The sequence below is a fragment of the Myotis myotis genome, unplaced genomic scaffold (assembly GCF_014108235.1).
Source record: "Myotis myotis isolate mMyoMyo1 unplaced genomic scaffold, mMyoMyo1.p scaffold_m19_p_2, whole genome shotgun sequence".
NCBI lineage: Eukaryota > Metazoa > Chordata > Mammalia > Chiroptera > Vespertilionidae > Myotis > Myotis myotis.
In genome coordinates, this window is record NW_023416324.1 from 15926557 (window position 1) to 16065836 (window position 139280).

General features: G+C 49.7%; 6 protein-coding genes and 1 non-coding gene across 26 annotated transcripts; 3 read left to right on the plus strand and 4 right to left on the minus strand.

The window, feature by feature from the left end:
• The first annotated feature begins 582 nt into the window (after window positions 1-582).
• Window positions 583-9135, plus strand: SYTL1 (synaptotagmin like 1). 3 transcript variants are annotated; one of them, XM_036349468.1, is made up of 15 exons: window positions 583-720; window positions 2905-3152; window positions 4089-4237; window positions 4422-4494; window positions 4586-4631; window positions 5098-5170; window positions 5429-5529; window positions 5656-5769; window positions 5997-6157; window positions 6763-6859; window positions 7135-7293; window positions 7515-7593; window positions 7707-7806; window positions 8531-8736; window positions 8907-9135. In XM_036349468.1, exons 2-15 carry the CDS (start codon window positions 3019-3021, stop codon window positions 9044-9046), a joined length of 1632 nt encoding a protein of 543 aa, XP_036205361.1. In that variant the 5' UTR covers window positions 583-720; window positions 2905-3018; the 3' UTR covers window positions 9047-9135. The 3 variants fall into 3 exon arrangements, with proteins under 3 accessions (XP_036205361.1, XP_036205359.1, XP_036205360.1); XM_036349466.1 differs by having other exon boundaries at window positions 8911-9135; XM_036349467.1 differs by having other exon boundaries at window positions 624-720; window positions 2894-3152; window positions 8911-9135.
• Window positions 9136-9278: 143 nt separating this feature from the next.
• MAP3K6 (mitogen-activated protein kinase kinase kinase 6) lies at window positions 9279-21295 on the minus strand. 12 transcript variants are annotated; one of them, XM_036349458.1, is made up of 29 exons: window positions 19855-21295; window positions 18503-18642; window positions 18395-18418; window positions 17931-18121; window positions 17651-17819; window positions 17221-17327; window positions 16634-16804; window positions 16434-16546; window positions 15898-16057; window positions 15547-15709; window positions 15347-15454; window positions 15177-15226; window positions 14999-15094; window positions 14773-14840; window positions 14581-14673; window positions 14075-14202; window positions 13693-13829; window positions 13249-13325; window positions 12602-12759; window positions 12307-12499; window positions 12065-12203; window positions 11603-11762; window positions 11300-11476; window positions 10924-11080; window positions 10500-10668; window positions 10299-10411; window positions 10030-10217; window positions 9773-9849; window positions 9279-9566 (listed from the first exon to the last, which is right to left on the minus strand). In XM_036349458.1, exons 1-29 carry the CDS (start codon window positions 20426-20428, stop codon window positions 9476-9478), a joined length of 4191 nt encoding a protein of 1396 aa, XP_036205351.1. In that variant the 5' UTR covers window positions 20429-21295; the 3' UTR covers window positions 9279-9475. The 12 variants fall into 12 exon arrangements, 9 of the variants coding, with proteins under 9 accessions (XP_036205351.1, XP_036205353.1, XP_036205349.1 ...); XM_036349460.1 differs by having other exon boundaries at window positions 10035-10217; window positions 13249-13354; window positions 14540-14673; window positions 14753-14840; window positions 19855-21292; XM_036349456.1 differs by having other exon boundaries at window positions 13249-13354; window positions 14540-14673; window positions 14753-14840; window positions 19855-21292.
• A 704-nt stretch (window positions 21296-21999) lies between these two features.
• Window positions 22000-26322, minus strand: FCN3 (ficolin 3). The gene is given in 9 exon segments (XM_036351914.1): window positions 22000-22364; window positions 23162-23296; window positions 23384-23513; window positions 24795-24922; window positions 25148-25180; window positions 25421-25465; window positions 25803-25898; window positions 26125-26272; window positions 26275-26322. Coding segments are annotated over 9 exon segments (990 nt in total). The 5' UTR covers window positions 26308-26322; the 3' UTR covers window positions 22000-22122.
• A 3035-nt stretch (window positions 26323-29357) lies between these two features.
• Window positions 29358-33328, minus strand: CD164L2 (CD164 molecule like 2). 4 transcript variants are annotated; one of them, XM_036352660.1, is made up of 6 exons: window positions 33145-33328; window positions 32537-32704; window positions 32366-32437; window positions 31770-31814; window positions 30177-30321; window positions 29358-29676 (listed from the first exon to the last, which is right to left on the minus strand). In XM_036352660.1, exons 1-6 carry the CDS (start codon window positions 33230-33232, stop codon window positions 29670-29672), a joined length of 525 nt encoding a protein of 174 aa, XP_036208553.1. In that variant the 5' UTR covers window positions 33233-33328; the 3' UTR covers window positions 29358-29669. The 4 variants fall into 4 exon arrangements, with proteins under 4 accessions (XP_036208553.1, XP_036208552.1, XP_036208554.1 ...); XM_036352659.1 differs by having other exon boundaries at window positions 29358-29932; XM_036352661.1 differs by lacking the exon at window positions 29358-29676 and having other exon boundaries at window positions 30173-30321.
• Window positions 33329-39648: 6320 nt separating this feature from the next.
• GPR3 (G protein-coupled receptor 3) lies at window positions 39649-42779 on the plus strand. The gene is made up of 2 exons (XM_036351599.1): window positions 39649-39738; window positions 40792-42779. The coding sequence occupies exon 2, from the start codon at window positions 40800-40802 to the stop codon at window positions 41787-41789; it is 990 nt and encodes a 329-aa protein (XP_036207492.1). The 5' UTR covers window positions 39649-39738; window positions 40792-40799; the 3' UTR covers window positions 41790-42779.
• A 6617-nt stretch (window positions 42780-49396) lies between these two features.
• Window positions 49397-116970, minus strand: WASF2 (WASP family member 2). Of its 4 annotated transcripts, XM_036352414.1 has the most exons (11): window positions 77774-77899; window positions 76662-76685; window positions 75909-76005; window positions 69876-70048; window positions 63423-63557; window positions 62752-62905; window positions 60548-60665; window positions 59581-59711; window positions 56471-56623; window positions 54244-54761; window positions 49397-53330 (listed from the first exon to the last, which is right to left on the minus strand). In XM_036352414.1, exons 4-11 carry the CDS (start codon window positions 70003-70005, stop codon window positions 53173-53175), a joined length of 1497 nt encoding a protein of 498 aa, XP_036208307.1. In that variant the 5' UTR covers window positions 70006-70048; window positions 75909-76005; window positions 76662-76685; window positions 77774-77899; the 3' UTR covers window positions 49397-53172. The 4 variants fall into 4 exon arrangements, with proteins under 4 accessions (XP_036208307.1, XP_036208305.1, XP_036208304.1 ...); XM_036352412.1 differs by lacking the exons at window positions 75909-76005; window positions 77774-77899 and adding an exon at window positions 116782-116970; XM_036352411.1 differs by lacking the exons at window positions 75909-76005; window positions 76662-76685; window positions 77774-77899 and adding an exon at window positions 116782-116970.
• On the plus strand, window positions 72578-72680 carry LOC118677835. The gene has a single exon (XR_004974561.1). It is a non-coding gene; the product is annotated as a U6 spliceosomal RNA (small nuclear RNA).
• Window positions 116971-139280: the final 22310 nt, after the last annotated feature.

The window sequence follows — 139280 nt, forward strand, 5'->3', positions numbered from 1 at the left end:
GATTCCCCAGGGACAGAGGGTGTGGGAGCCTCGCTGCCGTGACCAGCACTTCCCAGGAGGCATATGTGGACATGGGCAGTGGTTGTGAGAAGGGACTATGTTGGAGAGGGATCACCTGGTACCCACTATATGCCAGCTTGTGCCAGGCACTTTCATTTCCCTTATAATAGGCTCTTCGCACTCTGCTGCCCAGTTTGCACTGGGAGGAAATTGCAGCTCATATGGAGAGACCTGCTCAAAGTCACACAGTGGCAGAGCAGGAGCTACTCAGGGCTGTCTGACTGCAGTGGGCAATCCTTCCATTACCCTGGTTCTTATAAAGGCTTCTAACTTGGCTTTCAAAGCAAGTTCCCATCAGCTTCTCAGCGGGTAGGGTGGGCAGCTACTCATTCTACAGAGGGCAGCCAAGGCCCAAGGGTGACAGAAGTGACAGAGTAGGTTGGCAGCGGAGCTGGGGACAAGTCCCAGGCTTCTCCTGCCCAGCAAATCGGCTCTGGGTTTTCTGAAAGCAGAGACTAGGGCGCACGCACCCCTGGGGAATCAGAATCCAGGCCCGGTTTTGCATCAGGCCCTCCTGAGAAGGTGTTTCCTCCTCCTAGTGGGGCTGCCGGTTGAGTCAGCCTTAGTCCCTCACTGCTCTTCTCCTGGTCCCTGAAACTCGGCTGCCAGGGGAGCGGGGGCCACCTACGAAGGTGTCCCCTCCATACTGGATCCCTACAGGTAACCTGCTTCAGGACGGGGGTCCCCTGTCAGTGTCCCAAAGGGCAGGCACTGCCACCTGGCATCCTGAGCACCCTCTGGGACCTTGGGGGTGGGGGGTGCAGGAGTGTGTCTGAGACTGGAACAGCCAGACAGATGGAGAAACCCTTGTATTGACCAATGGATCTGTCCCATAGTGTTGAAACAGAGCAGGAAGGACCTGTTGATTCTGCCTCTGGAAGGAGAGGGGACAGCAGGAAGGCCTGTGCTGCTGGGGATCCTGAGCTCAGGTGCCCACTGCCCAGCCCCAGGCAGACCTACAAGACAAGAGCAGGGTCAGTTTTACAGAATGTCCTCTCACCTCCATACACATGCGTGCACACATGTGTGTACGCGCACACATACACACACCTGGTGGTCCTGAGGGTACCAGAGTACACAGTGCAACACACAGCTCAGTTACACATACAGCACAGTAGGAAATACACAATGCACACACCATGCAACACGATCCCCCAGAGAGTCACTGAGCACATCACACAGACAGCAGCCACCAGTCAGCATCACACCGTGGCGTGACACACAGGCAGTGATATGATACACCAGCAAAATATACAGTCTTCTCGATCCTCAGTACCCAGACATGCCTGCTGGACCGACTGTCAAAACAGCACAACTCAACAGAGACATCACCATGGGCTCACCCAGCAGCCACAAAAGAGCCCCAAACCAGGAGTTTGCAGCACCCAGTACCTTGAACACAGTAGAGGTGCAGGAGCTAGTGTTAACCTGGAGCATGCAGGCATTCACACAGGCCATACAAATGCCTGATGGAGACATGCAGGAACCCCAGGCTCCCAGGTGAGGGGGGAGCAGTCGGGGAGAGGGCTCCTTGGGCTTGGACACTGACTCAGCCGGGAGGGCACAGGGCGCGGGCAGCAGGCACAAGCCAGGACCTGCCTTCCCATGCAGCCCAGCCTGGTGCCCTGGCATGGCAGGGGACAGGAAGGATGGGAGAGACCACCCAGTGGTCTCAGACCGTGGCTCTGCTCTGCTCTGCTCTGCTCATGGCCCAGTCATGGACCCCTTGCCACGTCCACACGCCCCTCAGGGCTGAGCAAATGTTTTGCTTCCGGAGTCACCATTCTACCTGAGCAGCTGGAGCTGCTTTGCCAGCACTTGGCCTCCACCACTGGGACCCTAGCCAAGTCCTGGGTCAGGGAGGGTGGGGGACCCACGTGGCCAGAGCCAGGGGCTCAGGGGGTCTGGAGAAGAGGGCAGGGCTGGCAGCTGGGGCATTCCTGGTCTGTGGGAGGGGGTGGGTGCGGCCGTTGCCTCGGTGCGGGGGGAGGAAGTTGGGGGTGTAGACTGGGGAGGAGGTTGCCTCAGACAGGAAGACCAAATGGGCCAGGGCAGGGTGGAGGTGAAGGGTGGAGGGAGGGGACCCACATTAGGAGGTTCCAGGACAGGGGGTGAGCAGATATGTGTGTGTTTTGTGTGTGTTCATGCCCCAGGTGTGTGCAAATGTTTCATTAATCAAACATTTACCAACCATCTGTTGTGTGCAAAGTACTGGCTTTGGGGGTGAAGGCCTGTCCCTACCTTCAAGGAGCTCACAGTCCAGTTAGGGGAGCACTGTGTGTGCAAAAGTCTGTGTGGTCTGTGGATATCTAGGGCCAAGTCTTTGTCCCAGGACTTATTCTTGTACAGGTGAACCTGCCCTGTGGGTCCTGCCTCCCTTCGTGGGCATGGGCCTGTGTGCAGGCTTAAAGCTGTGTTAGATCATCTCTTGGTTTGGGCATGACCACATAGGGCCCTTCATGGAGTAACAGGTGTGTGCGTGCCTGTCCTTGTACAGGCATCAGTGTGTATGTGTGACTGGTGTATTTACATGTGTCCGTGTGTATGCATGTGTCCCGGTATAGTGCACACATGTGTCCCGGTATAGTGTACACATGTGTGCCGGTATAGTGTACACATGTGTCCCGGTATAGTGCACACATGTGTCCTGGTATAGTGCACACATGTGTCCCGGTATAGTGTACACGTGTGTCCAAGGGTGCATCTCATGCCACTTTGACCTCAGCCTTCCTGGGTGGTATCCTGCCCACCACCTAGAATACATTTGGGCAGAAAGAGGCAGTCAACTCCAGGATGTGCCCTATATTTGAGCAGGTCTTGACCTGACCCCAAGTCTGTCCCCAGGGAGCCATGTGTGCCCAGTGGGGGCACTGCCCCAGCTGATGCCTCAGAGGGGCCACCCATCTCAAGAGGGGCCACCCATCTCAAGAGGGGCTCTGGGCCCCACCTTACCTCCTCATGGCGCATGAGCCAGAGCCCGAGGCCGATGGGCTGTTGGACCTCAGCTTCCTGACAGAGGAGGAGCAGGAGGCCATTGCCGAGGTCCTGAAGCGAGATGCCCACCTGCGCCAGCTGGAGGAGGGGCGCGTCAGGTGAGGCAGGGCGAGAGGCGGGGGCCTCAGGCACCGGGGGGCCCACCCTGCCCCCACCAACCTGCAGCCTGTCAGATATCTGGGTAGTTCTTGTTTTTGCCGTTTGGTTCCTTGTACCCCTGGCCAGCTCTGCTTATCACCTCTCCCAGCCTCCCTGCCTCCAGCCTTGCCCGCTCCGGCCAACCCTCCATACCGCATCTGGAGCTCCTCAGATCCGTCCTTAATGTGCCTTGTTGAACCCTCTCCTGGCTCCTCAGCATCATGTGTCAGGGGCAAGCTCCTAAGCGTGGTCCACAGGCCTTCCTGATGGGTCCCTGCTAGCCTCCCCCATCTCATCTTCCACCAGTAACCACCACCCCTGACACACACAGTGTCCACTAGAGCCATTCAGGTGCTCCACTGTCCCTGAACACACCCACTTTCCTTCCTTCTTCCTGGAAGAGCCCAGTGGCAGAGGAGCACAGGACTTACAAGTACTGCTTGGGGACAGATAACCTCCTAGCGATGGAACCTTGGGCTATTCACCTGACTTCTCATCTGTAAAGTGGGGCTAAGGAATCCTACCTTATAAAATTAGGAGGGATTAGGCATAGTAGTCACTTTAATGAATAAATTCTTCTTCTCTACCTGAAGAAATCCAATTAGTCCTTTTAGAGGCAATTTAAATGCTGCCTCCTCTGGGAAGTCCTCCTGAATTCCCACAGGCAAAACTGGCACTTCTTATATCCATCCTGGCACCCACCTCACTGTAATATACTTGTCTATTCTGGACTCAGTCTCCTCACCAGCCTGAGCTCCTCCAGAGCAGGGGTCAAGTCTGATTTGCTATTGTGTCTCTGGCCCCAGGTACAGGGCCTGGCACATGGTGGGTGGCAGGAATGTTGTTGGCTGGGTGAATGGTAACAGCCATGCCCCCCGCCCCTCCCAATCCTCCAGCAAGCTCCGGGCCTCACTGGCAGACCCTGGGCAGCTGAAAATCCTGACGGGGGACTGGTTCCAGGAAGCACGCGCCCGCCGGCACCACCATGCCCACCTTGGCTCTGACCTTGTCCGAGCCTCTATCCGCAGGAAGAAGAGCTCCAAGGGTGAGAGATCCTCAGGGCAGGGCAGGCCTCGTGCAGGCCGGGGCACCCAGTGTGTGTGGACAGGTAGAGGGCCCCTGGGTCCCATCCCAGCTGCCCCTGGTACTGTGTGCCTTTGGTCGGGTACCACCCTTCAGTACTACCCCTCTGTGGAGCGGGGTTCACAGAGCTTCTCACCTGCATGCAGGAGAACAAGCTCTGGGTAGCAATAGGGAAACGGAGGCTGCCGGGAAAGAGACTGAAGAGGAGTTGGAGCCCAGGTGAGTAGCAGTGGCGGAGGGGGGGGGGAGAAGGGGGTGCCTACCAGTCATCGGGGTCCCATCCCTGACAACCGCTTCTCCCTACTCCCAGACTGCTCATAGACAAGGCCCCTGAGGAGAGGCTCAGTGAGGCGGAGGTGAGTGATGAGTGACTGCGTGAACTGATAAAGGAACGTACTGGAGAGTAGAGGTGGCAGGTGCGGGGAAAGAGACCCAGCCTGAGAACCAGGCCTGTGTCTCTGTCATCCTGTTCTGTCAAATGGGAGTGTGGACCCCTAAGAAAATCTCGGAATCTGGCTATTACTGTGGAGTAGGGACTGCGCAGGTCGAGGTCCAGGACTCAGATGCTACTGTCCCCCACTAATGGGAGCTGGGAGTCAGGCAGGGCAGGCGCTGAAGTGTGCGTGCATGTGTGTGTGTGTGTGTGTGTGTGTGAAGTACAGGTCCAACGGGTCCTGCAGCTGGTTGCCAGCCCTGCCCTGGTGGCTGAGCTAAATCTAAAGCGGGGGCAGCCAGCTGGAGCCCCTGACCTATGACCCCATCATAACCTTTAAGCCTTCATCACTAGCTCCCGCTGTGACCTCTGCCCCTTGCTTCTTTCAGGGACGTGATTTCCCCTCACCATATGTCCCCCCAAAAGCATCAGATCATGAGGAGGAGCCTCAGGCCCAGGAAGGTGAGTGGGCGGATGTGTGCTGGGGAGCACAGGGAGGTCGTGGGGATCAGAGGCAACTCTGAGGGGCTCCAACCATCTGTTGACCTTCCTCCTCCTCCGGCCTTGGGGGTGGGGGTGGGGTGGCAGGTGGTCTCCCTAGACAACCCCAGGGCAGCACTAGGGCCCCATCCTCAGGTCGTGGGGCTGCAAACCAGTCTCTCCGAAAGTGTGCAGGGCGGGCTCAGAGGGGCTGGCTCAGCAGCTTGTGCCCCACCCCAGCCCCCGGCCCTGGGGGTACACAGGTCTACGAGCAGGAGGCGGGCCCAGAGCCGGAGCCGCCAGCCAGGGAAGAGGAGGGGCCGCAGCCCCGCCCAGCCCAGGTAGGCGGAGCGGCCGGGCGGCCGCAAGACCCGGAGCGGAGCGAGAGCGGGGAGCGAGCCGTCCGGGCCGAGCGCCGTCGGGGCGGGGGCTGGGAACACGGCGCCCCGACACTTCTCCCTCCCCAGATCCAGGCGGCGTCCAAGGTCCTGGAGAACGGGGAGGAGGCCCCCGGGCGCGGCCCCTCGCTCGACCGCGTGCTCAGCAGCAGCTCCTCCGTGTCCAGCCTCAACTCCTCCACGGTGAGGGGGCCTCCCTCCCCGCAGCCTGACACTCAGCCCCTCCCGACCCTCCCTCGCCCCCGACCTGACCCTCCAGCCCCTGGGCCAGCCACCTCGCAGCGCCCTGCACCTCGTCACCGGCTTTGCCCCCCTGCCTCCCATCTGAACCCCCACCCCGCGCTCCCCAGCCTCCACGTGAGCTCCCGAGCTCGCACCCCGCCCTGACCGCCCCTCCTCCGCGCCCCCAGCTGAGCGGCAGCCAGCTGAGCCTGTCCGGGGAGGTGGACGCCGTGCAGGTGCGCGGCTCCGTGCACTTCGCGCTGTGCTACGAGCCGGACGCCGCCGAGCTGCACGTGCAAGTGATCCAATGCCAGGGCCTGGCCGCCGCGCGGCGCCGCCGCTCCGACCCGTGAGTGCCCCGGGCGGGCGGGCGGGCGGGGGCGTCCGGAGCCTCTTCTCACCCCCGCCCCCCGAAGGGCGCCCGCGGGGGGGGGGGGGGGGGGGGGGGGGGCCGGCGCCGCTTCTCCCCCCCCCCCCCCCAGTCCCACCACCTGTCTTGGCCAGCTTCCTGGTCTTCAAATGGGGATCACAACGTTCTTGCGAGGCGTGGGTTTGAGTGAGATGACTCCTGTAAAGCGCTAGCACGGAAACTGAGTGTGAGTGTGTGTGTGTGAGTGTGTGAGTGTGTGTGAGTGTGCGCGCGCGTGAGTGGGTGTGAGTGTGCGCGCGAGTGTGTGTGAGTGTGCGCGCGCGTGAGTGTGTGTGAGTGCGCGTGCGAGTGAGTGTATGAGTGTGTGTGCGAGTGTGAGAATGTGTGTGTGCGAGTGTGCGCGAGTGTGTGTGAGTGTGTGAGTGTGTGTGTGTGTGTGTGTGTGTGAGAGTGTGAGTGTGTGTGTGAGTGTGTGTGTGTGAGTGTGAGTGTGTGGCTGGGGAAGCCCCCAGGCCGGGGAGGAGGTGCTGGGAGGACCCTCCCCCCTTATCTCTGGTCCTCACCCGCCCCCCCTCCCCCCCCAGCTACGTCAAAAGCTACCTCCTCCCGGACAAGCAGAGCAAGCGCAAGACGGCCGTGAAGAAGCGGAATCTGAACCCGGTCTTCAACGAGACGCTGCGGGTAAGGCTGCCTGGGGCGCCCCCCCCCCCCTTCAGGAATCAGGCTCCCTGCCCGAGGGCTCAGGGGGCAGGGGCGGCCACATGGGGTCACTGCCTGTCCCCCCCCCCCCCCCCGCCGTCCTGCCTTCCGCGGGAGGAAGGGCAGGGAGCCCAGGGTGGTGGGCGCAGCGTCAGTTCAGACCCCCGCGAATGCCCTTCCCTCCGGGGTCCCCCGTTTTCCATCCTGCGGGAACGCGGCAGGACCAGCCCCGCATTAAAGGCACCGCCTGTCCCCAGTACTCGGTCTCGCAGGCCGAGCTCGCCCGCCGCGTGCTGAGCCTGTCCGTGTGGCACCGCGAAAGCCTGGGTCGCAACATCTTTCTGGGCGAAGTCGAAGTGCCCCTGGGCACGTGGGACTGGGACTCCGAGGCCATCTGGCTCCCCCTGCAGCCCCGGGTGAGGCCACTGGTCGGTGGGACCCAGGGCACAGATCTCGTTTTCACCGCCCAGCCTTCCCCAGCCCCGCAGACTCCACCTTCGCCGCTTTTCCTCGAGGCTCTGCCGGCCCACCCTGCTCACCCAGCCCATCGGTGTCCGGAGGCTCCACCCCGTCCCTGTCCCTTGTGGCCTCTTTGCCTTGGGTCCTGTCCCTGCTCCCTGACCAGCCCCTCTCGCAGGTTTCGCCCTCTCCTGACGACCTTCCCAGCCGCGGGAGGCTCTCTCTGTCCCTCAAATACGTCCCCGCTGGCTCTGAGGGTGAGTGGTGCCCAGGAGAGACCAGCTGGCCTGGCCCTGGGAAGTGGGAACTCCTGTCCCACAATGGGGAGGCCTCTGTCCGTGGGCCGAAGCCTGAGCCGGCCTTTCCGCAGGCGCAGGACTGCCCCCGAGCGGGGAGCTGCACTTCTGGGTGAAGGGAGCTCAGGACCTGGTACCTCTTCGTTCCGGATCCCTGGATTCTTACATACAATGGTGAGGGGCCCTGGGAGCTCCCCACCTTTCCTTTTGCCTTAAGTGGAGCTCCCCACCCCCTTCTGATCGCCCACCCTTGATCCCCTAGTCTGGGCTTTGACTTCTGAGCAGGGTGAAGGGGGCAGCTTGAGGCCAGAGAGTTGAGGACACCTTTAAGGACTGCATTTCAGTGGCTGGCACCTATAGGACTTGTTGGAGAGCTGAGGCTGAGACCTGGGGGGGTCACAGGGGCCCTTCCATGGAGACCCTGCAGGGCCAGGCTGTGGGCCCTGCAGCTCTGTGATTTTCAAAGTAAGCTCCGGGGTAGCTCTGGTGGTGTCCCCAGGTCCTGCCCACCCTCAGAGAGTGAATGGAGGTAGGCCGAACAGGTTCTGAGATCCCAGCCCTGACTCAACCAGGCATTGTTTTTCTCTTAGGTTTTGTACTTCTGAGCAATGTTTTATCTTGCAGAAAGGGCCCCAAGGCTTTAAGAAGTTTGGAAATTACTCTGAGGGACAGCAGGGAGTCATGAAGGTCTTTGAGTTGGGGAGTAGCAAAATGCCACTTCAGAGCCATTACTCACAGGAGACCTGGGAGGAGGCTGGTGCAAAAGTCCTAGGGCATCGAGGGCTGGAGGCCAGTTCTCAGGCAGGAGCCAGAGGACGTGGACGTTGCGCGGGAGGATAGGTTGGTGCTGGAGAGCCTAAAGGGGTGGCCACTTGATGCTAGCCCACCTCCCCCACAGCTCGGTGCTGCCTGATGACAGCCGGGCCAGCCGCCAGCGGACAAGGGTGGTGCGAAGGAGCCTCAGCCCCGTGTTCAACCACACCATGGTTTATGACGGCTTCCGGCCTGCTGACCTGCGCCAGGCCTGTGCTGAGCTCTCCCTCTGGGACCATGGGGCCCTGGCCAGCCGCCAGCTGGGGGCCGTACGCCTCAGCCTGGGCACCGGTAAGTGGGCAGGACCCTCGGGGGAAACCAATGCTGGGAGGCAGGGGCTTCCTGAGTGGCCTTGGGCATTTTCCTTTTGTGAACTTTGGTGTCAGTGCGTAATCTGGACCAGGCAGGTGTTCTTTGGGACCTGGGTGCCTAACGTGACCATGACCTCCACTCTTGCCCAGGTAGCAGCTACGGGCTCCAGGTGCCCTGGATGGATTCCACACCTGAGGAGAAGCAGCTGTGGCAGACACTCCTGGAGCGGCCATGCGAGTGGGTGGATGGCCTTCTGCCCCTCCGAACCAACCTGGCCCCCAGGACATAGGTGCCTGCAAGCCTTGGCAAACCTCTCTCCGGACCCCCATCTCAGGGCCTGCCCTTAGTGGAAGTCAATAAAGTCTATTCTAAGGGCAACGAGGGGCTGATGTCTGCTTGGGGTTAGGGGGATGGGGTGAGGGAAGTGCAGGGGGCCAGGTGAAGGCACTTTAGAGTCAGACATAAAGACCTGAGAGAGCTGGCCCCAAGACCCCCGCATACCTCAGACGTTGCCAAAGCCCAAAGGTACAAAAGTGTTCTGTTTAATAGTCTTTGTCCGGTGGTACTCAGTGAACTTGGGCATCTCTGTGGCTGGACTGCCCCTACCGCCACCTGGTCCCTTCCAGTTGCCCCCGGGCCCTGGGGTGAGTGTGTCAGAACTTGCTGGCGTCTTCTCCATTCACCCGTCCTTGGGTCTGGCCTCTTGCCTCTGGTGCCCTCATTCTGCCTCCTGGGGGCCAGGGGTAACAGCCGTGGATCCTGCTCGCTGTGCCAGGATGGCTCTCCAGATGCGGCATGCCATCCCTCCCCTGGGGGTAGCAAATTCACTGTGGCTCAGCCAGAGACCCTGGGCTCTCTGGTACCCACTGTCTGCCTAATGCCCCCTCTGTCCCCAAGGGAGCCTGGTGTCCCTGTGGTTTCCAGGGAGGAAGCCAGGCAAGCCTGTAGCTGGGGGTCGGGATCTGAACAGCATGATCCCATACGCATGGGTCATCCTGGAGGGCACAGGACATACCTGATTCGGGTGTAGGTGAGGTCATCTTTAGTGGCGCAGGTCAGTAGGGCATGGAGGGTGAAGCTGTGGTTCAGCAGCTGGTTGTGGACAAAGATGCCCACACAGAACAGGGAGAGATTAAAATTAGAGAAAGATGTGTCCAGAGAATCAGAGCCTAGTTCTGTTTTACTACCAGCATGCTAGGGCAGATCCCCCCCCCCCCCCCCCCCGTCTGGGCCTCGGTTTTTTCATCTTTACAATGGGAGGGGAATCCTAACTGTGCCTCTAATGTTGAGATTCTCTGTATCAGCGGGGAAACATGAGCTGAAAGAGGGGCAGAGGTGGAGTTTGGGTTGGTAGAGGTCATGGGTAGCCAGCACCCTCTCCCTCACTCTCTGGATGGTGCCTGAATCCACGTCCAGTTCCTGTAGCCACTGCACCAGGCCCTGGTCCACTGTTGGAGCAGCTGTCAAGGAGAAATCAGGTGAACCCAGGGGTGCCTCCTGCCAGAAGCTGCCTCCCACCACCATCAGTGTCCTCCGCTCACCTGGGGGCCCTGAGGCCAGGGAGCAGGTCCTGGCCTCCTCGTCCACCCGCTGTAGAGCCTGTTGCATCAGAGCCCGGCACTCCCACTCCTTCTCAGCCAGGACATCTCGGAGCCTGTTGGATGGCAGAAGGCCAGTAGAAGGGAGGGGAGAGTGGAGGTGACGCTCACACAGAGGCTAGGGATGGGTCCCAGGGGGCTTACCGATCAGTCTCTGCTCGCAAGAGGCCCAGCTGCACCATCAGAGGTGGGGGGCTCTGCTCGGGTTCCCCTGGGAGCAGGCTTGGCTGGACTGGGGTGTCCTGCTGCTTGGGCTGGGGCACCTCTTTACTGGGCTCCTCTGACCTCTGTGGGGCTGCACCCTTCTCCACTCCTGCCGGTCAGAGTGAGGTGAGCTCAGGCCGGGCATTTGGGACCCTCGGACACGGGCAGAGGGCGTGGGGAGCTCTGTGCACTGGCCGGGGGGGTGTCAGTCCGGGAGATGTCTGTTTGGTCACTGCCCCACCCACTCCTTCCTGGCCTGGGTCAGGCCTGGTGATCACACCCCCTGCCAGCTCCATTGGTGTTCCCCACGCCTCCAAGGGCCACGCCCTCGCCCACAGGCAGGCCACCTCCGCTCCTGGCCTACCTGGGCTCAGCACCGCCAGGGCTCCCCGGACCGCGCGGCTGAGCAGCGAGTCCAGCACAAACATCCAGTGCGGGCGGATCTGGCGCCTGCGGAGAATCTGCTTCACCTGGGAGGGAGGGTGGCGCCGCTGAGACTGCTGAGCCTCGGAGAGGTGGGGCTGGAGGTGGAAAGGCCTAGAAAGTCTGCCTGAAGCAAGTGGGGTGGACCGGCTTGGAGTCAAGGGAGGGGCTGGGAAGCTAGGACTGTGCAGATGTCCCTTCCCTGATGGCTCTATCGTCACAGAGAAGACGACATGGAATCTTTCAACATCAAGACCTTGCACAGGGAGTTCATGAGCTGTTCTTGGGCAGCCCTAACTGTGAGAAAACTCACTCACCGCATCGGGGAAGGCAAAGAGTGGTCTGTGCAGAAGTGCAGGCTCAAGGCCCTGGGCCCGCAGCTGCCCTTGCAGTGCCCACAGCTCCTGGGCCAGCTGCCGGCGGTTGGGCGTGTGGATGTGCGCCCCGAGGCAGTGCAGTAGCTGTTCCACAAGATCCCTGCCCAGACGGGGGTCCTGAGAAGGAAGGTGTTTCCATTTGAGCCAAGAGAGATGCTGGTAAGGGGCTGGGGTTGGGGAAGGCCATTAGCCGGAGTCCTGCCGGTGCTCTGCCACCAGGGGGCGTGGGGGCGGGCCGCCCACCTGGTCCTGCTCCAGCCACAGATTCTCCGCCAGCGTGGGCAGCTCCTGCTTCAGCACCTCGGCCAGCATGGCCCGGCGCTTGCTCTCTTGATGCAGCAGGCTCAGCCCCGAACTCTCCTCCAGGGACGCGGGATCTTCGGCTCCGGGCTCCTCGGGCACCCTGGGTGCAATGGGGAGCGGCCAATGGAGGGCGGGCGGCAATACCGACCAGCTACCTCCGCCCCAGGGTTTGGATCCCGGCTCTGGCTTTGACTTTCAGGCCTCTCTCACAGGGATGAAAGAGAGACCTGGCACGGAGGAGGCACCCTAACGAAACACAAGTAAGAGCTATTGGGAGGTAGGCACCAAGCGCCATCCTTGCAAGTGGTCCAGGTGCCAGGTCCGTGGAGAGGGCTTATTCTGGAGGGAGTACAAGGACAAAACCAGATAAAGTGAACCCGCCCCAGGACCCTGGGCTCTCACCGGAGCTGGCTGGTGTCCCCGTAGCTGAGGCAGCGTTTCGGGGGACTAGGCGGGTGTTGAGAGGGTGCCTGAGGGCGTGGGAATGTCTGGGACTGGGTGGTGGAGTCCGCTGAAGGAAGAGGGCTGGCTGAAGGGGCATCTGAGGGAGGGACAGGGCTGTCAGCCTGGGCCCCGCATCAGCCCTCAGCTCCACAGCTCTCTGCCCTCACTCCAGTGTGCACCCCTCTTCACCCACGCAGTACCTGGGGGCCGGGGAGCATGCTGAGGTGAGCCCGGGCTTCTGCTCCTCTTCCCAGGCTGCAGGAAGGGGTCCCCCAGCAGTGCTTGAGCACTGGCACGGAGGCAGGGGTCTGGCTCAAACGTTCGCAGGAGGAAGGCTTGGGCCTCCGCTGACAGAGAACTGGGCATTGGCGGATGTACCTTGTACATGCCCACCTGGGAGGGGGCCGGGAGGGAAAACAAGAATTAAGTTTAGAGGCGTGCAAGGCACCGTCTGTCCCCACCCCACCTGCTGAGCCAGGGCCTGAGGGGACTCACCTGAAACATGGCAGCCTGTGGGCTCCCGAGCTCGTGGAAGGGTGGGCGACCTGTGGCCATCTCGATGACAGTGCAGCCCAGCGACCAGATGTCAGCCGCTTTCCCATACCCGCGTGGGCCCTGGTCAATGATTTCTGGGGCCATGTACTGTAGGGTCCCTAGGCCAGGAGCAGTGGTGATAATGCTCACCTAGGCTTTATCGCTATGGAGCGGCAGGGGCTCGCTCCTCCTTTGGCCGCCTGTACCCACCCTGAGCTCTGTCATCCAAGACAGTTCCCATCACCTATCCTGGTCGTCAAACATCTACCTGAGTTTCCTCACTCATCTTAGGGTCCATCCCATCCATGGATTCCATCACTTGCAGTGGGTTCCATCCTATAACCTGGATTCCATCAGCCACTCTGAATTTACCGCCAACTTTGGTCCGCAGCAACACTTCTGGGTTCCATTTCAGGCACTAAACTCAATGTCCTCAGCTATCCAAGCTCCAGTTCTAGATTCCATCACCTCAGCCCTGGCTCAATCGCCTGCCCTGGGTGCTATCCCCCATTAACTCTACTCCATGCCCAGGAGAAGCACCTTCTCGGGAAGGCCCCAAGCATCCTGCCCCAGGTCAGCATCCCCACTCACCACCCCACACCTGTTACCTGTGAAGGTCTCAGTGCAAGGGGTGATGCCCGCCAGCCGCTTGGAGGTGCCAAAGTCGGAAATCTTGAGAAGCCCACTGAAAGTGTTGATCAACACATTGTCCCCCTGAGGAGAGTGGACACTTTGCTCAGTGGACATTAAGCTGGGGTACTGACACAGAAGTGGACCCTACCCCAGGAGCCCATCTCCTGGGAATCACAATCTGACCCTGCCTCTATCAGCCTCCTCCCCCTCCCATCCCACTATGCCCCTCTGGGAGCTGACACCTGGTTTGGCTTCAGATCTGGTCTCCTTCTCTAGGGCACCTTCTTGATGAATTTCCCACCCTTTGCAAAGGATCTGCCAGCTAAGTCTAAACTGCCAGCCTCTGTCTGGGGCCATATCTCTCCCCCTCCTCCCTCCCGCCCACCAGAAAGCCAAGGTGGGCCAGCTACAGGGCTTACCTTGATGTCACGATGCACAATGCGGTTGTCATGCAGGTAGCTGAGTCCCTGCAGGATCTGGCGGGTGTAGAAACTGATGGTGCTCTCGTTGTCCTGCAGGGGTCCCCACACTGACCGCAGCAAGGAGGACAGGCTGCCTGGGCAGGTGCAGTTCAAGGTCATCATTGCCACCCTCTCTCTCCAGCCCACAGCTCTCTGCCCAGACACACCCATACTGTGGCCCAGACTCCATCACCCAACTGCATAGCATCAGCTTAATTGTGGGCTACACCACCCACACACACGCTCTGGTTCATGTCCCCTAAGGGCTCTCCACCCCTGTCTGGCTCCATCCCCACGCCCCACACCCCCACTTCCATTCCCATCGCGGGAGGACAGGTACCTCCAGGCACTTCCTCCATGAAGATCTTGAGGTAGCCGCCCTGGCTGGCTGAGCCCAGGTAGCGCACGATGTTCTTGTGGCGCAGGCGTTTGTGCAGAGCGATCTCTTCATGTAGGGGCTGAGAGAACCTGGGAGCAGGTAGGGAGAGAGGAACAGGCCAGATTTGGACAGAGATGCCCAGCCAACTCCAGCACCAGCCAGGCCACGCCCCCGGGAAATGCCCCGCCCACAATCCCCTCCCCGACTTTCCCACGGAATCACTCAGTCCGCAGGTCCCTCCAGACCAGATCCCGACCTTCCAGGTCCCTGCCTTTCTGACTGCAGCCCCATTGGGCTCGAACTCTTTCGTCCAAGAGCCCGCCCACTTGGGCCCGACCAATAGGGCATCAGCGCCCCCCTTACTGCCCCGCCCCCATGACCCTCTCAGTTCCTGGTCCCACCCTGGCTCGCAAGCCCAGCGCACACCTGCTGTCCCGCTCTGGGATCTCCTTGATGGCGATGCGTACCCGCGTGTGCCGGTCGCGGCCCGCGTACACGACCCCGTACGTGCCCTTGCCCAGCACCAGCCGCTCCCCGGTCTCCGTGTACTCGTAATCGAACTGCGGGGCGGGTGAGATGGGGATTCAGCAGGGCTCTCAGCCCTTTCCCCTCCCCGAGCTCCCAGGCCCCCTTCCTCACCTCCAGCACCTCCCACACACCCTCTGCCTCCTCCACGGGCGCCCTGGGATCCGGATTCGTCACCAAGGACTGGATCAGGCCGCAGAACCTGAGGGCGGGAGGTCAGGCTGGCCGGAGGGGTACCTTGGGCGCAAAGTGTCCCCTCCTGCGCGGAGAGCACCTAGGGGACACATCCTTTCCTTTCCCTCACTCCCCCGGACATCCCAGCCCTCAGAGCGCCCCGACCCGACCCGAGAGGCTGCGCACCACTGGCAGTGCCCTGCGCTGGGGAAGCACAGCTGGACGTCCTGAGCCGGGGGAAGTGCGTAGAGGAAGCAGCAGCGCTCGTCCCGCTTGGAGGCGCTGGGAAGGGATGAAGGACACAGGTGAGCGCCAGGCCAGCTAGCAGCGCGCCCCACCCGACTGCCCCAGGCCTTGCCCTCACCTGACACCGCCGATGGAGGGGACGGAGAAGGTCCAGCTGGAGGGAAGGTCCTGTGAGAAGAAAGGGAGTCAGAGGAGGGCGCCCGGGAGTAAGAGGGGCCTGGGCATGGAAGAGAGGCTCAGGAGAAGCTACGCTTCGTGGTGAGTAGGGGGCCTCAGTGGTGGCTTCACCTGGGTCTCAGGCTCCAGTAGGCTCAGGGTCACTGCGCTCACGGGGTTCACGCCCTGAACCTCCAGCTTCGCAGGCAGCAGCACTTGGTTCATCTCCAGGACAAGAACCTGCAGGGGACAAGGGTGTGTGTGTGTGTGGGGGGGGGTAGGTCAGAAGGGTCCGACCCCTCCCGCAGATCCCCTAACCCCACAGGCCTCACCAAGCACTGGTCCCCTTGGGGACTGTCTGCTTTGAGCAGCTGGCAGGACTGTAGTAAGAAGTGGAGCCAGAAGTGGGCACGGCGTGGGGGCCCTCCCAGGGGCTCCGGGGTGGGTCTGAAGTGCTGGTACAGCAGGAAGGTTTCCATCATGGACACCAGGTACCTGCGGGCACAGTGTTGTCTTCAACTCAGCCAGGCACCAGCTAGCACTGCCCGGGAGCGTGGGCTGAATGGGGGCATTAGGTGTCATGGGCACTGGTTTGGAAGGGACCAGGTCCTTGGCTCAGGGCTCAGGCCAGTGGACATAGATGCAGGAGCTGAGAGCACAAGACGGAAGAGGAGGCCACTTACCATATGGGGGCATTGAGTTTGTATAGCTGCTCTGCAGCCAGTGACACCTGGATAGGGTCATTAGCAAGGATCTGAGCTCCCAAGTAGAAGCCTACATCCCAGTAATATTGCATCTTCTCCACACAGCCTTTTCGGGCCAGCAGGCAGCCCAGCTTCATACCTGGGAGTGAGGGGCATGGGCTCTAGTGAGTGTGGTTGCAGTTGTGGGCAGAGCCCAAGTGTGGGCCACAACCTTCGTGTGGGCAGGAGCACAGATGTGGGTGAAAATGTAGGTGTGGCGCGATCTCAGGTGGGAGGAGGAGCTCAGACACAGGTGAGGGTGTGGGAACAAGTGCACGTGGAAGATGTGAGCTTAGGAACAAAGAGTCATGGGCTTAAGGGCTCACAAGGGCCCAGGACAGGTAGGAGGACCCAGGTGTAGATTCAGGCAGACTAGATCCAGAAGGGGATGACCTCAGTCCTAGCTCCCGCCCAGTGTTCTCTCTCCCTGCCCTGGGCGCCTGTTGGGAGGACAGGGGTGCAGAACTGGGGCTCACCAATGAGCCGGAGCTCGTCGGAGTCCTCAAAGCGCTGCCCAGCAGCGATGAGGAGCACGGCAGCATTGATGCCTGAGTGAAGGCTGGGCTCCACATCAAAAGCCTTCCGATACCTGGGGGTTGGGCAGAGGGATGCAAGGTTGGACTGATGCCCACGGCCCCACCCGCAGCCCCCTGTCCACTTGCTGGTGCCCCCTTACCAGTGATAGGCCTGCTCTCGGTGCCCAGCATCCTGAAAGCCAGAGCTGAAGAACATGTCCTTGTAGACACGGCCACACATGCAGTACAGGTCGGGGGCCACAGGGCCCTCCCTCTGTACCAGTGGCAGCAGCACAGCTAATGCCTTCTCCCGGTCCCCAGGCCTGTTCCTCCTAGGGGAGGGGAAGATGGGCTGGGGACCTGCCGGATGGCCCTGTCCCACTCGGTCTGGGGACCCCCAGATGCTGAACAGCAGGGACCCTTCCAGGGAGCTGACAGTAATGAACACAGAATGGCAGTGACTTGTGGTCAGCACTGACCTTTCTAGAGGAAGTGATCCCAAATGGAAGTGATTTCTAGCTGCAATGACTCTGAAGAGAGGTGACCTTGGACAGCTGTGACCTCCCCAAGGGCACCACCTCACCTCACCTTGGGCAGCAGTAGTAGAACAACAACAGGACCCTCTGACATCAGCGTGACCCTAGTCAGCAAATTCCTTGAACAGCACTGATCTCAGACAGCAGTGACCTCATAGAGCAGGGACCCATGTTCCCACGTGGCTATGACCGAGCGCCGCTCTGCCACTCACCGGTTGAGGGCAAATGTATAGTGGAAGCAGACGTTGTGCTGCTCAGCCACGTCACAGGTGGGCAAGGCCTGCAGCGTCTCCACCAGCTCGATGATGGCTGAGTAGTCCTGCAGGAGGGAACAGCACACGCTGACTAAATGGCCTCTGGTGGGTCCCATCGGCACCAGCCTCTGAGGAAAACCTTGAGCTGGGGGTCCCCTCCCACCCCTGACACCCCACCTTCCCACCCACCATCCTCTCCCTCAGGCCTGGCAGGTAGTGCAGACACCACCCCTTACACGGAGAACCCACTGCGTGCCCCAACCTCACAACCGCCACTGGAGACAGTGATGCGATCATCCGCATTACAAACTGAGGCTCAGAGACATCAGGTCATTGAGCTCGGGTTTGTCTGACACCGAATGCTGTGCCCGACTGCCTCTCAGCACACCTGCACGTCTCGGTAGGAAAGCAGCAGGTTCATGATGATGTCAGGGCTCAGCAGCTCCACGCTGTCCAGTCTCCGCTGCAGGCGAGCCAGCTCCTCCCGCAGCTGCTGCCCGCTGAACCGCTCCCGGGCCTGCCGGATGTCCTGCCGAATGGTCTCCCGGAAATAGCCACTGATGCCCGGAGCAGGAGAGGGAGGGAGGGAGAGGGGATGGTGGGGCCTGTCCAGCTCACTGTACCCTCTCCAGCCTCTTCCTGGTGCACCTTCTCTGGGTCCCCCTTACCAAGAGTCCGTGGGCATGGCCTCCAGCAGGCGGGCAAACCGGCCCACCAGGGGTGTGAGCAGGGCCTCAGTGCCCACCCCGGGCTGGACTAGCCCATCAGCCAGGCCCCTCAGGAGGCCTACGTCACCACACAGCACTCGACCAGTGGCTGTCACCACATAGGGGATCAGTGTGTAGCTGCCAACACAATCCTGGTGGGAGGGAGGCAGGAGTCAGTAGAGATCAGAGGTCAGCACCAGGTTAAGGAGGGGCAGTGAGGGGGTCAGAGGTCAGCACCAGTGGAAATTGGAATAGCAGGAAAGGGACACACTGCAGGAAGGAAGGCAATCGGGAGCAGAGCCACACAGATATTGAGGGGTATTAGGGCGATTAGGTGACGGAGGAAGCCAGGAAAGGTAGTGAGGGGTCAGAGGTTATAATGGAAGTCAGAGGGCACATTGGAGTGAGGGGTGGATTCTGCTCACTGAGTTCTTCTGAAAAATGTCCTCCTGCAGGGAACAGACAAACACTGATGTTCTGGGTAGGCCCTACCCCCGCCCTGTGCCTGCCCCCACCAGCCACCTGGCACCTACCCGCAGGGCCTGCAGGTCAGGGATGTCTTCCTGGGAGCAGAGAAGCACGTTGTTGGTCATGCTGAAGCTCTCACGTACCCCAAGGTGGTAGAACAGGGAAGGCTGTGCCAGGGAGCTGCTCACCTCCAGCACCACCACGTCTGCAAGCACAAGGTGGAGGCCCTGAGCCCTGAACCCAGCTTGGTGGGGAAGGAGGCTGGGGCTCCATCCTGGCTCAGCCTGCCTTCCTGTGTGATTCCAGCAGGATCCAACTTTGCTCCTGGCTTCCGTTTCCTGCTTTTAGGGTCCTTTTGGTTCTTACACAGAGGAGAGAAGGCTGGGCACCAGCCCAGAGCCTGTTCTAGGCCATTTGAGAAGCAAGAGTTGAGCTAACACTCAGTCCACTTCCCTGGGTCTGCCATCCAGTCTCTTGAAAGGTACCAGCACTGTGTGTAGATAACACTGTGCTGTATGTGTATGTGTGTATGTGTATGTGTATGTGTGTGTGTGTGTGTGTGTGCACGCCCGTGTGTGTGCATGTGTGTGTGTGTGTGTGTGTGTTGGGGGGGGGGCTGTGACTGGATCTTTGTGTGTGACAGGGTCTGTGAGGACCTGTGTATTGACATCTGTGTGACTCTAAGTCTGTCTATAACCCTGTGCGTGTCTTTGTGCCCTCGAGGGCGGTGGGCCTTCATTTTTTAGGCTCCGATTTTACGAACATAGGGCAAGCGCGGGCGCCAGGGCTCTTGGATAAACAAATAAGTATCCAGAGGCGGGGCGTGAGGGTTGGTGGAAGAGACAGGCCTCCTCGGGCCCCACCCACGAGCGATCGGCCCGCCTCCAGCCCCGCCCGTTGTCTCGGGGTTAAGGGGTCCTCTTAACCTAAGCTCCTTGCCCAGAATCCAGTCGGTTGGTCCCTCGCTCTCCTTTCTGCTCCTTAGCGCGCTCCTCCGAAGCAGTCTGCGAGGACCCCTGAACTCCAGCCCCGCTCGCAGAACCCCTCGGCGAGTCCAAGCTCCACCTCCCAGGATCCGCCCTCACAACTCCGCGCGGGATCCTCCCGAGGAGGAGCTCTCCAGCCCAACTCCTAAACGGCCGGCTCCCCGCCCCGGCCCAAGGCTAGCCCCGCTCCCCAGGCGCGCGCCGACTCCTCATGCTTAGGTCCCGACCCTGAACCCCGGAGTCGGCCTGGACCCGCTAAGTCCTAGCCCGAGCCTGGCCGCGCTGCACACCTCCTGAACCTCACTTTTCTCGGGTCCCCGCCCCGAGCCCTCAGCTGTAGCTCCCGGTGCAGCCCCCGACCTCGCCGCATCTCGCCCCCCGCCCCGCCCCGCAGCCGCCGAGCCACGCCCCCTCCGGCCCGGCGCGCTCACCCGCGTTGTAGAAGGAATCCAGCGCCGCGGTGTCCCCCAGCGCCAGCGTCCCGAAGGGCAGGGTGCGCAGCTGCGGCCGGGGCCGCGGTCCCACGAGCTGCGCGCAGGCCTCCCGCAGGCAGCGGAGGGGCAGCGGCTCGGCCTCGGCTGCCCCGTCCCGCTCCAGCCCGGGCTGCGGCTCCCGGGTCAGCACGTAGAGCAGGCTGAGAGGCCGGCTCCGAGCGCAGCCCCGGCCTGGGGGCGGCGCGATCGGCGGGCCCCGGCTCAGCGCCTCGGCCAGAGGGTCCTGCCAGCAGCTGCCCGCGCGCTCCTGGGCCCCGGGCGGCGGGCACGGTCCCGCCATGCGGGGGCGCTCGGGCGGCGGGCGCGTCCTGGGCACCCGGGGCCGGGCCAGAGCCGGGGGTGACGGGTCCAGGGAGCCTGAGATCCTGAATCTCCTACGGGATCTAGAGGTCCGAAGTCCCGCCGAAGGTTCCGTTCCTCGGAACCTGGAGTCCAGGGCGAAATCCAGGCTACGGCTTGGAAGGTCCTGAGGATCCGAAATCGGGAATTGGGCCCGGGGAATCTGGGGCATCCGGCGATCCGCGGCTCCGAGTCACGTGGGAGATCCCGTCGGACCCCGTCCGCCGCTCGGACTCCGCTGGGAAGCGTCCGCCGCCGCGCTCTCCTGCCCTCACTGGTAGGCCGGGCCCAGCCCTTCCCGGCGACCAGGAAAGCTCCACCCTCGGCCTGGGGCAGCTCCGCTCCTAGCAGCCCGGGACTCGCCTCTCCCCTCCCTCCTCTCCAGCCAGAACTTCTGAGTCCCGCCACTTCCGGAACAGCCTGTGCCACTGTCTATGCCAACCACTGGGGACTGCTCACCACAGGAGCTCGGACGGTGTGCGCAGCCAGGGCTAGGGACGAGGTGTGAATTGCAGGCCCTGCCCGGCATGGATCTGTGCAATGAATGGATCTCCAGAGCCTGCAGGCTGTGCTCCAGGTAAGGACTCCACCTGTCCGGAGGCCATCAGCCCTAGCGTGGGACTCGGCACCTGAACCCCTCTTGCCAGGAGGCTGCTTTCCACAAAAACCAATCTGCTGATTTTTTTTACCTCCACTTACTGCGACCACGGGACCTGAGAAGAGGCCTCGTACCTGCATCTCTCTACCCACCTGGAGGAGAATCCCAGAACTCCAGCCCTTGGACTACAACAGCTTCCCATCTCCAAATTCCCAGGAGTCCCTACCCTTTTAGTGTGAATTGGTGCGGCAGCGACCCGGTCTAAACCTCAGTGGACTCTGCAGTCAGGAACTGGGGACTTGGAGAGGTTGAGTAACACGTCCTAGATCGTTCGGTCACGTGACCCAGCAGGATGCACTCCCAGGGCTCCCTATCAGACTGCAGACAGCAGACGGTTCACTGCTCACTGCTCTGCCACGTCCTAGCCCAGTGATGGTGAACCTACGACACGAGTGTCAGAGGTGACACGCGAACTCATTTTTTTGGTTGATTTTTCTTTGTTAAATGGCATTTAAATATATAAAATAAATATCAAAAATATGTCTTTGGTTTACTATGGTTGCAAATATCAAAAAATTTCTATATGTGACACGGCACCAGAGTTAAGTTAGGGTTTTTCAAAATGCTGACACGCCGAGCTCAGAAGGTTCGCCGTCACTGCCCTAGAGTGTGGCTGTGGCACATCCACGGCTTGATAACCGCTAGCTCGGTGGCTGCGTTTTCACTCCCTGTGGCCCTGGGCGTGGCCCTGAGTGTGAACCAGCCCCTGGTGGAACCCATTGAGAAGAAGCCAAGGATGAGGCCTTGGTTTACAACCGGGGCTGGGGCGGAAAACAGACAACCTAGAAAGGACAGGCACGGGCGACAGAGAGGGAGGGTGAGGAAGCTGTGCAATTTCTACCACAAAACCACCCATGTGCAGGACCCACAGGGCCCAAGGGCGCTGTCAGTGAACGCTTGAGTCCCAAGTCCTTCCCTAAGTGTTCCCCGGGCCTTGGCTTGCACACCTCCAGCGAGGAAAGCCTTCCTGCTTTATGCGGCTGAGCCTCCCATGTCCTGACTGAAAGGAGTCTCCCCTGAATGGAGCTAAAACCTATGTCCCTACTCTGCCCTCTTGAGTTTTCCCCAGTAACTGGAAGCCAGGAAAGGGTTAAAATGATTTTATTTTAAAATGTGGACGGGAGAGCAGAGGCAGTTAGCCAGGGGGGAAGTAGCCGGGCATCCGGAAGCTGCCCAGGAGAGATAAGAGTGCTGGTTGCCAGGGCGCCCTAGCGAAGCATGAGCCGAACCCTGCGGTAAGGGTGGCCCACGCCAAGGCCTGAGGCCCAGTCAATGCCGTACTTGTGGGCAGTGGTGGGGGACATCGCGTAGGGTCCGTTGAGATTAGAATGATAGCAGGCTTCGTACCACCAGGCGCCATGGACCGTCACGGCGCAGTTGCCCTCCGTTGTGTCGTGGTCAGCGTCGTAGGTGGAAAAGCGCTTCCCATGGTGAAAGCTCAGGGAGTCCCCTGGCCGAGAAGGAATGGGAGGCACATTGGAGGCGGCACCGTGCCTGGCGCCCTGGGAGAGATGACCTCACAGGAGCCTCAGAGCAACTGAGAGGTGGGTGTCATCAGGCCCCGAGAGAAAGCAGCGCCAAGGAGCCAGTGTTTGCCCCAGGTTACTCAACTAGTCGCAGGGGCACTGGACTTGAACTCAGGACTATGGCTCCAAGCCACCAGCTCCTCCCGCTGCCTTGTCCCCTCACAGAATCCCCAGCCTCCCTCTAGCTCCTCGTCTCTTCCCAGCTCCCACCAGCAGCCTGAGCAGCTGGGTCAGGGAGAGCTGGGAGGGACTTCTCAGACGGCTGGCAGGAAAGGGGGCTCCCCTGAGGCAGACTTCCCTCTTTCAAGTCTCTCCTCAACAGTTGCTGCTTCTCTGAAAAAAAGCCTTCCCTGGTTCCTCTTCCAAGAAGGTATCGCTAACACGCAACAGACCTTAGAGTCCCACAGCCTCCCTCCTGCCTCCTGGTCCACTTTACAGCGCAGCTAGCGAGGCTCTGATGTGGAAGGGACTCGCCCAGGCTCACACAATTAGTAAATGACAGAGGTGGATTCAAACTCAGGTCTGTTTGCCTCCAGAGCCCAAATTCTCTCCTCCTGTACCACCTTGCCTCCTGATTGCCATTTCTCAGAGGAGGACACTGAGGCCCACAGAGGAGAAGGGATTGTCCTGGGTCATCATGGAGGCAGAGGGAGTGCTGGGCAAGTATCCAGCCTCCCTCACCTTTCCCCCTAACCCAGGGCCCCACCTGAGGGTCGCTCACCGGCAGTGCCCTCTAAGAACTTGCCCAGCACCAGCTGGTAGTGATCCGACTCTCCAAGGAGGCGGAAGGACCCGTAGTGGGCAAAGGTGCGGTTGCCATCAAAGTCCTCCAGCTCCACTCGCAGCTCCCAGGTACCTAGGGTGGGGACAGGGAGGAAGAATCCTCAGGCCCCGAAGCCAGAGGAATGCCCCTCAGGCTCCCTGGACCCTGCTGGGAACTTACCCTGGAGAGTCAGCTGGTGCAGATTCTCATTCCCCAGCCAGAATTCGGACTCCTGATTCCCAAAACCTGCTTTGTAGGAGGACCAAGAGCGGAAGAAATCCACGGAGCCATCCTGTCGCCTCTGGAACACCTAGGGAGGCAGAGCAGGCTGGCACACCAGCCACTACTCCAGGCTGGACGGAGGCTGAGGAGAAGCAGGCAAACACTCTGGACTCTTTGGATTGGGGCTTGTTGATAAAGTGTGAGTCCAAGTGAGCTTTGCCTGTGCGTATATCGACGAACTCTACATCCTCTTATTAACTGTTAGTGCCAGTCACATAGTTAGTGACACTCAACTTCACACCAGAGCCTTGCAAGCCCTGGGGGAGACTGAAATGATAGAATCATCATTCCTGGTTTCCTGAGATGGTCAATCCTGCTGGGAGCCCGATTCAAAATAACTTGCTTGAATTCACTATGATAAGAACCAAGATATTATACCAGAGAGGTCACCCCCAGAGGCCCACGCTGGACTCCTGACCTTACCCTGATGGTCCCCGTCAAGCCAAGCAGTCCCCAGGCTCTGTAGAGTTTCCCTCCTCAATATCTTTCAGTCCAAGTGCCTCTACTTCCGTTGTTGCCACCACCCACTGTCTTCTCCTGCCCGGGCCTCTGACATCCTCTTAACCTGTGTCCCTGTCTCCACTCTTTTTTTTTTTTTTTTTAAATACATTTTATTGATTTTTTACAGAGAGGAAGGGAGAAGGGTAGAGAGTTAGAAACATCAATGAGAGAGAAACATCGATCAGCTGCCTCCTGCCCACTCCCTACTGGGGATGTCCCTGCAACCAAAGTACATGCCCTTGACCGGAATCGAACCTGGGACCCTTCAGTCCGCAGGCCAACGCTCTATCCACTGAGCCAAACCGGTCAGGGCCCTGTCTCCACTCTTGTCCCCCACTGCACAATGCACCTTCCACGCTGCCATCTTTCTAAAGCATAAGCCTGACCTGGCAAATCCCTGCTTAAAAGTCTCCCGTGGCTCCAGTTACCCCCACAACCCTTAGTCAGTCATTCAGGGCCCTCCACGAACTGCACTTTGACCCGCACCAGAGACCTCAGCCAACCACTCACACCTGCTCTCAGCTCACCCACCTGGTCCTCAAACCCTCCTGCACTGTCCTGTCTTTCTACCTGGGATGCCCTTCTGCACCTCATCTGTTTTGAGAACTTCTATACAGCTTTCAAGGCCCTGTCAAATGTCACCTTGTCTCTGAAGCCTTCTCTGACTTCAGATCCCCTGGGAGCACCGTCAACTTTTGTCAATGAATTACTCTAAGAAATGCCCTGTCTCCAGTGGGCTCTGACTCCCCCTAGGGGACAAGGGGCAGAATTGCCCACTGGGCCTGGCCTGTGAGTCTCTGACACTCACCAGCCAACCACCTCCCAGGGTGTCCATGTCACAAAAAACAAGAAGGGCTCTGCCTTCAGGGAGGCACAGGTGGTACCAGCCGCTCAAGGTGGCACCTCGGCTCAGCAGCTCCTGGCACCTCCTGGGACCTGGGGAAGGGGAGATGGACTGAGGGCCCGCCCCCCCCCCCACCCCCCCAGTTATGCCCCGCTCCCACCCATGGGCAACGGAAGAGGCTCAGTGTGGGACCTCAGGAGCCCACCCTGCTCCCTCAGGCCCCCGACAGGGGCTCTAGGGCTGGCCCACGCCTGGTGGTCCACCAACACCCCAGCACCGCCTGGTCCAAGTCCCCGGCTCCTGGAAGGCTGCCTCACCCTCCTGGCATCGGAGCAGGTTCGCTGGATCTCCTGTCCCACGGAAAGACTGGGTGTTGGCTCTAAGGTCTGAGTACCCCCGAGGGGATGCCCGCCAGCCACCAGAGGGGAGGGTGCCCAGGCCCTTCTAACCTTGCCCACTCATCTCAGCCTTCCACCCCCTGCGGGAGGGCAGTCACAGCCGATGGCTGGGCAGCAGCCCTGCAGAGCACCCTCCCTCTCTAGCTGAGCGACAGAGCAAAGGAGGAAGAGGCCCCGGTCCCACACACTCACCCGGCTCGCCCTTGGGGCCCATCTTGCCGGGGGGTCCAGGCTGCCCTGAAATCCAGAGACAGAGATGCTGTAAGTCCCACTCCACACCCAGGGCCGGAGCAACAGGGATTTGCAGCCAGAAGTCCAATCCCAGCTGCGCCCTCCACTGTCGGTAACTGTGGACAAAGGCGTTATGCTCTTGGGGCCTCACTTTCCCCTCAGTAAGATGGGGGGAACTCTCCACCCACCTCATAGAGTTGACCTTGGACGCTGGGCGCCCCGCCTGGAGCCCGGCATACAGCAGGTTCCTGGCCCTTTCGTCGTGGCCTCTTAGCAGTTATTGCTGCACTGCCTCCAGCCTCCCAGCTCCCCCCGGTCCCCGCCGCTCCCTGGCATCGCTCACCTTGAGGGCCTGGAGCTCCTTTCTCCCCAGGACTCCCTGGGGCTCCAGGACAGCTGGGCAGGAGGACAATTTTGCTGGCTTCCAGTTCCCTGGGTTCTGCAGGGAGATCGGGGTTGGGTGGGCACAGAGTGGTCATGGGGGAGTGGGCATGTCTCTCTCTCCCAGGCCTCTCTGCGGTCCCCTTTCCCTCTCCCAGATTCCAGCTGTCAGGATACTTGCCTCCAAGAGCTTTCCAAGCTCTGCACTCTTTGCATCTATTTGCAGAGCCCAGGTTGTCAAACTGCCACCTGCTCCTTGAGGCTAGTGAAGCCTAGGACCCTACCTGGACAGCGGGGGTGGTCCTCAGTCCTCAGGCAGGCAGGCTCCCTGAGCAGGAGGAGCAAAAGGGACAGTGGAGTCCGCAGGAGGCCCATCTTGCTCTCCCACTGGTGTGCCCTCGAGAGAGGACGCCGGTTTATAAGGGGGCCAGGCTGGTGGCAGAACACGGAGAAAGACTTCCGTCCATTGTCTTTCCCCACGGACACTCCACCCAGGTTGGAACCGACAGGAGGTGGGGCATTTCCTTCCTGGGCCCCAAAGAGAATGGGCCTTATCCCTGCCCCATTCACCTGGGGTGGAGTCCAGCTTCTGATCCTGGCCGCCAGGGCTCCGGGGCCGTCTCTCCAGGCCTTTGCATTCACAGGGGACTCTCCGCCTTTGAACCTCAGCTCGCTCTGAGCCGTCCATCTGGAATGCCCTTCTCTTCGCCTGCACAGTGAAGCCCCGCCTGTGCGTGAAGTTCCAGCCCTAAGGTCACCCTCACTAGGAATCGCTCCCCGATCCGGTCAGCAGTGCTAGTGACCACTGCGACCACTTCTCGGCAGCTGCTGCACTCCACATGTCCCCCCGGGCACAGTTTGTATGTCGCCTTTGATCCTCACACAGTCATAGTCATTATTATTGGCCCTGGGTTTTAGGCCTGGTACAAAGCAGGTGTTCAACAAATATTGGTTACATGAAGGAATAAACAAAGAGAAACTGAGGCCCAGGGACAGGACATGACTTGTGGTCTCTCTGGCACTTATATGCCCAGAGCCCCAGTAATTTTGCCCAAGCCCCATGCCCTCCACCAGAGAGACAGACCCTTAGCAAAGTGACTTCATGCCCACCCTCAAGTCCCTTGGGGAGCCCCTGGCTGGGCCTAGGAAACAGCTGCTAATATAGGCCAATTGCATGGGCGGCCCAGGCAGCAAGGAGGCAACAGCCATGATCCAGATGTGAGGAGTGAGGTCTGAGCTGGAGAGGGACCACACGTGGTAGGGGATGTGAGGGGAATCTCATTCATTCATTCATTCATTCATTCATCATTCATTCATTCATTCATTCATTCATCAAACCCTCCCTGAGGGCTTCCTCTATGCTAGACCCAGAGCTTGTGGGGGTGGGGAGGGCTGAAGTACAATGGGGCTTCAGGAAAGGGGAGGCCGAATTTCCCGGCAGGATGGGTCTGTGACATGGATGCTCTGAGGAACCCTAAGTTCCAGTTCTGGAAATCTGTGCTCCCGAAACGCTCCCACTGGTGTGCCAAGATCTGTGACGAGCCCGTTTATCACGATGCTGTTTATGCCAGTGATATCCAATGTGGAAATGACCCACTGGACACTGATAGGATGCAGGCCAATAAGTTATCACCATGTGGACAGGTCACAAGGGAAATCTGATGGATAATGAATGGGGCAAAGTTACAGAACAATATGTACTAGGATAGCACAGTCCCACTGTGTATTTAAAGAAGCTAAATGTTGTGAATTCACAGGAAAAGGTCTGAAGCGGATGCAAACCATGGTTACTTCTGGGGAGTGAGACCAGTGGGACAGCGATTCTCATTCTTTTTTTTTAAATCCTCACCCAAGGATGTTTTTCCATTGATTTTTAGAGAGTGGAAGAGAGAGGGAAAGACAGAGGGAAACATCGATGTGAGAGAAACACATTGATTGGTTGCCTCCTGCATGAGCCCCAACCAGGGCCCGGGCGAGTGAGGAGCCTGCAACCAAGGGTACGTGCCCTTGACCGGAATCAAACCCGGGACCCTTAGGCCAGCACTCTATCCTCTGGGCCAAACCAGCTAAGGCTCACTCTTTTCTATTTTTAATATATTTTATTGATTTTTTTACAGAGAGGAAGGGAGAGGGACAGAGAGTTAGAAACATCGATGAGAGAGAAACATCGATCAGCTGCCTCCTGCACACCCCCCACTGGGGATGTGCCGCAACCAAGGTACATGCCCTTGACCGGAACCGAACCTGGGACCGTTGAGTCCGCAGGCCGACGCTCTATCCCAGGGGTCCTCAAACTACGGCCCGCGGGCCACCTGCGGCCGCCGAAAACATTTACCCGGCCCGCCGGGTGCTTTTGCCGCCGCTGCCTGTCCTGCTTAGCAGCCGACTCGTCCCGGCCCGCAGTGCGCACGTGTGGAATGTCTGAGGGACAGTGAACTGGCCCCTGCTTAAACAGTTTGAGGACCTCTGCTCTATCCACTGAGCCAAACCGGTCAGGGCCCTGCCAGTTCTTAAGTGCTGGTTGGAGAAGGGAGAAGCCGGGAGGGTGATTCAGGCAGGAGAAACTGCATGTGCAAAGGCTTGGAGCAGGAAGACAGGCCGTGTAACAAGAGGTAGAGATCCAAGTGGCTGGAGGTTCAAGGGGAGGCTGTCTGAGAGGGTGGGGGCGCGGGGGGAAGTGTGCGTGGACTGCTTTGTGTTGATGGCGTGGTGAGTAGGCGCGAGAGCCCTCTGTGAGGCCAGGGAGCAGCCAGAACTCCCTGTGGATGTCCCGCGGCAGCGGAGACCCTGGAGAAGAGGTACAGAAGGCTTGGCTGCAGGCTGCGCAGCTGGCAGGGTGGGTGGGTGCGCTGGCATGAAGCAGATGGGGACGTGTGCCTGCTTTGAACCTTCCCCAGTCCCACTGAGATGGTTACTGCTGTTACCCCTCTTGACAGATGAGGAAACTGAGGCCCAGAGCTATTAAATAACTTGCTCCCGTTCACACAGAGCCGTCAGGTTCCACAGGCTGAACTCCCAGCTTCCTAGGACAGTCCTGGGATTAGAGATCAGACTCTCAGCCACATGCCTGGCTTCCAGCATGCGCCCCCACTGGGAGATGCTACTAGTCAGGGAAGACTTCTGGGCCCAGGGATTGGGAAGGGGGAGTGAAGTGGGGGGAGGAGGGTATGGGGGGGCCTCCCAGCAGGGCCTGAGTGAGGAAGTGGCTGTTGAGAGTTACAGGGTGCCTCCACCTTGGCTGAGAGCCTGGAAGATGCCTCTGCAGGGAGTTCTGAAGTTCTGCTCACCGGGAGCTAGAAAAGCCCTGCCCCGTCCCACGTGTGACCTGGAGCAGGTACACTTACCTCTCTGAGTCGCTGTACTCTTATCTGTAAAGGGGTGTGGAGGGGTTAACACGTATGACAGATGGAAATATTTTCAAAGTGACAGCAACTGTCCGAGGCTGAAGTCCCACCAAGGAAGGGATAGTGGCATTCCCCCATCCAACCCACACACACGGCAAGACACGGACACAAAGCACAGCTGGAACGAGTTCCTTTATTCAGGGGCAGTGCCCAGGCCAGGTAGGTGGGAAGAGGCGGGCACAGGCCCAGTGCCAAGCAGGGACCGGAGGGGCCCACAGGGCTGACAGATGAGGCAGGAGGCGGCTGACGGGTGCTCTCAGCTGCAGGTACCAGGCCCAGGTATTGACACTGAGACTGCTCGGAGCCTTCCGGGGCCAGAAATTGGTGGCCAAAGTTCTTCCCATCCCCAGTGTCCCCCAGGGCTCCCCAGAGGGCCGCCTCTTCGTCCTCCTTCCCCTCAGTGTGGAATCCAGGCCTGAAGGGGGTCAGATTCTGCAGAGGCCAGACAGAGAGGGCACTCGGCGGGGGCCCCCCCACCCCACCCCCTAGAGCAGGCAGCAGCTGGGAGAGCAAACACTTTGATGGAGGCTGCAGTGACCCGCCCCACAGCACACACGGCACACGGGGGCCTCTGAGCAGCTCCCCTGCGCAGAGGAAAACCAAACCGCACACACAGCCAAGGTCCTGCCAAGGCCGCAGAGCTGCAGGCCCGAGTGGCGCCTGGGCTGTCACCTACTGGTTCTCCTCCCTGCTGGCAGCATGAGGGAACAAGACACGTGGGCTCAGCTGGGCTCTCAGAACCAGGCCCAGGCTGAGTCAATACCTGGCAGAGAGAACCCCACAACGGGAGGGAGGCGAGGGGTGTGACTCACATGGGGGGCCCTGGGAGGGAGTCATTGCCCTTAGGGAAGACAGCACACTGTCACTTAAAGGGACAGGAGTGGGGTGGGGGAGTGAGCCGGCCTCCGCTGGCTGGCTGGTCAGGTACTCACAGTGTCTGGTAGGTGCTGTCCTTGGCCTTGAAGAAGCGCACGACGAAGAAGGCCACGGCCTGCAGGCTCAGCACCAGCACCATGCCGCCGATGAAGCTGGCCCCGTCAAATCCAGGGCTGTGGGCTTCGGGGGCAGGAGGACTCTCTGCAGGGCGGAGGTCATAGCGGGCCACCGAGGACCAGGACCCCAGGCCTACCCCAGTCACCCCCACCTGGAGGCCCCAGTCCTCACTCTGGTGGCTGGAGCAGCAGGCAGTTGCGGAGACAGGGCCTTGGCTCCAGCCCTGGCTCTGCTTCTGAATTGCTCTGTGCCTGGATGCTCTTCACACCCTCAGCCTCCCGACCACATGGGCCAGATGGCAACGGAGCTCCCTTCCAGACTCCCCTCCCACACTGGCCCAAGAGGATGAGGATGGACCCAAGACTCAGACATCCAGGTCCCTACTGATCTTGGATCTCGGGGTTCAAAGTCCAGGTACAGATGATATGGTCCCCTTTCAGGACTTCTGAGACCCCGGAACTACCCCATGTCAGAACCCTAACTTAGAAAGGGAGGGAGCAGAGGGAGAAGGGGAGGCCCACACCCTTGTCTCCCACACGGAGTGGATAAATGGAGACTAGGTGATGTGTGTCAGAGGGAGAAGCCAGGTTCTGAGGGCCAGGCCTGTCTAGAGTCTCCTCACAGTTAGGACATAATCCAAATGTACACAGTGTCCCCTGACCCTTCCCCAGCCCCACCGTAGGGGCCATGGTTGTCAGACGGAGCCTGGGTGGCTCCCAGCTGTGCCACGTTCGCCATCCACTCTCAACAGGGATTTGATTTCAGGCCCTGGGCCCGGTGCCCAGGGCAGGGCAGGGCTGGTGGTGGGAGATTGTTCTGGGGTAGTGGGCAGGGGCCCCGCTGCGAGCTGGCCCACTCCCCAGAGGGGGTGGCTTGTGTTAGGAGGTCTGAGAATATGACGGGCAAAGGTGGTCCCAGCTGCAGCTCAGGGAGCCCTTTGTGGGGGAAGAGGAGAGAAGAGGGAAGAAATGAGCTGCACAAGACTGATCTGGGGCCGAGCTGGAGGGAGATGACCATCAATAATTCAGCCCCCGAGATCACGTTTCTGGCTTTAATTAACCAAGAGCCTCTTCAGCCAGCCCTGCCAAGCCTGCTGAACTCCAGGTTCCGAGGGGCAGTGGGGGCCCAGGGGTGGGGTTCTTGCCTCTGTTCTGCTGGGGATCTGCTTTGTGACCCTCTCTGGACCAGCGGGTGGTCACAGTGGACATCTCATTGGCAAACTGAGCCATACACCCTCAGCACCAAGCGCAGGTCCCTGAGGGGGTCACCCTGATTCGCAGAAGTGGTGCTGGGGGGAAGGGATTGGAACCACCATTGCTTATCAGACACTGAACTAGGGGCGACACACCCTTTATAAGATCCTCACAGCAACAATGTAAGGTGGTTCCCAACCAATTTTACAGACATGGAAACAGGCTCGAGGGAGAAGTCACAGGTCTGAGGTCGCAAAGCCTGTCAATGCCTGAGCCCAGCTCTGCCTTTCCCTGCACCTCTAGTCCTGCCCCTGCCCAGCTCCCCTAGGTAGTACCTACCTGTCGTGATTGTCTTCGGTTCAGAGGTGGGGTGGTGGTGGGCAGCTAAAGAGACAGGGAATCCATAAAAACCCAGCTCTCCCATCCCCTGACTCCCATCAAGACCCCAGGCTGGGCCAACAGCTGGGCTTCTGACTCACACCAGGTCCTCTGTCCCAGGTCCAAATCCACCCAACACACTCCCAAGCCTTAGTTCATGCGGTTCCTTCCACCAATGTGCCCTCTCTCCATCTCGACCTTTAAGGGTCATCTCATGCTACTCTTCCAGAAAGCCCTCCCCTGTTCACTTCTGAACTTCCCAAGTCCTCACTGTGCTTTAGATGAGAAGAGCTACCCCCCACCCCCGGCTCCACACACCTGCCCTGTGTCCTCCATCCGTACCAGTTTACAGACGAGGAAACAGGCCAGAGAGGGAAGGAGTTCTCTGTGAGCTAAAGGCAGAACGGAAACTGGACCCAGGTGCTCCTGGGCACGGTCTGCTCCCCGAGAGACGGACTTCTCCTGGAGACGGACTTCTCCTGGAGCGCAGGCTCTGGCTGGGACCCCTCGGCCTCTTCCACCCCCCAGTTTGGCTTAGGCCAGTGGGAGCCCCCTACCTGGACACGACTCGGAGTGGTTGTAGACAGAGCAACCTTCCGGGATCACCTCAGCTTGGTCCACACAGTGTCCTGGTGGGAGAGAGTGCAGGGGAGAGGTGTGGGGAGAGGGGCCAAGGCCCTGGGGTTCAGAACTGGGGCACTCACCGCGGGGAGGGCTATGCTCCGTACCTGGCTCCTCGGGCTGGCATTGCTCCCACACGCAGCCCGAGAGGTTGTGCGCTCTGTCCTCCTCCACACAATGCTCGCAGAGCTTCAGCTGTTTGCAGGCCCCGCGGACAGCTGGCCAGATGTTCATTCGGAGCAGGGCTCCCCGCCCAAAGCCTCGAGCTCCTTTACCTGGGAGTGGGACGGAAGCAACTCCTTTAATCCGAGCTGCAGCCCCCCTTCCTCACTACTGTGCCGCTCCCCGTCTGCACACATACACTCACCCGGATCCCTAACCGCCCCCTGCACACCCGGAGCTTCCACAAACACACAACACACACCTAGAACCTCCCTGACATTCACCCAGAGTCCCCTTCCTTTGCTTATACCGGTACCTGGGGTTCCCAGATACATGTGAAGTTGCCTCCCTCAGACACACCTGAAGCTCCCTACTATGTACATACCCGGGGCTCCACACACAGCTAGAGCCGCCTTTACCCAGCCCTGGCCCCCCCGCCCCCCTACCCTACCCTACCCCCACCCGGCCCAGCCCGGACTGCTCCTGGATGGGCGGCTGGATGAAGGGCACGCTCCCCGGCCCCCGCTCCTAACCAGACCCTGGCCCGCGTTACCAGCCACAGCGAGCTGGGCACACAGGAGGAGGCAGCAACAGCCGCCACAGAGCGCAGCCCGTAAAGCTCGGGGTCCCGGCAAGGCCATGGGCGCGGGGCGGGGGCTGGGGGTCAGCGGAGAGCTGGTGCGGCGCGTCCCTTCTGGACTCGGCTCCGCCGGGGTGTGCGGAACAAGACCCGGGCGGCGGGGGCGGGGCCGGGGCCAGGTGCGCAGGGCCCGTGGCGCCGCCAGGGGGCGTGGCTCGAGGCCCTGGGCGGGGCCTTATAGGGTGTGGTCGGTGGGCGTGGTCAGGTGGGCGGGGCTCCGTGGCCGGGGGCGGGGCTCAGACAAAAGAGGGCGGGTCCAGGACTGGTGGCGGACTAGCGAGTTATCCCTACTTCACCGGTGCGGAAACTGAGGCTCAGAAAAGGTGAGTGACTAGTTATCGAGTTAACGGCAAAATCTGTATCTGGAGCAAGGTCACTGTCCTGCCTCCCGGGCTCGGCGCAGGCGGGCCCTGTGAAGTGCACCCTCCAGCCAGGCGCCGGCTCTGGCTGCCACCTGGCTTCAATCTTCACGCCCTCCTTTCTTTGCCCCTCAGCGCACCTTGTCTGCCTCCAGCCCACCTCTGACCAAGTCACCGGTCTCATTGTGACGGGCAGTTGAGCCTCTTCACACTTTCCCTTCTGCCTTGACTCCTGCCCTGGCGCAGACCTCTTCTGGTCCTTCTCCCACTACAGCCACTTCTCAGGTTCCTTAGAGAATGCCTCCTCGTCCTCTTTAAAAAAAAAATTATTATGAATTTTCAGAATGAAATATCAATTTGCTGCCTCCTGCATGTTCCTTACTGGCAACCAAGCCTGAAACTGGGCAGGTGCTCTTACCAGGAATCTAACTGACAACCTTTTCGGTGCACAGGATGAGGCCCAACCAACTGAACCACACTGGCCAGGGCCTCCTCTTCCTCTTTCTCTTCCTCTCCCCCTTCTCCTTTCCTCTCCCCTCCCTTTCTTCCCCCCTCTGCTTCTTTTCCTCCTTCATCGCTAGTGGCCCAGCTCCGTCCTGAACCCTATTCTGCCTCTCCTGGGGTCAGCTCAGTCATTCCTCTGCCATCAGTGCCCATTTGAAAGCCAACAAGTATCACTCCATCTCCAGCCTCGTGCTCCCTCCCCAGCTCCCTTCCCAGCAGAATGTACATTCTACAAAGAGCTTTTACTTGCAGCTTCTATCTAATTCCCACTACCCTCTTAGTATGGGTTTTGTTATCACCAAACTGCAGGTTTCAGAAGTAGCATCACCTGCCCAGAGGCACACGATTACAGTGGGGGGTGTGTGTCAGGATGTAGGCCAGGACCCAATGGCCAGAGGCTGCTTTCCCCCCTGCTATGCCTCCTCTGGGTCCATCTGTTTCCTGGGCACCTCCACCTGAGTGGGCCTCAGGCCCCTGAAACCGTCTGGTCCCTCTTCCCCACCGAGGAGGGTCCCTTTATCCCCTGTCACCCGAGTGGAAACCACGGTCTCATCCTCACCCCCTGCCTCTACATACCTCCTTGATCCTATTCCCTCATCTTCTCTTTGCTGGCCTCACTGCCTCAGCCCCCGGGCCCGTCCCCAAGTTGGCCCTCTCAGTGCAGGGCTCTATAGAAACCATGGATGTGACCATGTCTCTTCCAGTTAATCATGGCTTGGCCTCCACCACCCTTTAATTCCTGGCTCTATAAGTCTCTCCAGCATGTCTTGGGCTTACCCCAACACCTTCCTCTCCCCCAAGAAAATAGACTAGCCCCTCCCCAACACTCCTTGCCTCTTATGCCTCCTTGCCTTTATCCTATAGCTGTTCTGTCCTGGAGAGTCCTCTTTCTCTCCTGACTCCATCTGCCTGGCAAGCTGATCCTTCATGACACCACTAAAGGGCCGCCTCCTGCAGGAAGCCCTGTGTCACTGCCTCAGAGCTAGGCTGAGCTGTTGCAGCACTCATCTAGCTGGTAGGTCTGAATCCATCTGCTTTCCTGCACCAGAGCACTCCCCTCCTTGCCATCTCTTGCTGGGTGACTGCAGGCCTCCTAGTGGGGCTCCTGCTTCTGCTCCCCCACTCCAGTCTGTTTCCCACCTAGCAGGCAGAGCGATCCTTTGAACATGAAAGTCAAATCATATCCCTCTCTGCTTAAGCCCACCGATGACCCCCATGATTTACATGATCTTCCCCTCCCTACCCGCAGCCCCTTACCCCACCCCCCTCCCTGAGCTCAGTTCCTACCCCTCAGCTCATTCGCCTCCTCTCCATTCCTCAACTGGGTTCCTCCTCAGAGACTTTGCACTTGCTGTGCTCGCTCCTTGAAACTCTTCTAGTCTCTCTTCAAAGGACTCACTCCGTGGTCTCCCTGCTTAAAAGAGGACTCCTGGCTATTCTACATCATGACACCTCCTTTTTCCTTCAGAACATAAATCAGTCATTTCTTTCCTAGGCTGTACTAGTAAGTTCCATGAAGGCATGAAAAATGTCTGTCTTCTGCCCTAGCCGGGTTGGCTCAGTGGATAGAGCGCTGGCCTGCGGAACAAAGGGTCTTGGGTTTGATTCTGATCAAGGGCACTTACCTTGGTTGCAGGCTCCTCCCCATCCTGGCCCTGGTTGGGGCTTGTGCAGGAGGCAACCAGTCAATGTGTTTTTCTCACATTGGTGTTTCTTTCTGTCTTTCCCTCTCTCCTTAAAAATCTGTGGAAAAAAATATTCTTGGGTGAGGATTAAAAAAAAAAGTCTATCTTCTTCCATAGTTAATTCCCAGCACATATAGGGCTAAGTAGGTGTTTATGAAATAACCATACTGTGTCGTGTGTGATTTTTTGTGTACATGTTTGTCTGTCTCACTGGTCTGTGAGACCCTCAAGGGGTCCCTACTCAATATCATATTAAGTATCTGTTTGTGATTGTCCGTCTCTCCCCATTAGACTGGAAGCTCCAAGAAGAAGGCAGGAATATTTGTTTATTGCTGTGTCCTCTGTGCCTAGAACAATGCCTGGCAAATAGCAGATGCTCAATAAATACTTCTTGAATGTTGAAAATGCAGGATGTGACCAGATCATCTCTGTCCACAGCCCCCACTCAAACCCAAGCCCAGGGAGCTGTCAGTGAATGAATGGTCTGTGCTAAGAATGCTTGCACTGGCGATGCCCAGATTCTCTGTGCTTGGCCAAGGAGTTTATGTGGATCTTATCTGGGTCTCACACAAACCTCCCTTGAGAGCCTCCACCCACAGTAAAGAAGTCTCACCTGGAACTGAGTGCTCACAGCCATCTGGTGGTCACCTGGGGAACTTCAGGTGTTGTCATTCCTGGTCAAATGTCACTTCTGGGGAGATGGTGGCATAGGCTAGCATGGGAAGGCACACTGGACTTGGTTACAGACAGCCCTGGCTTCAGACCCCAGCTCTGTCATTTACTTGTGATTTGGAGCAAGACCTTCTGCTTCTATGGGCTTCACCTATGAAATTGGGAGGCAGGGTTGTTGTAAGCACTGGGCTCTGGTTTGGTACCTGGTAGGTGGGAAGGATTGGAGAGGCGTCGATGGTGGGGAGAAGCAAGGAGCCAGAGCTGAGGAGGAGAGCGAGAGAAGGGCTGCCTCTCTATCCAGACGGCAGACCTTTGGAGAAGAGAGACCTGGTTGGCACTGATGGCCTCAGTTAGCCTGTTGGCATGGTGGCAGTTTTGGAGCATGGAAGGGATTCACTGGAGTCTCTTGGATCTCAAGGTTAGAAATATCACTGCACTCTTTTCCTCCCTGGCTGCCTGAGGCTCAACCTCTCCCGTGAATGACACAGTAACTCCCTGGATCAGGAAGTACTGGCTAATCAACTACATCGTCATTGATATCCTTCCCCCTGGGAAGGCAGTGGTAGCTAAGACAGAAATTTGGGACAAACTAGCCAGATTTCATCTTATATTTGGAGTCAGAACCCACTTTGGTGGTGGTAAAACAACTGGCTTTGACATTATTTGTTATTCCTTGAATGTAAAGAAAAATGAACCCAAACACAAGCTTGCAAGACACGACCTACAGAAGAAAAATACCCCAAGAAAACAGCGAATGGAATGCAAGAACAGAATGAAGAAGATCAGGGCTACAGGAAAGGCCAATACTGGTGCAAAAAGAAGGAGTAAAGATTCTTCAATGACTTAATCTGTGGTGGTTGTGCAAATTTCACGAGCTAATTAGTAAACTATGAATAAACAGCAACAATCACTGCCACTCAGAATAGCAGAAGAGAGTCTATAATACACACCTGTCTTGCCAACCTCCCAGCACCTTTCACCTTTCTCTGAGATCAGCTGGACAGCTGTTGGGACCCAGCTCTGATGGGGGAGGAAGTGGAAACCTGAGTCCTGGGGTACTGATGCCCCTCGTTCTCTCTCTCTGACACCCCCGCCTTCCTTGACACCGTGGGTATTACTACTCTCTGTTTTCCTTCTCTTTTTCTAGATGTTGCTTTTTAGTTTAATTATCCAGTCAACAAAATGTCTGTTGGGCATCGACTACATGCCAGGCACTGTGGGAGAGTGCCGGCCTAGGACAGAGGTCGGGGAGTCTGCTGTGGAAGGAGTGACATGGGTGCAGAGACCTGAATGAAGAGAAGGGTTCTAGGCAGAGGGAACAGCCAGTGCAAAGGCCCAGGAACAGGAACATGTTCATCCACAGTCTGTGCCCTTAACGGCGGGGTTCCCCGCGGCTCCTCACTCGCTGCTTCCTCCCCTAGGTGGTGTCATCTACCCCTCGACCTCGGTCACTACCTGCATTCCTCCTGGGTGTCCTCCTGCCAGGTATACCCTTGGTAGCCCCCACAGCCGGTGCTGGCAACGTGCCAGGCCCTTCCCAACAATCCTACGAGGTAGATACTAACTTTATCCCTGTCTATTGACGAGAAAACAGACACAAAGAGTCTAAGCAGCTCATCCAAAGTCACACAGCTAGGAAATGGAGGCTTTGGGGCTTGAGTCCAGCCTACCCTCCTGACCACCTCCATCTGCTAAGCACCCTCAACTCACAGTATCCAACCGGAGTGGTTACCTTTCCAGCCAGCCCTCTCCTCTTCCCATGTAGCCTGCCACTGGCCTACCCCCTCCTCCCTCCTTCCCCACACTAACTGTGGGAACTGCAGTGGTGCGGTGGTGCGGGAGGAGTCTGGTGGGGCCTGGGATCTGGGTCTCTCTGGTATCCTCAAGCCCTAACCTGATTCTTCCCTCCTCCCCTATTCAGTGGGGCCTGGATGATTCCAATGACGATCAAAGCTAGAGACAACTGCTCTCCCCCAGGACTGGCCATAGTTGTCCCATCTGGAGAAATCTGGGACTAAGGACAGACAGCGTTGGGGAGGATGGGGCTCCTTCTCTATGCCCCCCGGCCAGGATGCCCGAGATGGGCGGTGGAGAGGGGCCTGTGCTGGGACTGAGCTGCCAGGTTTTCTGCTTCCAAGTTCTTCCTGGATCCCTCTCTCCAGCTGCTTCGGGGAAGTCCCCCCCCCCCTTACTCCCCCACATACACACTATGCTGCTGGCTTTTCAGATTCTTGAATAAATAATTCAGGTTTTGAAATCGTGCCAGACTCAGCCCTCCTGTGCTGTGAGGGTGCTGTCGAGCCGACACGAGTGAGGTCGCCCCGCCTCTTATCCCAGCCTCAGCATCATGAAGACCTGCCCTGGAAGCAACTTCCTGCCTGACCACTGTCAGCCCAGACCCTCTACCCTGTCCATCATCCCGGGCCCCTCGCCGCAGCCACCTGCTCTCGTCACCGGAGGACCCCACAGCCCTCCTCACTGAAGTAGCTTTGTCACCTCAGTACTCAGCACCCGTGACCGGGTCATGGTGACCCGAAGTTCCATCATCCTCTGAACACTGCATCCTCCCTGGCCGCTGCCTCTGCCACCTGGGATCTCTGCACCCCCTCATGCCACAGTCATCCCCACACTGTATGGTTGCCCTGGAGGCTTCCCTCGACGTCAGCATCCTCAGCCTCCATCCCCCAAGATCCTGTCCCCACGCTCATACCGTCACTGCCACCCACCTCCCCCCGAGGCTCCCTCGCGCTCCTGTCTCCGTCACCTCACCCGGGAGGCGGGAGGCCATTGGACCCAGCACTCGGTCTCCACCACCTGGATTTCGTCAGACTTCCTCTGCCACCTGAGGGTCCCATCACCCCCCGGCCTATCCGGGCCCCTTTCCGCAGCCCCCCCACCCCCGCAGCCCCTCTGATACGTTTCCAAGGCTCTCCCACCTGCGCCCCCAAACCCCCGGCCCGCAGAGGGCGCCGCGTCAAGGGCAGCGCGGGCCAAGCCGGGGGGCGGGGCCGCGGCCACGGCGCTTTTTATGAATGGGGGAGCGGGCGTGCGAGGCCTCATTAATATGCCTCGCGACGCGCTCTGCGCCCGAGCGCGACGCGCCCATTGGTTCGCCGAGCCGCTGACGTCACCAAACCGGTGGCCGGGGGCGGGGCGGGGCGGGGTGACTCACGCCGCTGCTCCCGCGGCTGCGGGGGGCTTGTGGTCCCGTGGTCCGCTCACACCCTGCGCTGCCCAGACCCGACTGGAACCTTCCTGCGCGGCCCGGCCGCGCCTGGACCCGAGAGGTGAGTATCGGTCCCCGCCGCGGTCACCAGGCGTCCGGGAGGGCACGCAGGATGCTGGGGCGCTGGGGCGGCTGTCAGGCTCCCAGCAGCGGGCCAGGGTCGGAGGTCAAGACCTGGAACCCAGATTCTGGGCTAGCAGGTGGGACCCAGTGACCGGGTGCTGAGCGCCATCAGCATGGTGACCCGGCGGGGGGTGGTGAGCACTCCTTACAAGGACCCGAGGCCCTGGGAACTGATGGTCATCTGAGGTTGGGCTGGCAGGAGGCGGCTGGACAGGACCTAGGAGTCTGGGCAGGAGGAGGTGTCTGACTTAGGGATCCAGACTTCCGGGCAGGAGGCGGAGTCAGGCCCCAGGTCCAGGTGTCTGGGCCGGAGGGGTCTGCCTCAGGAATCCGGCTTCCAGCAGGGGGTGTCTGTTCCAAAGACCCAGAAAGAAGGGTCCGGCCTGGGCAGAAATCTGGGCGGGTATGTGTGCGGGTAGAGCTGAGTTCCCAGGTGTTGTCACCCTAGGAGTGCAGGGTGGGGGCTGGCGAGAGCGTCACCGCACTCCCTAGGGGCGGGGCCTGGGGCTGGCTGTGCTGAGAATCTTGAGGGGTCTGGCAGCCTCAGAAACTGAGCGTCATCCTCCCTGATGGGGAGGGAGCAGAGCTGCCTTCAGTCTTGAGATGTGTTTCCCTCCCCCAGTGCTGCCTTCCCCAGCATCTCCGGGATCTTACAAGCTCCCTCTACTTGTGGTAGTCCTTCATCTGCTTGAGCTCTAGTCACACACGTGGAAGGAAGAGGCCTGCAGGACCCAGGGAGTTGGAAGGGAGATGAAGATACTCGGACAGGAATCCCCAGGAAAAGATACCTGTGCTGGCCTGGGAACATGGGCGGGGACTAGGGTATCCTGGAAGGAATCCTGGGGCATGAGTGTGGGGACAAGACATTGGGACCAGCTAAGCATCTTGTGGAGAGACGCCACCAAGTATCCAGAGAGGCACCTCAGCTCCTGTAGACCCCCCTACCCAGCACGTAACCCTGCCAATTTCTCACAGGGCCTTTCTCCTACAGGTACCAAGATGTGGGGTGCAAGCAGCCCCCTGGCGTGGCTCTCCGCTGGCCCAGGCAACGTGAACATGAGCAGCATGGGATTAGCAGAGGGGCCCACAGGCCCAGCCGCACCGTTGCCCTCACCCAGGGCTTGGGATGTGGTGCTGTGCATCTCAGGCACCCTGGTGTCCTGCGAGAACGCGCTGGTGGTGGCCATCATCGTGGGCACTCCCGCCTTCCGTGCCCCCATGTTCCTGCTCGTGGGCAGCCTCGCCATTGCAGACCTGCTGGCAGGCCTGGGACTGGTCCTGCACTTTGCTGCTGTCTTCTGCATTGGCTCAGCTGAGATGAGCCTGGTGCTGGTTGGCGTCCTGGCAATGGCCTTTACCGCCAGCATTGGCAGCCTACTGGCCATCACTGTAGATCGCTACCTTTCTCTGTACAATGCCCTCACCTACTACTCAGAGACAACGATGACTCGGACCTATGTGATGCTGGCCCTAGTGTGGGGGGGTGCGCTGGGCATGGGGCTGCTGCCTGTGCTGGCTTGGAACTGCTTGGATACCCCAACCATGTGCGGCGTGGTATATCCACTCTCCAAGAACCATCTGGTGGTCCTGGCCGTTGCCTTCTTCATGGTGTTTGGCATCATGCTGCAGCTCTATGCCCAGATCTGCCGCATCGTCTGCCGCCATGCCCAGCAGATTGCCCTTCAGCGGCACCTGCTGCCTGCCTCCCACTATGTGGCCACCCGCAAGGGCATTGCCACACTGGCCGTGGTGCTTGGCACCTTTGCCGCCTGCTGGCTGCCCTTCACCGTCTACTGCCTGCTGGGCGATGCCCACTCCCCATCTCTCTACACCTATCTCACCCTGCTCCCTGCCACCTATAACTCCATGATCAACCCCATCATCTATGCCTTCCGCAACCAGGATGTGCAGAAGGTACTGTGGGCCATCTGCTGCTGCTGTTCCTCTTCCAAGATTCCCTTCCGGTCCCGTTCCCCCAGCGATGTCTAGTCGCATACTGGTGACCCTTCACCCTGATCACTACAGAATTCCGGAATGTGAGGTCCTCCAGGGTTTTGTTCCAACCCCCAGTTCCACACCCCCAAGACCCAGCTAGTTCTGGAGTTCTAGGACACGGGGTGTTTCACAGGATTCTGTTCAGATCTCTGCAGGGCCCAGCTGGCTCCATGGTTCTAGAATGTTCAGATGGTCAGGGTTCCACTCAGAAAAGTCCACAGCCCAGCTGGCTTGGAGTTCCAGAATGCTGCTGGGTGCTGTACAGTGCCATTTCAGGTCCCTGGGCTCCCCCCTCCCTTGACCTTGATCATGTCACTTTACTTTTGAGTTTCTGAGCTAGAGTCAGAGATTTAGCCACTCAGTTGCCTAGCTAGGAGAAAGAGAAAAAGATTTATCTATATATATGTGTGTGCACATACAAAGAGAATATCTAGTATTTATTTATTTATGAATTTATTTATGGGTATAAGGGGGAAAAAGAGACCAACACCTTGAAATCCAGGCCATACCAGGGTACTCCCGGTCCCCACACCCCCATTTCTGACCTCAGTTCCTAGAGGGGGGGGGGAAGGGAGAAAGAGAAACCACGTATTTTGTTATTATTTTCGCTTATTTTTTATTGAAGAGATCATATAAACCAGAACCTTCTCCCCAGGCCCGCCCCTCTGGGGTTTGTGAGGGGAACACACCAGCCTCTGGTTTTTTATTTTTTTAAGAAGCCATCACCTGAGCAACCAAGAATTCCTCTGCGCTGGGGGCCTGCTGCCCTCTGGTGGCGGTTTGGGGAAAACCAGCCTGGCCAAGCAGCCAGGATAACACGTGGCAACCCCAACTCCACTCTAGCCTGGTGTCCAGCGCCACAGCCGAGGCCTGGGAGCCAGGCCTCACTTTGAGGTGCCCTAGAGGAGGCAGGATGCGAGCCAACACCTGACCCTCTCTGCCAATCTGGGTATGGCCCCCAGGGCATTCCCTAGTCCTGTCCCTGACCCAACCCTCAATAAAAACTGATTTTGTAATAAATATTGCTGTCTGTGTGCGGAGGGAATGGAGCGGGGCCTGATGGGAGAAACCATGGGAAGGGAGGATTAACCCACACCTGGTGCCTGTTGGGGGACATAGGAAGCTGGAGATCCAGGGTGGAGTGTGGCTGGCAGGTGACACAGTGGGTGACACTCCCACCCCAGGATGCTAATCTGATGGGCCCCTCTGCTCAGACCCAGGTACTACCAGACAAGGATCCCACCTCCCTGGGGGACAGGAACCAGGATGCTGGAAGCTTCTTGGGTTGAGGATGCCTTCCCCCCCTCCATCCCTGCCCACATTAGCTTTTGTTTGGGGCTTTAGCACGAAGTATATACTCAAAGCTGTTACTTTCCTTAGCATCAACCCACTCTAATCGTGGGTATATACTGTGTGCTAGGCACTGTGCTGAGTGTACTGCATGCGTTACCTCATTTATGCCTAACAAGCATCCCAGGACACAGGTAATATCTTCTCCATTTTACAGATGAGAAAACAGGATGAGGGGGACTGGTGAATGGACCAAGGGAACATGTTTCTAGGACTTGTGCTTTATCTACTGGCCTCTCACCGCCTCTCCTTCCAAGCCTGGGACCTAGGACATTCTGGACCCTGACTGGTGTTGGGGTTCATTTTGAGCCAGTGGCCACATTTGGGAGGAAGTTGGGTGGGGTCTTGAAATTCTGGAGCTGGGATTGCTTCTTTTTTATGCAAAGGTGAGTGATGGTAAGCATGTGTGTGTACCCTTGGGTGCATTTGAAGACTAAGTGTGCAGGACCCCGAGTTAAGGGGTTTGGGAACCAGAAACAGTGTGTTCACCAGGAAAGGGCAAAAGCCAGTGTGAGGTGTGGCTGAAGGGGAAGCTCTGACTAGCGCACCTCCCAGCCCCCTGGGCCAAAGCCTGGAGATGGGGCCCTCAGAGCATCCTGCCCACCCCTTCATTGTACAGCTGGGGAGTCTGAGGCCCGAAGAGGAACAGCCATTTGCTCAAACTCACACAGGAGAGTGGTGTGGGGAAGGGCCTCGGACGGACTCCCCATGCTCCACAGAAGCCCCTACCAAGGCCCAGAAGCAGAGCGACCAGTGCCCATCCCACCCTGGGCGGGCGTGGTCCGTGGCTTCCCTGTCCCAGCTTCTGGTTGCAGGCTCAGCAGGGCTTAATGCTGACCAGCCTCCCATCTGAAAAGGCCTGTGGTGGGCCCCCATCCTGTGGACCCCCGTCTGTCTGGGTGTGGTGAGTAGATAGGAGGCATTTCTGGGGCCGGCATCTGGCGTCTCTGCCTTGGGTCCTGGGCCCACCCTGAGGAGTGTCAGAACCTGCCTCCAGGCTGAAGCCTGTGTGCCCATGTGATGCTCCTCTCTCCTCAGATTCTTCAGATGCATCTCCGGATCTCCCCGTGCACCCACCTCCAGGAAGCCTCCCTGGCTAAGCCCTGTAACTGTGACGTGCTTTATACAACACACCTTGCTGCACTTCTCGCCTTCCTTGTGGGGATGGGGGCTCCTGGAGGCAAGGCTGTGTGTTCCCCCTCCAGCTGAGGGTCCCTGAGAGAAGGGGCATGTCTGCCTCTCAAGCTGAAGCCTTCTATGTCTCTTTCAGCCTCAGACTCATCTGGTGCGCAGCCTGGGGCTGCTCAAGACCGCATGCCTGTGTGTGTGTGTGTGTGTGTGTGTGTGTGTGTGTGTGTGTGTGTGTGTTGGGGGTGGGTAGCCAAGACTTCCAGCCTGTCTGCCTCTGCCAGTTTTCCAACCCCACCCAGCTACAGAGGTCTGGGAGGGAGCTGGGCCCCCTGGACTGGGGGAAGCAAGGGTTGGGGCCCAGAGCCATGCCTTCCTGCTGGGGTGGGCCCTGGGCTGGAGGTGGGGCCCATCTCTCCCCTTTCTCCCGGGGGTGGGGGGGCAGCCTGAGTGCTGAGCTCCTGCTGGGGCCATGACCGCTTCTCCCTGCAATAAGTGAGGAGACAGCAGCTATTAATATAAGATGAGTTCACGGGCTCACAGCTTCTGCAGGCAGGAAAACAGGCTCCCGGGGCTGGGGGCTGCGGCAAGTCTGTCTGTCAGATTCTCCTCTGGAACCTGGAGCCCTCCAGCCCCCACAGCCCAGCTCCCTACGTGCTGAGACCTTTGTGTACACAGGCACTTGCACACAGACCCACGCGGTGGTCCAGGCCGCTAGCTGTTCAGAGAATACACACATGCATACTCACCCAGACATGCAAGTATAACCAGATTATCTGCACACTGGTACACACATCTGTACACAGATATATTATTGCACACATGTATAAAGACCATGTCAACTTCATGTGCACATGGTTGCATGTAGGAATACCCACTTACCTTTGCATATGTGTATACACACAGACACAGACTTATCCTTGTATATATGTGTGCACATGGGTCTGAATATGCAGTCCCAGACCCATCTGCACACCCACATATGTAGACATGAAACTGTACCTGTAAGCAGATAATATCCATAGTCATGTATATATATTTGCATACAGGACCACGTTGAATGAAGGCCAGCACCTGCCCTTTTGCACACAGTGTAGCCAGTTGCACAGGCTCCCCGCTGCTATCGGTGCTCAGCAATCATGAATTCACAGGAAGGCCCTTGGTTTCCAGCACCATGGAGCTGAGCTGGTTCAGCTTCCCCTCCCTGCCTCTCCCCTCCTCCAGCCTGACAGGCAGCGGCAGCTCCTGGCAGCTCCTGCCAACCCCAATGCCTGCCTTCTGGCTTCCCACCCCCCAGGGGTCCCCAGATCCCTGATTAACCCCCTCGCTAATTGGCCACCAGCCCCTTGACTTTGCTGCAGGCCTTCTCAGGAGCTGGGAGCAAGAGGCTGCAAATTGGCTAGGCAGGATGGGTCTGGGGAATAGAGTGCAGGAGCAGGGTGAGGGTGCTGTAAGCCCAGTGCCTGACTGCAGCCAGGCGGGGCACTCCCTATACCAGGGCGAGGGGAACACCAACATCGTGTTTTCTTGTGAGGGCCATCCTCTGATTCACATATATACAGTCCTATGAAGCCATCCCTTCCTGCACATTTACACACTCACCAGTCATGTGCATGGACATGCCTCACCCTTTTCTTCACACAAATGAATGTGAACATTTGCACATACCCAAGTACACTCATGAACAAACCCAGTACGCATGCAAGCAAAATCTGACATGTACATAAATGCGCCTGCCAGATATCCTGAGACCATTTATATGTACATCAAATCACACTTTGAGTCCCGGCCAGGTAGCTCAGTTGGTTAGAGCATCGTCCCACTACACCAAGGTTGCGGGTTCAATCCCTGGTCAGGGCACATACAAGAATCAACCAATGAATGCATTAATAAGTGGAACAACAATTTGATGTTTCTCTTTTTGTTTCTCTTCCTCTCTCTCTAAAATCAATAAATAAACTTAAAAAAACACACACACTTTACCTAAACACACAAATGCAGTCACATGTACAGGCTTGCAAACACATACATACTACACATGCCTATGAATGTTCTCCTAAGTATGTTTGCAGGCATGCATGACCACACACCTACATGTGCGAGTGCACACTGTGGAGCCCAGGCACGCATGTAAATACCTGAACAAGCTACAAGTGACCACAGCATAGGGAGGAACTCCTGTTGCCTGCCCTGGCTCTGCAGAGGGAAAGGAAGGTTAAGGTTGGTGCAGTCTGCTGGTGGGGTGGGGAGTGGTGGAACCCACCCACGTTCCAAGTTGCCTGGCAGAGCTTCTGGCTTTAGCCTCTGTCGCTCCTGTCTCGTTGGCGCTGAGACAAGGCCACAGAGTATTCTACTCTGTTGTAGGCAACCTGGGGCATTGGAAAAAAGAGTTTCTGTCTCCATGCTTGATACCAACTTGCTGTGTGACTTTGGGCAAGTTGCCGTGCCTCTCTGTGCATCATTTTCTCAACTGCAAAATAGGAATAAAAAGCTTTGTGTTGGTAACCCTCCCAGGACTCGTCTGAGGAGACCAAGGGTTCATGTTTATGGATGTGCTTTACTCAGGCACACACGTCTAGGGAGGTGTTCATTCCGAAGATGATGAGATGCCAGAGTGGAAGGGCCTGCCTATGTCATCATGGCCAGCTCCTCACTGACTAGGTGAGGCCCACCTCGTGTGGCTCAGTGGTTGAGTGTCGATATATAAACCAGGACATCATGGTTTGACTCCTGGTCAGGACGCATACTGATTAATAATGCTCTCTGATCTTTCTTTTTTCTTTTTTTTTCTCTTTTCCTTTCTCCTTCCCTTCCTTTTCTTCCTTCCTTCCTTCCCAGAAAGGAAGAGAGAGACATCAGTGATGAGAGCATCATTGATCGACTGCCTCCTGCACGCCCCACACCGGGGACCAAGCCTGCAACTCAGGCATGTGTTCTGACCGGGAATCAAACCGTGACCTTTTGTTTTGGTTTATAGGTCAATGCTCAACCACTGAGCCACACCAGCTGGGTTCATTGATGTTTCTCTTTCTCCCTCTCCCTGCCTCTATGAAATCATTATATCTATATATCTACATATCTATGTCTATCTCTCTCTCTATATATATCTATATCTATATATATCTATATCTATATATCTATATGAACAGGCGAGGCCCAGAGAGGGAGAGCAAGGTGGGAGCCTACAGATCTGTTGACTGCAGCCAGCACGTCTGCTCCTCTCTATGTATGAATGTGTGTGCAGTTGCAGAACTCCCGACACCGCGGTACTGACAATTCAACCACATGGTTTCTTTTTGCCCTCCAGCTTCAGAACCCCCTCTAGACGCCCTCATCTCCTGGGACTGAGCACCTGAAAATGCTCTCCACCTTGTGATCTCGGGGGGAACTAGCTGACAACCACCCCCAGAATTTACAGGAAATAGAGCCAGATTGCCCTGGCCACTGGGTGGCCAGGAGGGGGCAGTGAGGAACTGGCAGTGAGAAGGGAGGGGTGGCTCCTAAGCACGTTGTGAGGTTTGCCTGCGATTTTGTGTATTCCTGTAACTGTGTGCGGATGTCTTTGTTTACACAAGAGCAGGGCTCTGTGGGTGTGCCAGTGTCCCTGTGCCCACTGACGTGTGTAGGTACCTATTTGTGTGTGTACATCTGAATGTGCATGAACGTGTGCATCTGAACAGGTGTGTGTGCCCGTACTAAGTCGGGTGTGTCTGTGGGAAGCCCCATCCGAAACCCAGGGAGTTTTGGGGGCAGGTATTTCCAACTCTGAAGGTCTACAACAGCTAGAACCTCAGTCTAGTTCCCTTGATTTCAAAGCAAAAAGCAAAACTAACCATTACCTGTCAAACTGGCACCAGGAAGTGGACAGACAAAAAGGGAAACCCTTTAACATGCCCCTTATGACACCGAAGACCGGGATTCCAGCTGCAGATTCTGAACACTGTTAAGTTGCACGGTGGACAGAGCGCCAGCTCGGAACGGTGGCTGTTCCCGGCCAGTTATGTGATCTTAGCAAACTCGCGTTACCCCTTTGGACCTGTTTTTCTCATGTGCAATTTGGGGGACCCTTGCCTCCTAAGGTTGAAACAAAATGTCTGCCGTCTGGGGCAGGTCGTAGGCGCTCGGTAAATAAACGCTCCTGTTCTCAGGATCAGCCCGGGGAAGCGACGTGCAGAGGGGCAGCTCCAGTGGAGAGGCCGGAATGGAAGCTCGGACCTCTGGCTTCCAGACCACATTCCTTCCCTCCAACTCCCCAGCAAGGGCGGCTCCCACACCATTTTGTCTTCTCCCAGGGCAGGCGTCTGGCTGCCTGTCAGTCACCAGCCTCGGGAAGCCAAGTGCTGACTAAACACAGGCCTGAGCAGGAGGGTGGAGCGAGGGCCTCCACAGGGGCGAGCGGCTCCCACGCCCCCTCCCCTGGACCCCCACCTTCAGCAATGAGCTGAGTGGCTGGCGCAGCAGTTGCTGACAATTCAAGACTCCTGCCCCTTCTCCTGGGACGCCAGTGGGTGACTCCCCGAAGCGCAGGCATGACCAGCCACCAACCCTGCTCCCGCCCCTCTTCTGCTGGCCCGGAACTGGGTGTCTGCTCCTAAGTCACCCCCAGGGACAGTTGACCACAGCAGCTGTGCTCGGAACAACCACAACCGTTGCTTCCTGGGCAGGTCATTTTTTGGGTCAGAATATACACCCAGCCCCCTCGCCTGGGAGAGGGGCGTGCAGCAGCCTAAACCTTTTATCAGATTCCACTGTAAATTGTTCTATTTAAGGTAAGTTGCTTGGGTCTGAGAAACAGACAAGATGCCGGCCAGATGTTGGGAGGCAGCATCAGCATTCAGCCTGTGCTCCTCTCCTGCTGCAGCACGGGGCTGCCAGCAGCTCGTCTCCCCTGGTCCCAGCACACTCCCTTCAGCTAGCTGAGGGGGCCTGGGGGCCTGGGTTTTCTGCCTTCATCCCCACCTCCCACAGGGTGCACCACCACATCCTGGGCCTGCTGCCCGCCCCCCCCCCCCCGCCCCCCAGCACGCGCGGGCGCACACACACTGGACCTCCCTTGGGAGCTGGCTCTGTGTTGCCCCCTTCTAACCACTTCTCCCATTAAGCACACACACACACACCAGAGGTGGCCGAGTGGCTACAAAGACTTTATCAAATTATTTAAAACATTGGCATTTACGTATTCGCGTGTATACAGTTACATGGAATCTTCAGGTCACTGGAGAGCTAATGTACACACATGAGCCTGGCAGGGAAGCAAACGAGGCCAGACTTGGAGCCACAGGGCTTTAAGGTACTGGACACCCTTCTACGGACCTGAGAGCAGTAGGGCAAAGGGAAAGGGTCACTTAGGGGTTTGGCTTAACCCCACAGCTCAGATCTCTAACCGAAGCTCCTTTTCCATCCTCGGAGGGGAGCGGGGGGGAAAGGGACCCATTTCAGGCTGTATCCCCACTACATATGTGCTCACTCCCTAAGATCTTGATGTGGAACACACACCCAAGAATCCATTGGTCCAGGTCCTTCTAAATGTTTACATCAGAGAAAAGAAGGCACTTTTATGGTCACTCTCCTACAGGTACATCATTCTAGACAGTAAGTAAAAATTGGTTAGTTTCTCAAGTGAGTTAACTGAAAGTCAATACAATAACATTGTTCCCTATGATTCATTGAGGCACAGCCCCAGGTGCATCTCTGGGAAACACCTGGTCCCCAGGTCAGCTAGAGCCCAGTAGAGCTCAAAGCCCGATGCCCGATGCCCCGAGGAAGCCCTGGCCTTGGGGCAGTGCCCCACCCCCAGGCCCTGAGCCAGGGGAGGGGGCTGCAGCAGGAGGCACGGGGAGAGCAGAGCGGGGACACGGTGGGAATGCTTAAGCAGAGGGTCACCAAAGCCAAGAGACCTCAATCTGTCCAAGCCGGCGCTGCAGAGCCAGAAGCTTGGCGCCACGGGAAGAGATTTCACATTAGCCTGACAACACCGCGCGGCTCTGCGGTGACATTGGCCAGGTCGTTTCTGAGGGCGCTCGAGCTCCTGGAGGCAAGCTGAGCTTGGGCCTGCTGTTCTGAGCTTCGAGGGACAAGAGCCTGCCCCCTCCCCCAGGCGGCTCCTTTGGAATGTACTCATCTCACCACCTGGGCAAAGCCACCAATCACTTCTGACACTGCCTGACGGTCAGAAGCTGGGCCCCTGGGCCCCAGGAATGGGGGCAGGTTCCCTGGGCTGAGCCGACCAGAAAGGAAGGTGGTTTCTTGGCCTCAGCACTTAAGAGTCCTTATGGGCCATTGTTCCATACCCTGACCAGCCTGGGCCCAGTTTAAATAATCACTAAACTTTGCATTCCACAATTACAGGATTCTAAAGACACATGATTACCTGCATAGGGTCCTTCATCGTTTTAAAGGGCTCTGGGTTTAAAGCAGCATTTTTGGGGGTGTACCAACGCGTAAGTAGAGCCCAGCTGACTGGGTCCTAGCCCACCCCTCCCCCCATCTCCCACCCCCCAGCCGAGGAAGCCGGCTGCTACAAAGCACAGAGCCTGGCTGCATAGATTTTAATGAGAACGTCAGGCAGAGCTATGCTGTTGCTCTCCGGGACTTGCAGATCATTACCAAACCAGCTGTAGGATGAGAACACAGCACATCGAAACCCTAGGAGGTCACTGAGCTAATGATCTAATCCTACCTTCCACAGGCAGTGCCCCTCCCCACCTCCTCCTGCCCCCAGACCTTTCCACAGCGGACTGTCCGTTCCAGAGCCAGGCCAACACCACCCCCTTCAAGGTCAGAGCAGAACGATAGCGAGTGGCACTGACTCCCCCTTTTTCCGGAAGGAGGGGGATGGGAGTAATTTAGTCAAAGCCATTAGGCCCAAACCCTGGCCTGGCCAGGCCCCAGGACTCCTATTTGGGAGAACCACTGCCCTCCGCCTGCCTCTCCCCCACTCCTGGTTGCAGCGGGGACACCTTCAACAGCCATTTCAGGGTTCTGAAGAATGTACCTTCAGCTTCCAAGTGCAAGGTGGGAAGCGAGGCAGGGGCACACACACAGCCTGGCATGCTCAGCACTAGCCAGGTGCTGGCCCTGTGCCAGACACTGACCTGGGGGAGGGGGAGGGCACTCCGAGGAGCCCCAGGAGGAGGGCATGCTGGGCCTACAGGCCCGAGTTCAAGGAAAAGAGGCAGAGGGGGCGCATTCAGCCGGGGACAGCGCGGTACCCATGATTACACACTCTCCTCAAGCCGGAGGGTTTATGAGGGCTTTGGCAATTACTACAACCATTTGCTGTGCGGGGTACAGACAGATCCTGTTTCTCTTTGTTTCAGGGCTCTGAAAGCAGAAGCCAGGAGAAGCCGGTTTCAGCATAAGAGGCTACACAATAGTTGGGGCAGAAGAGAAGAAACCTCATTGCTGGCCAAAGCTGACCAGTTTTTTCTGAATAATAGCACCTGTGTATTAGCTCTGGGAAAAGGGGGAGGAAGGGCGGGAACATCACTGTGTAGTGAGGAGGGGAGCTGGAAACAAGACCTACAGTCCCTCTGTTTTCAGCCTTCCTCAGGGCTGCCAGGCCCCCCAGGCAGCTACCTGCCACGGCTGCCAGCCTGAGGGACTGAAGTTTCTACCTTTGGCAGAAATTGGGGAAATAAAAGGGGGAGGAGTTGAAGAGGAATTGAAAACAGCACCTGTCAAAGCTGCCCACCCCCTCCCTTCTCTCACTACCTCTAGTCCCCCAATCGGGCAGCTCCCAAGGCCAGTTGGCTGGTAGATAGACAGCAAAGAGGAAGCAAAGAATTACGAGAGGCCACAAGGGTCTGAGCAGCACTGAGGGCGGGGCACAGGCCCCGAGCCCTCCTGCTGGGACCCCCCCTTTATGGTGAGGTCGGAAGCAGCAGAGCCGAGGATGCTCTGCTCAGGCTCCAGCAGGTGCCCACTATTTGGTCCCAGAAAGCACAGTGACCTGGAATCAGAAACCCTGGGCTCTAGCCCTGTTACGATCCAACTGCGCGACCTTGAGCAAGTCACTTCCCATCTGTAGACTTCAGCATCACTAAGAGGGTAGGGCCCAAGGCGTGTCCCTGTTCCTCCAGCTCTGCAGTTCCCGGTCTCTAAGCTTGGCTCCTGACATCCAGCAGAGGCCCAGATCCCTGTGTCAGGGCTAGTTTGGTCATGGGTATTAGAAGTCAGAACTGGGCTTTGGTGCCCAGAGGCACCTGGTGACAACGGAGAGGCATGTAAAGGAACCCAAACACCACACTCAGGAGACGGGCCTGGGAGGGAGGCAGACACCTCAGTCTTCACAAAGGCATCATTTCTGGGCAGAGGGGTTGAGACCTTCTTTAGGGGCTTGATGGCTCCTGGAATAAAGGGGATCCAGATACAGAAAGAGCTTAGCAAACGGCAGCCTCGCCCTGCTGATCGGGGCAGAAGGGTGCAGCAGTCTGGCTGCTGGGCACGCAGCCTGCCGACCTCCCAGGGCATGGGCAAGGGGCCAGCTGTGTCCATGCAGGCTTTAGGACCACGAAGTGGCTGGCATTATTCGAAGTAGCTGAGGGCTAGGATTTAGGGAGACCACAGTGGAAAATGGCTCCTAGGGAAAGGCACCAACTCCAATTTACACCCACTCAGAGGGATCAGCTTTGGGGTTTTCCCTTCTCTTCAATATGAAGGGAAGAGAGAACATCTCAGCTACTGGCTCCCTCAGGGGCCCCATGGGGCCTGACTGTGGGAGGTGGGAAACACATGTTGATTTGGAGGAAGCACATGGATATATCTTTGGTAGCTTCAGGGAAGGCTTTGGCCCTTGAAATTATTTTTCCCCTCCCCCTTTTCCCCTGGGACTGCTGGGGTAGGCGTCACAAAAGGCAGGTAAGAAGAAAAGAGAAGAGGTAGGCAGAGGCAGAAAGAGCTAATCCGACCAGTCGTCCTCATCAAACTCAGAGGAGTCATCTTCTGAGTCACTGTACTCCACCGCAATGCGACGCGACAGGATGGTGGCCACGTCATTGCCCACCACGTCCCGCTTCTCCTGTTCCTGCTGCTCCTCCACCCTGCGCAGCTGGAAGCCTGGTGGGAGAGACAGGAGGTTAAGGTGAGTCGGTCTCAGAATCGATCCAGGAATGAGAAAGGGGGCACGACCATTGGCTGGTGGAATACGGGAAAGGACAGTGAAAAAGAAGGATCCTCTTGGAAAGGAGGAAGAAAAAAATGAAGGTGAAGGTTTATGACATAGTGGCCCTGGTGCCGTAGGTGTCTCTGAACAGAAGCCTGCCCCCTTCCCCACCGTCGCTCTCAGGCTAGTGAGGAGGCTACTCCTCAGGAGGGGGACTGGCCGCCCCCCCACCTAGGAGCACACAGTCTGCCCGATTCATCAGTTACCGCAGAGCTCAGCTGCCCTAGCTTGTCTCCTCTAGACAATCCTTCAGTTCCTGGGGGATCCCAAGCAGAAGAAACCACTCTAGCCCCGTGGTATCAAGCCTGGCCTCTGACAAAGAGAATAAATGCTCCATGAGGGAGGGGAAGGAGGGGAGAGACGGTGACAAAGAGGGAGGAGGAGAGGAAAAAGGGGGAGAGGGCAATGGGTGAGAAAGAGGGAAAGAGAGTACGCAGGAAGGATACAAAAGGCAAAAAGGTGAAGGACAAGGAATGACTGAGTTCAGCTGAACAAGAACCTTCAAGATGTGATTCTTGTTCTCTGGGCTACAAAATGGATGCACACACACACAAAGCACACATTTTCAAGACGTTCAAAGATCCCAGGTTAAGAATTCTTTACGTTAAACCAGGGTGGGAAGAAATCTAAATCCCCCTATTTTTAGGGTGAGACTTTCTTCAGGCTGATCCTAGGCCTGGGTCCCATCTCTCCCCATCCAATGAAAGCTAGTCCCGGGAAGGGCACAAACCCCTCACCCACCCTCAACCAGTCATCCCAGCTGCAGAAAGACAACGCTTCCTGTCCTGGACCCACCACTGGATTTACCTTGGCGGATGGCTGAAAGCAGGTCGCTGCGGGCGTCGCTCACAGGAGGCAAGGAGGACTTGGACTTGGGTGTATCAGAAAGTGGTGGTGGTGGGGGGGCAGGCTGGCCATCTGCACCACCATAAAAGAGAGGAGGTGGCCCAGGAGGAGGAGGAGGAGGGGGAGGAGGGGGTGCTCCTCCTGTTGATTGGGATAAGGGAAGTGGTGGCAGGGTCGGGTAGTCAGCTGCCGGCGGTGGGGGAGGAGGGGGAGGGGCAGCAAAATCGGGGTGAGGTGGGAAAGAGGGTGGTGAAGGTGGCGGTGGGGTCACTGGGGACCCAAGTCCTCCAGGTGGAGGTGGGGGAGGGACGTTTATCATTGGAGGCGGAGGCGGAGGGGTCGAGGGTGGAGCATAGCCGGGTTTGAGGCCCAGTGGAGAGCCTAGGGGAGGAGCTGGTGGTGGGTGGCTTGGGCTGACCACACTGGATCTTTTGGGTCCAGCTAAGCCAGATGCCCTTTGGTTGTTGTCTGCTGGGTAGCTAAAAGGACAAAGAAAAAGACCCATCACTTTCAGGATGCAATACTACCTATAGTTAAGCTATTCTATAAGCCTAGGTTTATTTTGGTTGATTTTATCATTTCATTTTGGTTCAAATAGGAAAAAAAATGGAAATAGTCAGAACAGACCAATATCAAATGGGCAGTCTTGTAAAGTCATGAGCTTCCTTCCCATCAGCAGAGGAGTCTTAAGCAGAGAGAGAAAAACTACCTGAAAGAAGCAGACTTGGGATTCCTATACAGGTAAGGGCGAGCCAAGATCACCTCTTGGTTCCCCTCAAACTTTCAGCTCTCCGAGAAAAGGCACTCTCCTGAACCCCCCGGAAAGGAACAGTCAGTCTAATCCTGGAGCCAGGCTACAAAGGCATGCAAGAAAGAACTGGAATAAAAATTCAACCACCACCCACCCACCCTCTGTTCCTCAGGTTATTAACATTCACTAGATCTTGTGAGGGCAGGAACTCAAGCCAAGCTGACCAAACCTGAGTGGGGTAGGTTTAGGCAGTGGTACTTTCAGTTTTCATGTGTAAAAACCTGAGAAAGAATGGAGGGTCTGAGGGTCGGCAGAGACAGGAAATGGATGTGCCACCAAACTTAACCCAGCTTGCGAGAGGGTTAAGTGGCACCTCTCCTGGGTCTGGTATGCTCGGCTGCAGGCTCTCAGGCCATGGGTGAGGCTGAGGGCTTCTTTTCCACCTTTGTATTTGCCCTGTACCAACAGCTACTCCTTAGAAAAGCTACCATCTTGCCATTTACCACAGACCTTCAAGCCTTAGCTGCATCTGACAGGACAGCCGGCAGGAAGTGATTTGGGAGGCAGAGTTTGGGATTAGTGGTTTCAAGAGCCAAGAAGAAGGGGGCGGGGGTGGGATGCTTAGAGCATTTGCTTTAGGTTTCCATCTGAGGGGTCCTCAACATATCCAATCTCTGACTGAACAGTGTCAGAGGAGAAAGTGTACCAGGCACCAGAAAGGGAAAAGTAACTGTGAGGAAGCAAACCCGAACACTCCTCAGAGCCCTTGTCAGCCATGACTTGCTAACTCTTCCCCTGTATATCTGTGCCAGGGACACGGATGAATATCAAAATGAACAGATTTTAACTTTCATCTCTCTTTCCCTTTGTTTCATTCTTTCTGGAGAGTCTATCCAACAGTGAAATTAACCAGAAGCAACAGAAGAAAAAGGTGACTGTCTGCTAAGTTCCTAGATAACTGGACAAGGTGTCATTAATAAGTATTTTATGGGTGGTAAATTATACCACTTCAATTCATGCGGAGTTAAAGCTAAGTAACATGCAAGGGGTAAGTTTGGTGACTTCTATCTTTCCAGGTATAGGTGGTAGTAAAGAACACAGGCTCTGGAGTCAGACTGACCTGCTTTCCAATCAGGTTGGACTCTGCCTCTTACTGGCTCAGTGATCTTAGGTAAGTTCATTGACCTCTCTGTGCCTTCTCATTTACTCATCTGTAAAATGGGTACCTGTCTCAAGAGGATTCTTGTGGGAATTTAGTAACATATATACTGTTTGGTATAATGCCTGGCACCTTACAAACACATAATACATGTTAATTATTTCTATTATCTAGACAGATTTTCCTGAACTTTAGTGTCCTGGCCTGGATTTGGAACTGTTATTTTGTTCTTGAGTTTTTAACCACCCAGAGTAGATGGAAAAGGTACCACCATTTACCTGAATTCTGCTGGCGGCGGAGGTAAGCTCTCCTCAGAGAAGGAAGAAGGTAGAGAAGTGGAGTCTGACTGTGGTGGTGGTGGGTAGTTGCTTGCATCCACATTTTCAATAGAGCCGATGCTACCATTCTGGTACACCAAGGCGGGTGGATACCTGACAATGAACCAACACGAAAACTGTCATTTAAAAAATCTGGCTGGTGTGGCTCACTTGGTTGGTCCTCGATCCACATCAATGCTTGTCTCTTCTGCCTCTTCCTTTTTCTCTCTCTAAAACTCAATTTTAAAACTTTTCTAAAAAGTCCAAGTGATACTCCCATTTTTAAAAAAGACCCCACCAAAATGCATTTGATACAAAAGCTATTAAGAGAAATAAAATAAGTATATTCCCCATATAGTTTGTTATACTGAAATTTTATTTTAGGACTAAATATTCCATTGTTACCATCTCCCAGGTATTTCTGCTGGATTGTTTGTAGGAATGGGATTCAACCCAGATTATCAAAACCATGCTGTTCCTTTCTCAGTGTTGGGCTTGTCAAACCCAGCAGTTCTTTTAAATTCTCTCCCAAATGTTAGGAGCAGCCTATACCCAAATCCCCAAGTCTGTCTGTGGCAAAGGGCAAAGCCAAGCCCCAAGGCTAATGAGCTAGCTGTAAACACGTGACTGGCACACAGCCTGGTTTTGAGGTCGGCAAGCCTCTGCAGTGCTCAAAGGCCAAGGAGGCATTTGACTGCAAAGCAAGCTGAGGACAAATCCAAGGTGTTGGTGGCTGTTAGACGTGGTCTCTCCGCCAGCACTCTTATCAATAACAAGATGAGCTGCCAATTAAAGTAGGATGCCAGGGCTTGCCTTATGAAAATCTGCCCCTTAGAGCACTGGGCTTTGGGTAAATTTGCTTTGGGTGAACAACAACAAACGTACAAACAAGCACAAAAACACCAAGCAGCAGCTAGCAAAATATGGCCTGCTGTGCTCCCCCTGCCCCATCTCCACAAAGAATGCTTCTAAAATAGACCTCAGAGAACCAGGAGGTCGCCCTTTGATTCCTGGTCAGGGCACATGCCTAGGTTGCAGGCTCCCCAGTAGGGGGCGTGCAGGAGGCAGCCGATCAATGATTCTCTCTCATCATTGAGGTTTCTCTCTCTGTTTCTCCCCCCCCCCGCCACTTTCCTTCCTCTCTCTCTAAAATAGAAAAAAATTATATATATTTATTTAAACAACAGAAATTTATTTCTAATAAAAAAAAAATAGACCCCAAGGAGAACAGAGTTGAAGGGAATTAACTGAATCAAATGATGCTCTGATATGAAAAATCCCCAAGGCCTGGAGCCCTATAGGTTTGACACATCTCTTTATAGGTTCGCCAACAAGCATGTCCATGTAGACCAGCCGTGCAACCCAATTCCAAATCTGCTGAAGAACAGGGGAATGGGAGGCAAAGTCCTTGTTTTCACCAACCCCATTCCACACACACACACACACACACACACACACACACACACAGACAACAACGAACCCCAACCCCACAAAATAGTAGGCCTATTGCCCGGCTGGCATAGTTCAGTGGTTGAGCATCAACCTATGAACCAGGAGGTCACAGTTCGATTCTTGGTCGGGGCACATGCCTGGGTTGTGGACTCAATCTCCAGTGTGGGGTGTGCAGAAGGCAGCTGATCAATGATTCTCTCTCATCATTGATGTTTCTATCTCTCTCTCCCTCTCTCTCTGAAATCAATAAAAATATATATTTTTAAAAAATAGTAGGCATTGCCATAACCGGTTTGGCTCAGTGGATAGAGCATCGGCCTGTGGACTGAAGGGTCCCAGATTCGATTCCGGTCAAGGGCATGTACCTGGGTTGCGGGCACATCCCCAGTGGGGGGCGTGCAAGAGGCAGCTGAATTGATGTTTCTCTCTCATTGATGTTTCTAACTCTCTATTCCTATCCCTCTCCCGTTCTCTCTGTAAAAAATCAATAAAATATATTAAAAAAATAAAAAGAGTAGGCATATTCTGAACATGCAAGCTTCTGGCCTTAAGAGTCACTGAACCTATGACAAGGGCCTCTCTGAACAGGATGGGACATTACAGAATAAAATGGCCCTTTTACTGGGAGGAGAAGGTAATGGAGGACCCTCAGGGCTGATTTCCCTGTAGAGAGAAAGGTTCGTTTTTCCTCTCACCATCTTTATCACTCATTAAAACAAATCTCTTAATCCAGAAAGAACAAGTGTCAGAAGTGTCAAGATTTTTAAAAGTCAAAATTTTCATGGTAGAGTTATTTCTTAAAGCAAGAACAACTCAACTCTTCCCTTTTATCATTCTTAGACACCTGGCATGGGCTGGTATGATTCTCTGACAGTCAGGATGCAATGCATTTAGGGGAAAACCAGGGTGGCATTCACACCAAGCAGTTGTGGTGACTTGACTCTGAATGTCACACAGGTTGGGCACTAGGATAAGCATCAAACCAAGCTTTCAGACCATCCTTTTTTTCTGTTAGACCTCTAGTGTGCTTTGGTATTGGGAAATGGGGTCAGACTGACATCTACTATTTCTCCATGGAGATATATGGCCTCAATACTGGCTGAGCGACCTTTCCCACACTGTCTCTGAGACCTGCTTTCAGTCCCTTGGCCAACTTCTCTCCTGAGACTGACAAAGGCTGACTGAAAAGTTGCTTTGGTGATGTGCACGAATTCTCTGCTGGGCCTTCCCCATTCTTGTGAAAGGCCCGGCGCTCAGGCACCACCTTCAACTCAATGCTCTGGAGGAAAAGGGCTCCCAAGACCACTTTTCTTTCCCTTTCAGTCTTTCCTTTGAGGCCCTTAGTCGTGCCAGTGCCTGGCAGAGTGAGGGCACTAGAAGCCATGGTTTTTTCCCCCACACCACTTCAGTTACCTTATTTAAACTGCTGTGTCTTCATTAACTTAGCAAATTTTAATCACCAGATGGATGCACTTTAAAGTAGTTAACAGTGATATCAATCTAAGCCATACAGCCAGACTTCAGGGGGTGTGAAAGGTGTCACACTAAAGCTGTCAGACTGAGGTCCTGGCCCCTTCGAATTCTGAAAGCTACCAATAGTACACAAGAGCATCACCTACCCAGAAGGCCCCAGCTTTTCTTTGGATTCCACAAATTCTTGTCCCATCTTCATTTTCTCCCACTCTTCCTTGCGTGTCTTGATTTTACGTGGGTTTATGTTCCCTCGATTTGGATTATCTTTCTTTTCTTTCTATAATAAAAAAACAAACAGAAAATCCTTTGTAAAACATTTTCCAATGTTCTTCTCTAAAATTCCATCCACCTCCATGGATGCACACTCAAGAGATGCTTTACCTGGACAACATATAGTAACTACAGAATTTATAATAGAATTACTGTGCCTCAACTGTCAGTGAAGAGAGATGAGAGGTAATGATAGCTATAGACATCTGGGTAGATGTAAGACAATGGTTAAAACAAAACAACCAACGAGGGTTTCTTCAGCCTGTGCAGCTGCACTAGCCCTTGGCACTCTCTTGGGCCTCCTGGCAGCCATGCTAATGGGAGTGTGAGGCTGCAACTGGTCGGTCAAAAAGGCTTACACACATCCCTGGGAGTCCAAGGGGAGCATCTCCCAAAACCAGGCCTACCCCCCCACCTCTACTACCCGCCGGTACTGAAGGTGTTAAACTGCTCCTGTTGCAAATCAAACACTGTAGAGCCTTGTGCTGATCTCTCAGAAATGAGCTGCAAAACTGGCAGGGAAGGGACTAGCCTAGCTTGAGTGTCCAGCAGAGTCAGGTGCAAATTGCAAGAGAAATAAATGGTGAATAGAAAAGTCAATTTCTAAAACTCAGCCTGAATATACTATTGTTAATAGTGCTGGGGGGAACAAACACACTTCTGGTGTGATTTATACTTTCATCTTGGTTGTGCTTGGAGTGGACACATTTTTTAAGTGTTTCACCTGGCATCCAAGCAAGCAGCCACTCAGAATGATTACTTCACATAAGACTGGCTTCCTTTTTATCCCCCCTCCACAATCGTGCCTACTGATGTGTAGAACAGAGGCCCCTTTCCCCTCACCCTATGCTTTCTCTTCTCTTTCATGATATCCTTGGTGTCCTGCAGCATCTTCTCCTTCCAAAGATCAAAGAAGTACGAAGGGTCTGTGTAGAATTTGAGTGCCTCTTTCCCATCGTCCCTGGGATAGAAATGAAGACAAGTAGCTGTCAGCAGACAGATGAGCTCCTAACCAAATCCAATATTCCAAATACCTACCAGTTAGCAGTTTTCACACTCAGGAATCAAGTCATTCAAATTGATTGCCTACTTCCTCTCCCATACCAGCGTTCCAATGCTCCTTCAATGCCACCTCTTTATTTATCTGGCTTTTAAAGAACCTTAGCCTTACTTTCAATTCCTGGTGGAGGAATTTGCATGGTCAGAGAAAAGAATGGGCTATAGCAGCAGGGATCCCGATTATTTCTAATGATCTGCATGGCTTCTGACATTTCCCTGAAGATATCCTGGCATATCAGAGGGGATTTCTGCCACTGGTTCCCTTTCCCTGCACCAATTACTCTGGCTCTCTCGGAAGCATTAGTGGTCTCCCACCCACCTGAAACCTGTGCACACAATGTTAGGTTCACATGTGTACATATGTATACATATACACATATCAATGTATATATGTGTGCGGCTGATATTCCTCTGTGAAAACAGATAACCACAGTACTCCATCTTCTTGCTCCCTTCTAGAATAGCTCAGCATCCACCCAGCACCCCCCAGCTCCCCAACTACGAGGGGGCCCTATTGAGAACACATAGCCAGATGTTTTATGACCACAAGATTTAATTGTCATCTCTTAGTGGCTGTGATGGAATAGAGTGAGTTACTGAGTGTTAAGGTAAGAGTTATCTGCCAGACTTGACGATCCTAGTTGGAATCCTACACTTTGGCATGAGACTCTCTCACTTTCCAGAAAGCGTGTACTTAGGGACATTTATTTTAACACTACTCTGAACTAAAACAAATTGGAAAGGCAATTCTATATCCTGGCTTCCAATTCTATCACAACACACAAAAAGCATTTCCAAATCAAACACTAATGATTTTTATATTAAATCTTGTTGTGTTAGCTACACCTCCACTCATTTATGTTAAGCCAAATTCAGATAATTGAAATAATATCAAAGAGGAAAATACCTTTATCTAAAATATAAACTTGTTTTATATTGTTTGTTTATCCTATCCGACCACACCCTATATCATACTCACTCTGATATTATCCGATGTGTACTCCCACTGCCCAAACCCAGCTAAGTAATAGAGCCTGCCGAGTCAAATCTCTGCCCACTATGATAGCTAGTCCCTTTGCAAGTCAAGGGACAAATATAATTTCACACAATAATAATATATGATAGATGCCAGGTACTTTCTCAATATCTGTGTGAGAAGCTACCATGCTATTCCAGGCTCCCGGGATCAGCAGGTGTCCTTGAAATCCTGTGCACTGGCACCTCCTGCCCCCCTTCTACTTTGTAGTATACCCATGTCCCACAGAAGATCTCTGCCTCCAGCTAGCTGTACTTCCTTTTTACCTGTTTCAAAGACACTTATGGATGCAAGCAAGATAAATATTTACTTTCTGTCCTGCTCAGTGGTTATCTGCAGGATAACATGACCAGACCGTTAGAGGAGAAGGGCTCGAAGGTGTCTACAAGGCTACCTTCTTTTTTCAAGTCCAGCCACAGCAGTGTAGTTCCTTTCCAAGGGGAATGTTCAAAAAGCGAACAATACTCATTTGGAACAATGCCAGTCACTCCTTAAGCTTTGGAAGGACCCCCAGGGCCCAGAGCAGCCAGTCCACAAGGCTGGCCCCACTAACGCGCCCAAACATCTGGTAATCTAGTGGTTTCTGAGTAACTGGGAGCCTTGCTAGAATGTTGCCCCTGGGATGTAGTATACGACTGCCTTGTAACAAGTCCTTTTGGTTCTACAATAACTAAATTCCTTGGATGGAATCCAAGATGGATCTGGCTATATCAAACTGAACTTGTGGCATACAAAAATATAGCCAACTTTCAATGTATGAATTTTAGAAACCAAACAATAATAAGTGACAACTGTTTATGTGGTAAATGTTAGTTTCTGCTGCCACAAAAAACTCTGGGGTAGGTAGCAAGCTCTTTGATACAATTCTCTGACATAAACAATATCTTTAAATAAAAAGACAATCTAATATTGTTAACCACAGGTCAGAAGGAGGAGGAGCTAGCCAGGTTACCTGTAAGGGGAAAGATTGTTGAGAGGTGGGGGAGTATCACAGGTGTTGTATGTTTCCAAGACAGGGACGGGGAGAGAGTTTCTGTCAAAAAGCTTCTGGTCTTGAGTGGTAGAGCTTCTGAAGGCCTTTCGGGTGTTGATTCCTTGTAGTGACACTGAGAGAAGATGGAGGCATTAGAAAATGGACGACAGGCTATTTGAGCAAACACTGAGTCACACCAGTCGGAGAGGCCTCAGCTGCTACATTTCTTGGCTGCGGCTGTCTGCAGCCAGGCTTTTTTTCTCCCCCTCTGGGGAAGCCCCGCAAGGCTGTCAGCAGCCCAGCCATTTCAGACGGAACAAAATGAGGCAACACAAAGGTTTACTATGTGGCCAGATCTAGCAGGCCTCTCCTGAGGAGGAATGAATCTTCCAAGTACTTTTATGGTAGCAGAGTGCGATTGGGGGAGGGGAGGTCTGAGAAAGAGGGAATTGGGGGAATGGGAGAGAGGGCGTGTGTGGGAGTGTGGTCGCGCTAAAAAGATTTCTCTATGCCACCCAAGCTCGTGCTACTTCAAAGCAGAACTCCATAGGTTTCTGTGATTTCTCCTCTCACTTTTTTTTACAAATCAGGAAAAAAATTATAAGAAACTGCTCAGCAGAGCCTGCAAGTGCTGAGCTCAGCTTCCTTACCTTCTTCTTCCTTGGGATCCAGCTGAGTGACTTTAACTTGTAGGCGGTCAATCCTCTCAGCAAGGGAGCTTACCCGAGAGGCAAAGGTATTTGACTGAGTGAAGATCTCTCCAAAAATGTCCTCTGCATATTTACCTGAACAAAGAAACCAACTCATCAGTGCATAACAGTGACATAAAAGGTCAGAAAAATTGGCCACTAAAGATCATATTCCCCACCTCCGAAAGAGCCTTCCCTCTCCCTCAAGATTGTTGGGGTTTCATGCAGATGGCTGCTTCTGGAGGCAGAGACATAGTCTCCATAGCTGGGCACTCTGCATATGTTCTACAACTGAGCCTTCTTGGCAAACTATGAAGAGTCACAAAACTCAAAGCAATCTGAATAAAATTGAAAGGTATAATACAAAAAATGAATCCTGCAAGGTAGACAATATGTCTGCACCTTTGCCTATAGCCCTTAACCCCTCACTACTCTGTAAAAGCACCTTGTAAATGGTTCTGGAAAACAGACGAGAAGTTAGAAGGATCTTCTAGGTGTCTAAATTAACATGAAAAATAAGACATTACATCCTCAGTGGAGCCTCAAAAGTATATTGAACAACCATGATGAGTAGTGGTATCTTTTTTTTTTTTTTTTTTTAAATATATTTTATTGATTTTTTACAGAGAGGAAGGGAGAGAGATAGAGAGTTAGAAACATCGATGAGAGAGAAACATCAATCAGCTGCCTCCTGCACATCTCCCACTGGGGATGTGCCCGCAACCCAGGTACATGCCCTTGACCGGAATCGAACCTGGGACCTTTCAGTCCGCAGGCCGACGCTCTATCCACTGAGCCAAACCGGTTTTGGCGAGTAGTGGTATCTTCCAGGAGCCTTGAACTTACCAGCAACTCACAGCAGAGACTTACAACTTCTTCTAAGGGGTGAAAAGCTTATTCTATGTTTTATAACTTACAGTTTTGAAAGTCTTTGCTCTAGGTTATATCCTTCAAATCCATATCTCAGGGAAAAAGTGAAAAGCTAAAACTTTCAAGCACTCCCCCCCCCCCTGAAAAAACAACAACATACCAGTGGTCTCTTTCTACAATGTCGTTTTTAGAAAAAGAAAAGAGTTCCATCAATTTCTGTACTTTCAACCCCGTGATACAAGGAGAATGAAAGCCAAAGAAACAGAAGAGCAATTTGATGCTACCTTCATATTGTCACTCCAAGCCACAAAGCAAGCACATTCTTGTAGGAATGAAAAGTGGTGCATATAAACTAATATACCATGTGAGTTTCTTACTTGCACAGTGAAGGCAGGCATAAGATAATTTCTTTGAGAACTATTTAAAATGGACTCTCATTTTTAGGTTCTAAACTTCATTTATGCTTAGTCCACGCCTGGGGGGGTGGGGGAGTGGATTAGTCCAAAACTGCACCTTCAGGGTAAACTGCAGTTCACCTTCCAGTGTAACCTGGAGAGTAAGGATAAGACTAATCATATTTTGAATTGCTGGTAAATTTAGTCAATAAGGAGTTTCTAATCAAGGAAAGGAGCAAGTCTTTGCATACTGAATAGTTCTGTGATCTAAACAGCTACGGGGAGCTCCTGGGCTCAAATGACTCAAACTGGCTGACAAGCTCAAACCATACTGTACCCTGCTCATCCAGGTAAGAGAAAATCGTGAGTGTAAGGCTAAAGCAGAGAAACATGCAACATTATGTGTGGAAAATAAACCAGGCTCAAAAATATCTGTTGTCCCTCCAGCTGTTCTGGAGGAAAAGAAAACCCCAAATTAACTTATCTTTAGGTCACATGAGAGTACCTAGGATTTCCTGCTCCTCAGTGAAGGGAGCAGTGATAGGAGTAGAGGCTTACTGTGTGGCACAGTGGTTTTCAAGATAAAATCTTACAAAGAAACCCAACATATAAAAATGGCAACACTCAGAATGCTATCTGAAGAGAAAGTGAGGTGGTGTGAAGGCTTCCCCTTGTTACATCCCATCAGGCCCAAGGTATGCTTAGAGCGAAAGATGACACATGGAAGCAGTAGACTTCAAACCAGAAAACTGAAGTCTCGGTTTCTTTGTTTACACCTGTGCACGTGTCAGCAAATCACAATCTCTCAGCGTCAGTTTCCTCATCTGTAAAACAGGGATAACTGTATCTACCTCACCAAGTTGTCACAGGCTTAAATGTAAATTTTTACAATGAGATTCTTCCTTATATTACTCAGCCATATCAGATGACTTTTAAGAGTGTGAATATCTAAAAATCATGTTGTATGCTTAGAAGAAATTTTAAATATTAATTCCAGTCAGTAATTTGATAGTCCCTATTCTTCAAGTACTAAAAATTACTACAACTGTAGGAGAAAACCGCAGTGCCTTGTTCAGAGTTACATTTCACTCATTCAGATTACCAAGACAGACCCGCTATCACATAGGGACATTCATAATGGACAACACGTTTTGCAAATCAGTCATCATTTTTCTCCCTTTGCAGTGGAACTCTTCAACCTAAATATTACATGGTAAAACTGAGTTTTTTAAAATGTGAAGCTACTCTCGTTGAAGCCTGAGTGGGACTCTTGAAGCACCTCCCTCCCCCAATGGCATGACCCCAATACACTTGGTTATTAAATTCAACATCAGAGCATGATTTCTTAATGACCCAAATGGGGGCGGCACCCTCCTGGGTGGTCAAAAGTGCTGGCTGGCTGTGCCTTTAATTCCTAAGGTATGGCAACCTAATATGTGAAATACCAATCTCACTGCGCTAAGGGAAAATATGAATTCTGGATATGCTCTCACAAAGCAATCCACAGCTATGGAACTTTTAGTTTGGTGCTTTATCCATTCCATAATCACACCTTCCCTACTGGACTGAGCACTTCTGGCTACAGTACAATACATGAGGCCAAGACCATGAGCTTGAAGCACACGAGAGTCCATTCCTGCGTCCCTCTCTGCTAGATGAAATCCCAGCATCTTTCAAGGTCTGGTTTAAATGGAATCTCTTCTATGTAGCCTTCCTTGACCCTGCCTATCCCCAGCTGTGTGCCTACTCCCTACAGGTAGTATTCCTTCCTTCCTTCCTTGTATTCACTGTGCACCAACAGCATGAGGTGGTGAGGAGAATACAGGTATGAATCACTCAACAAACATTTACTGAGCTTCTACCGGGTGCCAAGTACTATATAAGACAGACACTGACTGGGGTTCAAGGACGAACAACACATGATTCCTGCCTTCAAAGAACTTTTAATCTAAGATGTATAATTTTCAATCTAATGTGAGAGGTACTAATACAGGCATGTAATAGGAGCTCAGAGGAGCACTTAGTCCAACTTAGAGGAGGAGATCCCAGAGCTGGGCCTTAGAGATCAGCTATAAAGATGGCAAGGGCTTCCAGGCAGGGGAAACAGTGTGAAGGTATGCGAGTATGCTCTATGAGGAACTACAAGGAGCTGATCATTCATTCTTTCTTCCTCCCTTTCCCCGTATTTTCCTTTGTTCCTTTTAAATTCTTTAAAAAGACTATAACATGGGAGAAGATGGACTGCAGAAAATGAGGCTGGAAAGGAAAGCAGGTCTTGAAGAGTCTTGAATGATGACAGACCAAGGAACTTTTTAGGTAATTCCCTAGTGAGGCACAGGGGAGATAGTTAACATTTGTACTCTTAGTTTAAAAACACTTTTTAAACTACAAAAGTTAACACAGCCTTAAGTTTTTTTAAAAAATACATTTCATTGATTTTTTTTAAAGAGAGGGAGAGGGATAGAGAGCCAGAAACATCGATGAGAAAGAAACAGCGATCAGCTGCCTCCTGCACACCCCCCACTGGGGATGTGCCTGCAATCAAGGCGCATGCCCTTGACCGGAATCAAACCTGGGACCCTTCAGTCCGCAGGCCGACACTCCATCCACTGAGCCAAACCAGTTAGGTCACAGCCTTAACTTTTAAAAATTCAAACAACTCAGAATTATAAAAGTAAAAAGTGATATTTGCATGTTTGGTAGACAACTGTGGCAGGGTATAGGCTTAAAAATTGTAAGATTTTTTGGTGTACAGGTTGAGGGGTTGATCAGAGAAAGGGAAGCCAGAAGGAGGCTAGGGCAATAGTTTAGGTGAGAGTCAACAAAGGTCTGAACCAGGGCCCTATTGGCAGAGACAGAGCGCAGGGGACTGAGACGAGAAATCCTTGATGAGCAGCGATATCTTCAAGGAGCCTTGAACTTAGCAACTCACAGCAGAGACTGACTTGCCTCTTACTGGCTGCTGTCTCTCTAGGCAAGTTATCTTACTTTTCTGAGCCTTCATTCCTTCATCTGAAAAAATAGAAATATCATCTATTTTTACAGGATTATTGAGAAGATTAAATGAGATCATGTATGTCAAGATCCTATTAAAACCTGGGATAAAGTAGGCAGTCAACAAATATGAGTTTCCTTCTCACCCTCTCCCCATTCTCCCCTTAAGATTTATTTATTTCTGTCTCCTCTGGTAGATTATAAGCTCCTGAAAGGCAGAGACCATTTCTTTTCTTTTTTAAAATATATATATATATTTTATTGATTTCAGAGAGGAAGGGAGAGGGAGAGAGATAGAAACATCAATGATGAGAGAGAATCACTGATTGGCTGCCTCCTGCATGCCCCCTACTGGGGATCAAACCTAAACTCAGGCATGTGCCCTTGACCAGAATTGAACCCGGGACCCTTCAGTCTGCAGGCCAACACTTTATCCACTGAGCCAAACCGGCTAAGGCCAGAGACCATTTCTCATTGCTGCATCCCCTCAGCACTAAACATAAAGTATGTTCAATAGATGTTTAGAGGATGAATAAAGGGTCATCAGCTCCACGAAGTAAGGAAATCCTGTCTCTGTAGGCACAAGCTGATCCTGGCCCTCAGATCAGCTTCCTTAAGGTAGGAGAGGTCTGACCACAGACGGGAGAGTGAGCAATGTCATCCATCAACACTACCCCGAAAAACACCTGAGAGCGAGCCTGACTCCTGCTGAGTGAGCATAAGCAGCATCATTAGCTGGATGTCCTTTGTCCTATGAAGAAGGAACCAGTGTGTGATTGCCTTCCACCCATTTGGCCTACGCAGGGTGACAGAGGCAGAAATGATGCTTTTAAGAAGCAGTGAGGCACTCTGCAGCTTTCATGTGCTTCCTTGCCAGCTGCACTGCTGTTGCACTGCTGTCCACGTTCCTTTGTGTAAGGCAGGCATCGACAGGGTTTCGTTTCCTCCTGATGCCCATCCAGGTTTCCCTAAGTCCTGGATCAACCGCGGTGGCCTCTGAGCTAGGTGAAGGCTTAGGAATCTCAGACCCCATATATCATCTGGTCACTGCGCTCTGTCTCCTCAGGCCCCTATTTTAAAGGCAGGGTCTATTACTATCTGGGGGAATGCAGGCTTTCTTGATACTATTCCACTGCCTTTACTAAGGACAGTGATGCGACAGGAGGAGTGAATGTCTGAAATAATTCACACCAAGATGCCTTTGCTAAGGAAGATCACTAAAATACCATGTTGATGGAGGTTCTTATGGGGAGCTGGAGTGGCACTACACAAATGCACAGTCTATCTAAGCATCTGCCCTTCCCATACCTCAGCTTCAAGCAAACAAAGTCAGCTTGATTCACAATGAAATCCAAACCACATGTATGTACCCCACCCAAGGCAGTCTCATTCATTCTTGCCAATTAAAAAAAAAAAAAAAAAAAGATACAGTTGAGCTGGCCTTCCCTCAGCTCCAAAACAGACTGGACTACACCCTCCCCCCATCCTCCTCCTAGAGAAGAATGGCTCCAGCTACAATTTGTGTCACTGTGTGTTCACGCAGCTTGCAAAACTCCCAATACCCCGGAGATTGCAGAAGTAATCTGTACCCTGAACTTGGACCTGGGGGCTTGCAGCACAATTAAATGTGTACCAGGGTAGACAAGTCAGCCAGAATCTCTCCGAGTGCATGTTTGCTTTACTCCTCTTTGGGAAGAAAGGGGGTGGGGGATGTCGGGTAGATGTGACTATTGGCACATTTGAGGCTTCAACAAAGTCAGGCTACATTGAACAGTTCGTGCAATTACAGGCACATTCCCCAACCCAAGATACTGTTCTGTGAACCTCCCACTTTACACACACAGAATTCTGCTCTGTCATTCCATCTGCAGTTTCTGCTGCAGCCCTTCCTGCCACCCTTCCTACAGATTCCTTTAGAAGCAGGTGGAGAGGGAGGTGGAGGGAGCCTAGAGGGTGGTGGCAGATGAAGAAAGGGTTGAGGGGAAGAGTCTGTACCAAAAAGCAGCCTCTCTTGGGGGAGAGGGGGTGGGATACATTTTTGCATTACCTAGGGAAGGCAGATGGGGGAGAAATAGTTACACAGGAGGAGAAGGGAACTAAATAAAGAGCACCAACGACCCCTGAGGGCAAAGCACAGGCTCTCTGCGGCACTCACTCAGGCTGCCCAGCTGTCGGATGACATTTGCCAGGGTGATGTTGGTCACGCATTCCAGCTCGCTTCTAACACTAGGCAACGTCTGACGGCACAGGTGCCTTGGCTCGATGTTCCTCGTTACTAACGGCATGGTGGACCTGCTTCAGGCAATGTTCTGAATGATGAAAAACAACCTAAAAAAGAAATAACAGGAAAGTATTACTCAACCACAAATTCCAGGCACACTAGGGCAGAGTAAGTCTTTTTGTCTTGCTCTGATCTAAAACAGCTTTAAAAAATCTTCTCTCTCCCTATCTTTTTTTTTTTTTTTTTTTTTTTTTAAAGAATCCCCACCACCACCACCTTTGCCCTAACTGGTTTGGCTCAGTGGATAGAGCGTGAGCCTGCGGACTCAAGGGTCCCAGGTTCGATTCCAGTCAAGGGCATGTACCTTGGTTGCGGGCACATCCCCAGTGGGGAGTGTGCAGGAGGCAGCTGATTGATGTTTCTCTCTCACCGATGTTTCTAACACTCTATCCCTCTCCCTTCCTCTCTGTAAAAAATCAATAAAATATATTTAAAAAAAAAAAAAAGAATCCCCTCAATACCTCCCCCAACCACCACCTTTTTAAGGTTTAGTAAAGGATTGCTGGATAAGTGCAGAGATTCTGCACTGGTGACTGCTGGCTGGGGTACTACAGACAGCATTTAAAAAAAACTAAAAACCTAAAACAACTGTGCTCTAACCAACAAGAATCTCCAGAGGCAAGGAGTTATGGTCAGAAAACAGCCCATTCAGCAGATCCTAGAAGGTACAGATCCTATTCTTGGGGTGTCCAGGGTAGATCAGATTCCAGATGATCAATTATAAGGATCAAAAAAGAGCTTTTGTCATCTGATAATCTCATCTCCCCAATGAAATTAAGTTACCAATAGTGATTCCATGGATCTACATCAGGACATAATTTCTCCAGTTCTTCCCTGATGAACGACTGTTAATGTACAACTAAATACTAGCTGCCAGTATTCATTAGCACTGCTAAAGTTCAGTCTGTAAATTGACAGAAAGAATATTAAGGAAAAATTTACATGTTCAATATGTCAAACATGATGCCGAGCAAACTGTACTTTAAGATTCCCTAGTCCTTTTCCTTCTACCCAACAGTTCCCTTTCTCTCTCCCATCTGGTTCAACACACCTGGGCCAACGGCTCTTGAGACAGCAGGAAGTGTCTGGAGCAGACCTGGAAACCTTCCAGTTACTGTTTCTTATCCTGTCGGCTGAGCGCCTTTCCCTAGGAAATCCCCCAGCACTTCAGGTTCATTTTGAGCTATTGTTTCAGAGTTAGATTACCACATTCCGAGCTTTACAAGGATAGAAGCAGGTTTTAGTCTCAACAAAACGGACATGACTACAGCCATGGCATACTATTTCCCTATTTTGTAAAACTAAAGCTATCCAAAACAGTCTAATGATTTTCATGCTAGGGCAAATGGCAGATTCACTTTAAGTAAAAAGGCGAAACATAAAGGCAACACACCCAAGTCCCCAATACTGCAAACTCCTCTTCAACAACAAAAAAAGGAAAAGAGAGGTTTACTTACATCAAATCTTATAACACCAGTTCATCACCAAAAAGTTGATTGTGAATACAAAATGTTTAAACCAAACTAAATATCATAGATCTTAAAAGTGAACCAGCATATTGTCCAACCAAAAGTTAAACAAAAAAAAAGTAAAAGCCCTTCAGGCTCAAAGGGGGAGTAGAACCCTTTGGAACAGACTGCTCCTTGTTATGGACATTCTGATCTGCTAAGAGTAAAAATAAAACAGGAAGCCAGCAGCTTGGGGAACAAGGTTTCCTGTCACCAACAGCAACAGCCCAAGAACCAAGAGAATCAGCTGTTTGCTCATAACTCTGAAACTCCCTTTAATAGGCACTGTGTGGCAGCTGTGCCTATCTTTGGGGTGCAGAGGTGTTTCCTGAATATTTGTCTACTGTCTAAGGAAATAATTTTCATTCCACTCCTCTGCAAAGTTCCCCTTTGACTCAGTAGGTTTTCTAACCCTAACTCTGGACTTTCCTTCTAGTCTAATTCTTCTTCTCTTTTACTTAATGGAAAGGGTATCGGGTACTAAGATGCAATCTTTAGTAATTCATGGTGAAAAGGAAGTTTAGAACAACAAAGGAGGCAGGAGGTTACAAATAAAAGAACCTCACAGGGCTCTGTACACCATCCTCGGGATGCCCTTAGACTTCCATATTTCAAGCTTTCTGAAAGAACCAGAAATTCAAAGGTGTAGTCAGAGATGATTGAAAACAGCCACTGTGGTTCCCTCCATTAGCAATAATTTCAGCCTTGTTCCAGCTTCTCAGAGGAGCTAAAAGAGCCAGATCTCCTTGAAATTCTGTGTTGAATGTGGCCATTGACAGGGCATTCCAGAAGTTCTCTCTGAACACCTAACAGAAACTGGATTCCAGATGGCTAGGTAAATGCCAGACTGGGGAGGCAGGGGGTGAGGGGCAACTTCTAAGGCCTTGGTACTTTAGCATTTATGCTTTCCCAAGTGCTTTGGGTAAGCAGACACAAATGGAGTCAATTCTGTCACCTGGGTTGGATTTACCTAAAACCAAATTTTCAATACCAAGATGGCTTCCTCTTGCCAAAAATGCCAGCTCCTATAACTAGCTAAAGAGTACTCAAAAAATGACAATATGGTGCGCGCTTTGGCAGCACATATACTAAAAGTGGAACGATACAGAGAAAATCAGCATGACCCCTGCGCAAGGATGACATGCAAATTCATGAAGCGTTCCATATTAAAAAAAGAAAGAAATGACAATATGTAAATAACCACCAAGACAAAACAATTAGAAAAGTATATCTGCTACTTAAAAAGTAATTTAATATGTTTCAGAGCCACCAAAAAGAGACAAGATTCCCTGTTATATGGAATTACCTGCATCACTGCTTACTTTTGTTTTGGATAATCAAGGTTAGTTATGTTTTGCATACAAAGTATGGAATTATTCATGATCTGAACCACAATAATAATTTGACCACGAAAAAAAATCCTACCTTCTGGTGAAGATAAACTTAGAAATGTGCAAAGACTTTTAGGTTCTTGACTCTCAACTCAGTTTCAAGTTGTAGAGTTGAGACATACTGGGTTAGAACACTGACTCTGACACCTGACTAGCTGTGTGATCTTGGGTAATTTTCCTAGAGATAGTAAGTAATATAGCATATGTAAAATGTCCACTACAGGGTAAAAAATGTAGTTATTTGTAGTTCTACGAACCCTAGGAAAATCTTCCTGGAAAATCAACTTTTTCCACTGATAAGTATTTTAAAACATTTTTCTCCTTGGACTTACTATGCAGTAGAATGCAATAGTGACATACATTTAAAGATGAGACCCCAGACTTCAATGGAATCTGGCAGGTTTTTTCTGGAGGTGGCTCCGAGTCATGCTTCTGTGCCTACTGAAGACATAACATTCTCTCTTTCCTCCACCTTTCATACTGGGTTCCTCAACTGAACCACAGAACAAAAAAAATTATCTGAGTGACTATTTTCTCAATTCTCCTCAAGACTGTACATAACTAGCATCATTCCAGATGCACTGGATAAAGTAATACATTTACATACAATGGATGTCTAATGGTATCAGGGATTAATTCTCTCATGGAAATCCAGCTGAGAAAGGCTCCTCTATCATCAGTTGTCACTTAGTGGAAAATTTTTGAAGCACTGAGTGCTGAGGAACCACTGAATTAAGGAAGTTAACATGATCAAATTTGCATTTTAGACAAATCATTCTAACAGAAGCAAAGAATTTATATTTGGGCACGAGAAGGCTGGAGGGTAAGAAGACCAGTTGGGAAACTCTTCACAGGCTAAGAAGGAGACAATAGAAATCACAGACAGGTTACAGGGGTGAGTTCTGCTACCAAAACTCCTGGTAGTTTTGTACAATTAGACTCACAAAGTGATAAAATGTAGGTTTGTTTTTTAAAAGTTTCATGGAAAGAGCTAAATGCTAGTGCCAGTTACAGAAATGAAGAGAAAGTGAAGAAAACTAAGAAAGTAGTGATTCTTAGCTCAGAAAACAAGTTTTAAATATATGAAAGAGTATAGCCGAAACCGGTTTGGCTCAGTGGATAGAGCGTCGGCCTGCGGACTGAACGGTCGGGGTTCGATTCCGGTCAAGGGCATGTACCTTGGTCGCGGGCACATCCCCAGTGGGAGATGTGCAGGAGGCAGCTGATCGATGTTTCTCTCTCATCCATGTTTCTAACTCTCTATCTCTCTCCCTTCCTCTCAAAAAAAAAAAAAAAAAAAAAAAACCAATAAAATATATTTAAAAAAATATATATGAAAGAGTATAGAATGCCATGTTTTTATAGATTCAATAAAGTTCTTTTTCAGCGGTACTTTGATTAAGAAAAGTATATGCTGCCCTAACCGGTTTGGCTCAGTGGATAGAGCGTCAGCCTGTGGACTGAAAGGTCCCAGGTTCGATTCCAGTCAAGGGCATGTACCTTGGTTGCGGGCACATCCCCAGTAGGAGGTGTGCAGGAGGCAGATGATCGATGTTTCTAACTCTCTATTCCTCTCCCTTCCTCTCTGTAAAAAATCAATAAAACATATTTTAAAAAAAGAAAAGTATATGCTATAGTGATATTTGCTAACTTGGGGGTTTGAAGTGGTCTTACCTTGGGGGTTGTTACATGGGAAAGGAACTAAATTAGAACCACTGAGAAGATAAAAGTTACAGAGAAAGATTTCAATTCAGTTAGCTCTTTTAATTAGAGCTATTCTCTCTTTAAAATTATGAGTTCCCCAGACCATGCTCTGGGTGACCAGCTGTCAGGCATTTTAGGGGAGACATCCCTAGATGTTGATGTTGACAGGTCAGAATGAATGACTTTACAATGCCTTCTAAATTAAAGATAATTCTCGCTCTGTGCTACCGTTTCCTCATCTGCAAAATAAAGGGACTAAGCTAGATGACCTTTCAGAAGCTCTGAGTTTGCTTCTGCCTAACCTGCCATAACCTCCTCATGTAGCTAATATGCACTTGCATTCTGAAGCAAAGTCAGAGGTAGGTTTAGGTCAGCCGTGGGCAAACTACGGCCCATGGGCCAAATCCGGCCCGTTTGAACTGAATAAAACTAAAAAAAAAAAGACCATACCCTTTTATGTAATGATGTTTACTTTGAATTTATATTAGTTCACACAAACACTCCATCCATGCTTTTGTTCCGGCCCTCCGGTCCAGTTTAAGAACCCATTGTGGCCCTCGAGTCAAAAAGTTTGTCCACCCCTGGTTTAGGTGAATCATGGTCACGAATCAAGCCCTTCTCCAGTCTAGATTCATCTAGTTACCAGAACCTGCAGGATCCAGAGTGGCCCAAAGGATGGTTCACACAGAGTCCCGAGGTTCAATTATTTACACCCTGGGAGGCTCCCAGACTGATTTGGAGTTGGCTCCCCATAAAAGTAAAAAAAAAAAAAAAAAAGATTTGGACCAGTTCTAGACATCCAGCCAGGCTCAACAGCAAACCCATCTGTACGCCTGACTATTTTCAGCCTAAGGGACTCGAGAATGAGGAGAACAAAGAAAAGACTTCAGGCATTCCTTCTTAGCCATGGCCTGGCAGTATACTGACTAGTCTAGACCAGCGATTTTCAACCTTTTTCATTTCACATAAACTAATTACTAAAATTCTGCGGACTAGGGCAGGAGTGGAAGGTGAGAAGTAGGAATTGGTAGGGTGGAAGAAAGTAATAAAGGAAGGCTGCATGTGAGAGGGAGGAGGCATTTGTAACCCATATTCTGAATTCCTGTTGTTAACAGGACAGAAGACAGATGACTGCTCGTCCCGGCAATAATGTTTATTACTAACTGTTTATTATAAATAAACAAACACTTCATTTAGATAACATTATATTTCTATAGTCGCATCCAAAAGCAAGTATATCTGAGCTATACCAATAACCATAACAACAGAAATGCCTTTCAAGGCAGTTCCTTTTTGAAACATACCTCCAAAAAGCTGATCAGCAATAGCAGGGGACGACATGTGGGGATGTTGTATGTGGCAATTAGGACTTCTGCTTTCACTTCAGCATTTCCCACTGTTCTATAGTTAACAGCATTTTGGATGGGGGCATATGAGAAGAGCTTTATTTTGTAGGCCAGTTTTCTCTTTCAAGAGATAAGATTCTTCATGTTAAAGAATATGCATAAAGAATTTCAATTGAAAAGTCAAATAATCATTTAACTTAAAAATGAGAGCCAGCACACAGGCTTACTGTAATCTAAGTTTATCTACTAAAATGTTTAAAGAAGTATGAATTTACTGTTGAATATAGCCATCCTCACTACCATGCAACAACCACAAGCAGGAATGCCTCATTATAGACTCACACACCCACCCACATCCTGTTGAAATTCAGTGTGGAGCTGAACCTACAAATATAACCAGACTCTCTCCAAACACAAGGTGTTACTGACAAATTAGTTTAGGTCACTAGAGTAATGTGGAAAAGAGTAAGACAGAAATGGAACTCCCAAGGTGGACAGAGAAAGTATCTGATTGGGAGAAACAAGAAAAAAGAGCTTACTTGTGATGTGAAACGAGGAGAAATTTCTAATTTCATAAAGGAATACCAGCTATGGACCTACATTCAATAAATGTAAGGCTTCTTCTTATCCTGATTTGGTTGGGGGAAAGCAGCCCAGGAAATAGGACTTCTATATTCTAGTATTTCACTTTTTTTTTTTTTTAATTCTCACCTGAGGATGTTTTTCCATCGATTTCTAGAGAGAGTGGAAGGGAGGGATGGTGGAGGAGGGGTTGGGGGACAGAGAGGGAGGGGAGAGAGAGAGGGAGAGAGAGAGAAACATCAACATGAGAAAGATACATCAACTGGCTGCCCCCCCCTTCGGTCTGTAGGTGGATGTCCTAACCATTGAGCAAACAGGCCAGGGCCAATATCTCACTTCTTGAGCACACTGTATATTTATCAAAGACCATTCACACCTGGTAATTCTGTAATTTCCTATTATCTTTTTTGTGGGAAATACCACCTTTTGTTCTTACCTTTAATATGCTTCAAGCTCTAATCACAGCTTTGCTCTTAAAACTAAAATTTGGGGGGGATCATTTTCCATTCAAAATTAGTTTCTTCTAGCTTCACCTATTTCATAGAAAACTGCCTCTTAAATGGCCAAAATTAAGCTTTCCTCTGAGTAGGATCCATCTGGTTGTCCAAAGGAAAATACATTTAAATTGTGAGTCAGAAACCTGGATTCCAGTCCTTAGTCTAATGATGACTGGCAATTGGGGGGATGGGGTGGTGAGGGGAGTCTCAATTCATCCTCTAGTTCAGCTGTGAGCTGCACTAAAACAAAAACTCTTAAAAGATGCTATATGAAACTGGGATTTTTGTTTGCAAACTGTTCTGAACTCCAAAGAAAAGATTTATTCACATAAAATATTTCTTGTATCTCTATCTTGGCTCAAGTTCCCTATTATGTATCCACTTAAATTATACAGGGTCTACAATGTTATCATTGATGACTTTGAGTCACAGACACAAAGTTCATTTTATTGTCGCAGTTTAACGCCAATTTCTAGCAATAGCCAATTCATCAAAATGGAATGGTCTGAAATATTCCATACTACCCATCTAAATGGGCTTACCTTTACTCTGATTAGATAAATATAAATTATAAGTGATTTCATTCAGAAATGGAGAACTTTTACCTAACATTTGTGGATACTCAAGTACCAGATTTCTTTGAGCTATAATCATCAATTGAGCATTATAATCACAGAGGAATTTAACATGAAAAACAACTAAGTTGCTTTGAAAAATAAATACCAACATAAAAAAGTATCAAACCTCAACAAATCAGTGCACAGGATTACTAGAAATATGTCAATAACTTGCAATATTGTGATAATAGATGCCAATAGTCTTCATTTTTAAGAGCTTCCTTTCTTATTTATATCCAATGACAGAAGAGAGTGAATTCCAGTTGGTGGTGCTCAAAAATCTGAGATAAGAAGATACAAAATGCATTCTTCTCCAAGTACCTGGGCTTGAGTACCTGGGAGGAAGCCAAACCTGGGCATGTGCAACCATATGGGAAACACACAGTTGTTTTTTATGGAAGATTGTCTAATCCCACTTTACTGCCTTACTCAGAGATGGAGAGGATGGGGCTAGGCTGTAACCTTTCTTTCCTGGTTCCTGCAAGGAGCAGTGAGTACTGCACTGGTTAAGCTCCCTATAGACAAGGTACTGGAGTACCCACTGGTGGATTAGATACAGAGGCAGGTTTGAAAATGAGGGAGAAAGGAGATAATCAGAGCCGAATCACACACCAGGCACCAAGAAAGTCTCATTTCATCCTGCCAGCTGTCTAACCATTCATTTTAATCTCTATGATGCCTCACTTCATACTTCAAGCTTCTTTGCAGTAACTGCTCCCTCTTTGGGATGGAAAGGCCAAAAAAGAAACTTACTTTACACAACTAAGAAAGGCCAGGGAAAAGAGGTTGCAGAGCAACAACAAAAAAGGATATTCAGCAAAATGTTCTGCTGACAGCTCAGGGCAATATACAAACGCACTGTGGTCATGGAGCAGGCAGAAGCAGCAGTCCTGGATGTGACTCTTTAATGCACTAAGTGAGGAGAGAGGCCTAGCAATCACAATTACATGTGAACACCAGGAGTGGGATCATGGAGCAGACAGACATATAATTCCATTCTGCTATCTGTAACAAGAATTCATTCCTGAAAAAGTGTCACACACGCACCTGTCACGAACAGCCAAGCCGCCAGCAACTAAGAGTCCGCAGCAAAGGGCAGCGTACATCTACTTCTCACAAGGTCTATTCACCACTCATTACATGGTAATTATAAGAAAAAGTTCTTAAGCAGAGAGGAAAGTACATACCCATTCTTGTCTTTCTACCCTGTTTACTGGGCTGTTACCAAAGCCCTCATAACCCAATAAGCAGTGGCACAGAGCAGCAAGAACATGGACAGTAAGAGGCAGAGGTGTGGGTTTTAACCACTACTGGCAAATTTTAGTTTGGGGACCTTGGCAAGCAGTCAAATCTCTTGGTCTGTTTCCTAAACTGTTAAGTTAGTATAATGATTCCTAGTTTGTAAAGTTGTGAAGAAAAATAAAATATGGAAATTAACCATCATTCTGCCACAAAGATGGCAGTGCCCATAGTGGAGCGGGGGAGGGGTTTCCGTAACACAAGATGGCTGCACCCATAGTGGAGGCTGAGTTCCCATAATGAGCCTTAACGAGCAATCAGCAGGGACCTGAGGCTGCGCCCCCTCCCCACCTCCATGGGGCTTGACAGGGGACCTCAGGCTGCGCCCCCCACCCTGGCACCAGGCCGGGGGACTTCAGGCCACGCCCTCAGCCCGGCAGACTTGATGGGGGACCTCAAGGTACATCCCCCGCCCTGTGCTGGGCCAGGGGACCTCAGGCTGCTCCCCCTGACCCAGCGGAGCTTGACAAGGGTGGGACCGGCTGGGTCTGGATCTAGCTAGCCCAATGGCGGGGGGCCCAGCTGAGTCTAGGTCTCATGAGATTTTGAGGCACACGTGGGTGGGCGGGGACTTGACTCTGGGTCCTGTGGTGTGCCCCAGACTCTGACAGGAGGAAGGTTTTCATAACATTTTACTAATTTTCTTTCATCTTTGACACTTCTATTCTAGAGAAAGGGCAAAGAGCAATATTAAAATATTTCCTCTAATTAATCCCTTTTAATGTGCACGAATTTCATGCACCGGGCCACTAGTGTATGTATACAATGCTTAACATGGTGCCCGGCACAGAACAGATTATTGTAGTTGTGGTGGTGATAGTGATTGTGGAAGTACTAGTTCTACATTTATCTAGCATTTAACTATGGGCCAGGTACTGTTCTAAATGTTTTATATGTGGTTCTCTTCACCATTAAAGAATATTAATAAGCTTCAGGTTGTACTAATGGTTAACTACTAATTATAGTACTCTAATCAATCAATGAATATTTATCAAGCAGACACTAGAAGACACAAAGAAGTATAAAATCCCTCCCTTGACTCCAAGAACTTATAATTGAAGAGAAGACAAAACCAAAGTAACAATCTATATATATAAAAGCCCAAGTGACCGCTAGGACCGGACAATTGGCTGGTAGCTATGACGTGCACTGACCACCAAGGAACAGGCGCTCAATGTAGGAGCTGCCCCCTAGTGCTCAGTGCGCTCCCACGGCCAGCTAACCTCCCCTGCACCCCCCCCTCCAAGCCGGCTGGCCTCAATCGGCCCTGATTGCCAACCAGGCTGAGGGACCCCACCCATGCACAAATGTGTGCACCGGGCCTCTAGTATAGCAAATAAATAGAAGTTCAAATATCAAATAAATGATGTAGTCAATAATGACAATAGGAAAGATGAAAGGATCACTGTGAACTAAAGGGACTGAGAAGATTTCCTGGGATAAAAACCTGATCTGAGCAGAATTTGGATCTAAAAAAATAAAGAGAGAAAGGTTTTCCAGGTGGAGGTAATATAAACAGAAGCCTTGAACTGTACCACTAAGAATTTATGGAGAAGCCACAATCCTAATGGGCTTTTACCATATTCTATTAAATCTAAGATACCACTAACTGTTAAGCTGCATCATGACTCAAGAGAAATTAAAATGCATGGGGCAGGGCGGAGCCAGGTGTAGGGAGGCAATGGGGGAGCTAGGGGGATATCTGTAATACTTTCAACAATAAAGATTTTTTTTTTAAAGCAAAGAAAATGTAAATCTCAGAATCAATGAAATATAATATTTCTTTTTCTATAATATGTGAGAGTAGACAAGATGATCTTTACAAGTTCTCTCCAACCTTGCCTTGGCCAGTTTGGCTCAGTGGATACAGCATCAGCCTGTGGACTGAAGGGTCCCAGGTTTGATTCTGGTCAAGGGCACAGGCCCAGGTTGTGGGCTCAATCCCTAGTAGGGGGCGTGCAGGAGGCAGCCAATTAATGATTCTCTCTCATCACTGATGTTTCTATCTCTCTCCCTCTCCCTTCCTCTCTGAGATCAATAAAGAATATATTTTAAAAATCAATGGAAAAATATCCTCAGGTAAGGATTTAAAAAAAGAAAGTTCTCTCCAACCCTCAAATGCTGATTTTATAACTGTCTTACAATATTCAAATTTCACCAAACAACACTATGGAAATAACAAAAATAACAGAAATAGAGACAAGCCCTGGTTGGTGTGGTTCAGTGGCAGCTTTCGGGTTCAATTCCCAGTCAAGGGCACATACCTGGATTGAAGGTTTGCTCCCTGGCCCCAGCTGAGGCAACCAATCAATGTTTTATCTCTCTCTCTTTCTCTCTCCCCATCCCTTCCGCTCTCTCTGAAAACCTACGGGAAAAATACCCTCAGGTGAGGATTAACAAAAAGAGACAGAGAGACAGAAAGAGACTGAGACAGAGACAGACACGAACCACATTCCAGTATTTATTTTATAAAAAATGCTTTTATTTATTTTATTTTTATAATACACTAGAGGCCCGGTGCACAAATTCATGCACAGGTCAGGTCTGGGTCAGGTCCAGGTCAGGCCTGGCCAGGCCTTGGGGTGGGGGGAACGACACGACACAGGAGGTTGGCTGGCTGGCCCCGCTCCCTGGTCAAACTCCTGGGCAAAGGGGACATATTAGCCTTTTTTTTTTTTTTAATATATTTTACTGATTTTTTTACAGAGAAGAAGGGAGAGGGATAGAGAGTTAGAAACATCAATGAGAGAAACCGATCAGCTGCCTTCTGCACGCCCCCTACAGGTGATGTGCCCGCAACCAAGGCACATGCCCTTGACCGGAATCAAACCTGGGACCCTTCAGTCCACAGGTCGACGCTCTATCCACTGAGCCAAACCGGTTTGGCTAGCCTTTTATTATATAGGATTTTTATTGATTTTAGAAAGAGGAAGGGAGAGGGAGGAGAGAAAGAGAAATATTGATGTGAGAGAGAAACAGCAATTGGCTACCTCCTGCATGTCCCCTACTGGGGGAATCAAACCCACAACCCAGACATGTGCCCCAACTAGGAACAGAACAAATGACCTTTCAGTGCATGGGGCCATGCCCAATCAACTGATCCCCCCTGGCCAGGGATGTTTTTATTGTTTTGAGAGAGAGAGAGAAGAAGGGAGAAGAAGGGAGAGAGAAATATCGATGTGAGTGAAAAAAAATCAATCAGCTGCCTCTTGCACACCACCTACTAGGGACTGAGCCTGCAATCCAATCATGTGCCCTGACTGGGGATTGAAACCCGACCTCCTGGTTCATAGATCGACACTCAATCACTGAGCGAGTCTGTTAACTGTTGATTGGATGTTGGACATTGTGATTTTACAATGTTGAGTACCCAGTATTGTCTTCATTTCAAGAATGTTAAGCTTTATTCTGGTAGGCAGTTAAGTTACTTTTCATTCAGTTTGGTACCTCTCAAGGCTTGTTTTTAAGCTTTTTTTAGGGTGGGTCTACAGTTATATGTCTTTACCAGTTATATGTCTTCACTCTGTGACTGTTTTAACTCTAGTACCAAGATGTGGACCTTCTACCATCTCATTCCCAGTGAGAACGTGGGCTCTTCATTCTGGCCGGTAGGAACTCGAACACCTCCCTGCTCTGGGAACCAGTTAGCTCACAGCTTCCTGGTCATCTTTCCCCAACTTCCTGGAGTTTGACCCCAGGCCTGTGTGAGGTCAGCAAAGACTCAAGGGGACCCTGAGGAGATTCCTAGAGCAATTTTTTTCTGCACAGCTCTCACCTTTCCAGAACTCCACCTCACAGCTTTTAGATTCCTCAGCCTCTCCTGAACTATAATCTCTGTCTCTTCAAAAAGACCAACATGCTCTGCTTGAGATCCCCGACCCTGCTCCATGGTTAGAACACAGATTTAGACAGAAAGACAGGGGAATCATGGGGCTTTCCCCTCCTTCATTTTCCTTCTACAAGGAATAACAGGCCCGTGCTTCCTGTTCAAGTCAGAATTGATTTCCTCGGTAGTTTTGCAGGGCCCCAATCATAAAGAGGTATTGCAAAATTCTTAAAGTCAGATTAATTTCAATTTATCTTTAATAAGTGTTTATCATGAATACTTTTAGAAGAAATAACAGGAACCCTGGTCGGGTAGCTCAGTGTTAGAGCGTCATCCCATACAACAAGGTTGGGGGTTCCATCCCCAGTCAGGGCACATACAAGAATCAACCAATGAATGTATAAATAAGTGGAACAACAAATTGATGTTTCTCTTTCTCTTTCTCTGAAATAAATAAGTTTAAAATATTTTTAAAAGAAAGACATAACAGGAAAAAGTAGGTGTCCTGAAATCAAATAAGCATAGCATATAGTACAGCGGTTCTCAACCTGTGGGTCGAGACCCTTTGGGGGTCGAACAACCCTTTCACAGGGGTCGCCTAAGACCATCGGAAAACACATATATAATTATATATTGTTTTTGTGATTAATCACTATGCTTTAATTATGTTCAATTTGTAACAATGAAATTGGGGGTCACCACAACATGAGGAACTGTATTAAAGGGTCGCGGCATTAGGAAGGTTGAGAACCACTGATATAGTAGAAAAGATAACATCACCATAAGTATATAACATACTTGAATAACATATTTAATCAATCTTTTTGAATGATCACAATTACGAACAATGAAAATTTATCTTTTCTTTTTTAAAGTTAATGTTCATATAAGTGCTAACCACATTTAAAAATCAATAGTGAACCCAGAGACATGTTCAGTCAAAGGAATCAAGGATGCCCCGAGACACTAGTTATATGACTTCAGGCTGCTTAATCTCTGAGCCTCATCTGTAAAATGGGAAAAAATAAAACCAACCACATAGGATGGTTTTAAGGATAAAATGAGATAACATATGTGAGCCTTCTAGAGGGGTGTCTAGCACCCAATAGGTACTCAGTAACTGACACCTCTCATTATTACGAATTCAAAGGAATGCTGAGTTTGTTTGGACTCACCTCCTAATGGTAATGAAACAATTTAAGGAGAGCAGATCAAATTAAATAGCACAGAGCATTACACAAAGGTCTCTTCTAATTGGTCTCTTTTCTTTGATCTCAGTGGAGGCCTAGTAGTAGGTGGGCCTCTTCCCTTCTGAGACAGGCTCTCCAGGAGTGTGGAGACAAATCCTGAGAAAGAAATGGATGGCCCCTGCTTATATTATGCCAGTTTTAAGAATTAAGACAAAGGGTATCAGTCTTCCAAAATCATAGTCAAGAGTCAATTCAGTATTTTCACTTTAGGTACTTTGAAAGTAAAATAGTCTCAAAAGGATTATCTGGATTGTGGCATTTCTTTAAAAAATAAAAAATCCTCCCTAGGCCGTTTTTTCAGTGGATAGAGCGTTGGCCCACAGACTGAAGGGTCCCAGGTTCAATTCTGGTTAAGGGCACATACATATACCTCGGTTGCAAGCTTGATCCCAAGCCTTGGTCAGGCCTGTGCAGAAGGCAACAACTGATGTTCTCTCTCACATTGATGTTTCTCTCTCTGAGTCTCTCCCCCTGCCTTCCACTCTCTAAAAATCAATGGAAAAAGATCCTCAAATGAGGATTAACAAAACAAAACAAAAATCATTTCATCTTAAAGGCCCAAGGCAAATGTCACCACTTCTGAGAAGCCTTCCTTGACCCTTCTAGTCTGAAGTCATGTCTCCCTCTCCAAAAGTTCCAAAAAGGTACGCTGAACCTTTTTTAATGGCAGTCACTATATTCTATTTTGTAGCACAGGTTTTTGGAGTATACAACTCTATGAGTACAGGAACTGAGAAACAAAATATCTCTAAACCTAACAGAAGTAGTAGTTAGAACAGCAGCTATCTGGAGTCAAGGTGGGATTCTTAAAAACTTCTTTGTATCCTATAGTGTCCACTCGATATCTCTAATCCTCAAAACACTTCTTCAAGGTTAAGTAGTAGCATTCTGGAAACTAAGAGTGGTTCTGTAACTTTATCAAAGCCACACAGCTTTTAAACCCAGGCCCATCTGTGTCCAAACTTCATGCTCTTTCCACGACACTGCACTGACTCTTCACAAAACGCCTGAACAAGAAGTTAGACAAATATGCCCATATTTCTCCTTTTCATATACAAGTGCCACCAAACCCCAGACTAGTTTTTCCCCCTTGAAAAAAAGACTGTAGGTTAACACAAGCAAACCTTCCTGACATATTTACCCTAGAACTGAAATGGTGTTAATGAGGATAACACACTGCTCTCTCCCTCTCTACACCCAATTTTAGCCAGCTGCTCAGAGGCTTCACAACTTTCACTTTAAACAACATAAACACTGGCTCATTTAAAGTGCCAGCCTCAGATAATATGTTCAGATGCTTTTCAAACAAATTTCTGTTTTCAAACAGCTAGGCATTTGGGGTTCCATCACTTCTGACGGGTTACTTTTATCTATAGGGTCCCTGAGAATCACTTTAAGTTTTATTTTCTGTGTACTGTTCAGCTCATCGAATCTTGTCATTGGGGACTTCTTTTTTTAAAGCAGGTAATCTTTCATCTTCTTTTACAATGAACCAAAATACATTCCTATGGGTAATTCCTAAACTGTATATGTATGTTTTAAAATAATATTCTTCTAACCATTCTAAAAAGCACAGTTGTTTTCCCTTTTTAGCCCAAGTAAAGATAATTATATCAGAAGTGAATTTTCCCTACCTCTTTCTGCATATGGGGAATACTAAAAAGATAAGTCTTTTTTAGTTATTAAATGTAAATAGGTCATTAAATACAATCCAATTACTTTAATTGTAAAAAAGGAGTAATTACAATATGTACATGTATTTTTGCCTAGATTTAATATCTTAATCTTTTCAGCATTAATATTTTAAGTTAACCTTTGACACTTAGCAAAATGCAAGAAACTGATGTTTCTTTTTAAATATACATATAGCTGTACTTTGTGGATCTTTGTTGTGATTTTACCCACAAACAATTTTGGTGGGAACAGCCCCATCCCACAGAGAAGGGTATTCAAATACTACCACCTGCCCTAATTGAACTGGTATTTCTTGTTTCCCATAAATCATGTTAAAGGATCTGTTTTAAATTCTAATGCCTTCGCGGAAACCGGTTTGGCTCAGTGGATAGAGCGTCGGCCTGCGGACTGAGAGGTCCCAGGTTCGATTCCGGTCAAGGGCATGTACCTGGGTTGCGGGCATATCCCCAGTAGGAGATGTGCAGGAGGCAGCTGATCGATGATTCTCTCATTGATGTTTCTTTTTTTTTTTTTTAATATATTTTTTATTGATTTTTTATAGAGAGGAAGGGAGAGAGATAGAGAGTTAGAAACATCGATGAGAGAGAAACATCGATCAGCTGCCTCCTGCACATCTTCCACTGGGGATGTGCCCGCAACCCAGGTACATGCCCTTGACCGGAATCGAACCTGGGACCTTTCAGTCTGCAGGCCGACGCTCTATCCACTGAGCCAAACCGGTTTCGGCTCTCATTGATGTTTCTAATTCTCTATCTATCTCCCTTCCTCTCTGTAAAAAATCAATAAAATATATTAAAAAAAAAAAATTCTAATGCCTTCATGGGACAAAAAGCCAGGTGAATTCTGTGGCATTCCAATTATCACAAAGGCTTTCCTTAGAAAGACAATTCTAAGCCAAAATGGAATTTTGTCTTTAGTATATATTAGCCTAACATTTCCATTACTTATTTCCATTTTGTTACTACCAATAACAGCTCCCCAAGACCACCCCCCAGCATTCTTCTTGCTCTCTGGTCTCTAGCCCCTCAAAAATTTGCTGTTACATTTTCCCCTCAGTAGCCATCTGGTTCTTTGATTTTTACTCTTTCTTGGTGACCAAGGGTAAATAAATTGCATAGCTAAATCTCTATGAACAGCTTTGAAAATGGGCTCTGTCATAGTCTGGGCACTTAAGAACTTCTATTAAAATTGAGGAAAAAGGCTTACACAGATAAAAAATTAAGGCTGAGCTTTGTTTTTCTACTTCCTAAGAAAATCTAATAATGAGTATTAAGATATGAATATGTATTTAGAAAAATTAAAATTTTATTTAGATTAACATAAAACTTTTCCCCAAACTTTAGAAATAGCAAGAACTGCATGAATATATATGTTGTACAGGCAACAACTGAGGCCATGTTTGTATAGCATTTTCCCTCCCAAATAAAAAAGTTCTTATTAAAGTACTAAGTGTTTCAGCAACTCCCAAGGATTTCACAGAAAAAGATTTTCCTCTTCAGACCCTGTATGGATGAGCCAAAGATACAGCTCTGCCTCACAGATACCATTTCCCAAAACAAATTAATGAGATGGAGGAGGCTGACTGTGACTACCCCTTTGGTCATTCAGACTGTAGCCATGTTGGAACAGTTCCTGACTGCATAAGGCTGGCTTCTACTGTCTTCCAAGGTAATTGTGGAAAGCTATTTTATAATCTGAAACGATAGTGACATGGGTCACTGTTGGTTTCCTCATCCCAAACAATGGAATGATTTCTGAACATTTACCAAATGTTACCAGAAGACAGGAGCCTAACGTCTGATCATCACAAACCTCCTGAAGGACAGCACCATTAAAAGACAACAAGAATTTCACAGGTAAAAGGTACACCCGCAGTTAAAACTAAGCCCCTTTCAAGATGTAAATGATTCAAGTCTCATCTTAATAAACTGGTACTTTTGTACAAAATATATCTCATGAGGCCAGCCCTTGAAAGTTAAAAAGGTGTTATTAAATGTCTGCTGACCTAAAATTGCCATGTTTCATGCCTTAAAGGAACTGATTTTCTGGAGGACAATAAGGTGCCAAATTCTGCCCAATGGAGATCAGAAAACTATTTGGTGAACTTATTCTGCATTTGTGGAAGCAAAAGAAAGACTGGTTCACACACCCAAGAGGGAGGGTGGTATTTATGTGAGCTCTCCCTATGACCTCTTTGGCAGCAAATATAACAGGTCTTTTTTGAGACTAAGGGGCAGGCCCAGGACCTTCAGCTACTCATTCAAGCAGGGTTACGATTCCCCTCCTCCATAATTAAGTTCCTTTTCCCACTCTCCATGCATGCATGAATTGCAGTGACACTGACATGGGGGCCTGACATTAGCCTTTGAAGGCCATTTAAATCCTCCTCCTTCCAACTGCCTTAAAAGCTATACGTCACCCACTCCACAATGCCTAAGTGTAGGGTTTGACTAGATAGTACTTAAAGTGGAGTCACTTAACGCATAAAATGAAAGAAGCTCCAAATTCAAATATCATAAAAAGAACAAATCAAAGAAATAAAATATAAAACTCAGTTAGTTGCTCAAGAGACAACAGTAAGAGAAACACTAAACACCTAACAATGGATGAATGAAAAGACTCCTACTTGATAATCCCTTTTATTTAGGAAAGTAGAAAAGGTCATTTACCATATGGTCCCTTTATATGGCTCATCTATCACATCTTCATACATACATACCCTTCCATGAAGTCTATAGACGTTCCCATAGCTCCCCATTGCATCATGTTCTCTCTTGCCTTCATACTTTTTTTTTTTTAAAGATATTTTATTGATTTTTTACAGAGAGGAAGGGAGAGGGATAGAGAGCCAGAAACATCGATGAGAAACACCGATCAGCCGCCTCCTGCACACTCCCCACTGGGTATGTGCCCGCAACCAAGGTACATGCCCTTGACCGGAATCAAACCTGGGACCCTTGAGTCCGCAGGCCGATGCCCTATCCACTGAGCCAAACCAGTTAGGGCTTGCCTTCATACTTTTTTTAAAAAAAGATTTTTTATTGATTTTTACAGAGAGAGGAAGGGAGAGGGGGAGGGAGACAGAAACATGGATGAGAGGGGACACATCCATTGGCTGCCTCCTGCACACCCTGACCGGGAATTGAACCAGCAACCTCTTGGTGCATGGGTCGGAGCTCAACCACTGAGCCACAACAGCCTGCCTTACCTTCATAGTTTTGCTCAAGTCTGACCACCCACCACTACCCCCACCAATTTCTAAGGTCTTCCAAGACTGAGCTCAAATGAAATATCTCTTGACATGCCTTGCACCAAAGGTTAGCTCTCCCTCCCCTGCACACTCTTTAAACTTCCATAACATCCTGTGAATGCCTAGCCCATCACACTGCGCTAAAATGACTGATTTTTTTACTTGCTCTCCCACTAGACTGCGACTTTTTTAAGGGTGATGATCAGTCATCCCTAATCCTAATGCCTATCACCAGGCTAGGTGCAGAAAGAATGCTCAATAAATATCTATCAAGTGAATGAAGCCAGTTAGTGGCTCTGTGTGTTTTGGCCCTTCTGAAGGTGAGGCTGGGGAGGGTGTCTGGACCTCCAGTTTTACAGCAATGAGAACCCAATCTGAATAGCCCAAGTTCAACCTCTGTTTTAGAATTAAAATTCCTAGTGGCTCACCAGATCACAAGACAGAATATACATATACTCTCCAAGCCCTAGAAATTGATCAGGAGTCTAATCTAGTACAGAGAAGAGACATCAAAAATTAAAAACCAAGGCCACCTTGACCAACATGAGCTATCCACTACCTCCCTTCTATTCATGCACCTCAAAGCTCTTATTCTCTAATTTAAAGAGAAAAAAATTAGAGTTACCAGCCAAAGGAGATACATTTTCAAAAAAGCTAACGAAAGTCAGAATAGGGCAAGTCATCAAAATTAGCACATGTCCAAAGCTTGAAAGAAATCCAAGCTGTCATTAAAATCACCAGGAACTTGGCCTAAAATGATAGAAGCCTAAGAACCTTTCCTTTCCCTCCCAAATTGGCTTCCTGCTTCCCTTCCCTCTATACTTCCCCCTCCACATGCCTTTCTCTCTTTCCCTTTCTTTTCTTTCTTTCCTGCCTTTATAAACAGGGATAGAGCTGGTGAGAATCAAGCAAACAAATGACAACTTCAAACTATATGTGGGATTTGTATAAAGTGATATCCAATTATTTATTTTTTCATTCATTCATTCAATGAACCTTATGTTCCTGGCACTGTGCCACACACTGGATATAATTCAACAATACCCCTGCCCTCATTAAGCTCAAAAGCTACTGAAGGTGACAAATAAATAAAGTGGACAATAATATTCTGCGATGTGTGACTATAAATATAAATTCAAGGTTATGGAGGCATCCAGCTCTGGCTAGAAGCAGAGGGGGGTAAGAAAAGAAAGGGTATCTTGCCCGGCCGGCATGGCTCAGTGGTTGAGCATTGACCCAGGAACCAAGAGGGGGTGGGTTCGATTCCCGGCCAGAGCACATGCCTGGGTTGCAGGCTCAATCCCCAGTGGGGGGGTGGGGGTGGGGGTGCAGGAGACATCTGATTGATGATGTTTCTCTCTCATCGATGTTTCTCTCTCTCTATTCCTCTCCCTAAAAATCAATAAAAACATATTTAGAGAGAGAGCGAGAGCGAGAGCGAGAGCGAGAGAGAGAGAGAGAGAGAGAGAGAATATGAATGAGAATCTTAAAGGACAAAAAAGGTTAGTTAAGAGAAGTTTTAGGTGGAGGGAGCAGAGTGTGCAGAGGCAGTGTTCCAGGAACAGCAAATAGCTTGGTGTGGCTGAAGTGCAGGAAGTCATGAGTGATGAAGCTAATAAGGGAGACAGAAGCAGAGGCACAGAGAGCCTTGTATGCCACACTATAGCACTTGGAGTGTGCAGAAGGCTATTGGGAACTATTTAAGACTGAGGCCAGAGAATGACATGATGGATTTGCATTTAGAAAGCGCTCTGGAAGCAGTGGGGAGAAGTTACTACATGAAGGGGTGAAAGACTGGGGCAATAATCCAAGTGGAAACACTTCTAATTGAATGACAGAATCTACATAATGAGAAAGTTGCAACATCAACATAAGATGACAGAAAGTGCTCTATATAGAGTTTGAGACTAGGTGGTTACTGAGAAACTTTCTCTCTTGAACAATTAAATTAACCTCTCTGGGCCTCAATTTTTTTGTTTTGTTTTGTGTGTTTTTTATAATCCTCACCTGAGGTCATGCTTATTGACTTTTAGAGTGAGGGGGAAGGGAGAAAGGGAGGAGAGAGAAACATTGATGTGAGAGAAAAACATTGATTGGTTGCCTTCCCATATGCATCCAGACCAGGGACTGAACCTGCACCTAATACCTAACACAGAGGCAAACCTGAAATTTTTCATCTGAGAACTGAAGGTAAAAGGTATTTTAGAACGAGATTGAAATATTAAAATCAGAGAGAGAATGATCAGGGCAAATATGTGGTATTTAAGGCCTTTCACTATCTGACATCGACATACTTCTTTAGCCTCCTTTCTGTCCATACCTTTCCAATACTCTGTACTTCAACCATTGTTCACTACCGAGGCCCTCCTGCACTCTCATGCTCTGTGACTTCATTCAAGACATTTTCTACTTCCTGGAATATCCACCATTTTTGTCCCCCCGCTTCTTGAAATTTTATTAATCTTTCCCTGCCCAGTCCAAATGTAATTGCTTCCACAAAGTCATCCTGACCCTGTTCCCCAGAAAGAATTAATCAAGCCCTCCTCCACTTCCAAAACCACCTATTATTCCTCTATTATAGCATCCATCCCATATTACAGTTTTAATGGGGATATGCTGTGAGCTCTTTGAGGGAAGGTACTATCTTTTAATCCTGAGGTGCTAAGCAGCACTTCTGCTGCTACGCATCAATTCTTCATAAAATACTGGATAAGTGGAGAGAAAGATGGGGGAGGAGAGTGGTCAGTCTCTAAACAATGGAAAAGTCCTTTCTGACTCATGCTGACTATGAAGGAAAAAAATCAGAGAAAAAGCAAGGAAGGAGAAAGGGAGTGAGAAATAATGAAGAATAAAATATGACAATTAGGCCCGGCTGGTGTCACTCAGTGGTTGAACCTCGACCAATGAAACAGGAGGCCATGGGTTCGATTCCCGGTCAGGGCACATGCCCGAGTTGCAGGCTCGATCCCCAGTAGACGGTTAGAGGAAGCAGCCGATCAATGATTCTCTCTCATCCTTGATGTTTCTCTCTCTCTCCCTTCCTCTCTCTGAAATCAATTTTTTTTTAAATGTGACAATTAGGTCCCTTTAATAGAGACCCACATCAGAAAGGGCAGGAAGTGAAAATGTAAACTATTCAGTCACTTTCTTAATGGGGGACAATAGCACAGAAAAGTGGAATTTATAACTGACTCTAAAACCTTAGCCTGTACCTTAAAATTCATCTGGGAATTATTTGGATAGGGTGTTTTCTATAGAAGTTGCTTAATTACAACTTTAATTTACTTAAGCTAAAGGTTTTCCAATTTTTCTTGTGTCATCTTGGTAAGTTATCTTTTGCTACTAGTTTGTCTCTTTTATCTAAATTTTAAAATAAATCAACATAGCAACCATATATTCCTTAAAATGATTAGCAAAATATATTGTTATGAAAACAAAATGGCTAGAAGAATGAAATAATGGCAGAAAAAAGACTCCAAAGGGGGTGGAGGGGTGGGTGGTGGAAAGAGATTAACTAAAGAACTTATATGCATGTATGCATACATAGCCCATGGACACAGACAATAGTGTAGTGAAGGCCAGAAGTGGAGGGGGGGGGGGGGGGGGCCTGGGGGTGAAGGAGGCAGAATCGGGGACATCTGTAATACTGTCAACAATAAAATATAAATTTAAAAAAGAATCCAAGACACAAAGCTTTGAGATTTCACAATATTGCAACATTTTCATGTTCTTTGTATTCCTAGAATATAAGCTTCTTTAGAACAGGGGATCATGCCCTAGCCGGTTTGGCTCAGTGGATAGAGCGTTGGCCTGCAAACTGAAAGGTCCCGGGTTTGATTCCAGTCAAGGGCACATGCCCGAGTTGCGGGCTTGATCCCCAGTGGGGAGCATGCAGAAGGCAGCCAATCAATGATTCTCTCTCATCATTGATGTTTCTCTCTCTCCCCCTCTCCCTTCCTCTCTAAAATCAATAAAAAATACATTTAAAAAAAGAAGAACAGAAGATGTCTAGCATAATCATTTGTATATAATGTGTTCTCAAAAGTATTTGTTGATTTCCTATGTCAAATAGAAAATACAGCTGAAACCGGTTTGGCTCAGTGGATGGAGAGTCGGCCTGCGGACTGAGGGGTCCCGGGTTCGATTCTGGTCAAGGGCATATACTACCTGGGTTGCGGGCACATCCCCAGGAGATGTGTAGGAGGCAGCTGATCGATGTTTCTAACTCTCTATCTCTCTCCCTTTCTCTCTGTAAAAAATCAATAAAATATATTAAAAAAAAATAGAAAATACAAAACTGATAATTCAACAGGTTTTATATAATTGTAATAGTTGATTTTGATTAATACGTGGTTGACCTTAGTGACATTTGCCCTTGTCTTTAAAATAAAGGTTTTTTTTAGTTCAGTAAAATATTAGCTTCAGAGGCTACTCTTCTTCATTAATATAATGTAAAATCTTTTTTTACCTGTTAAAATGAAGCAATATACTGAACTTAAAGAAAATCAGCAGGGGAGAAACTAAGATGGCGGCATAGGGAAACACCGAAATTGCTGCCTCCTACAACAACTTCAAAACGCAACAAACAGACAAAACGGACATCATCCAGAACTACAGGAAGGCTGGCGGAGTGGACCTTCTACAACTAGAAGGAAAGAAAAGCACACTGAGACTCAGAGGAGCTGCGGAAGTAAAGTGCAGAGGTACGGAGGCTCGAGCACACGCACGGAAAGGGGCGGGAACCTGAGGACGCGGCTGTCTTTTTGAATCAGGAGGGAGTCACAAGCTCCTGACTGCTCTGAACTCCGGTTCCGGGAAGTCTCTGGGGACCCAGGACTCATACGGGGAGAAACTGGACTGTCTGGCAGCGGGCAGAACTCGAAAATCAGGGCGGCTTTCCCTCAGAGGTGCTTACAGCAATTGGATTGTTGGGACACTGAGACGCCTGTGGCCCCTTAGGGCAGGGCTGAGAATCCGCCATAGTTCCTTGCTCCGCCCTTTGATTCCCTGAGACCCCGCCCCACCCAGGCTGCGGCAGAGGCTTTTGCATATGAATGCCCTGGCCCTTTGCAACCTGAAAATTACCTAACAAATTGCAGCTGGGCCACAGACCCAGAACTTCCAAAAGAAGACCCAAGGCCCCACAGCAGCTTGCATTGCTTCACAGCTGGGCCTCATCAGGGCATCTCCAAACTCCAAAAAAGGAAGGGGAATCTGCAGTTCTCTTCATAGCTCCTGCTGGGTAACCTCCAAGAGCCAGTGTACCCAGTGGTCAGAGGGGGACCATCCGGATTACAACTCCTCAGATCCATAAGGGACACACCCAGGGGGCAGACTCAGTAAACACCAAAGCCCCACTGAAGCAAGTCTTGCCCCAGAAGGGTGTCTTCAGCACAGAAGTTCTCCCACTGCAGACACAGCCAATTCTCACTGCCAATTGGCCTGGAAGTCAATTCCTCCCAGTGATCCTACAACAATCAAGGCTTAACTACAACAAGACTGTGCACAAAGCCCACAAGGGGGTGCACCAAGAGTGTCCACCTCAGGTAACTGGGGAGGCTGAGCCACTGGGCCCTACAGGACACCTACCACACAAAACCACACTATCCAAAACAGGGAAGCATAAAAAAATGTGGAGACAAAGAAACAGGTCACAAATGACAGAAATGGAGGAAAGCAAACGACTGGATATAGAGTTCAAAACCACGTTTATAAGGTTTTTCAAGAATTTTATGGAAACCGCCGATAAATTTAGTGAGACCCTCAAGAAATCTAGTGAGACCCTTGAGGATATGAAAAAGGACCAACTAGAAATTAAGCATACACTGACTGAAATGAAGAATAATATACAGAGATCCAACAGCAGGCAAGAGGATCCCAAGAATCAAGTCAAAGATTTGAAATACAAAGAAACAAAAAATACCCAACCGAAAAAGAAAAAAGAAAAAAGATTCCAAAAATACGAAGATAGTATAAGGAGCCTCTGGGACAACTTCAAGCGTACCAACATCAGAATTATAGGGATACCAGAAGAAGAGAAAGGGCAAGATATTGAAAACCTATTTAAAGAAATAATGACAGAAAACTTCCCCTACCTGGTGAAAGAAATAGACTTACAAGTCCAGGAAGCGCAGAGAACCCCAAACAAAAGGAACCCAAAGAGGACCACACCAAGATACATCATAATTAAAATGCCAAGAGCAAAAGACAAAGAGAGAATCTTAAAAGCAGCAAGAGAAAGAAAGTCAGTTACCTACAAGGGAGTACCCATACGACTGTCAGCTGATTTCTCAACAGAAACCATGCAGGCCAGAAGAGAGTGGCAAGAAATATTCAAAGTGATGAATAGCAAGAACCTACAACCAAGATTACTTTATCCAGCAAAGCTATCATTCAGAATTGAAGGTCAGATAAAGAGCTTCACAGATAAGAAAAAGCGAAAGGAGTTCATTACCACCAAACCAGCATTATATGAAATGCTGAAAGGTATTCTTTAAGAAGAGGAAGAAGAAAAAGGAACTCTTACCATTTGCCACAGCATGGATGGAACTGGAGAGCAGATAAATACCACATGATCTCACTCATTTGTGGAATATAATGAACAACATAAACTGATGAACAAGGACTGATCCAGAGATGGAGAGGCATTGATTGGACTGTCGGGCCTTGGAGGGAAGGTAGGGGAGGGTGGGGGTAAGGGGGAAAGATCAACCAAAGGACTTATATGCAAGCATATAGGCCTAACCAATGGACACGGACAACGGGGGGGTGAGGGCATGAGCGGGGGGGTGGGGGGAGGGGGAGGGGGTAACGTGGGGATAAGGACACATATGTAATATCTTAATAAAAAATATATTAAAAAAAAAGAAAATCAGCAGATAAAATAAATTTATCAGCTTTGAAATAAAATAAAAATATAATTATTAAGACTTGTTACTGCTGAAACCGGTTTGGCTCAGTGGATGGAGCGCGGCCTGTGGACTGAAGGGTCCCGGGTTCGATTCCTGTCAAGGGCATGTACCTTGGTTGCGGGCATATCCCCAGTAGGAGATGTGCAGGAGGCAGCTGATCGATGTTTCTCTCTCATCGATGTTTCTAACTCTCTATCTCTCTCCCTTCCTCTCTGTAAAAAATCAATAAAATATATTTAAACAAAAAAAAGACTTGTTACTATGAAAGCATATTAAACGATTTAATAAAAATAAGTCATTTTAATTATTAAAAAACAAGTTACAAAAATAAATAAACAAACAAACAAACAAGTTATGCTAGCTAGTTTTATCCACTCCTTCCCCAAACCTTAATACCATAAAAGCTAACTGGGAATGAAAACTCTGATTTAAATTCTAGCGTCCTTGCCCTATACCACCCTCTCCTGCCCTAGTGGATTATGTACTTGGTTAAGTACATTCTGTATGAGGAAGGAGAAACAAAGAGGCAGTTTGATCTTTAAATATCCAGAGCAGATTGTACTAGAATAATTTTGAAAGCTTTTTTAGAGACTGACAAAAAATACTGTTCTTCTATCTTTACCTGAACACAGCTCCAGGAGAGTACATTACAAATAAGTACAATTAGAAGAATGACAATGGGCACTGTCTGAGCAATAGATCAATGAGACAGTACACGCACCTTTGATTCTAAACTGGTATAATACTTTTTAACAAACATTAACAGCCTCTAGTTACCATATAATAAGGTTTTCCCAAATATCTATAGGAAGTTAACAATGGTAATACTTCTCTGCCAATCCAGTAAATCAGATGCATTTTACCAGCTCCTCTCCTTGCAGAAATCATGTTAATGAAGATGTTAGGGTATTTATGGTTTTAAATGCCAAAATTTTAAAAAACTGGAGAAGTTATACAGAAATTCCTGTTGGTATTTTTTAAACTTGGAGGAAATGGAGTTTGACAAAGAATACTTCCCAAGTGGTCTAGAAAGAAGCAGACGAATTAACAAAATGGAGAGGAGAAAATATGAAAACACATTAGGTGAAGGTCTGTTATTGGCAGGAGAAAAAAAGTGTCTGTATTGTGTAAACAAGAATCTATGGTAAACAAAATTCAATTATAATGAAGCAATTATCATGTCTTATCATATTTGTTAAAACTGGACTCTACCAAGAAGTATCCTTTTAGGATGTCCATCCATCTTAGTTTACATCATTTCAGAGTAATTAACAGTATATCCTTTTATTCTTTTTTTGTTGTTGTTAATCCTCACCCAAGGATATTTTTCCATTGATTTTTAGAGAGAGTGGAAGAGAAAGGGAAAGACAGAGAGAAACACTGATGTGAGAGAAACACATCGATTGGTTGCCTCCTGCATGAGGCCCCTGGGAGGAGTCTGCAACCAAGATATATCCCCTTGACCAGAATAGAACCTGGGACCCTTTGGTCTGCAGGCCAATGCTCTATCCACTGAGCCAAACTGGCTAGGGCACTTTTACTCTTAAAAGTGAATTGGTTAGCCCTGGCTGGTGTGGCTCAGTTATTTGGAGCTTTGTCCTGTACACCTAAAGGTTGCAGGTTCAATTCTCAGTCAGGGCACATGCAGGTTGCAGGTTCAATCCCTGGTTGGGGTGTGTATAGGAGGCAGCCGATCAATGTTTCTCTCTCACATCGATGTTTCTCCCTCTCTCTCTCCCTTCTTCTCTCTCTAAAGTCATTTTTTTTAAGTGAACTGGTCCACACAATAAATTATACGAACACCTGCCCTGGCCGGTGTTCCTCAGTCGTTAGAGCACCAAAGGGTCGCAGGTTCAATTACTGGACAAGGGCATGTACCTGGGTTGCAGTCTTGATCCCTGGCCCCCGTCAGGACACGTGTGGGAGGCAACCAATCAATGTGTCTCTCTCACATCAACATTTCTTTCTCTCTCTCTCCCCCTCCCCTTCCTTTCACTCTCTAAAAAATCAATGGAAAAATACTCATGGGTGAGGATTAACAATAACAAAAGTTACATGAAAACTCTATCCTTGAGGAACCAGGAGGCAGAACTGCTACAACAGGTCAATGTTCAAAATCCACGGAAAAGTCTCAATTATGTAACACTGAGTATAGATTTACCTCATTTATCTAGCACCATGAATAGAACAGCAAAATAGCACTGTGATTAAGAACATGGGTATCTCAGTTGGTTAGAGCATCCTCCCAATACAGCAAGGTTGCAGGTTCAATCCCCAGTCAGGCAATATACAATGAATGCATAAATAAGTGGAATAACAGATGTTTCTCTCTTCCACTATCTCTCTAAAATCAATGGGGGGGGGGGGGAGAGAAGAATTAATGGATGATTAAAAAAGGAAGAAAGAATAACATGGCTTCTGGAAACAAATGGCCTGAGTTTGAATCTCAGCCCTGTTATTATATAAACTCTACCTGTGTGACCTCAGGAAATTTTTTGTTGTTTTACTTTTTATTTTGAAATAATTCTAAACTTGGAGAAAAGTTGCAAGAACAGTACAAAGAACTCCTCAATGCTCTTCACCTAGATTCACCAATGAACATTTTGCCACTTTTACTTTTTCTTTTTCTTTACACACACACACACACACACACACACACACACACACACAATTTTCTTTCTTCTTTAAAATATATTTTTATTGATTTCAGAGAGGAAGGGAGAGGGAGAGAGAGATAGAAACATCCATAATGAGAATCACTGATTGGCTGCCTCCTGCATGCCCCTGACTGGGGATTGATCCCGCAAATGAGGCATGTGCCCTTGACCAGAATCGAACCCGGGATCCTTGAGTCCGCAGGCTGGCGCTCTATCCACTGAGCCAAACCAGCTAGGGTATACTAGTACACACATAATTTTCTTAGTAATTTTTTAACCATTTGATAATAGGTTGCAGACATGGTGCTGCCACTCTTACTAATTTTTTAACCATTTGATAATAGGTTGCTGACTTGGTGCCCATATCTCTAAATACTTCAGGGAGTCAAAGTCAGCTCTTAAGAACAAACTATAGTACAATTATCACCTTAGGTAATTTAACAATGACACATTATCAGCTAACAAAAAGTCCGTATCTAAATTCTACCAGCATCCCAATAATGCTCTTTAGAGGATTTTTTTTTTTTATCCTCAACCCAGCATCCCAATCCAGAATCGTGGGCAGATTTCTTAATCTCTTTGTATATCAGTTTCTCCATCTGTAAAATGGAGATTAATAACAGTTCCTATCTCATGGGATATTGGGAGAAATAGAGGAGAAAATATACATAAAGAACGTAGAGCAGCAGCTGGCATTTAATGCAGTTGTTAGCTGCTTTTGGAGAATGACTGATTCCACATAAGATAGAACTGCCAGATCATGGAAATAATTCTTTAGATACTATGCTTTTTTAAGCCATTTTATGAAAAAACATTGTAAAATATATTGTGCATATCCATTATTCCTTAAACAGAATATATTAATCATAATTTAACCTTTTCTTGGTAACTCAGGGTCTTCACATCAACACTGGAACTATGCTACAAAACTGCGATGCTCTCAGAGGCCCTGCGGTGTGAGGGCTATATGCCTTTGTAGTAAAATGGTTATAAAGTTCTGGATAGACTTCTTAAATCTCCTCCTTCTGCTGTCTTGCTTCTGATCATTAGTATGTATTAGTACACCTAATCTATATGATTCCAATAATGCTTAGGGTCATACAAAGCTTCTAGCTAAAAAAGCACTTTCATATCATCTCTCATTAATTCAATAAGTATCTACTATATCACTTGATTAATTAGCTGATTTGAATCTCACAAGAAATCTATGAGGTAAAAAAACATGTATTACCACTCCCAATTTTAACTACCTTATTATAGATGAATAAGTTATGACTCAGAGAGGTCAAGTGACTTACTTTGTGCCACAGAGCCAACAGGCAACAGTCAACCCTCACATACCTGGACCCTCTGTTTCTCAATACACAAGTATCACTGAGTGAGGCCCTAAGGTGATGATTGCTTTTGAACTAAAGTGAACAAGCTTTCTGAAAGCTCTTTGCCACTCAAATGCATTTTTAAATTTTATTTATATTATTATATATTTATTTTATTATTTTTAAATCCTCACCTGAGGATATGGTTTTGAGTTTTTAGAGAGAGAAAAGGGAACATTGATGTGAGAGAGAAACATAGATTGGCTGCCTCCTTATGTGTAAATAAGCGCCAATGGGGACTAAACCCTAAACCTGGGTATGTGCCCTGATCAGGAATCGAACCTGCAACCCTTGGGTGCATGGGACAGAGTTCCAACCAACTGAGCCACCGTGGCCTGGGCCAGCTTACTTTTAAATGCAAAGAGTTGCATTCTGGTTGGCTGAAACTGCCAGATGTCTCATGCTCAGATGCTCTTCCTCTTCACCTTCTCAAATATTCTTTCTAAAATTCGCTGTACTTTGCAGCAACACTTTATTAATACAAACTCCACACATTTGAAACTTGAGATGAATTCAGACCTGAGCTGAAATTTACCTCTGCACTCTAATAAAGAAGACTGGCTAAGAAAACAGTGTAAATAAGATTGCAGGGGAGAATGTTTAATGAACTGTTTCTAAGTATTTCAGGAGTCTAATTTACATACAATTAATGTTAAATAGCACATCATTCTCAGCTATTCATTAAACCAGGTCCAAGGACCTCTACCTAATAAGATAACCTGGTAACACTATTAGCCTAGTTTCAGCTACTGTATGACTCTCACGTAACAGCTGCACCTAAAGAAAAACAACATACAACAATCTCACTAGGATTTACCTCAATTTGCCCAAATCAATGAGTTCTGATTGTACCTCCAATTATGACCCACAAAACCTATTTCTCGCCCTGGCTAGTTTGGCTCAATGGATAAAGCATCAGCCTGCGGACTGAAGGGTCCCAGGTTCGATTCCAGTCAAGGGTATATGCCCGGGTTGCGGGCTTGATCCCCAATGGGGGGGGCGTGCAGAAAGCAGCCAATCAATGATTCTCTCTCATTGTTGATGTTTCTACCTCTCTCTCCCCCCCTTCCTCTCTAAAATCAATAAAAATGTATTAAAAAACAAAACAAAATGGCTAGAAGAATGAAATAATGGCAGAGATGTCCTGATGTCCTAGAGTCAAAGCACAAATGCAGTTAACCACCTGTCCTAGAAGCTAGGTAGAGGAAGCAAAACAAAATAGCAATGCCATAGAGCAGTGGTCGGCAAACCGTGGCTTGCGAGCCACATGCGGCTCTTTGGCCCCTTGAGTGTGGCTCTTCCACAAAATACCACGTGCGGGCGCACGTACAGTGCGCTTGAAACTTCGTGGCCTATGCGCAGAAGTCAGTTTTCGGAAAGGAGATAGACCAGTGATGGCGAACCTATGACACGCGTGTCAGAGGTGACACGCGAACTCATTTTTTTGGTTGATTTTTCTTTGTTAAATGGCACTTAATATATAAAATAAATATCAAAAATATGTCTTTGTTTTACTATGGTTGAAAATATCAAAAAATTTCTATATGTGACACAGCGCCAGAGTTAAGTTAGGGTTTTTCAAAATGCTGACACGCCGAGCTCAAAAAGTTCGCCATCACTGAAATAGATGAAACAAGTATACAAGACGAGTGTGGATGGGAGAGTTGGAAGGGGTCAACCTCAGCAAACGTACCCCAATCAGGTTGAGGATGTTTTTAGCAAAGGCCAGTTTAGGAATACCCTAATTAAGTTAATAACACTGTACCTACCTATATAGTTTAAGTTTAAAAAATTTGGCTTTCAAAAGAAATTTCAATCGTTGTACTATTGTTATTTAGCTCTGTTGACTAATGAGTTTGCCGACCATAGAGCAAAGGGCCAGGCTAGGGGTCTAGGCCAGATCATGCTGTTAAATTCATGTGACCTTGGTTAAATCACTCTACTTTTTTTAGCCTCTAGTTTCCTCATTTATCATTCAATGAAGGAGCCTTTCCCTCTCTCTTCCACTCTCTAAAAATCAAGGAAGCCTGGCTGGTGTGGCTCAGTGGTTGAGCATCGACCCATGAACCAAGCGGTTACCACTTCAATTCCTGGTCAAGGCACATGCCCAGGTTGCAGGCTTGATCCCCAGTAGGGGACAGCCGATCTTTGATGTTTCTCTCTCATCGATGTTTCTATTTCTCTCTCTCCCTCTCCCTTCTCTCTCTAAAAGAAATCAATAAAAACATGTATTTTAAAAAAAAAATCAATGGAAAAATATCCTCGAGTGACGAATAACAAAACAAAAAAAAATGATTAAAAAAAAATAGGCAGGAGCCTGGCCAATGTGGCTCAACTGGTTGGAGCTTCATCCCATACAACAAAAGGTCACGGGTTTAATTCCCAATCAGGGCACATACCCAGGTTGCAGGTTCCATCCCAGGTCAGGGTGTGTGCAGGAGGGCAGGCAACCAATGGATGTTTCTTTCTCCCTCCCTCCCTCCTTCCCTTCCTCCCTCCCTCCATGTCTCTCTACCTCTCCCTTCCTCTATAAAATCAATGGAAACATATCCTCAGATGAGGATTAGAAGAAAAAAAAAAAAGTCAGGGTTGGGGCAAGCAGAGACAGAGTATTTTACTGAAGGTGGATAGCCAGTGTGAGCAGAAAATATAATGAGATTATTTCTAGGGAACAAAGATGAGTGCAGTATTGCAAAAGTAGTGGGAAGCAAGACTGGAAAGACAAGCTGGGCCAGATCACAGAATCTCAAATATCAGGCTGAGTCTGTACTTTAGTCATTAAATGATAAGAGTCACACAAATGGAATCACAGATTACAGAATATTTAGGAAGATGTGGTACATCTCACTTAAACACAGAATAGAATAGAGCTGGAAAGGAAGATTGGAAGTAGGGACAACAGTCAAGGCAAAAGGTAACAAAGGATCTGAAGTGGAGTACTGGGAGAAAAAGACAGGGAAGGGCCTGAGAGTGTCTTGGCATGAAGAGAGACAGGGTGTTCAGAGAAGTCAACAGTAACTAAGGCAGCCGTGGGCAAACTACGGCCCGCGGGCCAGATCCGGCCCGTTTGAAATGAATAAAAATATTGGGAAAAAAAGACCGTACCCTTTTATGTAATGATGTTTACTTTGAATTTATATTAGTTCACACAAACACTCCATCCATGCTTTTGTTCCGGCCCTCCGGTCCAGTTTAAGAACCCATTGTGGCCCTCGAGTCAAAAAGTTTGCCCACCCCTGCTCTAAGGCCTCACATCTGAATGATCTGGGAAAACAGTGAAGCTAATGTTTGGTATGCTGGCAGTCCTAGATTAGTCCTGACTAAATGAATGAAACATGTGAGTCGGGATAAAGGGTAGCACGTCATGGAAGACGGGGGTGGGGTGGGGGGTTGGCGGGGCAGAAGATAAGCTTAACCTTCACATTTTAACCTATGAGGAAGCCAAGGCCCTGAAGGAAAATGCTGCCCAAGTGTGCTAAGCACCTTTCTTAGAAAAGCAAAGGCTCCATCATTAAAACCTGTATAAAAGGTCTAATATCCATCCATAAAACCTATAAACGCATCTCCCAAGCAAGGAGGAAATAAGCTATACAAATCTCACCACTAGTTCCCAAAAGCAACCAGTCCACAAAAAGCTGGAGATGCAAAAGGGATATCCACGTGGCGTGATCCAGGAAGAATTCTGGGACTGTTGTATGCCAACTGCAACAGAAAAGTTACTTTTAAATTATTTTCTTTAAAAAGAATTCTGGAACTGGGATTGAGAGGTGGAAATACAGATTTGGGAGTTACTACATGGAGGTTATACTTAAAGACATGAAAGAGTAGATGACCTCCTCCCAATACAAAAGCACAACAGAGAGGCAAGGTCACAGGACAACCTAGAGACTGACAAGGAAGGAAGCATCAAGGAAGGTAGAAGGAAAATCACACCAATGCTTTGTCTTAAAAGCTAAGAAAAGAATTTTCAAAAGGAAGGCATGATCAATCCTTGTCTTCCTCCTTGACCCCCATATCTAATCCATCATCAAAATATATACAAAATACATCCACTTTTCATTTCTTTTTCCATCAATCTAGCTGAACTATCTAGCATTACCTGGAACAATCAATTCCTGCTCCCAGATAACCCACTTTGTTTGCAACAACTGGGTTAATCTTTTAAAAATGGAAATCATATCATATACACCTTCCCTACCCCCCACCACTGCGTAAAATTTATTTTTTCTTAATCTTCATCTGAGGATATTTTAAAAAATATATTTTTACTGATTTCAGAGATGAAGGGAGGAGAGATAGAAACATCAATGATGAGAGAGAATCACTGATGGACTGCCGCAACCCGGGCACGTGCCCTTGGCTGGAATCAAACCCGGGACCCTTCAGTCCGCAGGCCAAGGCTCTATCTACTGAGCCAAACCAGCTAGGGCCTGAGAATATTTTTTCCATTGATTTTTAGAGAGAGTGGAAGGGGGTGGGGGGGATTGGTTGCCACCTGCAAGTGTCCCGACCCAGGTATGTGCCCTTGACTGGGAATTGAATTCTCAATCCTTCAGTTCATGGGCCGATACTCTAACCACTGTGTGACACCGCCCAGGGCTTAAAACTCCTTACATGACTGGATATTTAAAAATGCTGGGATGTGACAATGCTGATATAATTATGCTCCAATGGGGAAATATTTGTATTTGAGAGATATATAATGAAATATTTACTAATAAAAATTAGCCTGGTCCTGGCGGGTTTGGCTCAGTGGATAGAGCATCGGCCTGCAGACTGAAGGGTCCCAGGTTTGATTCTGGTCAAGGGCACATACCTCAGTTGCAGGCTCCTCCCCAGCCCAGGCCCTGGCTCAGATGCATGCAGGAGGCAACCAATCAAACACATCGATATTTCTCTCTGTCTTTCCCCCTCTCTTCCACTCTCTCTAAAAATCAATGGAAAAATACCCTTGGGGAGGATTTAAAAAATAAAGTAAAAATTAAAACGTATTCTAAAATTTATATGAAGAAAACTAGAATAAAAAAAAGAAAGAAATTGGTTTGATTACTAGTAGGGGACGTGTAGGAGACAGTTGATCAGTGTTGCGCTCTCTTTACCTCTCCCTTCCCCTTTCTCTAAAATTATAAGAGGGCAGGCTGGAGGGGGTCAAAGAGGGGGGAAAGGGACATATGTAATACTTTCAACAATAAAGATTTAAAAAAATAAAAGAAATAAAAATATTTTTTTAATGTTAAAAAAAAAGAACAGGTAAAACCATTTAAATAAACATTCTCCAAAGAAGATACACAAATAGCCAACAAACACATGAAATGATGTTCAACATCATTAATCATTAGAGAAATACAAGTCAAGACATAAGTTATCACTTTGAACCCACCAGGATGACTATAATTAAAAAAACAATAAAAAGTATTGGTGAGAATGTGGAAAAATTGGCTCATACACTGCTGGTGGAAATGTAAAATGGTGCAGCCACTTTGGAAATTTATAAGACATCAGTAACACATATGCATATCTGAAGTGAGAGGATACATGCTATAATAAAAATTAGATAGAATTTTTTTAAACCCTCTTCCAAAGGCTACTGAAAAGAGCAAATAAATATGACTTAAGAAGACTAATTCCACCCCCCCCCCCGAGAATTAATTTAGAAACAGAAATAAGAGTCTGATATAGTTCCTTCTCTAGATGAAGATGCATAAACAAAGGGATCACCCAGGGGTTGACATTGAATAAAACACTTTTAGAAATTATCTAGAAAAAAAACTAGTGGAATTTTCTCAATCTGCAGATAACTCTACAGCAATAGCTAGAAGTATGATGGTACAAAGTTGTATGTTGAGAAATGTGGAAAATAGCTTCCATGTAGACAAAAATAAGGTAATGCAAATGGAAAAATAGTCCAAAATATAATTATTAGGTGATGAGCTCTAAAGAAATGCGTTTCCGAGTCCCTGGACTTACCCTGAATACAGCTACTGAAAGGCAACAAAATGCTAGCTGTTGTTATGAAAGCTTTGGAAACACAGAGCACATTATCCTGCCCTTCTACAAACCAAAGTGTATCTGTACCTAGAATAGAATGTGCAGTTGTAGTCATCATAGCACAAAAAAGGGTAAAATAAAGAAGATCTAGAAAGGTATCCAAAAAGACCAAAGGACAGAGGAGCTTCTGCATGCATAGGGATTTTTTAAAAATAGAGATATAGATATATAAAGGACACTTGAATATGAAACAGAGGGTATGAAATAGTAAAAAAAGACTGCAACAAATCTTAGAACTTATAAACCAGAACTCTAAAGAAACAATAAAGTCTATTTTTAAAAAATGTTAAGCCCAGGTTTTAGAATCAGAAATGTCAAAGAGAAAGAGAGACAGAGACAGAGAGACAAAGGAGGGAATTTGATTGGTTTTGAATTCTAGCCCCAGTACTCTAACTGTGTGACCATGGGCACATTCCTGAATTTCTTTGAGCCTCACTTTTCTCATTTGTAAATAACTAATTTAAAGGTCTGGTGTAGGAAGAGGCAAGGCACCTGGCACATAGTATATACTTACTTCTCAGCAGCTATTGCTTTTATTAGGACCAATAAAAAAGAATAGTTTACTCACCCTGGCCGGTGGCTCAGTGGTTAGTATCAGCCTGTGCACCAAAGGGTCTTGGGTTCAACTCCTGATCAAGGGCATGTACCTGGGTTGTGGTTTTGCTCCCACCTCCCGCTGGGGCACCTGCAAGAGGCAACCAGGCGATATGTGTCTCTCATAACAATGTTTCTCTCTCTCTCTCACTCCCCGCCCACTCCCTCCCTCACTCTCTCTGAAAAGCAATGGAAAAAATATCCTCAAGTGAGGATTAATATTGTCAGGTAAGGATTAACAAAACAAAAAACGTAATAGTTTACTACCCAATTCAGTAAATAAAGTGCTAAAATTCATTACTCAGATGGGAAGTACAGAATATAAAAAATAATAATTCAGCCCTGGCCAGGTAGCTCAGTTGGTTAGAGCATTGTCCCAATATGCCAAGGTTGTGGGTTCAATCTCCAGCCAGGGCACATACAAGAAGCAACCAGTGGCCCGGCGAGTGTGACTCAGTGGCTGAGCATAAACCTACAAGCCAAGAGGTGCCCGGTCAGGGTACATGCCCAGGTTGAGGGCTTGATCCCCGTTCCCCAAGGCAGGGGGTGAGGGGGGTGAGGGGAGCAGCTTGCAGGACGTCTGACCAGGAATCAAACCAGTGACCCCTTGGTTCCTGGGTCAACACTCTACCACTGAGCGACATGGGCCGGCAGAGAAGCCAACATCTGAACCCAAATGGAAGGACTCCAGAATCAACACTCATAACCACAGAACTATATCGCCTCCTACTTTACAAGAAATGTTGGGTGTTGGATATATGAAAATGAGGTTAGTGATGAAGGAGTGTACGGTTGAGTATTCAAAAATGTTGCCTGACGAGACCAACCCAGCCAAGGTCTTACCAGCTACCTAGATTTAGGGTGGCCACAAGCATGAACATTGAAATAACAAGAACTGATTAATGAGGATATGACAAGCCTAATATAAGAAGGGAAGCCTAAAAATCCCTAAACTATGGTCTCAGCTGTGGTAAACAAAGTGCAGAGAAACAGGAAAACATATCAAAATGCTAACTGCTGGGATTATGGGTGATTCTTATTCTCTGCTTCTTATTTTTTCATATGACTTTTTCTTCTTTTTTTTTTTTTTTTTTTTACAAAGAACACTCATTTTCATAATTGGAAAAAGGCAGAAATAAAAATAAATCTGAGGGACCATTCATTCTTTATTCACTTCTGGTCGTGTCATTTGTTGCAATGAGCGTGTATTACTTTTGTAATTTCAAAGAGATTTTATAAACAAATAAATCTAGGATATTAAGGAAAGGAAATAAATTACACGTGAATATCAAAGCAAAAATAAAAATGGATGTGATATAAGAATAAGCAAATGAGAAGATACTGTTTGTTGGAAAGAACTCTAGATATGTTTCAAAAGACTTGGGTTCATACTGATATACACATCAAAGTGGAGGAATCTCAAAAACTTTATATTGAACAGAAGAATTCAGACAAAAAAGGAGTGCATACTGTGAGTTAATAACGGGCAAAATCAATATGTGACAGAAACTAGAACACTGGCTGCTGCCTAAAAGACAATGGGGACTGGAAGGCTATGAGGAAACTTTGAAGGGGTATGGAAATGTTCTCTTGTTTGGGGTGTTGGCTACATGTGTTTACTGTCAAAACTCATCTAATTAATATATTCATTTCACTTTATGTAAATTTTACCTTTAAAAGATCTCATTTAAAAAAAGACATGAGCCTGGCTGGCGTGGTTCAGTGGTTGAGTGTCAAACTATGAGCTAGGAGGTCACGGTTGGATTCCTAGTCCAGGCACATGCTTGAGTTGCTGGCTTGAGGCCGCTGATGGATGATTCTCTCTCATCATTGATGTTTCTATCTCTCAGTCTCTCTCTCTCTCTCTCTCTCTCTCTCTCTCATCAATAAAAACATCTTTAAAAAAAAAAAAAAAAAGATTTACTTGCCCTGGCCTGTTTGGTTCAGTGGTTAAAATGTCCGTCCTCAGACCAAAGGATTGCAGGTTCAATTCCCAGTTAAAGGCTCATACCTCGGTAGCCGGCTCAATCCCTACCCCGCCCCCTCCCATTGGGGCACCTGCAAAAGGCAAAAAATTGATGTGTCTCGCTCACATTGATGTTTTTCTCTCTCTCCGTCTCCTTTCCCTCCTTTCCACTGTCTCTAAAAAACTCAATGGAAAAAAATATCCTCAGGTAAAGATGAAAAAAAAAGACAAGGTTCAATCTCAAATCCATTATTAACTGAGTGACTCTAAGGAAGTTACTTAACCTTTCTGAGCCTGTTTATCTATAAAATGTAGCTACTAATATAATAGAATTTATCTCAAGTGCTGAGGACTGACTGTAATAGCACAGATCAAAGTGGGAGCACTGTGCTTTGCAAATTATCACTCAATGAATGTTGAAGGAGCTTTAAAAATAAAGAAGGGGAAAAAATAAAAATAAAGAGGGGGCTAGGTTGGTCTTATACTTCTCATAATTCCACAGATGCCTTTGCTATCAGAAATACTATTCCTTAAAGACTATCCGTATTCTTACAAAGGGAAATTTACTTTCTGTTCTCAATTGTGAATAGAGGGGAACCTTAATGGGCATGACATAAGACTTTCTCTTACACAGTTAAACAATTTCTCAAGATACAACTTGAGAGAAAGTTTATAGACTGAGTACTTGCTAGAGCAATGGCATTATCAGGGTAGAAAGGGGTCTCAATTCTAAATGCTTGAGAGTAAAAGAATTGCTCTTGTTACTCTACTATGTCAGTTACAAAGTTTAAATGCTGCCATCATGTATATGTGTGTAAGTATGTATGTGCGCATATAACACACATATTCACTCAAATTGGAACTAAGATGAACCATTGCTTCTTCCCAAAATGTCTTCTACACTCTAAAACTAAGAAACTTAATTCTATTCAAATGGAATTATTCTTATAACTAAGAGAGTATGTCTCAGACTTTTCAACATTTTGCCAAAAAAGAAAAACAGCTTGAAAAATAGTATCACAGGCAATCAATTTCTTTATTAGTGTGAGGAAATCATGACGAAGATCAACATTTTCTGAGAGACGTCTATATCTGAACATCATTTCCTGTGCAAGCATTCAACAATTCTTGTTTCTAATTCAATTGTTTAGTTTCTGAATTAAAGAGTGTTTCATATACATAAATGGTAACTATTCTGAGATATCATTCATAACTATATATTTGAATTCTCTAGAGAACCATTCATAACTTCTAAGGGAACAGGAAAAAAAACATTCATTCAACTTCACGTTAATGGTTACTAAGACATGAATGATTATAACGCTATTTGTGGAGAGTTGGCCAAAGAAGAATGAAATCCCCAAATGTTACTACTAACTTGTCATCATTTTATGAATGCCCAAAGGGACGAAGGATTGCAGCCTTGACCAATCTACCTATCACAAAAAACAATGAGCTTAGAAAAACATGCCTGTTAGGTAAATGTGTTTTGTTTTGTTTTTTAACTATGTTTTTATGGATTTTTTTTTAAGAGGGAGAGAGAGAAAGAGAAACATTAGAGAAACATCGATCGGTTTCCTCCTGTGGGTTCCTGGCCCACAACCTGGATATGTGCCCTAACAGGGAATTGAACCCGGGACCTTTCGGTGCATGGGACAACACTCAACCAACTAGCCACACCAGCCAGGGCCTAAAGATGTTTTTTAGAGTTATAGAGTATCTATGCAGGGCCATCAAAAGATACATTTTAGCCATTAAACTCAAAAATTAGCAAAGAATCCTGGTAAGTGCTGGCAACTTCTCTATAAAACCAATGCTGACTATTCTTTAGGTGTTCAACTTTTCAGCTATGAACTTTTCTGAAAAAGTCTTTTACACAAGGTAGTAATATCCTAGTAGTTCTTTACTCCATCTAATCAGTGCTAGAGACTGATTTTACATAGATCTGTTTGCATAAATAATTCAGCTATCTGCACTGCTCTAATATATTTAAATCAAATAAAATAAAATTTGAACAGAATAAAAATAATGGGGCTATTTTAAGGTTGTCACCTCCTGATTTCCCTCATTTTTCTTTCTTATCCAAAAGTCAGAGACAAGAGACTATATAACTAGAAAGAAGGAATATGAGTGTACACCTAAGGACATTTATACTCACTTCTCTCTGTAACTATGTACTACCCCTACCCTTGACTTAGTTCTACAGGGGGGCAATTTTTCCCTTCAGGGAACATTTGACAATATCTGGAGACATTTTTGGTTGTCACAAGTTGTAGGCAGAGACCAGGAATGCTGCTGAACATGCTACAATGCCCTCCACAATTACAGAAGCCCTCACAATTATAGAATTACCAGCCCAAAATGTCAATAATGCCAAGGTTGAGAAACTCTACCCCAGTATTCAAGAAAGACCTAACTCTCAGAATAATAAATATTTGCTGATCTGTACTAAAAAAGACCATGAATTGGAAGAAAGAGAAGCCTATTAAAATGAAGAAAACAGAGGCCATAATTTAGCATCTATTACATCTTTCATTGCATGTTGAACACCAATCATACAAAAATAAACCAATACAGTCTGGTCCTTAAGGAAAGAGTTTTATAATTTGTCTGATATCAGATCTGATAATCTGATAAATGCTTTAAGGAAGGAAAAAACATATAAGGGAGTCACTCAACTTTTCCTGGAAATGCTTCATGGAATAGATGGCATCTTAGCTCAGTTCTGAAGGATGAGTAGGCGGCATCTTATTTCACAACTCATATGTCTCTTTCCAGAGAGCCATTCATTTCTTCAGTCAACAAAAAGCTATAGAATACCAATTATGTTCCATGCACTGTATTATGTGTTGGAGACCCAGTCAAATGACAACTTTCCATATCTCTTCCCCTGGCATCACTGGTGTCTAGCAGTCCACCTCGCTCACCCAAAACCCCAACAATTCTTGTACTTCTACCTATTCCTCATTTAGCAATTGTCACCCAAATAGATCTTAGTCAGTAAGGCCACCACTGGAGAAGTAAACAAAACTTTGAAGAGCCTGTTGACACAGAGAGTAATCATGCCTAGGTCATAAAATCAGGGTGGTAATACTGGCAGAGTAGCTAGCAAAGAACTGACTATGGGTCCAGATCTGCCAACTGATCGATGTGTGTTGGTATCTTGGAAAGCTATTTTACTTTATAAAAAAATCTGGGGCCTCTTTCACACTACCCAATTCACGCCAGTGAATTAATCAATATGTATATACTGAGCACCTATAATGTGCTTGTCAGTGGTCCTCAATCCTGGTTGTGCATTGACATCGAAGCTCCCAGGCCAGATATGAATATCTTTAAATGGTAAATTCTGACGCAAGATAAGTTTGGTTCCCTAGCCTTTAGGCATTACAGAATACAAAAGAAGTATAAGACAGAGTTCCTATCTTGAGGAATAATCATAACAGTCTTGGTAGAGAATGTTAGTCCACTAATTTGTAATCCTTTTACAATATTATCTGTGCTTATGAAATAGAAGAAACTGGGGTAATGTGGGTAAGAATTGCTCCTATTCCCTGGTCCAATTGTACACCAACTCCACCTGCAACTTCCGCTATACCTTTCTACGCTCCTTCTATCTTCTATTGTTCTCGGGAACTGTGGAGACCCCCAATAGAAGGATATGTGGTATCCTGAAGTTCAGAATCTCTCAAATTCATGCTGTCATGGAACTTCTTTTAGAAAGAAAGAATTCTTTAACTTCCAACAATCCCAGTCACCACAGTCTATAGTTAGCATGTTCAAGGAAAGTAGAGAGTAAACTGAGTTTTTGCAAATATGCTCTTAGAGGTCCTTGGCCATGTAAAGAAATCACCCAAATTCATAAGCCTAGTCAACCTCACATTTCTCATATAGCACAGACTTAAAATAAAAATACTCTAAATTAAACATATTTTAGAAAACTCTTTTCCAAGATGTGCAAATTATGGAGGCTTCATAAATTAAAAATAATTTTTTCTTTCTTTTTAATCCTCACACAAGGTTGTGTTTTATTAAATTTTTTTTGAGAGAGAGAGGAAGGGAGAGAGAAATATTGATGTGAGAGAAACATCGATGGGCTGCCTCCCATATGCATTCCAACCAGGGATTGAACCCACAACCTAGGTATGTGCCCAGACCTGGAATCGGACCTGCAACCTTTCTGGTGTACAGGACAATGCTCCAACCAACTGAGCCACCCAGCTAGGGCAAAAATAAAAATTTTTGACAGAAATACCATCCAGCAGTGATAACTTATACTAAATACCACCCTGAAGGGAACATCAGCTTTAAATTCTGCAAACGTGAATCTACATATCCTCACCTAACTATTTCTCTGAATTATATGAAAAGGTGCAATTCTCTTAATTGCTATACAAAGAGGAGCGTAAGACACTATAAATTACTTTTTTAAAAAGAGGGGTAGCCCTGCCCAATGTGTTGGGCGTAGTCCTAGGCAATGAAAGGTCGATAGTTCTATTCTTAGTCAAGGCACATGCCCAGGTTTTGGGGTTTGATCCCCATAAAAGGCACCTGCAGGAGAGGCAACTGATCAACATTTCTCTCTCACATTGATGTTTCTCTCTCTCCCTAAATCAATAAAAACATTAAAAAGGAAGTGGGGCCCTGGCTGGTTTTGCTCAGTGGATAGAGCATCGGCCTGTGGACTGAAGGGTCCCAGGTTCAATTCCAGTCAAGGGCACATACCTGGGTTGTGGGTGCAGTCCCCAGTAGTGGGCATGCAGGAGGCAGCCAATCGATGATTCTCTCTCATTATTGATTTCTCTCTCTCTCCCTCTCTCTGCCTTTCTGAAGCCAATAAAAGTATATTAAATAAATAAAAAGGGGGTGGAGGTAATAGGGTATCAGTCAAACATCTAAAACACTGACCACTGAGTGTATTAAAAGGTAAATTTTGGCCCTGGCTGGCATGGCTCAGTGGTTACAGCAGTGGCCCACGCACTGAAGGGTCCTGGGTTCAATTCCCTGTAAAGGGTATGTACCTGTGTTGCAGGTTTCATCTCTGGCCTGGGTTGGGGTCTGTTTGGGAGGCAACCAATCAAAGTGTCCCTCTCACATCGATGTTTTTTTCTGTCTCTTCCCCTCTTTCCCTTCTTTATACCCTCTCTGAAAAGCAATGAGAAAAATATCCTAGGGTAAGGATTAACAAAAATAAATAAGGATTAATAAAAATAAATATATTTTAAAGAAATGATTAGGGATCATCAGAAACAGATCCTCAAAAAAAAAAAAAAGGCAATTTTTAGTACTTAAGGAAAAATGCACATTGGCACATATTAGAATAAGATTATTATATGAAACAAACAAAAATGTATCTTCGCCCTGACCGGTTTGGCTCAGTGGATGGAGCCTCGGCCTGCGGACTCAAGGGTCCCAGGTTCGATTCCGGTCAAGGGTATGTACCTTGGTTGAGGGCACATCCCCAGTGGGGAGTGTGCAGGAGGTGGCTGATCGATGTTTCTCTCTCATCGATGTTTCTAGCTCTCTATCCCTCTCCCTTTCTCTCTGTAAAAAATCAATAAACTATACTTAAAAAAAAATGTATCTTCTACGTAACACTGTTCTTAGAACCCATGACTTTGAAATTAGCTTGGTCTACAATGTTTTTTCTTGTAACTGTTCTTGTCATCATATAAGTTTTATCCATAAAGGTTCACTATCCCTTAACTTCAATTCCAAAATCCAAAAGGCTACAAAAAACAAGTTTTTCATTATTCATTTGGCAGCAAAACCTGATGTGAATTGACATGAGGCTATTTATAGTATTTATTTATCCCACTTGGTTCGAATAGTCTGACATTTTACTACAGAAACAGTAATGTGTGTGATTACAAGGTGCTGCCCCATACCTCTCTGAATGTTACATAACCACAGTACGTGTACTATATTCCATTTCTAAAATCCAAAAACTTCTAAATTCAGAAACACCTGCAGCCCCAAGAACTTTTTTTTTTTTTTTTTAGCCACAAGGTACTTTGGACTGGTATACTAATTAAAATTAAATATTATACGGAAAATATAACCAATACTGAGAATAAAGGTAGATGTTCACATGCAATAAATTCAGTGTCTTATAAGTAATTCACAGTACACAATCCTTTAAAATAAAGCACTAAAAAGATTTTTAACAAATGTCAAAACCCTAAAATACCATTATGTGTTTTTTAAGTGATGGTGACATTTGCATCATCCAATACCTAGATCAACTCCTCTAAGGTTAAAATACACTAATTTAAATCATAGTTAAAAGAGAACCAAAGACTGCAATTGGTTAATTATGTTGAGAAAAAGAATCATCTACTGATAAGTAACATACCATACCCAGTAAAATGTTCTGATTTTAAAAAATTTTATCTCAGAGTTTAAGATCTAAAATGATCTTATTCCAGATTATAATTTCTAAACGTTGAACAAATGACAATTGATTTCTTTTTGTAAAAGCAGAGTCGGACAGGGACAGCTCTTGCATATATTTGAACCGGGGGAAAAAAAGTTTCACAGTCCTTTCCTTCCTTCCTCCTGCAGTTGCTGCCTTCTGGTTTTAGAATTTCAAACAAAGAAATACATATTGGCTCCACTGCTAAGAAACGCCCTCTTTCTCTGCAGCTTCCTCTTCCAATTTTCTTCCCTACCATGGACATCCGAGAACAATACACATTGACAATCCTACCATTTTGATGAACGGAAAGCTCTGAGGTTTGGAAAAATTAAGGGCTGCCATTTATAGTACCCAGCTACCTCCCAATCTAGGCCCACAATCTTTAATCAGCTAGGACTCTGATAACAGGGACCACAAAGAAACATGCTTAATCGGAGGAAGGCTACTGAACTTTTTACTCAAAGAATCCAAAGACATTTGAACTAACAAATGGGAAATTTCTTCCGTCCCAAGAAAACTTGGCCTTCATAGGGAGGAGGGAAAATCACCAGGCTGGCAGCACTCTGACACCAGTGTGAAGCCGACCCACCATAGACAGTGGGTGAACTTGCTTCTACAAGCCAGCCAGCCAGGATGCAAACCGAGCGTTCTAACACACTTCAAAGTGATGCTGACAACTTAGAAAAATGGTCTTTTCCAACTACTCACAGACTGAACAAAGGGGACATCAAGACCCAGCTCATCTTCACGCCAGAAGTGTCTGGGACCAGACCCCTCACCCCATTTGTGGCAAAGCAAGCTTCTTGGACGTGGACAGAGACCTCCCCACTGCCCAGTGAGCCTCAAAGGAAACACCTTATCCTTGGTAGTCTCTGCACCTTACTGGGCGATCTTGAGCAAGTTACTTAACTCCTTCACTTAGTTTTCTGTATGTGCAAATTCTCAAGGGTGGCTGTAAAAAAATGAAAGAATAGATGCCTAAAGGTCTGACACACAGTCGGGAGCGCCATGCATGTTCTCGCCTCCTCCCCCCCCACCCCTCCTCCTCCTCCTCCTCTTCCTGAATTCTTTGGGGCATAAATTTCAATCACAGCCCCAAGAGGCGCCAAGGATTCCTTCCTCTTCTGATTTTATGGAGAACTATGTATTACGTCCCATCTCAGAGGCTCCAGGATCCTGGAGGACCCAGACATCACTCCATCACACTCTGGGGTCCGTCCAAAGTCTTCGTGGAAAAGCCCCTTTGGCCACTATCCCTTACTCTGCAGCACCGCCCTGCACACATACGCACACACACACACACACATACATACATACATACACACACATACATACACACACACGCGCAGTCCAACCGCCATTCGGCAACTTAGCAGGCCAGGCGTTTCAAAAAGCACCTCAATTCCTTCATGGCCCATAGATGGAAACTGAGGCTCCGCCTGAGGAAGAACTTGCCCAAGATCTCAGACAGGATCTGGGATCCAACTCATGTACATATGAGACTGCAACGTCTCCGCTTCAAAAATCGGGAACTGAGGCCCAGGGGGGGAAGGGACTTGCCCAAGGTCACACAGCGAGCTGGTGGCAGCGCCGGGTCAGGTTCGGGCACTTCCGAAACCGCACAGACTCGGTGGCCCCGAGTCCCAGAGGAGATCTGCAGGATCCCTCCGCTCGGAGGAGGGGAGTGGAGAGGGAGACGCCGCCCCGCGCAGGCCGCTCACCGGCCTCTGCGGCCCCGTGACAGGCGAGGCCCCCGCTCCCGCAGCACCCAGCGCTGCTCGGGAGGGGCGGCCCGGCCGGCCCGGCACCTCCCGGCGGGGCCGCCCGTGGGGACTTGTTGCTCACCTGGCCTTGCGCAGCCGCCCTCAGCGACAGACGGGCCGGCCGGTCGTCCTTCTCCGCCCCGGGTCTGTCCCCGCGGGCCGCCCAGGTCGCTGCCACCCTGCTGGACCCCGGTCCGTGCGCTACGCCCCCAGCCGTGCTTCACCGGCCCGCGTCCGCCATTACGGGATTCCCCGCCCTGGGACGCAGCCACACCCCGCCGACGGTCCTGATTGGCTCTCTGCCCCACCCGCCTGGGGCTTCCGGGCCTTTCATTGGCCTGAACGGAATGCCAGTTAAATAGCCACGCAAAAGACGTACTCAAGTGAACTGTCCCGGGAGCTCCACCCGAGCTACTTCCGCAATCGGAGTAAACAGCGGGGGGCAAACCAAGTGCGAAGGGGGTGGAGATTCCATTAAATCAACTCCTAAGTTCAAAGCAGGAAAACTCCAGCTAAGGAAGTATCAAAACTCCTGCAAACTGTATTGAAAGACGAATTCTTTTTCTTAGAGTTAAAAAGAACCAGTATTCTTGGTGGAGCGGAGGGGCCAAACTCATGCACTTGCTGTGGACACCCCTCAAGTTGCGCATCGTTTTGTCTCTTCCCTCCCGGTCTCAGGTGGGGCAGAAAGTTGGGTGGAGAGAGTGAGTCACTGGCTCGAACCCTCCACTGCAGGATCCAATGGGGGGGGGGGGGGGGGGGTGCGGGGAGGCCCTGGGTCCTGGAACTGGGAGACGGTTCTGAAAGGCCAGGATCAGATGGCCCCCACCTAACTCTGCGACCTCAGACCACTTCCTGAATTTATCTGGGTCTCAGTTTGTCCTGCGAAATAGGAGCAGCCCCGTGAGTGGGTATATGTGCATCTTGTTGGTTATAAAAGGCTGCAGCTGGATATCCGCGTGACGCTCGCAAGTTAGCAAAGATACCTCGTTTAATTCTCTAGAGCAATTCTGTGAGACAGATGGTGTTCTTGTTTTGGAGAAGAGAAACTCTATGACTTATCCTGGGTCACCCAGGGAATTTGAAACAACCCTGGGACTCAAACCTGTATATTTTGGTTTCCTCTCCTGTATGTCTCCCTTGCAGGCCTGGTGTCCCCTGAGAAAGACTTCCCTCCCCCAAACCCTTAGCATTCCAGGGAGGGTCTTGAGGGTGCCCGGCCAGTTTCCCATCTCTCTGGTCACCAAAGTCTGGCACAGCCCCCACCTCCCACCCCCAGGCAAAGCTATTGTCAATCACTAAGGTTTCAGGGGAAAAGTGATCCTCCTCGGGTGTGCCTGAGCTGCTTCTGGTATCCTAAGAATCCGGAAGTGAGTAAGGGATGACAGGTTGGTCAGCAACCCAGACAGAATCCCAAAGGCGGTCCCAAGCTCCAAGAGAGGCAGTGACGCCACTGTGGGCCGTCGGTGGGGCAGCACCCATGCCAGGATTTACATCCAGGTCCCTCTGAACTCAGGACAGTGCTCTTTTCACTGCAGGATGGCTACTCCCAGAAGGGCTGCCTTGGCTGTAATTTCTAGTCATTTTCCCTCTCCTATCCAAGTACTAACCAGGCCCGACCCTGCTTAGCTTCCGAGATCAGACGAGATCGGGCAGGTGTAGATCATTTTCCCTCTCTGTAAAAAAAGGAAGTTGAAGGGAGTGTGGGGGACGGGAGGGGAAGCAGCTTTAGAAGGACAGAGACCACCAAGCAGGTGGTGTCCATGGCCCCAGTGCTGGCTGAGTCATGACCTCCAGGCTCAAAATGGGACATGTGGTCTGACAATCAATTACTATTTACATCCTGTCCGTGGCCACTGGGTGCTGGGAGACAGCAGGTGCTGTGCAGAGATTCAATGGGGTCAGACTGACCTTCCATTTAATCCAAACTCAACCACTTTCTAGCTCTCTGAGCCTCACCTACCTCTTCTCTAACATGGGTAGTTGTGAGGACTCAGTGAGTAATTGTGCAATTAATGAGACATGTGTGTAAAGTGCCTAGTAGCTACTTATTCATTCATAAATTCATCTATTCAGAAAAAAAAATTATTAAACACCGACTATGTAGGGCAGCCTGTTAGTGATGCAGCTACAATGGCAAACAAAACAGACTCAGACCCTCATAGAGCTTAGAGTTTGGTGAGGAAGTAAGTTGTTAAGCAAATGATCAGATGGATCAAAATACAATTAGAAACTGTGATAAGGAACAAGAAGGCAAAGTGCAATGTGTTTATAAGAGCAAATGTCAAGGGATGGGGTGGGGTTGGAGGACGCTTCCTGAAGAGGTGGTGTCTAGATGAGTGGGGCTGAACGAGGCAGCAGGTAGTTGAGAGAAGTGTTGCAGGCCTAGGGAGAGGGTGTGGAAGACGTCTGGGCCAATAGAGATAGTGGCAATGGGAAGGGAAGACAGAGCTCACTGGGGCCTAAACAAACGTGGTGTGCAGGGAAGGGAACCTAGCTTTGAAAGTGGGGCTATTCTCCAAGGGCATCTATATTTTTCTGATAGTTCCTGAAAGAATGCAAGCTCTGAGGCTAACCCATCTGGATTTGAATCTTGGCTCTGCGATCTTATTTTAGACTGTGTGACCTTGAGCAGTCACTACACCTCTCTGTGCCTCAGCTACTCTTCTGAAAAAATGGGGATAATAATAGGGAGCCATAAGGTGGAGGTGAGGATTCAACATGGAAATGTGTACAAAGCATTCTGGCACCTGAGGGCACTCCGTAAAATGGTGCTTGGTTTTTCCAGCATAAAGGGAGGTGAACCTGTGGCAACAGATCCAGCAGAGAGGTGCATTTGGGAGAAAGCTGGTGCGAGAGGCTATACACTGGGCAAGTTGTCATCTGACCTTAATTGTCATAGAGGACTTTGGAGCCATGCAAACTTGGGTTCAGCCATGGCCAGTGTGGCTCAGTTGGTTAGCACGTCGTCCCATATACCTAAATGTTGCAGGTTCAATTCCCAGTAAGGGCACATACCTAGCTTGTGGGTTCAATCCCCGGTTGTAGCACAAACGGAAGTCAACCAATTGTTGTTCTCTCTCACATTGATGTTTATCCTTCCCCCTCGTTCTAAAATCAACAAGCATATCCTTGGATGAGGATTGAAAAACAAAACAAAACAAAAAAAACCTGGGTTCAAATCACAGTTATACCACTTGCTAGCAGAGTGATGTTGGGCAAGTGATGTCTCCTATCTGAGTCGCAGTTTCCTTATCCATAAAATGGAGATCATAATTGTTTCTATTTCCCAGAGCTGTGAGGATAAAATAAGAATAAACGTGAAGCACTTAGCACAGTGATCGGCACATAGTAAGCAGTTGTTCAATGTTAAATTTTAAAAAATATTTGTATTGATTTCAGGGAGGAAGAAAGAGAGAGAGAGAGAAACATCAGTGATGAGAGAGAATAATTGATTGGCTGCCTCCTGCAGGCCCCGCACGGGATCGAGCCCACAACCTGGGCATATGCCCTGACCGGAATCAAACTGTGACCTCCTGGTTCATAGATCGACGCTCAACCACTGAGCCACGCCAGCTGGGCTGAATGTTAATTTTTAATAATAATTATTATCATTGGTATCAGCAGTTACTGCCTATACTAGATAAGACTCTGGGACTTTGCTTGGAGGTTGTCTGGCAATAGAAGCCTAGGTGGTTTCTGCTTTTAGACAATAAAGATAGACAAGTTGCTTTCAGAGGGGGTAATGCTGTCACTTTAATGGTGGTAATAATAAACACTGATGTTGACTATTTACTATGTGCCAGCTATGTGTTAAGTGCTACCTATGCATTAGCCATGCCCTAGCTGGTGCGGTTTAGTTGGTTGAGCATCATCCCATGCGCCTAGAGGTCATCTGTTTGGTTGACTTCTAGTCCCACACATGACCAGGTCGCAGGCTCAATCCCTGGCAGGAGGCATGCGGGAGGCAGCCGATTGATTGATGTTTCTCTCTCCCTTCCTCTTTAAATTCAATTTTTTAAAAAACAAACATTATAAAACAAATAAATAAATCTGCATAGCCAGTCCTGCAAGTCAGGTCCTATTATTATCATCATTTTACAAATGAGACAAAGGAAACCCAGAGAGGTTAAGTGACTTGCCGAAAGCTCCCCAGCCAGGAAACAGCACAGCTGGAATTTAAATCAAACCTTGATTTTGGCGGGGTTGCTGTTCTTGAGGGCAAGCCCTCCCTCTTCTATTCAAAGAATCAGAGTTATCACCTGGAGTTAGAGGGATAAAATGATTCACTGCCCCCTAGCTGCTTTGGTTCAGTGGATAGAGTGTAGGCTTAGATTTTATTGCAGTCAAGGGCACATATCTCGGTTGCAGGCTCAATCCCCAGCCCTGACCTGGGCACATGCAAGAGGCAACCAATCGCTGTGTCTCTCTCATTGATGTTTCTCTCTCTCTCTCTCTCTGTTTCTCCCCCTCCCTTCCACTCTCTCTAAAAATCAATGGAAAAATATCCTCGGGTGAGGATTTACAAACAAACAAAATTATTCACTATTAGTAGCAAGTCCCCAGGTTCCCAAGGCCAACCCGAATTCCTTTCACATCAATTCTAAAAAGTAACCCAGGTCTATTCCTTGTCCCCTGAGGCTGATAAGAGCAGGAAACAGACCCTCTTCCTCTACCAGGGGTATAAAAGATATTTAGAGTCACCAGAACTGGGTCTGAGTCTCAACTGTGCCACTTAATGGGTCTGTAATCTTGACCAAGTCACACCCCCTCTCTGAGCCTCAGTTTTCTCATCTATGAAATAGGGACAATAACAGCCCTGCCTCTGGGGCAGTTGTGAGGAGCAGAAAAAACAAGGCCTGCATAAACTATAAAGTGCTATCAGCACAAGAGTTCCTCTCCTGGTTGCTATGGGGATGGCAAGCACTCTGGGAATGCAGCCCAAACCAATATAACAGGCAAAATAGCCTTCTCTGAAAAACAGTCCTGGGTTCGAGTCCAAGAGCTGCCTTTTACTCTCTGTGTGACTTTGGGCAAGTTATGTAACCTGGCTGAGCCTCAGTTTTCTCATCTCCAAAATGGATTGAATACTGCTGATCTTGTAGGGCTGGGAAGAAACCATGAAATTGCATAAGAAGTCATGAGTCAGTGGCTGGTACAGAGCTGGCAGCGCGAAGCCTGCTAAGGGGATTCTAGGGGAAGAGACCAAAAAAGAATCACCCTGGCCCCTCCATGCCACCCCTTCTCTGAGGGGAAGACAGTAGAGAGCTCTGTGCTCAGAGTCTAGAATGGTTTCCAGCCACTAACTACCCTACCTCTGGCAGAATTCTCAGCTCAGCTGGTCTCTCTCTCTCTCTCTCTCTCTCTCTCTCTCTCTCTCTCTCTCTCTCTCTCTCCCCTCTCTCGTCAAACAAGTTCTTCTCCACTGAGCAGTCCCAGGGGGCCCCATCCTCAGTTCCAGCCAAGTTCCAAGGCTCTCTCCGCCTCCACATCCTTAATCCACAGCCTTTGCGTTTGCCATTCCTTCCACCTGGAATGCTCTCTCCTCCTGGAGTGCCTTTGATGGGGCCGAGGCGGATGCCGGAGGGAAAGGATCCGGAATGATGCTCCCCCACCTCCTCACTCCCCTCCCTTGCACACCCCACGCTGCATGTCTGACCTCCCCCTCCCAGCTTGGGGACAAGGCAGCGCTGGGAGGGGGCGAGGGAGGGGGATAGCTCCGCGAAGAGCCCTCTGTGGGGTTTTTCACCTGCTCGGAAGAGGCAGACGGAAATGAAAGCTCTAGAAAGAGCGCCTGCTGCTCTGCTCCCGAGGCCCCAGCTTAGTCAAGCCTCCCTGCCTTCCCACTGCGCCATCTTCTCTTCCTCCCCCTCCTCCTGCAGGCAGGTGCCACCGTCAAGGAACATTGGTGGGCGGCAGGCCTGAGAGACCAGGGTTCAAATCCCATTTCTGCCACTTACCCAGTGAGTGGCCTGCTTACACCACATTTCTTTGTGAAAGGACACAACAATCCCTGCCTTTCAGGCTGCTGTGAGGACAGAGATGCCAGATGAAAGTGCCTGGCACAACCAAAGTGCTCAGCAATGGAGATACAGCAATGACAGCAAAGGCACACCATGCCCAGGTGCGCCTGGCACAGTTCTCAGCACCTTGCACATATTAGCTTCTTTAATTCCTGATAAGGTAGATACCATTACTACCTCCATTTTACAGATGAGGAAATGGAGGCACAGAAACATTAGATAATTTGCCCAAGGTCACACAGCCAGTAAGAGGCAGAACATAATCTCTGTTCTCACCCACTTCACTATGGTGTGCTCAGTGATAGTTGGCCATTATTATTGTTAATACTAGGGGCCCAGTGCACAAATTTGTACACCTTGTAAGGAACTGTGGGCCGAGAGGCTGCGGTAGGCACAGGGGTGGGTCTCGGCCCATCCTCCATGCCCCCACCCGGCCCCTCCCACCATGGCCCCTCCCAGTCCCTGTAGGCTGGCAGCCCCGCTCCCGCTGCCACTCCCACCCGCTGACAGCGCAGAGCAATTGGGGTTGGCGCCAGCAGTGGGTGTGAGTGGTGCTGGTTCCATCAGCAGGTGCGAGTGGCGGCTGCTGCCCCGAGCGCCCCTCAGGAGCAGGGGGAGGTGGAGAAGCCCCCAGGGGCAATCAGGCCGGCAGCCACCTGCACTCCTGAGTGATTGGGACTGGCACTGGGCACTGGCAGCGGATGCGAGTGGTGGCTCCAGCACCGGCTGCCAGCAGGGCTGGCACTGGCAGTGGGTGCGAGCACTGGGTGGGAGCATGGTGCACAGGAGCAAAGAATTTTCAGTAACCACCAGAGTTCACCCCAGTGACAGCAACCAGCACCCCGCCTTGGTCTGGTGCCCCTGCTCACCTGCTTCACCATCCCGCTGCATCCAGCACCTGCTATGTTCCACACATGCCCCCTAGTGGTGAGCACATGTCATAGCGACTGGTTGTTCGGTTGTTGGGTTGTTTTGGTTGTTCTGCCATTTGGTCTATTTGCATATTAGCCTTTTATTATATAGGATTATTTTTCCTTATCTATACTGACTCTATCCCCTTAGTAAGTACATGTTATTCTCTTTCCTCCTACCTTCAAAATCCTGCCTAAATTTTCCCTCTTTTGTGACATCTCTTAGTCTATTCATTTAACAAGCATATATTGCTGTCTGCTTTGGCCAGGCCTATGGAGGGCACTGGGGACTTAAGGGTCAGTCCACCCAGTCTCTGCCTGCCAGTGGCTCCCAATCTGTTGAAGGAGAAAACACATACATAAAAATTACAAAAAAAAGAGGGAGACACCAGCCCTGGCTGGGTAGCTCAGTTGGTTAGAGCACCATCCTGATATGCCCTTGTTGTGGGTTCAGTTCCCAGTCAGGGCACCTAAAGAAGCAACCAGTGAATGCAAAATGAGTGGAACAACACATCGATGTCTCTCTCTTTCAAATCAATAAAAAAATTAAAAAAAAAAAATTTAAAGCGGGAGATGCCAATTCAGCAGGAGCTGTGAGATCACAGAAGCATAGACCTTAACTGGGGGTTGGGGCAGGCTTACAGAGGAGGGGTCATTTGAGTGGGGTCTTGAAGAATGAGTAGGAGTTCCTCAAACAGAGTTATGAAATGGGAACATAGAATATGATGCATAGTGCAGATCCTGCGAAAGGGATTGAATAAATTAAGGCTAGAGAGCCAGGCCCTAAACTGGGTGCTGCAGGTATAGAGGTGGAAAGATATTAACTGGACCCTCAGAGAACTTACAGATTTGTTGTGGGGGTAAAAATATTCATATTAAAGAAGCATCCAGAGAAGCTTTGGGACTACCAAAAAGAGACCTAAACAGGTTCAGTGAAGGCTTCCTGGAGGAGTATTCGATGTCTAGGCTGAGACTTAAAGATCAGAGCTGGATTATGTCACCTACTGCCAGCCCAGCCCATATATAAACTCAACATAAAAACAATACTAACTATAAAATAAGAATAGGAGCCCTAGCTGGTTTGGCTCGGTGGATAGTGTGTCGGCCTGCAGACTGAAGGGTCCCGGGTTTGATTCTGATCAAGGGCACATGCCTGGGTTGCAGGCTTGATCCCCAGTGGGGGACATGCAGGAGGCAGCTGATCAATGAGTCTCTCTCATCATTGATGTTTCTATCTCTCTCTTCCTCTCTGAAATCAATAAAAAAAAATATATATTTTTTAAAAATTATCAAACATCAAATTATTTTTAGAAGATGTTGTTTGTTGTTTAAAAAATATTTTTTTTTATCAGAATTGAACTGTGACCTCCCGGTTCATAGGTTGACCTCAACCACTGAGCCATGCTGGCCGGGCTGAAAATAATGTTTTTAGTGCCCCTGCTTTGCTGGTGCCTAAGCACATGGCTGCTCTGCTCACTGGGTAATCCAACAGGGTGATAGGCCAGAGGGAGTCAAGCAGGTGAGAGGTGGAGAAGGGTGTGGCAGGCACTAGGAATTTCACCTGCAAAGGCCCAGAGGCAAGAGAAAACTTGGTGGGGAGGGAGGAAACCTTCAGATGGAGCTGGTGGGTAAAAGTGGTGGGAAGGACAACTGGACTAGATTCTCAGGGTGCTGGGAAGGCACTTTTAACGGGGATTTGTCATAATCAAATGTCCTTTTTGTGAGATCACTCTGAATATTTCTAGAGACTTATTTATGGTTTGTATTCATTCATTCAGGAGACCATGTATCTACTGTGTTTCAAGCACCCACCCAGGCGCTGGGGCTGCAACAGATCATTAAGGGTTGTGCAGACAGAGCAAGACGTGCAGGGACACCGAGCTCCACACCTACAGAGGTGTCTGAACGGATAAAGGTTTGGAGCGTGAAAGTGCACGACTTCCACAGAGAGAACCGTAAGCCCATGCTCGACAACGAAGCGGCAAAATGGGAGATGGCGCTCGGGGGACTTGCAGTGGAGAGATCAAGGATCCATACGAGAGAATAAAGGAATGAGAGCGGGAGTGGAGGCGATCGATTAGGGGTGAATCCTGATCTCGTGACCTCCATAGAAGGTGGCCAAGTGGGCAGAGGGGCGGAGGCCCCAGCCAACCCCTTCAGCCCGCCCATGCTTTCTCAGCCCTGCTGAGCCCTGCAGCTTGTGCTCTGGCTCTAGAAATCAGACCAAACTCGGAAGGAGAACTGAGGCGGGTGAGGATGGGGTGGGGCGGGACACAAGCCCCGACCTCTCACCACAGCAGGGCCTTCCTTCCCAGCGGCTGGAGCCAACCCAGTCAAGGAATCAGAGGTTACAAGGAAGGATTAAGGAGCTGGTTGCTTTTTTACCCAAAATATGGCTGCATTTCTCTCTCTCTCTCTCTCTCTCTCTCTCTCTCTCTCTCTCTCTCTCTCTCAAGAAAAATGTTCCTGTACACGCACCCGGAGGCTTTTGCAGGAGGCGGCTGTTGGAGAACCGGGAAAACAAGCCAAGAAACAAGAGAGAGGAAAAAGACCACGCCTTGCCTGGCAGATTCCTAATGGCCCAGGAGACCGGAGGCTTTACAGAGGGAGTCCGGTGGGGGCTGCCTTGGGTGGGAGGGAAGGGCAGGCCGAAGGACAGCCACTTGCTGGCTGGTGACCTTGGGCGGGATGCTGCCTGCTTTCCTCTGGTGAGAATGGGGAGGAGGGGGGCAGGGGCAGGGCTGGCCAGCTGAGGTCACAGGAAGGCCCCTTCAAGCCTGAAACGCGATCTCGGGATGTGGGGCCTGCCAACCTGCAGCGACCCTGGGCCAGCAGAGATGAAAGGCTGCCTGTCCCCAGCTTCCGGACCCCTGAGGCCCCAATGCCTCAAACTTGAAGGGCAGTAAAGCTGCTACAGCTGGCTGGAGCCGGTTGTTGTGCTCCCCACCCCACCTGATGTCATCCAACCCTCCCTTCCCGGTTTTGCAGAGGACACTCAGGCCCAGAGAGGGCTGGTGACCTGCCCAAGGTCACACAGCAAATTGGAAGCTGAGCCAGGACTCATCACGAAGTCCTTGGACTCCAAGTCCAGGCCTCATTCCCTTTCCCAGAAACTTGGCTGCTTGGGGGTTTACCCTGGGGAGTTGGAGAGACCCAGGCGTAGGGAGGACAGTTAGGAGCTGTGTCTGTTTGAAAGCTTAATGTTGACTAAAGTGCCTTTTTTTTTTTTTTTTTTTTTTAAGACAAAAAGAACCGTTCCAGTCCCTGACATGAGCCTGGGCTTGCTCTGCTGGCAGGGGAAGGAATGCAGTTCTGGCCGCCACAGCTGCTGGTGGCCAGCTGCGGCTTCAGCTCTTGCTGCTCCCACCCCAGCGGGCAAAGGGACAAAGGCCTCTTCTCAGGCCTGTCCCCTCCAGCCCCTTGGATCAGTGGGGGCAGAGAATCTACCAGGAGGTGGGGTTACTGACCAGCCAATGACTTAGCTGTTCCTCTCTGGATCTCAGTGCCCTTTCTGGAAAATGGGGACAGAGTATTTGCCTGACTTACTTCTCAGCGTTGTTTTCCAAAGAGGCAAGGTTACAGAAATGCATTCTTCTCAGCTGAGGGGCTGCCTACTCAGAGACCGCTCTGCCGCCAACGCCCCTCCCCACCTCATGCCTCACCTGGCCAGCCCCTGCTCACTCCGCTCAGCTCAGCAGAACCATCCCCTGCTCTGGGGAGCCTCCCCCCACCTCCAGCCTGTGCTGCTTCTGGGTATTAATGGTATTAATCACGGCGGTAATTAAATAATTAATTGTGTAATTGGATCTGTCTCCCCACTAAATGTGAACCCTGTAATAATAATAGCTGACACTGACTGACTGCTTCCGCGGTGCCAGAGACTACAGGTATGAACTAACCCACTAAATCCCTTTGGCCGGTACTGTTAGTTCCCCATCTAACAGATGAGGAAACTGAGACAAGGAGAGGTTCCGTACGTCACCTGAGGTCACAGCACGTTGGAGGCTGAGCCAGGACTTGGCACAAAGAAGTTGCAGAACCAGGATTCAAACCCAGACCCCAAGCTATAACCATTACCCCACTAATAAGTCAGCTTGTTCCTGCCTATTCCCAGCTCCCAAAACATCTGGTATACAGTAAGTGCTCCATTTACAAACAGTAGGCGATGAATACATAAACAGGTAATGAGTACACAGGAGTATTTGGAGAAGAATAAAGCACCTTCCAGGAATAAGTTTTACGGGACCGTATGCGGAGCTGAGCCACGGTGAGGGGAGCGAGTGCCTGATAGACTACAGTAGTCCCCATTATCTGCCTTTTCCCTTTCTGCAGTTTCAGTTACTTGCGGTCAGCTGAGATCTGAGAATATGAAATAGAAAGTCCCAGAAATAAACAATTCATACGTTTTCAACAACGCACCATTCTGAGTAGCATGATGAAATCTCTCACTGACCCACTCTGTCCTTCCCCGGTGCAGGTATCCACGCTGTATACACTCCCTGTCACCTTGTTAGTCACTTAGGAGCCACCTCAGTTATCACTCAGATCAGCTATCACTGTAGCACAGGGCTTGTGTTTTACTTCATAATGGCCCAAAGCAAAAGAGTAGTGATGGCGGCAATTGGACATGCCAAAAAGAAGCTTAAAGTGCTTCCTTGAAGAGAGAAGGTGAGTATAGTACAATAAGATGTTTTGAGAGAGAAACCACGTTCACATAACTTTTACTAGAGCACGTTGTTATAATTCTACTTTTTAAAAATTGATTTGAGAGAGAGAGGAAGGGAGAAGGATAGAGATGGAAACATCAATGAGAAACATCGATTGGCTGCCTCCTGCACGCCCCCTACTGGGGGTTGAGCCTACAACAGGGGCATGTGCCCTGACCAGGAATTGTACCAGTGACCTCTGGGTTCGTGGGTTGGCACTCAACCACTGAGCCACACCTGTCAGGCATAATTGTTCAATTTATTATTATTGTTAACGTCTTACTGTGCCTAATTTATAAATTAAACTTTATTATAGGTATGTATGTATAGGGGAAAAAACATAGTCTATATAAGGTTTGGTACTAATCTGTGGTTTCAGGCATCCACGGGGGGACTTGGACATCGCCCACAGATAAGGAGGGGCCACTCTATTGTTAAAGACCAATTATTGGGCTTCTTTCTGGAGCACATAGGCCAAAACTCTGGGACATCATCTTTGACTCCTACTTCATAGTTTCTCCCCAGTGCATCTCCTCTTCATCCCTCAATCCCTATCATTTTCTTGGATTTTTTGCAGCAACTCCTACACAGGTTTCTCTGTCTATAATGTGCTTCAAAGTGAGCCTCTAAAAACAGAAAACTAATTGGGATGCCAACCCTCTTTACCTTTTTCCTCACTAACGAACTTTCCGTGGCTCCCCATCATTCTCTGGATAAAGCCCGCACTCCTCATCAAGACTTCCACCACCCAACCCCTACGTCCACCCTTCCAGCCTCACCTCCTGCCCCTCTCCTCCACGTGTCCTTTGCCCAGGCCTCTAGACTAGTATATAGTAGAAGTTAAGAGCATAGAAGCAGGGAGACCTGGTTCTCCATTCTGTTCCACCATTTACCTGCTGTGAGTGTTTGTAAACATATCAATTCCCTTCTCTAAGCCTCAGTTACCACACCTGGAAAATGGGCATAATTATAATACCTACCTCCTAGCATCGTTGTAGGGATGAAATGAATACATAAGGTGCTGAGCACAGTACCTGAGACTCTGAACAGTCACTATAGTTCTTATACTTTCCTCTGCCACCAAGGGCATTTCTTAATGTTGGGTAATTTTTTATTACCCAACTCAAATGTCATCTCTTGGTAGAAATTTTCCTTGATATTCACACTCTTTTCCCCAAATGAAATCAGCCTCACTCTCTATACTCGCTTGCACTTTGCACCTCTATAAAGCACTTGTAATGTGCACTCTTTCTCCCATTACCCCAAGAATTCCCTGAGAGTAGGAACAATAGCTTCTTTCTTTCTTTCTTTCTTTCTTTCTTTCTTTCTTTCTTTCTTTCTTTCTTTCTTTCTTTCTCTTTCTTCCTTTCTTCCTTTCTCCCTTCCTTCCTTCCTTCCTTCCTTCCTTCCTTCCTTCCTTCCTTCCTTCCTTCCTTCCTTCCTTCCTTTCTTTCTTTCTTTCTTTCTTTCTTTCTTTCTTTCTTTCTTTCTTCCTTTCAGAGAGAGGGAGAGAGAAACATCAATGTGAGAGACACACATCAAGTGCTTGTCTCCCGCACGTGCCCTGACCAGGGCTAGGGATCAAGCTTGCAACTGAGGTATGTGCTCTTGACAGGAATTGAACCCAGGACCCTGCAGTCCACAGGCCAATGCTGTAGCCACTGAACTGAACCAGCTAGGGCTAGAGTGCTCTTCTCAACTCCAGCACAGAGCCTGGCATACAGCAGGTACTCAATAAATGTTGGTTGAATTGAATGAAGTCACCACTCTTAGTGCCTTTCTTGAGTACCTGCAGGGAGGAGACCCGCGTGATGAGATAGCTGGACTCTGCTGGTACTTGACTGCTCAGGTCCTACTTCAGCTCTGGCTCGGGGCACATTGGCTTGTGTGTGAGTGGATGGAGGAAACTCCTGGCCTCTGGGCTCTTCCTTCGTGGCAGAGACTCTCCCGTCCTCCAAGGGAGTGAGAAAGAGGGGAGAGGGGGTGCGGGGGTCGAGGTGTTGGACAGGGATGAGGTGGGGCTCTAGCCAGAGCTGGGGGTGTGGGTGGGAGCTGGCAGACTCCAGCTCCTCTGAGGCCAGGGTTGGGCCTGGCAGCCCAAGTCCCCACCTGCAATGCCCTGCCTCATCCCAGCACATGGATTAAGAGACTTTTCAAGTTGTAAAGCTACTTCTTGATTTGCAAGGAAGCAGAATCCAAGCCTGTCCTGTCCGGTTGCTGAGCAGGGAGAAAGGGGAGTGTTTCCTTTTATTCTCCTTTCTGTGTAGGCAACACCTTGCATTCCTGGCGTACTCCAAAGAAGGCAATACTCAATTTTGCAAACCTAGATTAAGGTCACCCTTTCCCCAACTGCTGCTTCAATTGCTGCTCCTGCCACTCCCCTAATTTAAAACCCTTCTCTGTTTGCCTACTCTCCTCAGGATAAAGCCCTAACTTCTAACCCAGCCCACGAAGCCCCGGATGGTCTGGCCCTGTGTACTTCTCGGACTTTCTCTCACTTCACTCTCCCGCTGCCTTCGCTTCATATCTTCTGGCCTTTTCTCAGTTCTTCCAACATACCTTGCCCCTTCTTTCCTCTGGGCCTTCACACATACTGTTTTCTCTGTCTTGGCTGCTGCTCACTATCCCCTGACAATTTTGTTTTATGTTTAGTGCGTTTGATGCCTAAGAAATCCTTGCCTGTCCCAAGGTCATGGAACTATTTCCATATATTTTCTTCTAGTGGCTTTGTAGTGTTAGCTTTCACACTTAGGTCCACGATTCATGTTGAATTAATTCTTGTGTGGTTCGAGGTAGGGACTGAGACTCATTCCCACTCCGTTACTTCCTACTTCTTCTTTACAATCCTGCTTATGCCTCACCTCCTTTGAGAAGCCCTCCGTGACTACTCCTGCACGAGATCCGGTCCTCCTACTCCACAGCCCATAGCACCCTCTATTGTAGCATTTGTTACACTCGTAATTAAATAATTATTTGTGTAATTACTTGTTTAGCATGTCATCTCCTCGAGTGTACTGTCGCTCTGTGAGCTCAATGCTTGTGACTGTCTTTTTAAAAGCCTTTCACTGAAATATATCAAAACATATAGCTTGGTGAATTTTCACAAACTGCACGCACTATGTAATGGTACCCAGATTCAGACATAGAACATTCGGATGCTGCACATTTCCTATACCTAGAAGCCCCCTCATGTTCTTGCCAGCTATAACGGTCTTTTTCTTTTAACCCTTTTTTAGCACCCAGCACAGGCATTATTAGGCTCTCAAAAGAGAAATCTTTGTGGAATGAACGAATTAGTTGGTGATGCTTAATTCTTCTTCAAAGAACTGGACATGGAATCTAATATCTCAGCTCCAGCTCCAGCTCCGTGTGATCTTGAGGAGGTCACTCCTGCTTTCTAGGCCTCTGCTTATGAAATGGAGGTGGATGGAGGCAGGTTGGACCAATAATCTCTTTGGAGCTTTTCCAGTTCTGGCATTTGGGGCAAAACTGGTCTCCTCCCTGAAGACGAGGGCCTGGGAGGGTTAGAAACTTGATGCAGGTCGTATGTCAGAAGCCCGAGCCTTAGAATCAGAAGGCCTGGGTTTGAGTCTTGGCCTGACCTCTGGGTGACCTTGGGCCAATCTCTTCCCTTCCCTGGGCTCCCTGGATCTCTTCACCTAAAATGAGGCGTAGGTTGACCTCACACACTTGAAGAACAGTGATGCTGGCCCCGGGCCTCTGAGCATCGAGGTTCAGTTCCTGCAGCAGGGGCAACTCTGGCTCCGGGCTCCTCCCTGCCAGGCACTGTGGGGGGAGAGGGAAGCACAGGATGTGATCACCGCCCTGGGGCAGGGAACTCGAAGTCTGGCTAGAGGGACCCAATGTTCAGCCAGGAACCAAATGGAAAATGGGCGGATGGTCCAAATGATTCTGTGTGTGGGGCTGAAGGGAGAGCGGCTGGAGTTCCAAATAGGGGTAGGAGACCTGGGGTTGGGGGGCGGGGCGGGGTGAGACAGACATGGCTTCCTGGGGGAGAAGCCTGTGGAAATTGGCAGGGCAGCCTAGGGCGCTTCCCAGAGAGGGGAGGAGGCAGGAAGGAGGAAATTGGGTCCAGGTGACCACAGAGCAGCAACTTGGCCAGGGAGTAGAAGAGGAGGGGCTGGCGGGAGCTTGGGCAGCCGCCCCACAGCTGGGCTTTAAGGGGGGGCTGGGGGGCCGCCTCTGCTTTGGCCCTGGGAAAGCACCATCTTCTCAGGCCACAGGCTGGGAAGCAGGGCAGGGTTGTGAGCTCAGGCCAGAGGGGCCTCTCTGAGCAGCCCCCGGGGCCCTGCCTGGCTCTGCTGGGCTGCAGAGGATGCGGAGCAGAGTCAAGCTCCAGTCCCCGAAGCTCCCTCCATAGGACCCTCCCTCCGGCTTGGCTCACTTTTCGGCCTCTTCCTGGCTTTACAACTAGGGGGCACTCAGAGCCCCTATCCTGTATGCCATTCCTTAGGCAGGTGACTGAGGCAGAGTGGTGGCTAGCCAAATTAAGAAACTGAGTTATAACTATGATAACGGGAAAACACAGCAGAGCTTATAGTTAAGAGCGTAACTGCCAAGGTCCCACTCCCAGATCTGCCATTTATGAGCTGTGTGAGCTTAGGTCAGTCCCTGAACCCTTCTGTGCCTCAGTTTCCTCATCTGTAAAGTGGGATGATAACATTACTTATATCATGGGGTTGTTGTGGGGGTTAAATGAGATAATAGATGTAAAGTATGTGACTATGGAGCACTGCCACTTCAGAGGCAGTAAAATGAACAAGTTTGGAGTCGCTCCTCTAGTCTGAGCCTCGGTTTCTTCATCTCGAAAATACTGCTAATTCCTGCCTTCAAGGGCATGTGTGACGACTCGTAAGGGCAAGCTGGTCTCTAATAAGTTGGGCACTCCTCTAATAAGGCCCTTCTCCTCGCCCATCCCCTCCCTGGCCCACCATCTGCACGTTCAAGCTCTAGTCACCCGTCCCCAGAACAGAGCGGCCCCCTGGCCACCTCTCAGGCCTAGGAATCCACCCTGATAGTGGGGTCTAGACTAGGCAATGGCCCATTCAGGCCCTTGAAGCTACCTGAAGGGACTCTAGGATCGGGGCACCCAGAGGTGGTCTAGAAGGGGCTAGGGGTGTGCTCTCGTGTGCATGGCCTCTTGGTTTATCTGACTTCTCACTCGGTGAAGAAGAGCCTAACACAGCTGGGCTAGAGTGGGCCCTCTGAAACAGCAGGGGCTCCTGCCTCCCTGGGTGCCTGAGCCTCAGGGCCAAACTAATTAAGAGTAAATGGCAAAGCCCAGCATAGCACACGGTAAACACTTGGGAGAAAGTAAGAATGGCTGTCATCCATTCTCTTCCCAGCAAACCCGGAGAGCAGGCACTATTCTGCCTATTTAGAATATGAAGAAACAGACTCAGAGAGGTAAAGTCACTTGCTTGAGGTCACACAGCTGGTAGTGGAAGCTGGATCTGATCCTGAAGGGGCTGCTAGCCGAGGAACGGTCACCAGCAGATCCTTGTTGGGGCTGGGCCAGGAGTCAGGGGCTGGCTGGGCATGGTGTCTCTCCCAGGAGGATAACCAGATCCACTCAAGATAGAGGGGCTTAGTTTACCCTCAGGAACCTTCTGTGAGCCCATCCCACAACCCTCTAGCAGTGTTCTAGCTAAAGTTATTTATTCATCCTACACACATGTGCTCCCCCCTCCCGTGTGTAGAGCTCTGGGCTAGGCTCTGGGGACCCTAGATGAATCACACTTACTACCTTTGGAAACCGGGCCAGTCACTTAACCTTTCGGGGCCTGGGTTTCACCTGTGTGAAATGGGGATGGTGGTAAGATACTTTTTTACATGTAGCCATGAGAGGACTCTCATAGCCAGTTGGCCTGGAGGTCAAATCACCCCCAGTATTGCCGACAACAATCAAGGCTTAACTACATGTAGCCATGAGGATCACATACTGTCGCGAGCATAAAACTCTTCCATAGCCCTAACCAGTTTGGCTCAGTGGATAGAGCGTCGGCCTGCTGACTGAAGGGTCCCGGGTTCGATTCCGGTCAAGGGCATGTACCTTGGCTGCGGGCACATCCCCAGTAGGAGGTGTGCAAGAGGCAGCTGATCGATGTTTCTCTCTCATCGATGTTTCTAACTCTCTATTCCTCTCCCTTCCTCTCTGTAAAAAATCAATAAAATATATATTTTAAAAAAAACAAAGCTCTTCCATAAAGTCTAGCACATAGGAAGAAGCATTCCATGAGTGTTAACTACCTGTAATGAAGGGCGTAGACTGAACAGGGTCAGATCCTTCTTGCAGAAGGGGACAGCTATGTCGGGCCCTGAGGGATGAAGAATTCACCTGGGAAGCGGGGAGGCCATTCCAGGAGGAATGTACTACATCAGTGGTTCTCAACCTTCCTGATGCTGTGACCCTTTAATACAGTTCCTCATGTGGTGGTGACCCCCAACCATAAAATTATTTTCGTTGCTACTTCATAACTGTAATGTTGCTACTGTTATGAATCGTCATGTAAATATCTGATATGCAGGATGTATTTTCATTGTTACAAATTGAACATAATTAAAGCATAGTGATTAGTCACAAAAACAATATGTAATTATATATGTGTTTTCCGATGGTCTTAGGCGACCCCTGTGAAAGGGTCGTTCGACGCCTAAAGGGGCCGCGACCCACAGGTTGAGAGCCGCTGTACTGCATGGACAAAGGCCCAGCGATGTGGAAGGATATGACCTGTCTGGGTGTGGCTGAGCAGCGTCAGCTGGGAGGAGCGATAGGAAATGAGGCTGGAAAGGCGGTTTCAAGGCCTCAAGTGCCTGGCTGCCGAGTTTAGACTTTAGAGGCCTGGGGACAGAGCAGGACGTTCAGAGTTGGGCAGGGACAGGATTGTGCCTGTTTTAGAAAGATGATTCTAACTGTAGTGTGGAGAGTGAACCGGAAGGGGAGTGACTGCGTGTCGGGGAGCAGATCTGAGCATGCTCCCTGTGGCTTGAAGTCCCCCAGTGGCTCCCCCCCAGCCTACAGGCCAGGCTCTGACCTCTCTTACGTCCTGCCCATCCACAGGCTCTTTCCTGGACGAGGGATGTCTTTCCTCTCCCTTTGTCCAGCCACTTTCTCACCCTCCTTCAGGTCTCTGTTCACCACACTTTCTCCTGGAAGCTCCTCTAGGCTCCTCCTCCTCCTCCTCCTCCTCCTCCTCCTCCTCCTCCTCCTCCTCCTCTCAGCACTTGTGGACGTGCCCATCTCCTTGAATGACTCTAACCAGAGCAGGGACTGTGTGGTTCTGCTCATTGCCGTGTCCAAAGGTCCCAGCAGAGTGCACAGCACATGGAGGACACTCAACCCCCCTGACCAGATGCGTGCATGAGCCAGGAGTGAATGGGTAAACCCGTTAGAGGGGGGGTGATAGCCGGAGTGCAAATGGTGGGGTCTGCAGTGGCAATGAGGAGAGAGAGATGGGGAGAGAACTGACAGGACACACGATGGATGAGAGCTGAGCCCAGGGGAAAAGAAAGAGTTGGTGAAAACTCAGCGGCGTCTCCCTTGGATAAGCCCTGATGCCTTTAATCAAGATGGGAAACATGGGTGCGAGTGGAGGCGGGCAGGAGGAGCAGGCCAGGGCTGGAGACGGGGGCCTGGCGCAGGCTGCTCTTGGAATGCTCCACTTCTCTGTCTCCCCAGAGTGGGTCCCCATCAGTGTCCACGACTCTGCCAAAGTGTGGCCCCCTCAGAGAAGCCATGCGGACCGCCTCGGTAGGCTGAGCCCCTACAAATTGTTCTCTACCGCCCTGGCTGGGTAGCTCAGTGGGTTAGAGCGTTGTCCTGAGAAGCCAAGGTTGTGGGTTGGATCCCTGGTCAGGGAACGTAGGAGAAGCAACCAATGAATATGCATAAATAAGTGGAACAACAAAGTGATGTTTCTCTCTCCCCCTCCCTAAAATCAATAAATAAAAACAAGAGAAAGAGAGCAAATACTCTTTTTTAAAAAATTATTCTCTACCAACACACACTCCCCATTTCCTTCCCAGCCCTCCGAGTGATTGCAGTCGGGCAGCTGTTGATTTGTATTTTACTTACAGTGTGTCTTCCTCACTAATTCGGAAGTTCCTTCAAGTCAGGGACCTTGCTTGCTTTATTGACTGTGTATACCTGCTGTATGAATGTGGGAAGGAAGGAAGGAAGGAAGGATTTGAATGCCTTGATAAGGAATTTGACTCTTAGCCTCGAGGGACTGGGGAGCCATGGAAAGTTCTTAAGGAAGGCAGTGTCAGATTCAGCTTGTGTTTTAGAAAGCTCGCCCTGGGGGCTGAGTGGAAGATGGATCAGGAGGGAAGGCAGGGGGGATTGAGGAGCCACAGGGGGAGACAAAGACATAGCACCTGGGGCTGGGCTTGGGAGCCCCCTGCCTGTGGGAGCCCAGAGCCCCCTCCCTGTCCTTCACCACCCCTGTTCAGGCCTGTTGTCTCTGAGCCCAGCGGAGGGCGGTGGGAAGAGCAGGGCTGGCAAAGCTGACACTCACTAATCACGGCCCTCACCCCGGAGGAGCTGCACTGACTGTCTGGTCTCCATGGAGACACGGCAACCTCCGGCCACTTGTTAATGGCAGCTCAACAAGGCTGCAGCAACAGGGACGGCCTGACCAGCGTGCCCCAGCCCTGCACCACCTGTCTCAGCCTCCTCTTTTGCAGCAAACCCCAGGGGGCGCCTGAGTTGGGGGACAGGACCGGAGGCCTGGTGGCTGGGAAGCTCCCCCCAACCCCGCTGCAGCCCCGCCTCCCTTGGCACTGCCAAGCAGTGAGAGGGCAGAGACGGCCTCTGCCCTGGCTGACTCCTCCGCAGGGCTGCTGGGAAGCTGAGCTCATGCAGGTCACCCAGGCAGGGCCAAAGGGCTGGAGGGGGATGGTGAGGAGAGTGTGCGGGGGACCTGCCTGCATCCCACACACAAGAGGAATGGAGGGGAGGGCGCTTTGCTAGCCCTGACAGCCGGAGGCAGGGACCCGATTGGGAACCATCTGTCCAGAACCTCTTCCCTCGTTTGCTGTCACTACATCTGAAATCGGAAATGCCACCATTAGCAATTCACTCCTTCGGGAGGCATTGTGGCCTAGCACAAAAACACTGGCTTTGCAGTCAGGCAGGCCTGGGTGTGAGGCCTGGCTCTAGCCCTCCACCTCTGAGTGTTGATTTCCGTAGAATGGGACAGTAATTGCGCCTGAGCAGACACACACACTCCAGCATGCATACTGCACCAGGCTTATTCCGACTCACCCCAGAAGCCTGAGCTCAATGCCTGTCACCCCTCCCAGAGGCTTTTCTTCACCCCCACAGGTGAGCTGGCGCCTCTTGCAGAGGACAGATCCCACAGCACTCACCACCTGCTGGATGTGTCTGTCCCACATTTGTCCTCCCCACAGACTGCCCTGTAGCAGCAGGAGAGGGAGAGGTTAATGGAGTAAACAAAAGAGGTGGGTAGGGGGACAGCCTCCTTCTGCCTTTTGTTCTCCTTCCTCCTGGGGGGGGGGGGGGAGTGCTAAGCACTGGTTGAGGGCCTCTCTTCCCTTTTCTCCTTCACACCTCTGTTTATCCATCTGTCTGTCCATCCATCCATCCTGCACACTCTCCCAGAGTGGGTGCTCAGAGAAGGACCAGGAGCAACCCCAGCCTGTAGGTGAGGCAGGGGCCCAGTTCCGCTGTCCCAAGCACCCGAGACACACACGTGGCCAGCCGGGGACCTTGGTACAGCTGGCTCCCCCATCGCGCCTCTCCTGGCCGCTCCCTAGGCGACTGTGCAAGCTGAAAGGCCCTTGCAAATGGTTTAGCCCCGTCCACGGCAGCCAGACGAAGACGCCAAGGCCCAGAGAGGACTCTGGCTTGCCCGAGATCCCACAGCAGCTTTGTTTTGAGTTGACAATGTACCGATTATGTGGGCCTGCTTGGGAGGCGGCTTTTGGCTCCCCTGGCCCTGCTGACAGCTGTGTTCCCAGTGGCAGCTGGAATGCTGGTGGGAGGCCTGTCTGGCCTTTGCACCCTGACTCCCCAGGGCAGAACCAGGTGGCTCTGGTGGGGCCCAGGGCTGGGGATGGGGGGGAGGGGATTCTCAGAGGGGCAGTGGGGGGTGTGGGATGCCTGGAAGATGAGAGAGACAGCATAGCATTGATTTTAGAGACGAAATCAGAAGCCCTGAGTTCCTCTCCCACCTCTGCCACTCACTTGCTGGGGAATATTGGGTACATCATTGACTTTCCTGAACCTTAGTTTTCTTTTTTTTAAATTTAATTTATTATTATTATTTTTTATTGATTTCAGAGAAGAAGGGAGAGGGAGAGATAGAAACATCAGTGATGAGAGAGAAACATTGATCAGCTGCCTCCTGCACGCCCCCTACTGGGGATCAATCTACAACCCTGGCATGTGCCCTTGACCGGAATCGAACCTGGGACCCTTCAGTCCTCAGGCCGACACTCTATCCACTGAGCCAGACCGGCTAGGGCTGAACCTTAGTTTTCTTACCTGCAAAAGGGAGCTACAAAACATTTTGTCAACAGTGACAGCTGCACAGCGGTGAGGGCGTTTTACTGTTGGACAGAGAGTCTGAGTGTCTGAGAGGGGAAGGGGCTAGCCCAAGACCGCAGAGTGAACCCACGGCTCCCTCCCAAGTTCTCCGCACTGAACTGATATAAGCGTTTGGAGCTGGAAGGAGTGTCCAGTCTAGAATGTTCGCTTGCTGAAGGAGAAATAGGACCAGAAAGTAGGAGCCAGTGGCCCAAGGTCACCCAGTGAGTCTGGGGCCAATATGGGCCCCGAGCCCAGGCTGGGCACGAGGTCCCCTGCGCAGCTGCCTTGCTTGCTCATCCAGCCACCTTGGTTTTGTCTCCCTCAGTGAGTGGGCGCTGAATGGGCCCAGCTTCCTTCCTGCAGCCCTG

Excerpts from the sequence above, each read along its gene's own strand:
- CD164L2 (XM_036352658.1), bottom strand. The coding sequence starts at position 33,232 with ATGGCCTTGCCGGGACCCCGAGCTTTACGGGCTGCGCTCTGTGGCGGC. Across the intron at positions 32,438-32,536 it reads ATGCCAGCCCGAGGAGCCAG|GACACTGTGTGGACCAAGCT; the intron begins GTACGGAGCATA and ends CTCTCCCACCAG. Across the intron at positions 31,173-31,769 it reads ACCGAAGACAATCACGACAG|GGCTCCCTGAGCTGCAGCTG; the intron begins GTAGGTACTACC and ends TCCCCCACAAAG.
- GPR3 (XM_036351599.1), top strand. The coding sequence starts at position 40,800 with ATGTGGGGTGCAAGCAGCCCCCTGGCGTGGCTCTCCGCTGGCCCAGGC.
- SYTL1 (XM_036349466.1), top strand. The coding sequence starts at position 3,019 with ATGGCGCATGAGCCAGAGCCCGAGGCCGATGGGCTGTTGGACCTCAGC. Across the intron at positions 5,171-5,428 it reads GGAGCCTCAGGCCCAGGAAG|CCCCCGGCCCTGGGGGTACA; the intron begins GTGAGTGGGCGG and ends GCCCCACCCCAG. Across the intron at positions 7,807-8,530 it reads CTGGATTCTTACATACAATG|CTCGGTGCTGCCTGATGACA; the intron begins GTGAGGGGCCCT and ends CCTCCCCCACAG.
- MAP3K6 (XM_036349456.1), bottom strand. The coding sequence starts at position 20,428 with ATGCCCCAGATTCCCCGGGCCCAATTCCCGATTTCGGATCCTCAGGAC. Across the intron at positions 13,830-14,074 it reads CATGGAGGAAGTGCCTGGAG|GCAGCCTGTCCTCCTTGCTG; the intron begins GTACCTGTCCTC and ends GCACCTGCCCAG. Across the intron at positions 9,567-9,772 it reads CTCACCTACACCCGAATCAG|GGGAGGGATGGCATGCCGCA; the intron begins GTATGTCCTGTG and ends TGCTACCCCCAG.
- WASF2 (XM_036352411.1), bottom strand. The coding sequence starts at position 70,005 with ATGCCGTTAGTAACGAGGAACATCGAGCCAAGGCACCTGTGCCGTCAG. Across the intron at positions 62,906-63,422 it reads GGATCCCAAGGAAGAAGAAG|TGTCACTACAAGGAATCAAC; the intron begins GTAAGGAAGCTG and ends ATCTTCTCTCAG. Across the intron at positions 60,666-62,751 it reads AACAATCTTTCCCCTTACAG|GGACGATGGGAAAGAGGCAC; the intron begins GTAACCTGGCTA and ends TTTCTATCCCAG.